Raw genomic sequence first — 123942 nt, forward strand, 5'->3', positions numbered from 1 at the left:
AATGAATGAATGAATAATAGATGCAACCAATACAACGACACTGCTATTATTTTGAAGGATTTGCTAAATTAATGTACTTTCTGTATTTTGAATAAGGTTTATGCACTGATTGGTTTGTTGGTCAGTTTTAGCCCATGAACATGTCAGCAAACGCCACAATCACAATCAAGGTTATTATTGTAAACGAAAACTAACAAAATGACGAAAACTAGAATTGAAAAAACATTTTTGTTAACTGAAATTACATAAAAACTATTATTTAAAAAAAAAAAACGATAACTAACTGAAACTGTATTGTGTGCTTACAAAACTAACTAAAACATATAAAAAAATTTATGGATAAAATTCCCATAGTTTTCGTCTTTGTCAACGTCGGATTGATATGAAATCCATTTATTTTGCTTGAGCAGTTTTAGCTGGTGGCACCATACGGCACTTCACAGTCCGACACTTCTCGTCACTTGTTGTTTAGAGTGGTCTTCTCGTTCAAACTCTACCTGGAAACATGGAAACTAAAGTTGGAAGAAAGCAGCAGAGTCCTATTTGGGATTTATTTGAACATGAGTGATGGTGAGAAAAATAAAAGATATGAAAAAACTAAAACTAAACTAAAACTAAGCATTTAAAAAAACAAAAACTAATAAAAACTAGCAAACCTGCTCTAAAAACTAATAAAAACTAGCTGAATTAGAGAAAAAAAAGTCAAAACTAAATAAAACTAAACTGTAATGAAAAAATCCAAAACTATTATAACCTTGATCACAATGCATAGTTTTCAACAAGACATGGACTTCTAAGTATTTCTTTACTGAAGTCAGAGGTAAAGAAAAAGAAAAAGGAACTGAGATATGCAAACAAGCAAAGCTGGATGCAGTTATTGTTTCTTATGTAAAGTTAATGTGAAGCTGTTTTTGCGCATTTTCTAAAAATGTTCTTGTGAATATTCATGAAGTAGTTGTATTCTGTGCTCTACATTTTCATCATATCATTGTAATGTTTCATTTACTGTTTTTATAGAGATATACACTACCAGTCAAAAGTTTGGACTCACCTTTCATGACTATTTACATTGTAGATTCTCACTGAAGGCATCAAAACTATGAATGAACACATATGGATTTATTTAGTTAACAAAAGTTTGGCATAACTCAAAGCATATTTTATATCTTAGCTTCTTCAGAATAGCCATATTTTGCTTTTATTACTGCTTTGCACAGTCTTGGCATTCTCTCGATGAGCTTCATGAGGTAGTCACCTGAAATGTTTTCCAACGGTCTTGAAGGAGTTCCCAGTGATGCTGAGCACTTGTTGGCCATCTGTGGTCTGTCTCATGTCATCTAAATGAAAAGATGAGTCCAAACCTTTGACTGGTAGTGTATATTGAGCCGAGCTGCAGGTGTATTAGTCCGACCTTTAACAACTGTCAAAGTTTCTCATGTGGCCCCATAAGAAAATCAATTGCCCACCCTTGATTTAGACTGATGTAAGAATGTAGCTGCTCAACAGTCCAGGGTCATGATGGGCTAAGAGTCCAAAGATCTGGACTGTAAGCAGGCTAGTCCAGCATTCTTTGAAGCCATGCTGTTATAGTAGAGACTATACTAGAATATGTTGCTCCAAGACCTCTATTTACCTTTTAGCTCTGATGTTGTGTTTCCTAGATGTGAAAGCTGCCTATTCGATAGGCAGTAATGCACCTTCATACCATCAGAGATGCAGGATATTGAAATGAGCACAAATAACACATTAGATCACAGGTGTCAAATATACGGGCAGTGGACAAAAAGCGGCCCACCAAAGGATCCAAAGTGGCCTGTGGGATGAATTTGTAAAATGCAAAAGTTACACTTCAGGGGCTACATAAAGCCTTATTTTGGTCAAGTTGGTTGGACTGGTAAAGTTCTATCAATATAACCTATAAATAATGACAACTCCAAATTTTTCCTCTTTGTTTTAGTGTAAAAAAGTAAAATTACATGAAAATGTATACATTTACAAACTATTCTCTCAAAAAATGTGAATAACCTGAACAAATATAAATAATCTGAAATGTCTTAAGAGACGTAAGTACAATTTTAACAATATTATGCCTTTTACTAAATATTTTGTGCATTTATAGATCCAGTGCGATATATAAATTGTAATGCACTTGTGTAAATGAGAAATTGCACTTATTTTTCTTAAGAAATTTCAGGTTGTTCATGTTATTCACATTTTTTAAAGGATAGTTTGTAGATGTAAACATTTTCATACTGTAGTTTAAATTTTATTTTATTTTTTTAATTATCATTATTATTTTACTTGTCTGGCCGAGCTGAGATCATATTGGGCTGAATGTGGCCCCTGAAATAAAATGAGTTTGACACCCCAGCACTCAATGGTCCCTCTACTCTTTAGTCCAGAATATGTGGTGGAGACGCTTCCCAAAAATAATTTAGATTGTATATTACAACTCTAATAATGCTGAAAGTGGTCCAAGACTATTTTGTTTCCTTGTATTTCCCTCATGCTTAACCCATAAAGATCCAAACATCCATCACCGACCAAAAGCATCTACTGATCTAAACCATTTAACCCTTTCATGCATAGTGGTCACTACAGTGGACAGTTTATTCTACAGCTGATCTCTTGTATATTCATGGGTTTTGTTTGTTTTAATTCCACATCAGCCAACACAGTGGATGCTTATACATCATCCTATACCCTGTAGTTCATACCGTTACTGTAACTTTGCTGTTCTTGATAAACCTGATCTGCAGTAACATGTTTCAGTGTAAATCAATTATTAAAAAAATAAATAAATAAATTATTTTTTGCATATTATCTCTATGAAAAGAGTAATAACCAACATTAGAATATGTTAAAATGTGAGAAAACGTCAGATTTTATTTCATTGTTTTCATATCACTTTCTGATATTGGGTTTTAAACATGTTTCTTTACTTCAAAAATTAAATGCACAGACATTTTTGTAACTCCATGAAAATAAAAAAAACTTGATCACATTGAGTTTTTCATGCCTATGGAGCAATAAATACATTCAAGGAAAAAATCTTAACTAAGGTTCTCATAATTAATTCATGAAAGGGTTAATATCTGTTAATCCACTAATCCTATCAATACATGTAAATAATTGGTGTAAAATACAGTTTATTATCTTTTCGAGGTCATCAGATATGACCCATTTGAACGTTCAGAGGCTCCGTAGTGAATGTGGAGGCATCATCTTCTACAACATCTGATTCACCAGTAAAACCCATGGAGTTGGATTAATGACAGTGGATGGACATGCTTAGTTTATGTTCAGTTAATGATAGATTTTACTGAAAAAAGACACTTTTTCACCAGTTTCTCTCTTTCTAGTATAGTAACCTTCAATTTTAATCTGAGCTTTTATGAGCATCTACATGATCAGTGAATTAAATACAGGAAAATATCAGATTTATACTGATAAAATGCAAAATACAGAGGATAATATTATAATAAATGGTGATAAATCACTTAACAAAGGTTAGATATAGAGAAAATTTCATTTGGGAACTGACACAAAACTAGTGCTGGGTCTTTATGGGTTAATTGTGTCTTTTCTGCTCCTCAACACCATCTATCCTTAGCTTTGGAATGAAGTCCAGTCCTCTAATATCACCAAACTACTGGCTTCCACCACAACACAGACTCACACAAAAACCATGCAAACACCCAAGTACATGTAAATATTATATTACAGTGCCTTTAATTATTAATATATAATATAATCTACAAAAAAACATAATTTTTGTGGATTTTTCTACATTAAGGCAAGCCCTGGTGTCTTTCCCAAAGCCTAAGTAAATGCAGTCAGAACCTAATTGTCAAATATTTATAATTAACATCACGTGGCATGAACTGTTAAATCAACTAAGGATATGTAGGAATGGTCTTGTAGGAATATGTTTTTGGTTTAGAAATGTACACTGACACCATTTAATTGAATTTTATGAATGTGTTGAAAAATAAAGTGACTGACATTACTTGTGATGTCTTACTGTTATAGAACCCCGTACCCTGTAGAAGAAAGGCTTCACAATTCTCTTTTTCTTCAGAGCTTCAATTCTTTATTGAAATCCTGGATGTTTTGTCATGACATACAAAAAAACCTTTGACTAATTAAAGAAATTCAGATGTGGGGGCCACCATAGTATTTTGTTTCCACTGTTTTTTGATGAAGGTCTCTTTGTTGTAATCTTCAGTAGACATAACTGTCAGGAAAATATCAATCACATCTGTAAATGTTGTTTTTATGTCATTCATATTGTTTGAAGAGGCTGACAAGAATGAGTTTGGGGGCGTGTGGTTGTGGAATAAGGATAGCTTTCCTGCATAGTGGATTAATGGAGTCAACAATTCCCTGCAGCCATTCTCTGATTATGCATATACTGACTCTCTCAACTCTGCAGGAAGTTAAACAAAAACAGCTCAAAGCAAAATGTCTATGCATGAGACTCACATAAATACCATGCACATACACATACAGTCACTCACTTGAAATTATATCATGCTTCTGATAAATGCATGTTAACACACATTCACGAAACATACACTCAGAGAATATTGAATACATACACACAGTTTTTTTTTTCTCTCTTTTTGCAGGATGAATCACCAACCTGCCAGTCTTCCTCGGGGTCTCCATCCGGATGACTCATCCCTCATCAAATGGTGGTGGCCCTGTAGGAAAATCAACACACTCACATTCACACATCCAGTCACACTGGTGTTAAGACATGTGCGCATACACACACACACTCACACACACATTTGCGGTCACACAAAAATTGAAACAAAAACAGGCTTCCCTTTTCTGTGCTTGTATGCTTGTAAGGGATTTCTTCCACATCTATTGCACTGTTGGGGAGGGAAGCCCCTGGCAGATGAATGCGACTGTACGTGCGCATATATATTAAGAGAGAGATCACATGCTCCGTGTGATGACTCATACACAGGCTGGTTTGCTAGGGAGAGGCTCTGCTGGTTGGAAGCAGTTAGACAGGAAACTCATCAGCTATGCACCGCTGAGCTCAAGAGTCCGGTGAGATTCCTACAAGTCTCCCTGACTTTCTTGTTAACCAATGTTTGATTTGCAGATGGCTGCAAAATAGTCTCCTTTACATGTGACATGCTGTTCTGTTATGGAAACAGCCTCACACTTTACAATCAGTGACTTTAACAGCCTGTTTCACACCTCATTAGCTCATTTAATACATTGAAAGATGGATACAGATGGTTTTCGAGCCAAGCAGTGGCAGGACGGCATAATTCTGCATGTTTGTAACGCTTCAGCCCTTCTCAATAAGGTCAAGGTCACACAGCATTGATATACTAGTGTCTCATTTGTTTCATGCCTGTTATCAAAACAATGATAGGCATGGGACATAAAATCATACAGATTTTATGTCAGCTTTAAACATTTTAGCAGCTGAACTAACCATGGAGGACACATCAATTAACTGTGCTTATTATTGATAATAATAAGCATGCATGATTACCTTTTTCACATTTTTCCTCCTTGAGACCGCACTTGAAAAACATACCAACACAATTACAGCTGTGACGGGTAAACAACTCAGCAATGTCAATGTCAAGGTCAAACTGACAGGTGTGCAGTTTCAGTAAAATGCACCCATGGGGGAGAAAGGCAGTGTTGTAGCTTGAGTTTTTCCATATTTTTTTTTTTTTTTTTTACAGCTACTCAAAATGAGGTAGGTGAGATTTTTCTTAAAAAAAAAAAAAAAAACCCTGAATGAATTGAGAAAGCAGAGTTAATGTGCAGCCCTTTCAGACCTACCTTGAAATTTCTTTAAATAGCAACAAGCAGGAAGACCAAGAGAAAGGCAGCTTAAAATTCTACATCTAACATGGTTATCCTTCACCACTATTGAAGAAAAAGCAAAGCCTAAGATTCAGTGTTTCTTTACAGCTCAAATCAGGTTTACAGGAAAAGTATGGACTGTATTTTGAGACATAAGGATATGTACGAGGGGGCTGCAAATTCACCAGTCTAAGTGACAATTTTCTAACCGTGGTTTATATATAATAGTGTATCTGGTGTACGTATAGCAGATTGAAATTCAGATTAAAGCAAAAATCAATATGATCAAGGATGAGAAGTAGCCAGGGAAGATTTTGCAAAAAGAATTGTAATGTTTATAGACTTTTATCTTTGACATAAGATCCATTCAAATGTCTTGAACACGTTTTATATAAGTCCGTAGAGCCATATGTGGAATGTAGGATGTAGTTAAGCCATATGTAGTTAAAGCCAGTTTCAAGAGGGATGGAGGAAGACAGAGGTGTGTGTGTGTGTGTGTGTGTGTGTGTGTCCAAGTTACAAAAGATTGAAGAGATAAGCGGCTAGATCAAGCTGGCAGGAGAGATAAATGGCTAAGAGACAAGTGTGTGTACATCCCCATATGTGTGTGTGGGTGTGTGTGTGTATGTGTGTATGTGTGTCGGGCAGGCACATGAAGAGGTGCCAGAAGAGAGGCTTTGATGAAACAGCTGTAGGCAATGGAGAACGATGAGACAGTGGGTCACTCATCACCTTGCACCTCGGGGTGTGTGTGTGTCCTGCACCGGCTTGACTGTACTGGGCTCCCTACGATCACCCAAATGGAAATCACCTGGTGTACCCTGCAACGTCTTCTGACAAACACATGCATTATGCCTCCTTTCACCCCCCCCCCCCCTCCACATATTTTGTTTCCCTTACAAGATTTGGCATTCTCCTCCACATCAGTCATCTGCTCTCCCGGCCCCGGTGCTGAGGATGCTGTTCTGTGGTTTTCCATAAGGCTCCAGATTTTGACATCTGGTGGCCTAGATAAGCAGGAAATGCACTGAGCTCATCAGGCGATCTGCGAGACTAAAGGGCGATTAAAGTACATAATCTACCTGATAATGAGAAGAAACAGCCCAGATCACAAAGGCAAACAGACATGAAGATAACTACTGAGAAATGAGGAGTACACGGTGTGGGGCACATCTGTCATGTTCTGAAAAAAGCAGAACAGCAGAACTTTTATATCCTAAATGTTGCTACTTGTGCTCTGTAATCTGTCTCAATTATACATCAGATCAGATTTCTGCATAATGTGCATATGCATAGAGAGCAAACATATCCATATAGATGCCATATGTGCATCTGTGTGTGTATATGCCCTCAGATCTGGTGTGTGTGCACATGCACGGTTTGTTCCCGCCCCTTTTGTTCCACATGCCAAAAAATTATGTGTATGAGTCATAGGCTCGTGTGTAGAATATCAGTGATCTGACTGTCCCTGATGAAGAGCAAATGTGGAGAGACAGAGAAGAACCCCACGGAAAACAGTCTGCGACAATGCTGCTTGGTTTCCATGACAACACTGCTCTGCCAGGATCACCGGGAACATTACGTTTTCCCTCTAATGAGGCAAACTGGATCATTTTGTCCATTTACCTGTGTACCTAGTAGTCTTTCTCCTGTCCTCGTGCCTTTTATCACTCATGCACACACAGAAAAGCAGGAGGAGGGGGTAGTAGGCGAGGTTAAGACTGCAGATTGTGTATTTACTTTGTGCGATGCTGAGAAGGTAAATTGCTTCTCTGTGTTCTGATGTGAGACTGGCTAGACAAATGTGAAAAAGATTGCTTTTCTCTGACTTTCTGATTTGTACTGTAGTGGCAAAGTCAAGGTGACCCCTAACACTTCTTCTTCTAAACACATACTGTACATGTATGCACAACGTCACAATAGCACTGTGTGCAGCAAATGAGGGTAATGAAAGCTACCACTTGACTTCAATAATATATAATGATGTTTTTGTTTATTGTACCAACGGGTGCTAGGAATTATCCTGAAATGGAGCACAGGGCAGGAATGAAAACAGGTCTCACATGATGCTTCAAATGTCTGTAACAGTGGCACAACAACGGACTCTGTTCAGTAAAACAGTATGTGTGTGTGTGTGCGCGCGCGTGTGCGCGCGCGTGTGTGTGCGCGCGTGTGCGTGTTGTAAAGGGACAGTGTGTACCACGTTGTACTGCAGGCAGGTACAACATACAGACAACTTATTTCATAACAAATTATAAAATACATGCACTACAATGAAGTTTTTAATGCATTGTTTACTTAAAGTGGCAATTAGTTTGCATCTCTTTGGCATTGTTATTGTATATAGCAATGTGAACGAATATTACATTAACACAATATAGATATATAAATTATAATATGATATATGAAAAAAAACAACAGTAGTGTCATGTTTTGTTTGACCTTTTATTTTCCATGGCATCAGCTTACAGTGAAAATCAGTAAAGATGAGCATACTGTATGTAAGTTTGTAGTTTGAGATGAGAACTTTTAGTTTTCATATTCAGTGCATTTCATTGCCTTGCAAATAATCCTCTTATAACACTAGTCTACAATTTTTTAATTTTTTATTTTAAGAAATTATCCATCTCATAGATTAAACATGCTAAGTCTCACATACTTACTGATAGGTCGACTTGGAAACAAATGACAAAAGTGCAGGTTGGCTGATGTTTTCAATGTTAATGATAAAGTGTTGGTATATATTGGTTTCTATACATTTATACAATTGACAGTGTTTTGATGTGCATCTGGTAACTCTGAGACAAACATTTCTTTTGAGTATAACCCATTTTCTCATTAACTCTCAGAATTTTATATTTTGCCCCAAGACTGTACCGTGGAAAATACAGCCAACCTGCAGTTTTGACTTATTGTTTCTCTATTAGTGACTCAAACTTGGTAAAGTTTCACTACTTTATTCTGGAGGCGTTTTACTCCTGGACCAGTGTAATATAAATGGAACCCCAAAAGACCATCAGTAGCTTCTCTGTTTCCACACAACATGCAATACTGCTCAGGCAGTGCAACTTGGTTCCCCACTGTATCGCCAACATCTGTGCTGAGTGTGAATGGATCTATGTTTTCAAATATGTATGTATGAATGAAACTGCACTGCATTGTATTGAATCCAGTTACAACTGTAACTAAATATATGTATATGTAATATTTACCTCTGCCAAGGAGGTTATGTTTTTGCCAGGGTTTGTTTGTTTGTCTGTCCGTTAGTGTGCAACATAACTCAAAAAGTTATGGACAGATTTTGATGAAATTTTCAGGGTTTGTTGGAAATGGGATAAGGAAGAAATGATTAAATTTTGGTGGTGATCGGGGGTGGGGGGGCCCACGGGGGGGGGGCACTGATCAGCCTTGGCGGAGGTCTGCGCTCTCCAAGTGCTTCTAGTTATATCATAATACTGGAAGGTCTCAGAGCATCTGTGGGTGTGGGTGTGGGCACAATTCTGACAAATTGAGATGTTTTCAACAGGCCAATTTGGTACCTACAGTTCAGGAATAGTCCCATCTCCACATTAAATATCTAAGCAAGTTGATAGGACCAATATTTTTGGAGATATTAGTCATTTTGGAATACAATAGCCTTATAATCACAGAAGGGCAGTACCACGCTGCATGACGAGAAATGAAGTTAAAAACAGGAATGCTGCATTTACTCCGTACTCTGTATTAATATTGCCCCCACCTCCATCCGTGTGCTTCGTGTGTACCTCACAATTCCACCCTGCAGGCGCGCCTGAGTATTAATACTGTATGTTAATTGTCGTTTACATTTTAAAGAATGACTTACCAAACAATTTTTTTGTCAGTACTTATAAAATATAGACTAAAGTCTTTTCCCAAAAGTCAACTGTCCCCACCATAAAAATTAACACATCTACAATCCGTGGTTCCTCACGGGTCACATACTAGTACTTCATATTCCTAATGCATATATTCTGTTTCTACGTATCACTGTCGGCATGGTCCTTTAAATATCTGTGCACAATGCCACTGTCTTTTAGTCCGGCTCTAAGGCCCTCAGGTCTAATGGTGGGAGATGATCTCACCATCATGCCCACGATGAATGCTGGATCATTCAATTATACAGCAACACAATGAATCATTCTCCTCTTCTCTGACAATCTCCTCCACTCCACTCATCTGACACCGCCAAACCACAGAAGATGGCCCCGTTATCTTCATAATATGGATAAACACTGACAGTTGTCTCAGACGGAAGGCCCGTTCCATGGCAGGAGATCAAATGAGTGCTCATTATGGAAAAAGTGACACATCAGTGTCTGTAACGAGGCTTATAGTCGGGGTATAAAGAGACCGCGGTCCTGCTGAGATGCCCGTACCCCTGCAAAATTCCTAGGCAGCCTGGATGGAATGAAATTAGTGAAGTGGAGCTTTGGTCCCGTGATTTCACTCAGCTGACAGAAAGAGACACTATCTGCGAACATTTCACTTACTGAGTGTGTGTGTGTGTGTGTGTGTGTGTCCTCTGTGTCTGTCTGCCCCACACACATGAACATACTTGTCTTGTTCCACAGTAAATGTGTCAGTCATGGGTCTCGTCACTGGAGCAGCATGTCAGATCCATGCTCTTTTTCCTTTCTCCTCTCCATTTTTGGACATTTTCAAAAGGATGCTGAGTGAAAACAGGATTCATAGAAAACGAAAATGGTGGCTCTCAAAGCAAAGCTGTGTTTCTTGGGATTATCTGGATTTTGTGGTGATCCACAAAGAGTCAAAAGGGAATAGGTCAGCAGTGAGGATCTGACTTCGAGGCTTAGATGCTCTGAAACTGTTCTGCAAAAACCTTGTTTATTTTCTCACACTGAGTGTGAAGCATTTCATTTTATCGACCATCTTTTTAAAGCATGTGACTGGAGTCTGTATTAGTCACAACACAGTGTATTGAAATACGACTATACAGAATTAGAACGTTATGAAAATGATAATATTTTAAGACACTCCAGCCATCTTTCTGTATGTCTACAGCTTGGCCAGATTACATGGCTTTCGCCAACTGGCTGTATGGTTGGGCTTCATTTCACTTTTCATGTCTGTGGTCTCCTTCACTTCTGGGACTGTACCCAAAGAAAATGGACAAATTCAGTACAGAGAAGAGAGAGCTCTGGGAGGCAACCCCGTACTTAATTTGACACTGTATATTTGACGACCGGTTGCGTATTTGAAAAACAATCTGTCTTGAGCCGCTGTGTCAACAAACTGAAAGCGAGCAGCAGGGTGCAACATTTCTCGAGAACTATTTGTGGTTTATTTTACTGAGAGAGTCTTTCTTCTTCCCTGTTAAAACGTTAATCTGAACCAGCACTACTGCAATCCCTATCAATCCCCTCAAATGAGTGACTCAGTCCAAGGCCAGATCTACCTGCATGGTGTTCTGGGTGTGCACCCATCAGCTCAGTATATGAAAAGGCCTTTCATGTGTAACAAAGATAATAAAACCTAACCTTACTTACATGCATTTTTGTTGTTTTTTCATTTTGGCCATACAGCACAGACCCAAAGTGACTATTTACACTGTTAAATTAGTGTAATGCACATAGAGGTTGTAAGTGATTAGTGTTCGTTTTTGTGATGATGAATCTTTGTATATTATTGAGAGGGCAATGATCTTGCTTTTTTGATTGTTTTTTTTTTTTTTTTTTAGAAATTAAAAAGAATTTGATGTAATCTATAGTCATTAGAAAAACAATATACACTCTCTTTGAAGTCTATGGTTTTACATGTCAGGGCATAATAAAGAACATCATCTGGTCTTTCTTTTTTTATTTATTTATTTTTCTTTTTTATTTTATTTTTTTTATTCTTGTTGACTGATGGTCAAAATAACTAGCTATGACTTTTTTTTTGTCAGTTACAACATATTTATTTTCTCTCTCTCTCTCTATAAATATATATATATATATACAGGGTGGGGAAGCAAAATTTACAATATTTTGAGGCAGGGATTGAAAGACAGTGTATGACCAATTAGTTTATTGAAAGTCATGAGAATTTATTTGCCACAAGAAAATGTACATAATAGAAAATGTTTTTATCCTATGTGTCCTCCTTCTTTCTCAATAACTGCCTTCACACGCTTCCTGAAACTTGTGCAAGTGTTCCTCAAATATTTGGGTGACAACTTCTCCCATTCTTCTTTAATAGTATCTTCCAGACTTTCTGGTAATAGTTTTGCTCATAGTCATTCTCTTCTTTACATTATAAACAGTCTTTATGGACACTCCAACTATTTTTGAAATCTCCTTTGGTGTGACGAGTGCATTCAGCAAATCACACAATCTTTGACGTTTGCTTTCCTGATTACTCATATGGGCAAAAGTTTCTGAAAAGGTATGGATAATAGTGTTAGGTATAATTATGACATCAATATATGTTTGGTTTCAAAACAACTGACGTAGTGCCTGCTGAGAAAAAACAACTAAATGTTCAGTGTAAATTTTGCTTCCCCACCCTGTATATATATATATATATATATATATATATATTTTTTTTTTTTTTTTCCCCTTTATTTTTCTTTAGCACATGAACAAAGAAATAACATTACCCCAATCCTGGCAGAAAAATACAAATCCACACATACAGAAAAGTAATTACCATAAATTTGAGGATTTTCTGGGTCTGGTCTTTCTAACATTATTTCAATCTAACCTCAAGTGTAAAACAAAACACAATAGATTCCACTGTGTCATTATTTATTAAACAAAAATGAAGTCAAAAATGGAGAAAATGCATACACCCCATGGTTCAGTAGCTTGTAGAAACACCTTTACCAGCAATAATTTGAAGTAACTGTTTTCTCTCTGACTTCATCAGTCTCTCACATTGCTGTGGAAGTATGTTGGCCCACTCCTCTTTACCCCTTTTTACTGCTTCAGTTCATTGAGGTTTGTGGTCATTTCTTTATGTGCGGCTCTCTTTAAAAGTCAAACCACAGTATTCCAGTCAGGTTGAGGTCTGGACTTTGACTGGGCCATTGCAACACCTTGATTCTTCTCTTTCTTTGCCATTCTGTTGTAGATTTGCTGGGATCATTGTCCTGATGCTTGACCCAGTTTCAACCAAGCTTTAGCTGTCAGACAGATGGCCTCAAAATTGACTGTTGAATTCATGGTCATTGACGGCAAAGTGCCCAGGTCCAACAAATAACCAGGAAACTACCACACCCCCACCCCACCACCACCACCACCACTATGTTTGACAGTATATATGAGGTGTTTGTGCTGATATGCTGTGTTTGGTTTTCATCAAACTTGGCACTAGACATTACGGGTAAACATCTCCAACCTGGTCTCATCTGTCCAAAGAACATTGCAAGTCCTGAGGTTTAACACTTTACATACAAACTGAGGCCTGTAGAGTCTGAGATGTTGCACTTGTCTGATCTTGGGTAAATTTGCCGAGACATTTACTCTTGGGAACATTGGCAACTGTCTTTTTTTCCACAGGTGAATAATCGTTCTGATTGTAGGATGGCAGACCTCAAATTGCTTGGAAATGCCCATAGAATCCTTTCCAGATTGATAGGTGGCAACAATTGGCTCCTTTAAGTTCTTGTCCTAACATCTTGTCCTTTGTATTAACACACACCTGAATGCTCCGGACCAGACTAAGAGGACTAGAGGCAGACACACTTTCTGATGATCAATAAATCGAGGCCATTTTCTCAGCAGTACCTGGCTGCTATTTACCTGCTTAATTCCTCTGGGAACAATAATGGTATACTTAGTTTTTATCTGCACTGCTTCTTCATTTTGGCTTCATTTTTGGAGGTTACATTTAAATAACTGCAGATCTTGTTATGGTCCAAATGTTTTTATGTCCTGACGAATAAAACAACAGAATTCGAAGACGATGCACTTTCTTTTGTCATGACATGATGTTCAAACTGAGCGTCTCATGTACAAAAACAAGAATGCTACATAATTTACTGCGCACTTGTACTTCTTTATGTAACTATGTGGAGTCTGACGCTTAAACTACTATAATGGGTGAAATGTCAAAAAAAATGCCATAAAAATAATTTGTAAGTCTACTATGGTCAAACTTTAATTCCCATGATATCTCTGATTTATATTATAATATAAGAGAGCAATTATGTTCTGGGAGGTATTTGAGTAATTTTGTTTTTTGTAGAAATTAGTAATTCGGTTTCTAAAAGAAAGGTTTTCCTAATCTAGTTGGAGGGTGAGGGGTATGAATGATTTTCCTTTTCAGTTTTCTAATTTCTGGAGGGAAGCCTAAATTTAAGAACGTAGGTAGGCATTTGCTTCCCTCCGAGCCAGTTCATTCACTACTTAATCCATATTCTGTTGGCTTTCTTCAGCCTGTCTTGATGTATGATGACTGAATAAAATAAATTGACAATGATATGTGGTAAAATTATGTTTTAAATCTGCATTTAAATATTTGGAATAAGGCAAGTAGTTTTTTTCCTCTATGGCAAAATGTTCCAGTGGAAAACCTTTTACAGATCATTCATGACCATGAATGATTCTCACTCGAGAGATTCTGGATCAAGGCTTTAATTGGGCAAGATTTTGTTTTCCTCCATTAACCGGCGGATATGAAAGGATGACTGGTTGAACTGGCGTTCTTTCAGCCGGCCAAGGCCCCTGTTATTGCACAAGTGCTGGATCTCTGCCATGTTACACAACTCGGAGAATAGGTGAACCCAGAGGAACAGGGTTAACCTGCAGTCCCTCCACCGTGACTCCATGGAAAGAAGTCAAGGATCTTTTATTTACTGTCACTGAAGCACTGGATTTATCTAGTTTAGGTCTTCAGGGATGACAGCTTCGGCTCAGAGGACTATGACTATTTTTTACTTCTCGCTTTTACATGTTAGGAGAGACTGCTGACCCCGGTGGAAGACAGTGTGTGTGTGTCGAAGCACGGCACACAGACCCGCCTATGCTGATCCCGGCATGTGTTTCCTGTACAGGAATGCTTGGAGTAGTGCAGTGCTTACAATAAGAGTATGTGTGTAAGTCTGAGCGAGCATGAGAGGGATAGAAAGGAAGGGAGAGACAGACAGAGCTAGGGCATATCCAAGGGGATCAAACCTAAACCACAGGATATTTCTGACCTTGAGGGTGAATGGGTGAAGCAGGGAGGGGGGAGGAAAGAGGGGAGGAAAAGAAAAAGAGAGGAAAGCTGAAGAGAAGGAACAAAGAGATGGAGAGAAGAGCGGAGTCTTTGGAGGGCAGCTGGAAAGCCTCCAGAATCCTCCGCTCAAACCAACCATAAAATTCCAACTGGAGCCACAAAACCAGTATGAGGACTGACAAGGGTGCCTTCTGCCCACAATGGTTGTGTGTGTCTGCAATTGTGTGCACACATTTACTTCTGTGTGTCTGTGTGTGTGTGTGTCTGTGTGTGTGTGTGTGTGTGTGTCTGTGTGTGCCATATGTGATTAAAGGGTCCGAGAAGAGGAGGCCAGGAGGCAGACGAGTGATGCAATCCACGGAAGCAAAGGAGAGGACACGAGGGCGGCAGGAAGGAAGGGAGGGAAGAGAGGAAGGAGGAATTGTTGCTTCTGGGGATCCAGCTCTCCAGGAATGTGCTGACGGTCATGTCCCACTCAGTCGGAGCAAGCGCTGCATTCTGGGAAACTCTGCGGAGGTGATACCACCTGTTTTAGTGCTCCAGATTGCAAAAGGATGGAGAAAATCACACATTATAAACGGATAGACTTTGTGAGTCATTATTGTTCATTTTCAAAGACACAACAGTCCCTTTTTTCCTATGCAAAGTGGTCTCACTCAATGCAGGTTTGGAGGCCTGAGTCCGCCCTCACACAGCAGCAGTGGAGATCTATTTTGGTGCAAGCTACACATTGTCCACAAGCACCCACACAGGCTCTGTGGGTAAGGTGATTGGTAAGCCTGGACAAATAGTCTATTTATGAGCATCGCAAGAGTGGGAGGTTGTCCTTGAGCTGGTTTGTCTGCTGTCTGAAGTGCTAAGTGCTGTATACAGTTACAATAGATAGAACATTCACAAGGACGAGTGAAGGAGGAGAGGGGGAGAAGGAGGGAGAGTGAGTGTGAGATAGCACTGGGAATAGAGATGGTGAGTCAGTGGCCATTTGGAAAGTAATTTCATCTCTGAATGCCGTATATCTTTTCATCAATGAAAGGAAAGTCTTTTCTAAACCAGGCAGACACAAAAAGAAAAACATCTTTGTTTGGTGAAATGGAGCTGATTTAAAGGGAAGAGATCAGATCCCATTCACAGATTATTATTTTTTTGCATTTTAAATGTGCTTTTATATTTAATGTAGGTGAGGTTGTTTTGTGTAATACACTGTAATGAAAGTTTAGAACATTTTTCGCTGCATGTAAATACATTAAAGTTCCAATGTATAAATTTAAGTTTGTGTTGGAGTCTGCGTTGAACCTGCAATAACCTGTTGTTTATTGACATTAGCTAACCCCATAAGATAACAGTGGCTAGTGTTACACACTGTTAACACTATACAGGACCAATGATGCACTCAGGAGTAAGCTTGAGGATTTGGTGACAAAAATAACCTGAGGGCTCTACACAGAAATCAGAGGACTAGCTGCTATTGTAGGGAAACAAGACAGTCCTCAGGAAAGCAATGGGGTTGGCAAACGTCAACAAACTTCACATGAGCACACAAGCGTGAACAAAACCTGCATGTTGACCCTTTAAATAGTGTCCTTTTCAAAAGTAACCAGGTACATCTAACAATAATTATATTATAAAATACATTATTGCAACAGAAAGTTACTGAGAACAAAATATATCAGGAATTGTAGTTTGGGTTGCATTTTAATAAAACACATCTTTGTAGAATATCCAAGTCAACCCTGTCAATGTGGGTGGTCATGTTGTTGGACAGCACTTTTAAGCACTGGAAATTCAACAGTATTTTCTTTATAAAATCAGAAAATGTTCCAACATTGCTGCATAGTGTTTGATGAAATGTCTGCTTTTCTTCTTTTAAATGTCCTTTGATGAATTTATTAATAAATACAGTTAGACAGGGTAACCAGTTGCATATAACCTATTAAATCTCAAACATAGGCCAAACTTCCATCTGCTGGTCCTTTTGCAGAAACTATCATTTCTCATCAGCCTTAGCCAAGAAGAAGAGCATTTCATTATGGCACCATGAGTCTTTTGCAATTTTTGTGAATCATTGCTTGTCTATGTCCTGATCTTACTTTGAGGTTTTAGAGCTTCAGCTTTTTTCTGGACAGACTGCCTGTGGTGTGGCATCGAGCCACTAATAAAGGAACAGAGGAGGGAGAATGGGGAAGGGAGGTTTAACTGAGGAGAGACTACCAGAGACAGGTCTGGGCTGCTGTGTATATCCTGGCAAAGTAACCTTGGCCTTGACGGGACTTCACAAACATGTACAATATTTGACTCCTGCCCAATTTTTCCTTACATAAATAAGGGTGGAGATTGAAGTCCATGCCCTAAAACAACTAAAACCACTCTAGAAAAATCTGCAAAAAATTAGTTAATCCAGGAAGGAAAGCAAAATATGAATGTTTCATTGATTAAAAGAATATGATGTCTGTTGAAATACAAGTCAAAAATGATAAAAACAAATTAATCTATGAAACATATTTCTGTTTACTGAGTAGAATGGCTGGAGGGGAAAAGAAGGTCACCACAGAATACTGACTTGGATCTGTTTTTTGGTCGGTCTGGCATCGGCTGTGTGGTTATTTGGGCAAGCACAAAGAGAATACTGCGGTTATTCTTGGACCACCATCGTCTGCACTTCCATGTAATGTTCTGGTGTTTACCATGACTGGTTCAGTTCATCTGCTGGTATTATGAGTGAGCCAAGTGAAGAAGCTATACAGAGGTCTTGCAAGGACACCGACTGAGTGACTTACCCTCACTGCATCTAAATTAAAGTGTTTGTGTGTAACTCCAGTACACAAACCGAGCCCGGACACAACCATCACCGCTAAACTGTTCAATTCTACTGTGTATGCTCTGTAGCCTCAAATTAAAATTGTCCTTGGCTTTGAGATTTGCTTCTTCTCTCATACAGTGCACATTTTGTCATGTTGTTTGTGCACTGTGGAACGTCAGTGCTGATATTTTCGGTCGTGTGGAGGAGTCTACCCATAGCAAAGCAAACATGAACCAACGCCGGCAGAATGTTTTGTTTGCTGAGCCCATCACCTTTCAGTGAGCATTTCTGCACCTTATCCTCTTCCCTGACAACCTGATGATGTATCTATGGGAATTTAATTTGTTACTGGACAACCTGGAGGTACAGCTGGCTACCAAGTGCGCCAGATGTTAGAGTGGACAGGCAACATCTGAACCCTTGACTTTTAGTCACACAACATCCAGTTTGTCTGTCCTCAGCTCAATATAAAATGCCCTGGAGTCATTCTAAAAGTTAGCTGGTGTTATGACTGAAACTAAATTAAAATGACATAGTTTTGAAATGAGTGTTTGACCTTTTGTTGTCTGAGTGATACAACAGATGTTCATCCCCTTAATTACACATGTAAACCAGTGAGGGCATGTAGAAACCTCAAGTCTGTTTCCCTGCCATATCTTCAGTCTGACAAAGCATCCTGTGACAACACAAACACAAACCACAAACCCTGAGCTCAAACAGGTTTGATATTTGCCACTAACATCGCTGTCATCTGTACAATATATGTGTAAAATGTAGGTGAACTCTTTGTAGAGCATCCGATAAACATAAAGACTTCTTTCCTCAGATAGTGCCACATTATTCATCTGTAGGCTATAACAAGTCTATTTAATATGCACATGTTAATTCATAATTCCCTTTAACTGTGGATATAATTATTTTCTTCTTAGGCTGCATCACATTATATCTGTGAAATTGCTTTTGATGTCCATTTGCATACTGTTACAAATAATAACATGTGCAGATGCTGTGTGTTATACCAGTCCCATTCCCCTTCAATATAAAGACGATTCAAGGTAAGAAAATGGCCCACATTCTTTGTGTGTGTGGCAGTGGATGTAATGAAAGACAGGCGAACACAGTGTTCCAGTTCAGACTCTGCACAGCTTTGGTCCAGAGAGGAGCATGAGTCACCAGAACAGCATAGATTGCTAGCTTGCAGAATTCATTAAGACAAATGTAAGGTATATGGATTTCCTGTGGAACTATAAAAAAAAGAGAAAAATCCATGGCAGCTGCAGAACAGCACCCTAGTGAATCTCCAAGTAGCTTTCCAGACACCTCAGGAATGACAGCATGGTTTTTTTTTTGCAACTCTGTATATGATTTATGTCTGTCTGAACATAAATTAATATACTCATTCTCTCAGCTTGGTGGCTTTTGTTGGAGGCTTTTCCTTTTGCAACCATTCTCACTCACAAACAGCAGAGTAGTAGCAACAGTTGTATTTTAAAGCTTATGTGGGTAGATCTACTTCAAAGAGTGTAGTCCACTTGAATCATACAACAATGAAGAAGACATAAAATGACCAAAAAAGGTGTAATATATTTTACTGCACATTGAATATTTTTCAATTCATAACTGTAATAATTCCTAAGAAGCTGCTGTATCTTTTTTGTACAATGGCGCCCCCAGGAGGGTGAAGGGCAGTATTGCATTTAACAATGTAGCAGTAACTGTCAAATACTCTAATTTATAAAGTCATATTTCAGTATCAAACGAAAGAAATAATAATGATAACACAGAATAATTTCACTGCATAAATAATAAAAGACACAAACTGTTGCTTGGAAACGTGATATGATGGCAATAACAGTCGTTTGTTTATTGAAATAGTGTAAAGTGTAGTAAAGCAAAAAGCTGAGTAAAGAATAAATAAATAGTTTAGTATGCCACTGAATTTTCGGGCAGCTAAATTAGTTTAGCACTGTGTATAAATATTTCAGTGAATTGCAGGTCATTTTCCTGTCGCTTTTAGTCTATAAACCAGCCACCTAGAAATCTGATCCAGAACCAGCCATTGTAGGCCGTAATACGGAGCCTCAAAAGCGACGCTTAAATAAGAACTGATCTTGGATCTGCCACACCGGCACCGGATGTTGTCTAGTGAAAATATAGGAGCCGTCTCGAGAGCGATTCTACAGGAAACACCCTCTGCCGCAGATTGTGAAGGGCTGCCATTTTACCGACCTTACGGTAAGAAAACTTGTTTCGCATTTAGTGTAGTTATCTGGACTACAGCTGATCACCAACACGCCGTTTACTGAGGTGTTCAATAAACTTGTGTTATGGTATACTTGTCATTTGTGTGTGGTTTACAGTACTAGTTAGCCTAACTAGCAGGCTAGTAGATGTGTCTGTGATGCTAATGTTAGCAGGTGGGTAACAGAGAACATGATGTTAATAAAAACCGAAATATACCTATAGCTATTGTTACATTACAGTTAAAACCTGAATATTTTGTTAGAAACTATTTTAACTCACTTGGAAGTAACTCATAAGTACTAAACCTAATATATGTTTGAGTGGAAATGAAAACATGGCAGTACAAATGATATATGAAGCCTAATAAAACTAGGACCATGGATTAATCATTTATATACAATCTATATATATCTGTCTGTATAAAATACTTTTGCTATATATGACTACATTCAGTATTGTAGTTTCTATTATAGTGCATTGTGGATATGTTGCAAAGGATGGACAGTATGTGTATGGTACATGTCATGGATTACATTTTCTTTTAGTCAGCAGCAGCAGATTTTAAACGTAATAAACTAAAATGTCACGTTCTGATTGAATCCCAATGCTACAATCTATGTAAAATGTAAAGATATTTATAGCCTATAGAGTTTAATTACTTACTACTATTATTATTTTTATATTGTTTGTCTTTTGCTCTATCTTTACACATGCACATTTTTTCTTGCACTTTATTCTGTTGCGGCCTTGAACACTGAATTTCCCTGTTGTGGGATCAATAAAGTGTTGTTCTATGTCAGTCTTGTAATTTCACGAACATTTCAATTTTTTTTTCAGTGCCACAAATGAATAATGGGTGTCAGAGAGGTCCAGCTCACCTCTAAGTCTCATCCTGAAAGCATTTTGGCCTCCCTGCAGCAGCTGAGGCTTGAGGGACATCTGAGTGATGTCACAGTGCAGGTGGATTATGAAGGAGAGGTGCAGGACTTTAAGGCCCACCAGGTGATGCTGGCTGCATCCAGTGGCTACTTTAAAAAGATTCTCCTCTCTCAGTGTGCAGCCCAGGATAAAGTACTACTATCAAATATGCACTCTTCTGACTTCTCCAAGTTTCTGGAGTTTGTGTACACCGGTAAAGTGCAGGTTCACTCAGATAAGATTGGCGATGTTCACGCTATGGCCCAATTTTTGGACTGCAAGGATCTTTCTGACGTTTGTAGTGAGACCATGAGTGCTGGTGTTCTGCAAAAACGTAAAAATAAATCAGCTTCATCAAATGTTGTAGATACAGATAATTTACATGATTCTGAAAATGCACAGAGTCTCAAAGGGAAGAAACAGCGTAAAAGCCTAAAACAAAAGGAGAAGATGTCTCCAGAGAGCACTGAGAACAATAGCTCAGAACGATTAAAAGACATAGATAACGCAAAAAATGAAAGACAGCCAGGAGGAAAAGTAAAACTTAAGCTAGTTGAACATGAAGTCCCTCAGACGACAGGTTTGAATACAACTGAAAACACAGAGGAGAGAGAAGACTGGGCTGCACCTGAGGCTGAACCAGAGAAAGGAGCTAGGACAGTGGACATGACAGCCTCAGAGGAGGATGAATGGGAAAATAAGGACAACGAGCGCTGTGATGATCCAGAGGACCCTTTGTTCTTGGCGCTGGGAGGTGAGGGGGAAGGAGAGGAAGAGATGGAGGAGGAAAATGAGGAAGAATCTATGGAGACAGTCAAAAGAACCTCCAAAGCTCAGTTCCAGTGTAACAAGTGCCAGCGGACCTTCCACTATGAAAGAAGCTATTTGAAGCACATCAGGTAGGAAATCCACCTTGAAATAGGGTTTCTTTATTGTGTATGACTGCAGAAAGGTCATCAGAAAGCACATTTTGGCAGGGTCTTATTAATACCTTGTATGGTGATCCATGCACAGCTGTTTTTTTTTTTTTTCTTTTATCATTTTCTTCTGTAGTGTTAAAGTGCACTGTTCACATGTCAGCATAGTAATTATGGTGGAAAATGTGAGTCATCTAATGGGACTTTGGTTTTACCTTATAGTTCCCCAGTCACCTCTGCCATGGCTTCATGTGTTTTATTAGGTGCTTTGGAGATTGACCTGATTGTGAACCTGCACTTTTGTGTGCAACACAGTTTTTAATCTGATATGAGGTTGGCAGAATCGAATTAGCTATTGCATATAAAGGGCAGTCATTTAGATAATTTCATTGAGCAAAAATTAAGTATTATGTATTTTGATAGAAATTTAAAGAAAAAAACCTAGCATTTAGTTTATCAGCTTCTGTGAGAGTTTGCAACTGTTCTGGTTTGTGTAAGAATAAATAATATGTTGTGGTTTGTAGACTACTGGTTTGACAAAACAGTTGAGGTGAAAATGACGCATTGTTATTTCTGGGAAATTGCAATAAGTATTATACAGTGAATGAAAGTGTTTATTGGTTGACTGAACACAACACAAAACAGTTGGTAGATGATAAAACCAGTATGTTTCAACAGCCCCACTGCACTGATAAGGCCAGTACTCGTACATAATACATCATTTGCAGTAGTCATATAGAATATAATATATCATTTCAGTCATATCTCATTCTCTGAAATGTTCAAAAAGCTCAGTGCTCAGAGAAGGTGAAATGTCCACTCAAAGAAAAGGGATCAAGTTTATTATTAAATCAACTATAATAGCAACCAGTTCTCATACTTATGAAAGCACTACTGTATTATTCTAAGCTATCTCACCCCTAAAGCTGGAGCTGTGAAATTCTCTGATGTGCTTCCTTCTGTTTTTCTCACCAGTACATACCATGGAGTGCAAGCTGAAGTCATCTATCGCTGTGAGACCTGCCAGCAAACCTTTGCCAACCGTAGCAACCTGAACACTCATGAAAAGCACGTCCACAGCACGGAGAGGCTTCATGCCTGCGACAACTGCCCAAAGACCTTCAAACGAAAGAAGGATGTTGTTCGACATCAAAAACAGGTGAAAAGTGACAGAGTCTAAACACAGTATACCTCAGAGGGAATACAGTACAGTGTAAAATAACAAGCAGAAAAGTAATCACTAAAGACACATGATTACTTGTGTTGTTTCAGGTACATGAAAAGAACTATATGTATAATGTCTGCTCTGACTGTGGAAAGCTACTCAGCTCCAAAGCTGCGCTGATGTTGCATAAGAGAATCCACACAGGTACAAAGCCTTATGAGTGCGCTGAGTGTGGGGCTAGGTTTACTCAGAACTCTGCTCTGAAGATGCACAGCAGGTAATGAACTCCCGGTGGTGAATGATGACAGCACACAGGCATGATTGTACACGGAAAAGCCTAAGGTGTTTATTTTTTCTCTTTTTCTTTAACATGTAACCTATGCATTTCCCTATGTGCAGGATTCATACCGGAGAAAAGCCATTTGCATGTGATCAGTGTGATTCACGCTTCAATCAAAAGCACATGTTGGCCTATCACAAGAGATCACACACAGGTAAGAGTCATATGCAGAACCTCACAATTATTATTTGCTGGGACTGGAATCAGTGAGTTTGGCTACTACAATAGTCTATACACAAAAGATATTATATACATTTGGTCAAGTTAACCATACTGTGAAATAGAGCTGCATAATATATCAATAAAATACTGTTATCACGATAATGGAGTGTGCAATATTTATATCGCAAGACGTGCAATAATTTATTTATTTATTTATTTTTTCATTAACTTTCTGTTTTCCACACCATGGGGTACCACAGTGGTTTTCTCTACGTCTCTAACATACTAGTTTTTCCGGCAAAAACATTGAAGTAATGCTACTGCTGCTGGTTGAATGCAAATTTACATGTTATTAATGTTGAAAACGTGAGTATTTTCAGAGTACAACTTTGGGCAAGGCCTGAACACTTATATTTAAAGATTTTATTTTTATATGCAGTATTTACCAAACCAGGCAAGCCATGGAATAATGTTTTGTTAACGCTCTTGCATAGCGGTACTCTGGCACCTTTGTTATTATGAAATACATCCATGTCATTTACACATTGTTATATGTGAATAAAATGACAAAATATTTGACTATGTTTGTGTCTGAAGGTCTACGGTAGAAGCATCACCAGGTTCTTGAACAGAATTTTGTAACTGATTGTTGTAGTATTTTGTCTTAAATTGTAAATAATTGAGTCAGCATACAGTTGGCTCATTTTAACATTAAGGAACATTTTTCTTAGTAGATGAAATTGATATTTTTTTAGGTGAACAAGAAATATTGCAATATTATCGTTATTGCAGTGCTGTACATCCATATCGCCTATCGCAAGTTTTGCCAATATCATGCAGCCCTACTGTGAAACAACCTCATATCCATCAAACCAATTATTATAGGTTTAAAATTTTCATTACTTTTTATTTAGTTTAGTATTTCAGTGTTATTGTTTTTCTATTTCAGTTTAGTTTTAGTCACATTACAAGTATTTTTTGACTCAGTCCTGTACAGAACTTCAGTATTATTATTTAAAGCCTATGTCCAGTTGATATAAGCCTGCTGGACTTTTGCTGTTTTCAGGAGAGAAACCCTTCATGTGTGAGGCCTGTGGAAAAAGCTTTGCATCAAAAGAATACCTACGACACCACTCGAACATCCACACTGGGTCCAGACCTTTTAAGTGTGAAGAGTGTGGCCGAGGCTTCGCTCAGAGGAACTCCCTCAATCAGCACTTAAAAGTACATACAGGTATGAGTTTGGAGGACTAGTCGACTTTTATAACCCAGTAACTAGTTGTCCTCAGGGTTCATACGGGTGCTTGAAATCCTTAAAATGATTAAATTTCAATGCTGTCAAAGTTCTTGAAAGTGCTTGCCCTTATAACTCTGTGATATGATTTGTTTATTTATTTTTAATATTAACTCTGCCAGGTTAGATGGCAAGGCAAAGTGACTTACAGAGAGGTGATACATATTGAAAAATTAAACTTTATGTCAAAAAAGAAAATTAGTGGGTGTTCTCAGGTCAACTCCAGGTACATTTTTTTTTCTTAATCTTTGTCTCGGTGTGAATATGTCTGAAGAATGCCAAGTGACTTCCCTTTTTTTGGATAAAACTTTGTGTTCTCCTTTAATTTCTAAACTTTTTGCTATTGTGAAACATAATTTTACATGTTTATAGCATAATACAATGTCCACCATTGTGATTAAAAGGAAAAGAAAATTAAAATTTGAAAACAACCCTTTAAAGTGCTGGAAAAGTGCTTGAATTTGACCTTAAAAAATGTGTGTGAACCCTCTGTCCTATTGTGCTTCTTTTTGTAAACTGTATTTTTTATTCTCTGGTTGACTTGTGTGCTTGCTGTGTCTTTGATAAGGTGAGCGTCCTTATGGCTGTAAATACTGTGAGAAGCAGTTCACCCAGCTCAACGCCCTGCAGAGGCACCAGCGGATTCACACAGGAGAAAAGCCTTACATGTGTGGCTTGTGTACACGTACCTTCACAGACAAATCTACCCTTCGCAGGCACACTATGGTAAGCAATGTTTACTTTAGTCGACCAAGACTGCATTCTGTATATGGGTCCCACATGGATAAAATTAGACTGATAACAAGGAAAAGGCACAGGCCATGAAGAGAGGTATCAGTGCCAAGAGTATTAGGACTGGAATCAGTGAGTCTGTTTACTACAACAGTCTATACACAAAAGATATTTTATGCATTTGATGAAACATCATCATATCCGTCACACCACTTATTATAGGTTTTCAGTTTTCATTACTTTTCATTTTGGTTAGTATTTCAGTTTAGTTTTAGTCATGTAACAATTATACAAGTATTTGATTTGTTTTGAGAGAGTTTGATTTTTTTGAAAAATATTTGAAATACTAAACATTGCCTTTACTTATAATAGGCCATATTTTGATGGTTTATAACATGGAAATGTTTAGAGATATCAAGCATTAGTAGGAAGTCATATATGGACTTTCATTTGGGTCTGTGACCTTTGACCTTGAGTGACATTGAAGGGTCAAACTCAAGGTCACCAATGTCTACATTTCAACAATCTTCTCCCTGAAACTACTAATTTGGATTCATTCCAAATTTTAAATGTAGCTTCCTTGGGACAATGTCTACATAGTTTGTTCACAGTTCTGAGAAATTTCGAGTTTTGAATTTTTGACGAATTTCTGAAAAATAACAAATTTGGCTTTAGTAACATGGAAATGATTACAGATATCATTATAGTTACTAATGAGCACTGATAGGAAGTCATATATGGACTTTCATATTTGTTGGGTTATCCTCCAGTGAAAGTACCACCCACTGTTGGGAGATTGATCTGCATCATGACCACTGGACTCATAGCGGCAGAACCTGACAACCTCGCAAATTCAAGTTGTTACTGATTCTTGATAGAACATGCCAATGAGATACAGGGACATTAATCCTATTTATATTTTGAGGACTGGACTAGTTTTCCTTTTTTTACCATCGCCCTACAAAAGTATTGCAGTCTGGTTCATCTGTCTTTATGAATGTGTGTCTGCACCTGTTTTTCAAAAACCACATTCCATGAACATTCTACACAAAGTAGGTCTCCACTATAACTCGGTCCTCCTTGAAGACGTTATGGATTCCCATTGGTGACGGTGATTCTCTACCACTGGGAGATTGGTCTGGGAAAAAAAGCCACACTCACATTGCAAAACAATATCTATGAACGGCAACTGATAAATTTCTTATAGATTTAAAAGATAATTCACAGCTGAGAGCTTGTATTTATTTAATTTCATGTATGGAGGTGTCGTAACTTCAGATTTGATATTTACATTATTTTCATTGTTCATTTGTTCATACATAGTCTGACACTGATATCACGTCCACTCCACCAGTAACTTCCACATCCATCCAGCCATGTTTTTAAGGGTTAGTGAATTCATATTAAACACATATAGGTTTCTTTTAGTGTATTGACAACATAGTGAAATTATTTAACATGGATGTGATCTACAGGTTCAGGGGTCTACTATCTCCATCTTTTTTATCCTAGTACACCTTGGACAATTAGTAAACACAGCACTGATTTTTACTCATTTTGTTTTCATTCATGTTACATTATTCGTTGTATTTGTAATTAGTTACTGTGCTCTGAAAATTGCCATTGTTTTAATATTTTTTTACACCTAGTTGTAGTTTATATTGCTGGTATAAAACTAACACAGTGTCCTTTTAACTTCAGATTCATGATTCAGACGCTCCATGGAAGACGTACTTGGTGGTGCTGAAGGGAAATGTGGAAGACAAACCGGCCAAAGCTCCAGCTAAGAGTAAGACGGAGAAAGCAGGAGCTGGGGAGAAGAAGAGCACCACTAAGAAAAAAAGTGCTGCTGCGGCGAGTGTGGCGGGTGCAGCAAGTGCGGTGAGCGTGGCGAGTGCGGCGGGTGCATCGGATGCAGCGAGTGCAGCGACTACTAGCAAAACCCAGTCCGACTCCATCGTGGTGGCAGCTGAGCAGGTCACCGTCCCGTCCGACTGGACCAGTCACGGCACCATTGCTCTGGTCAGTCATGGCGCTCTGGGCGGACTCACGGTCATCCACACCGACATGCCACCCGGGACCCAGATCCAGCCCATCGTGACCACCGACGGCACCGGGACCAGCGTGCTGTCCTTGGACGGTTCTACCATCCCCTTCTCTCTGCCCGTGTCTGTGGCTCACCACATACCGCTGTCGTCTGAAGCCTCCTCCAGCGCCGTGGCCCTGCCCACCCTTTCCGTCCCCGTCTCCGTCGGCACGTTGGCATCGGGCTCACAGACCACAGCTGTTTGCACAACATCAGTCCTGGAGGCTGTTGCTACACAGACTGTTTTGGCTGCAGAGTCAGATGCCAAAGCAACACCTGAGACTGATATCTTGCCCCCCGATATTCAGACTGTAATCATCACTGACGGGGGGTTTGTTAAAGACGAAGCACCTGTAGTCAAAATCATTAAAGAGCAAAAGGAAACCCAAGAGGCTGCAGGAGAGGCATGTGAATAGAAACAGGTTCATCTAGATCACAGGTGTCAAACATGCAGGCCAAAACCGGCCCCTCAAAGGCTCCAGCCTGCCCCATGGAATGAATTTGTGAAATGCAAAAATTACATTAAAGATATTAAAAATCATTTTATTTCAGGAGACAAATTCAGCCCAATTCAATCTCGAGTGGCTCAGATCAGTAAAGTACAATCATAAAAAAATATAAATAATAACAACTGTGAATTTTTGTCTTTGTTTTAGTGTGAAAAAGCTAAATTACATTCAAACGTTTCTGTTTTCAAACTATCACAATGCACATGTGCAAATGAGAAACTGAGGCGTAATATTGTTAAAGTTGCACTTATTTTTCTTAATACGTTTTAGTTCATGGTTCATGTTATGCATATTTTTTTAAAGTACAGTTTATAGATGTAAACATTTTCATAATGTAATTTAAGTTTTTTCACTCTAAAACATGGAAGTTGGACATAAAATATTTGGAGTTGACATAATTTATATATTATTATGTTATTATTTTACTGGTCTGGCCCACTTCAGATCATGTTGGGCTGAATGTGGACTCTGAACTAATATGAATTTGACACCCCTGATCTAGATATAAGAAATCTCAGTATTTTATTATTATTTTACATCTTGAATCAGGCATCTTTCATTATTACCCAACTTTTATCAACCATTAGTTCTGATTGATCAATGATGGTGTTCTAAAATCTAGTATTTATTATCTGGGGGCTAAATGATGATTGTAGACCTGGGAAATCATTTTTATATAAATAGTCGAATTTGGAATCATTGTAATCATGTAAAAAAAAAAAAAAAAAAAAAGTCAAATTATTTCATTTGTAAGCATTTGCGTAATAAGCAGAATTTACAGCGAGCCAGTATTTATCATAAAATGAACCCCTGCAGGGTGATCTGGGTAATAATCATGTCACTACATTAACCCTTACTTATTGTCTGGCATTACCAGTGTATGCATATGTGTTTTAATCTGGTGTTTGGGGATTATCACATGTCTTAGTCTGTTGTTTCCTTGTGGACTGATCAAGTATTTGACATTTATTGTTCAGTATCATCAGGGTATAATTAAGACAAGTTTTATTAATTTAATACATTTTTAACACTCTTCATGTACAATTGTACAAACAGATGACGAAGGGAAAGTTTAACCCATAAAGACCCAGTGCTACTTTTGTGGCGGTTCCCAAATGATATTTTCTCTCTATTTAACCTTTCTTAAGTGATTTACCACCATTTATTATATATTATCCTCTGTATTTTGCATTTTTTTTCAGTGTAAATCATGTTTTTCTTATATTCAATTCACTGATGATGTAGATGTTCATAAAAGCTCATGGTAAAGTTAAGGATTATATCAAAAATAGAGAAAACTGAAGAAAAAGTTACTTTTTCAGCAAATCTATCGTTAACTGAACATTAAAACACCCATCTGTAACCACTATCATTGATCAAAGTCCATGGGTTTTACTGGTGAATCAATGTTGTAGAAGATGGTGTTTCCACGTTCACTATGGAGCCTCTGAACGTCCAAATGGGTCATATCTGATGACCACGAAAAGACGACAAACTGTATTTTACACCAATTATTTACATGTATTGACAGGATTAAAGGATCAGCTGGTATGAAACATTTTAGATCAACTGACAGTTTAGTTCAGTGGTGGATGTTTGGGCCTTTATGGGTTAAGTCTCATTACACAATACGTAACCATGACATCAGCTCAGTGCATTTTCTCACCCACAAATCACTATCAGACACTTGGAGTTTGGACCCGGTCCGGCACAGTGGATGGAAACTGCAGTGATTTTAAGTAAAACGTCCCCTGTCTCAACATAGACAATATTAATGTATTTGTGTGAGCGTGTGTGTGTGCCAGACTGCAGCCTCTGGTTCAAGAAGAAAAGAGTGATATCTTGGCAGCTGCAGAACGGCACCCCAGTGAATCCTCAAGTAGCTCTGCAGACACCTTTGGAACCACAGCCAGCTTTTTTGCAACTCTGTAGATGATTTATAGCGTACGGTGAATGTAAATGAAGTAGCTTACAGTAAATCCTTCAGAACTTTACAATTCTCCTCTCCCTGGGACTGTTTTTTTTTTTTTTTCAAATCAGTGTGAAGCTGTGTGTAGTGTTTCGAATGTGCATGTGTGAAGGTCAGCCTCACAACAAAAGGTTAAAAAAAAAAAAAAATCTCAGAAGGATATACACTGATTTCATGAAAAATTTAATTCAAACAAAGGTAGTTTGGGTATGGTTAAGTTTCTTTTCTTCTTATTTATTGGTTTATGCACATTTATTTAGAAAATACACCCATGTAAATATGCCAGAATTAGTAAAAATAACGACTTTTCATCTGCAGTCCTTAGGCAGGTGACAGAAAAAAATATGAAACAGCCAACATTAATACATCACTCGTTCGCTATAAATTAAAAAATTTTGAAAATACACATAATGATGACGTAGGCATCATCCAAACAAACAAATAAACAAAAAACAAATAGACATAGGATGATCACAGGGGCATTAGCCTATACATTCACCTCTACACTAGTGATGAAATGTATGCCGATTAAAATGAGTGCATGTCTGATTTTCTTGGAGCCACTGTTTTAAGTGAGTTTTAAAAGTGTTGTATGTTGGACACTCTTACTGGGAGGGGCAGGCTATTCCAAAGGTTACTACTACTACTATTGATGGTACGTTTTGTCCAAAAGAGGACAAAACGTACCGAATCGTCAGGTTAGATCCAGGTTATATGCACACACTTGCACTCATTTGCTCATACCTTTGGAAATGGTGAGGTTTATTTCCTGAATGCATATGCACTGCAAAAATCTAAATCTTACCAAGTAAATTTTTCTCATTTCTAGTCAAAATATCTCATCACACTTAAAATAAGACATAATCACCTAAAGAGTAACTTGTAAGTGAGACATAAGAACTTATTTTCAGACAATAGATCTTGAAAATCTTATTTCAAGAAATCTTACCAAGATAATTTTCACGTGTTCTATAAATCTTGAATTTAGAAAAAAAAAAAAAAAAAATCTGCCAGTGGAACAAGTGAAAATTATCTTGGTAAGATTTCTTGAAATAAGATTTTCAAGATCTATTGTCTAAAAACAAGTTCTTATATCTCACTGAAAAAGTTACTCTTTAGGTGATTATGTCTTATTTTAAGTGTGATGAGATAATTTGACTAGAAATGAGAAAAATACACTTGGTAAGATTTTGATTTTTACAGTGTGTTTGTGCCTTCTGCATCAGTCTCATGGTAGAAACATTTCCGTAAAAGAAAACGCTCAGAAGAAGACACAGGCTACAATTCACAATGCCATGGAATATTACATGCTTAAAGTATTTTTTATTGCTTTCAAATATTTCCTAACCAGTGGAACTTAATCTAATAATTTTTGTCTTTTGTTTGGACATGTTCACATTAATGACAAATTCAATTTAATTAATTTAATTTCTCCTGCTGTTTATGTTAAAAACTTTATGTACAACAAGAACATGTCACATTTATCTGTTTGGGGATGATTTATTTAACAAATACTAATACCAACACTAATTTTGTCAGTAACTAATTAACCCTTAAAGACCTACAATTATTTATTTCTCTAAATGTAATCTACTCCTGAGTTATTTATGACAATATCCTCTGCATTTAGCATTTTTCAGTGAAAATCAGCTATTTTCCTATATTTAATTTACCGATCATGTAGCTGTAGACTGACTTTTTAGCAAAATCTGTCAAACTGAGTGTTAAACAGGCATCTACATCCACTGTCATTAATCAAACCCCATGGGTTTTACTGGTGAATCAAAGGTGTAGAAGATGACAGTGTTTCCATGTTCACTATGGAGCTTCTGAACGTTTCTGATACCAGTAAAAATCTGAGAAATTGCATTTCACCTGAATTATGTAAATGTACTGACAGGATTAATGGATCAAAAGTTATTAAACATTTTATTTCAGTATCTGAAGATTAAAATATATAGAGCAAACCTATTTCTTGGAATGGCTACTAGATGAAAAGAAAAAGATACACCTCCTATAAATTGATGGTGACAAAATCTCCACAAATGATTGCATAAGAAATATGGATTATATCTAAAAATGTCTTACTGTAAAGTATGTTTGGTAGCTTCCTTGAGTTATTTATGACAATATCCTCTGCATTTAGCATTTTTCAGTGAAAATCAGCTATTTTCCTATATTTAATTTACTGATCACGTAGCTGTAGACTGACTTTTTAGCAAAATCTGTCAAACTGAGTGTTAAACAGGCATCTACATCCACTGTCATTAATCAAACTCCATGGGTTTTAATGGTGAAACAATGTTGCAGAAAATGACAGTGTTTCCACATTTACTGTGGAGCTTCTGAACATTTCTGATACCAGTAAAAATCTGAGAAATTGCATTTCACCTGAATTATGTAAATGTACTGACAGGATTAGTGGATCAGAAGTTATTAAACATTTTATTTAAGTCATTGAAGATTAAAATATACAGAGCAAACCTATTTCTTGATGTAGTTACTGGATGAAAAGAAAAGATACACCTCCTATAAGTTGATGGTAACAAAATCTACTCAAATGATTGCATAAGAAATATGGATTATATCTAAAAATGGCTTACTGTAAAGTATGTTTGGTCACCTCCTTGGGCTATTTATGACAATATCCTCTGCATTTAGCATGTTTTAGTGAAAATCAGCTATTTTCCTATATTTAATTTACTGATCATGTAGCTGTAGACTGACTTTTTAGCTAAATCTGTCAAACTGAGTGTTAAACAGGCATCTACATCCACTGTCATTAATCAAACTCCATGGGTTTTAATGGTGAATCAAAGGTGCAGAAGATGACAGTGTTTCCATGTTCACTATGGAGCTTCTGAACATTTCTGATGCCAGTAAAAATCTGAGAAATTGCATTTCACCTGAATTATGTAAATGTACTGACACGATTAATGGATCAAAAGTTATTGAACATTTTATTTCAGTATTTGAAGATTAAAATATACAGAGCAAACCTATTTCTTGGAGTGGCTGCTAGATGAAAAGAAAAAGATACACCTCCTATAAATTGATGGTGACAAAATCTACTCAAATGATTGCATAAGAAATATGGATTATATCTAAAAATGGCTTACTGTAAAGCAGGGGTCTCAAACATGCGGCCCGCCAAAGGTTCCAATGTGGCCTGTAGGATGAATTTGCAAAGTGCAAAAATTCCACAGTCAAGGCTGTGGAACTCATTTACGTTCAGGTTCCACATACAGACCAATATGATCTATAGTCAAATAATAACAGCAAAATAACCCACAAAAAATAATGACTCCATATTTTCTTCTTGGTTCGATGTGAAAAAATATTACACTATACCTATAAATAATGACAACTTCAAACATCTGCCTTTGTTTTAGTGCAAAAAATAACATTAAATTATGAAAATATTAACAATTACAAACTATCCTGTAAATAAAATGTGAATAACCTGAACAAATATGAACAATCTGAAATGTCTAAAGAAAATTAAGCACAATTTTAACTCTTTATTGCCTTTTACTCAGTGTTTAGTGTCTTTGTAGATCCCATCCATAATGCACATGTAGAAATGATAAGTTGAGGCATAATATTGTTAAAATTGCACTTATTTTTCTTAAGAAATTTCAGTTTTTTCAGGTTATTCACATTTTTTTGTTTGGATAGTTCATAAAAGTAAGTATTTTCATAATTTAATAGGGGGGGGGGGGTTTGCACTAAAACAAAGACAACTAGAAGCACTCGGAGAGCACAGACCTCCGCCAAGGCTGATCAGTGGCCCCCCCCCCGTGGGCCCCCCCACCCCCGATCACCACCAAAATTTAATCATTTCTTCCTTATCCCATTTCCAACAAACCCTGAAAATTTCATCCAAATCTGTCCATAACTTTTTGAGTTATGTTGCACACTAATGGACAGACAGACAAACAAACAGACAGACAAACAGACAAAAAACAAACAAACCCTGGCAAAAACATAACGTCCTTGGCGGAGGTAAAAATTTGGAGTTGTCATTATTTATAGGTTATTATGTTATTATTTTACTGGTCCGGCCCACTGCAGATCAAATCGGGCTGAATGTGGCCCCTGAAAGAACATGAGTTTGAGACCCCTGCTGTAAAGTACGTTTAGTAGCTTTGGTCACAGAAAGGACAGGCGGAGTCACAGCTGGGATATAGTATCTTTATTGTCCATTCGCACAGGCATACAGAACATATCCAAGATCCTAAGTCATTCCATCTGGATACGGAGGGCGACTGACCCTTGTGTAAAAACTTTGGTCTGGCTCACACTTGTGAATGTAAGGACACTAAACTATACACAGTGACATGCTTAATGACTGGCTGTCTGGAAGGTGCACCGCAGCAGTGAACCTCCAGGGATGAGTTCACGACACAACACAGCACAAGATGACGCACATTAGCCCCAGAATACAGCTCTGGGTGTAAGGACAGAAGGTTTTCTATTGTAGTGCTTTTTCGGTCAAAAATACATTTTTTCCTCACAGGCAAACTATAAACAGCAGCTTACGGACTCAAACATTCAAAAGATTTTTACATCAACCAATACTAAATAAATAATCCGAAGTAATAAAACCTTTCATATGTCATGGAATCGCTCCAGTGATTGTGATTAGGTACGAATGTTTAACAGTCTACACTTGGTGCATATCGGCGTCGCTCGTTAAGAAGAGTCTCTCCCCAACTGGTGATAAAAACTACTCCCACAAATACATATTAACTGAACTTTACATTCTGGAAATCCATGAACACACTGTGTAAATCATTTATACAACAAACTGAAACTGGATAAATAATAAGTACGTTAAAAAAAAAAAAAAGAAGAAGCTGCATCTAAGAAACCGTATTTGTACAAAACATGCAGTGCTTTTTTTTTTTTTTTTTTTTTTTGTCGATACTAATGTCAGTTTCAATACAGTATTCTGCTTTGAAATCCCCTCCGCGGATTTCAGCATCAAAGGTATGCAGCAATCCTCTAGACAGAGGTGAGGGCGAGAGGATTTACATTCTGACTAGATTCAAATATGCTCAGGAGAAAAGCAAAGAGTACTGTGACGGGATAGCAGTGAGCGGCGGGATGTTAAAGTCAGTAGCAGGAGCGCTCCTCTCTCCAGATGTTACACACAGTGAGGTGAATAGGGTGTGTATGTGTATGTGTGTGTGTATATGTGTGTGTGTGTGTGTATGTGTGAAAGCATGCGTGATGGATTTGTCCCTCCGTGCTGCCTCTGAAGCCGAGGTTTCTTTCATTTCAGATCCCCTTCATCGCCCTGGATGGTCTTTTTGATGCGCAGCAGGAGGGTTGTGTGCCACTGATCCAGACGGGAGATGGAGTCGAACTCTTTTACCTGAAGGTGGACGAGAGGCACAGAGATAAGCTTCATTCACCCTTTGTCAGGATCGCATTTACATATTTTATGATAAAATGAATAAATATACAGTCGCGGAAAAAATTATTAGACTACCCCTTGTTTTCTTCAATTTCTTTTTCATTTTAATGCCTGGTACAACTAAAGGTACATTTATTTGGACAAATACAATAATAACAACAAAAATAGTTCATAAGAGTTTAATTTCAGAGCTGATATCTAGACATTTTCCATGGTTTTCTTGATAATAACCAAAATCACTTCAGTTCTTACATCAATAGCTATGGCATTGTACTGACAAAAACAGTGCTTTTAGGCATTCCATGTTTTCTTTTCTCTGTTTTAGTCACATGATACACACAGGAGTTAGTACTTGATTGCACAACCATTGTTTTAATGACTTTTGATGGTCTAATAATTTTTTCTGTGACTGTATACATTACATTCCCACTAAAAACAGGTACACTAAAAACAAAAAGTTAAGGATATTTCTTTTTTTTTGGACATTTTTGCCATTTGTAAATAAAACTATGTCTGGTCATTAAAAAAATGTGTTTCAATTACACACAAAAAAGTAAAAAGCGCTGTGCAAGAATCCCAACTGAAAAAAACTGCCCAAAAATTTAAAATATCCTTAGCTTTTTGTTTTTGTTTGTAGTATATATATATATATATATATATATATATATATATATATATATATATATATATATATATATATAGTTTAATTCTCCACTGTACTAATGTAGATGTGGAGCTGGTACCCAAGCACCATTTATGCTAACGCTAATGCTATCCACTGTGTGTGGACAGCATAGGGAAAATGCAGAGTTTAAATTTCCCTACAGGGATAATAAAGCGAGTTAACCTTTAACTTTTATTAACTTGTGGCAAAGATCCGGACTATTCAGAATCATGTTTATTGCCATGTAAGTAAACAGGATTCACATTCGTAGGAATCTGCTCCAGTGGTTTGGTGCATACATAGAACATGGAGTAGGTAAGAAGCATGCAGTAAATACTAAAATAAAATTAAATAAAACAAGTGGTGCCAGGCACAACAAACCCCACCCCTCACATGTATTGTAGCTTATTTTGGCATCCATCCAGCTGATGTAATCATGTCTATGCGTGTGCTGGTGTCAGCATATCAATTGTCTCTATGTATGTGCCAAGTTTGAAATAGGCAATTATAAGTAAATGGGAGAAGAAAAAAGAATTTAAAAATTCATAACAAATTTGAACTTTGACCTACTTTTCCCAAAATGTAACCACATCTATTCTGGGTCACTGGCAATCTATAAACCCAATTTGGTATGAATTCAACCAATAGTTTTGCTGCTAAAGACATTTGAGTTTTGCCCATTATAAGTCAATGGGGAAATTTATTTTTTTTAAATACATAAAAAATGTGAAATTTGACCTATTGTTCCCAAAATGTAATGAGATCTATTGTGGGTCACTGGCAATCTATGAACCCAATTTGGTATGAATTCAGCCAATAGTTTTGCAGCTAGAGTGCTAAGAAACAAACAAACCAAATCAAAAACAATACCCCTTGCCTCCCTTTTGGGGGGCAGGGTGATAAAATAAAATAAACCAGTAAGACAGAGTTATAATGGACTGTACAGACTAGATATGGATTAATAGGCAGAACTGAAGTAATAAGTAAATAGTGGTACTTATTACTGGTGTTTGCTTAGTTTCAATGGAAATAGCACCTTGAACCTGCCTGGCCCAAAACAACCCCAGTATTTCACTGGACTGACTTTAGCTTTGATTACAGGAAGCATTTGCTATGTCATCATTTATGGCACATAATGTTCATGCAACAAATATTACAACATTTATTTCCGTCTGCAGCTGCACAGACCTTCCCAAGATCTTATATTTATGATGGGAGTCAGACCAATGTGTAAAGTCTTCTCTATTCCATCCCAGATTCCCCATGGGGTTCAGGTCTGGACTTTGTGGTGACTAATCCATGTGTGAAAAGGACGTCTCATGCTATCTGATCCATTCTTACACAACATGAGTCTGATGAATCCTGGAATATGCCTGTGTCACCAAGGAATAAAGTCCACTGATGTTCACACCTGGTCATTCGGTATATTCAGGTTCAGATGACCTTACTTTATGGAGGTAGTGTTACTGAACCTAGACCTGAGAGACTGAAGTAACCCCAGATCATAACACTGCCCCACAGGTTTGTACTGTCGGCATTAAGCATGATGGGTAATCACTTCATATGCATCTCCTCTAATCCTGAACAGGGTCAATCTGGACTCATCAGACCACATGACCTTTTTCCACTAAAACACAGTCTAATCTTTACTCTTTTAATCAAACTGATGGTTGTTTAAGAAATGAGAAGCTACTCACTGCGTCTGTTATGGATAAAGAACTTGTTATTGAAGTACAGGGGTTGGACAAAATAATGGAAACACCTTAAAACATCAACAAAATATAATTTAATATGGTGTAGGTCCGCCTTTTGCGGCAATTACAGCCTCAATTCTCCGAGGTATTGATTCATACAACTTGTGAATTGTTTCCAAAGGAATTTTAAGCCATTCTTCAGTTAGAATACCCTCCAACTCTTTTAGAGACGATGGCGGTGGAAATCGACGTCTTACTTGAATCTCTAAAACTGACCATAAATGCTCAATAATGTTGAGGTCTGGGGACTGTGCCAGCCATACAAGATGCTCAACTTCATTAGAATGTTCCTCATGCCATTCTTTAACAATTGTAGCTGTATGGATTGGGGCATTATCATCTTGAGGTGAAGGTGTTTCCATTATTTTGTCCAACCCCTGTAATTATCCATTGGAAGGATCTGAACTGCTTAAATTCATGTTGCAAAATTTTTTGTATTATATTTTGTTTTTTTCTGGCTGGGCAGTATATATTCAAGATGGATGGAAAACAGACAGAAGAGTGAAAGACACCACAGAGGAAGAAAAATGATGGCAGACAGAGACAAACCGGAAAGACATGCTGATTGCTTAACTATCACCCTTTACCAGGGTTTAATAAAAATAGATTTTTTGTAGAGCTGCACAATATATTGTTTGAGCATCGTCATCGTAATGTACGTGTGCGCAGTAGTCACACTGCAGGTCCTGCGATGTAAGGGGCAAATGAACTCGATGTGTTCTCATCTCATTTCCACCTCGGTACCTAACACAGTGCGCGCAGCAATCCACCAGTCACAATTGTTCTTAATCAGTTTGCCGAAGCAGACCACGCCCCTGCACATGGAGTGAGTCGCTGGTAACAACTACAAGTGTGTATTGGCAAGAATCTGGCAATACGATACAAATCATAATACTAGGATCACAATATGATATATCACAATATACCGCAATACTGTTAACAAGGCAGTATTTTTTTTGTTTTTGCTTTTTTTTCTTGGAAAACTAACATCTGCCTCTCTCAGACAGTAAAAAGTGCTTTTAGGATGCTTGAAATAATCATTACTTAACAAATCAGTGTCAATTTAAAAAGACTACATGTATAACCTGCAGTATCACAATACTACTTTTGTTGTATGCAAACAACAGAGCAAAATACCCATGTGAATATATAAATGAAAGAGGTTTCCCAAAAATATGAACAAAAAAACAAAAATAAACCTCCACCATGTCTGCATTTGAATAAATACCTAAAAATATCGATAGACATTTTTTAATATCGATACAGTATCTTGAAATGAAATATCGCGATAAATCATGGAACCGATATTTTCTTACACCCCTAGTAATAACATTGAAAAATGAGCAATGAACCAGAGAAAATCACTGAAAACTAAGACTTTGTACCGAAAAGAAAAGCAACGTCAGTTATCTGGAATTATTTCGGCTACAAGAAGGAAACACATGTACTGTGTCGACAGTGCCTTGGACCTGTTGCCACAACGAGAGGAAACACAACTAATTTGTTTGACCATTTACGTTGGCACCACACAGCTATTAAATCCTCCTGAGTAGTTTTTCATATCGCAATATATATCGCAGGGTTAAAAAAAATTGCAATGTCAGTTTCTTCCAATATTGTGCAGCACTAATTTTTTTACACAAATTAATATAAATATATTCAGTAATCCAGATCCTAATAAAGTGTCATTTCAGACGTGATCAAGTTTAAGGGGGAATATGAGCATGAACTCTTAATTTATGACCAAAAACATGTTGGTGAGGTCAGTGGTGTAGACCTTTGACTACCAAATTCAATCAGCCTCGACTCCACTGGACATTTATATCAAAACTGAAACAGATTTGCATGTTTGTGTCGAATATGAAGATGTTCCCTCTAGGTATTACTGAGATATCATGTTCATGAGAGCAGGATGGATAGATTTAAAGTCTGAATACATTATGCCTTCAGCCACAGCTATCGCCAGTAGGGATACACGAAAATCATGATTCATACAAGATTAGTTATTAGTGAGTAGAATGCACAAGATTGTGAATCAGTTCCACATGAACATATAGCCCTGGAGGACTGAACAGAGGAACCCAGCCTTCTGCTTTCTTTTATACACTAGGGATCCAACAAAGAAGAAAAGCTGCAAACTTCCTGCACTCAGTAGCAATTGTTAATTCTAAAACTTTACATTTAAAAGGACAGGAGTTACGCAGACTTACGGCCTCTGTGAAAGCTTCGCTGTTCTGTTCCTCATGGGCCTCGAGAAGTTTCTGTTTTAACAGAAAAATGTAGGTTAGTGAACAGAAAACGGGGACAGAGTAAGCCATGAGGATCTTCATAATTTTTAGCGTGGAGCTACCTTCAACAGTTTGCATTCTCTTGAGTCTGAAAAAGCTGGGAACATCTCTTCGTATTTTTCAACAGCAATCTGTGGGGAGATAAGATGTTTAAAATACTAGCAAAGCTCCCAGTGTCAACAAGGATCACACATAGAAACTCGCCTTCGCGTTGAGTTCATCCACGATGAAGTGACAGAGGGAGGCTTTGAAGAAATACTCTTTGGCGCTGTATTTCAGCAGTGGGTTGTCCATGGTGTTGGCCCCAACCTAGACGCATGGAAATCAAACAAAGCGTGTTAGAAATGTCAATATTACTCAGTTGGTGTGGGTTCAAATAGAAAGTGCAAACACATTACATACACACCTGCTCATAGATCTCAATAGCCTTCTGGTACTGTTCCAACTGAGCACAGTAAGCCCCCACCTTCAGCAGACACTTATTAGCAGAACTAAGGAAAAGACATGTTAAATATATTATCAACTACAGCATGAAATCAAACATTAGCAGCATAAAAATCAACTAATCAATAAGAATTATTCAATCAATAATAAAGGTCACATTATCAATTATGTTACTGATGAAATAGAGACCAGATAACTGTAAAACAACCAAAAATACAAAAGCAGAGAAAAACCTGAGACTTTGTTAGGGTTAAGGAAGTCATAGGAAATAGAGCTGCACAATATATTATTTGAGCATCATCATCACAATGTACATGTACGCAATAGTCACACTGCAGGTCCTGCAATGCAAATGAACTTGATGTATGCTCATCTAATTTCAACCTGGGTACCTGACACACACCACACACAGCGATCCACCAGTCACAATCGTTCTTAATCAGTTTACCAAAGCAGACCACGCCCCTGCATATGGATTGAGTCGCTGGTAAAAACATTGAAAAATGAGCAACGAACAAGAGAAAATCACCGAAATCTAAGACTTGGTGCCAAAAAGGAAAACGTCACTTATCTGGAATTATTTCAGCTACAAGAAGAATGATACTGAAACATGTTCTGTGTCGACAGTGCCTTGCACCTGTCACCGCAACAAGAGGAATCATTTCAGGTTGTTCATATTTGTTCAGGTTATTTACATTTGTTGTGAAATTTGTTTGTTTGTTTTAGTGTAAATACAGTAAAATTACATGAAAATATTTACAATTACAAAGAACAATTTGGAGTTTTGAGTATTTACAAGTATTAATGATAATATTTTTCCCAGTTTGTATATGGAACCTGAACTCTGAACTTTTGTGAATATCTTCACTGTAATTTTTGCATTTCATAAATTCATCCCATGGGCCGCATGTTTGACACCCCTGCTTTACATAAATCCCACATGTTTTGGGTGATACTAGCCACAGGATGCAGCACGAGTGTGTTTGCAAAGCAGAGTTGGGACAGAAGCTGTTTTTGAGGAGCATTTGCACATAGAGAAGTAAGATGTCTTTGTTGTTTGTTTGTTTATTTCTAATTTGCATTAAAACCAAACAACAAAAGGATTATATAAAAGAAAGCCCACCATTTGAAAAGGAGTGGGATGAAGTTTAACTTGCAATCTCCCACCCCCTTACCCCATCCTTCAACCTACCCTAAATTCCTGTCAGATCCCATGAGTAACTCAAAAATCCTACACATAACAGACTAAATTTTGATTATGCACAAAAACACAAAATTGCTGTACATATCAAGGATAGACTGTCCATTTTGCAGCAGCATTTCACATTAAAGTAAACTCTGTCCTTTTCGTAGCAGTAATAGTGCACATATCAAAAACAAAAATAAACTGTCCATTTCATAACAATAATACACATTAAAAAACAAATATAAACTCTGTCCTTTTCATGACAATACACATGTCAAAAACAAAAGTAAACTATCTGTTCCATAACAATAATGCATAAAAATAAACTGACCATTTCTTAGCAATAATATACTTATCAAAAATAAACTATGTCCAATTCATAACAATACCCATATAAAAAACAAAAATAAACTCTGTTCATTGTCGTAGATGTATCTTTGCCATAACGTCTATGTGTGGTTGTGCCTCAGAAATTAAAGTTCTTTCAAATATAGAGGAAGACTTTGAAAACAGTATCATGTGGAATACAATTGTCTCCACTGAGGGACTGAATCAGTAACGTTCCAAGTAACACCTATGCTTCCTCTGTTATGTCAACATATGATGAAGACCACAACGGACGACAACAACCCTTCATGATATACAGGATGTTCACAAAGTCTCTTTACAATTTAAAAAATGTATTACAGAAGCAATTGTTGAGATCTGTTAATTAGATTTCTTTTATGTACTCAGTGGTTATGAATAGTTTTAATCACATTATGGCATCATTGGGCCATTTTTCTTCAGCAAGAGATCAATTACTGCAAATGTTTACCTTGACCTTTTGACTGTATATGTGGTACCACAACTGGATGACCTTCAACCAACCATCATTTTTCAGATGGTGCACAACGACATTGGCTCTGCATATTGGTGGGTTCCTAAATCAAACATTTTCAGAACAGTGGATTGAAGGGGATGGCCCTATTCCCTGACCACCTTGTTCACCAGATATCACTGCCCTGGATTTCCTTCTATGGGGTTATGTTGAAGATATCATGTATCGAACAAAGATATGGGACGTCAACAACCTGAAGCAAAAGATCACTGATGTCATTGACATCATTGATGAGGCTATGATACAACCAACATGAGAAGAAATCCAGTACCCTCTAGATGTGCGTCGTGCAACTAATGGTCCTCATATACAGTCTCGGAAAAAATGATTAGACCACCCTTGTTTTCTTCAATTTCTTGTTCATTTTAATGCCTGGTACAACTAAAGGTACATTTGTTTAGACAAATATAATGATAACAACAAAAATAGCTCATAAGAGTTTAATTTCAGAGCTGATATCTAGACATTTTCCATGGTTTTCTTGATGATAACCAAAATTACTTCAGTTCTTACATCAATAGCTATGGCATTGTACTGACAAAAACAGTGCTTTTATGCATTCCGTGTTTTGTTTTCTGTCTGTTTTAGTCACATGATACACACAGGAGTTAGTACTTGATTGCATAACCATTGTTTTTGATGACTTTTGATGGTCTAATTATTTTTTCCGTGACTGTAGAGGTGGATTAAATGAGGCAAAAAACTTCAATATCTACTTTTTATTTTGTAATAATTTCCACATATATGTCAATTCATTTGCTTTTGTAATACATTTGTTAAATTGTAAAGAGACTTTATGGACACCCTGTATATTGTAACGCTTATTTGGACAGTTTTGTCTATATCACTAACGCTGCACTTCTAAAGTCTGATGATCTATAGTAACTCAATGAAGACAGTACCTGTTTGATTCTTCTCCTTTGTAGTAGTCGGCTGCTTGTTCATAATGTGCAATAGCCTTCACATCAGAAAAAAATATCAATTAAAAATAGCTCAAACAGAAGCCCATGTGCCTTTTAATGGTGTTAGTATTATTACTGATAATGGATGGCAATGACTCTGTAAAATGTGCTGCATTTTTCCACACACCTTTTCAATATCCACCAGCTCAGACTCGTAGATCTCCGCAATACTGATGTGGTGTTTGGCTGCAATGGTGAATCTTCCCTGGAGGTGGAGGCCGTAAAGGAGGAGTCATTACAAGGTGGATCTATATACACATACTTTACATCACTTTAAGTGTTGAGTTGCATTCCTTTTGCGGAGTTGCAAGGTCAAGCAGTAGCTCAGTGCTTGAAACTAATCCAAAAGCAATGACAACAAGGCCATCTGATCAAGAGCTTGGTGTAAATAAACAAAGATGGATGTAATAAATATAAGGGAGGAATAAAAGCCAAGGAGAGCATGCTCACAAATGCGCATGAGGTTTTGGAAGTTCAGGTGCCTCTAACTTGTAAATACACATTACAGCAACATCTACTATTTTTCAGTTAAAACTGAGTGAGTAGGGACACAGCACAGATGGCAACTTTCTAATGGAATCTTACCATGTCTGTGTATATATCGATGGCAGCATTTAAACACTTGATTGCCTCTTTTAGCAGCATTAAAGGAAGAGGAGGGAACAGATAGACAACACAGCTGTTAGTTTTGTTAAAAGCTGACACACCCATAAACACATTATTCAGCATCAGTGAATATGGGATGTTAATTCAACAGGATGAAATGAGCAGAGCAGACAGTTACAGTTGAGGCAGAGAGGTGTTTCAATGCGGAAGGTGACCGGTACAAACTGAAAAAAATCCAAAAGCAAAAGTCTTCTGTTTTCTTTCTACAAACCTAATACTTCCGTCAGTGCCCCCCACCCCCCCCCACCCCGTACAGTGGCTCTACATTATCATAGGGCAATGTTAAACAAGGCCACTCAAACAACAAAGAGTTCTATAAATCAACCTGAACAGAACACTGTGCAATTAACGGGTAATACATCAAGCATATTATATGTTGTCAATCGCTTGAATATGAACAATGAAATGTTATAAATGGTGAGACCTGCCCTATTATAAACTACTGCTTCAGTGGTAAACATTCCTGATTTGTAGTCTACAGTGAGAGAAAATAAGCCTGGGGACAGTGGTGTAATCTAAATGAATACTCAAATGGCTGTGAGTGCTCTCTAATTTGTCAGTTTTGGTGCAATATACATGGATACACTCAAAATGATGAGTGGTTTAACGGTGATCCAGTGATCCAGCTTTATAAATATAAATATATACGGTAAATATAAATATATATATATATATATATATATATATATATATATATATATATATATATATGAAGCATGGAATTCACAAACAAATGTACTAATAGTGCCACTGTAGGGTCAATGTGATGTAAATTCTAAAAAACACAAAGACTCAGACAAAAACTGTGAAAATGTGGTTTGAAAATGTGGCGGAGTCCAGTCTTACCATTAGGGTCCGACTTCTTGTAAGCATTTCCAGCATCGATGAAACTGGTAGCACAGTCGTGCTTGTTCTGAAGCTGCATATGGAGACGTGCAGCCTTGCAAAATGCACCACCAGCCGCTAAGAAAACAGAAAAAAACAGCACAAAACCTTTAAGGTAAAAACTTTGCTTTCAGCTTAAACTCTAATTTATGCACATAATGTCACAGTTTTACTAGTGGCACCTTCACAAGTGCTGCGCTTTGCAGTTATAGTGCCAAAAGACCGCACAAAATCTTACAGCCTTTCAAATCTTCAGAAGTGTGTAAGTTACAGTAGGTACAGAGACAAATACACACCGCTCCAGTTCTTGGCCATCTTAAACATGTTGGCTGCTCTGCAGTACATCTCACAGGCCTCTTCGACTTTGTGATGTCCTCTAGAGAAAGAAAGAAGAAACGAGAAAGAAATGTTCATATGCATACAGATTCAATAACTCAGTCATGTTAAACATATTTTTACTGCACATATATATATAATCACATGTTGGTGGATCAGGCTGTTGTTGTATTTTTTAGCAAGATGTCACTCAAATTTGAGTGTTGTTGGAAATAAATCTTTTTTCACAACCATTATGCAGTGAATCTTCATGACAAGATACGACGTTAACTCTGGATGGAGCACCAGAGGTCAACTTCTTAACCACAGTTGTAACAATGCTCTGGACATTCAATCATGTCAAAGGATTACACTGCTGCTTGGTCAGCCTCAGAATTATCAATATTAAACCCAGGAAGTGCTGACACGCACCAGAACAGCTGGGCAGCAACATCTGGAGGTCAGATCATTAGAGTTATTCAATTTGTAACACAGGCTGAGCAGGAAATAGGAATAAAACAATGCAAATTTGCAAATGTTGGGTGGAACTGGCTCTGTGGTAAATGATTGGATTAATGGACAACTATGTTAAATCTCTCTAGAATCACTAAGTATTTAACAACTTTTTGTGTTTGGGTCTAATACTGACAGTCTGGTAGATGTTGTGACTGACACTTAAAATAAAACCTTATGGTAAACTTGTCAACCCAGTAACCCTTATGAAACGCCAACCCTCAAGTTATCACCTGTCAAAACAAGCTGCAGAATAGTAAAGGGAAGTGCAGAGGTGTGTGTTGTCATGATGCTTAGACTGTGTTAATCTATGGAAGGGCTCAGTGCTGATATTTATGCTCATACCTAATAACAGTGCTGGGCTACGCATGTAGCTTAGCACTGGAGAATCGTGATTTGCTGACTTGTTTACAATGATGATAAAGGCGAAGTTAGCTAACTTATCTTAATAGCAGTTAAACTAAATGTCTTATATTGTCCGAAGCCGATTTAAGTTTACCTTTACAGTGTCTGACTTGTGGGACAAAGTGAAGCCCTGCTCATATAGAAACAGGCTGCGTGCCAACTTTGCTACAGTAAGGCTTGCTAGCTGTTTATTCTTTGGTGCAGTGCTGCCTTACCCTCCAAACATCCCTCCCAAAAAAGAGCCAGAGGACTTGACTTTTTTGTCAGCATCGGCCATTAGCTGAATCGCTTCCTTCTCTTTCCCGGAGTTGTCCATTTTTTTCTGTTTTTGGAACAAACTTGGAGTGAGGCAGAAAAATATCCGCAGAGGATTCAGCTGTAGACAGTAAGGATTACAGTCGATGGGTTTACTTAGCGTAGGCGTGCATCAGACGGTGGCTTAACTGTTCACCGAGGTACCGCGGGAGTTGTAGTACGTTGAGTGCCGCACACCGTTAGCTACAAGGCAGAAAAAACTACAACTCCCAGTCAAACACGAAGCTATTTTTACAGCTTCTGTTACGTAATAATCAAAGGGGGAAAAAAAGCAAAAGTAAAAAGTAATTATTTGGGAAGAGAAACTTTTTTTGTCTAAACAATTTTCCTCTGTATTTAATTAGATTTTACTTTAGTTCTCTAAAAATAATAAGCTGTAAAAGAAAAATAATCATCGTGGGTTTATTTTTTGGGCAGCAGGGGGCGCTAAAACATTATATCAGCGAAACAAACGCATGTAAACAGACAACAGGCTGCACCAACTGGAGTATATTGTTACTGTTATATTCACAATTCAGTGCTTAAAAGGTATCGGGAAATACACTTCTAAAATATATTTCTAAATATGCTGATTGAATACTGATATATCTGATAAAATGTACTTGACATATTTTTTCCACACCTGTTACATATAGTAACAGTAATATAACCTATAATAACATTTTCTATCAGCCATATTTACTTTTTATTACCTTTTGTTACATTTATTGCCTCTACATGTAAAAACTGAAATCCTCTATTATGATCTTTAACAAATTGCCAAGAAATATAATTATGTTTCTTAGCACTTTATAAGATAATATAATTAACATTTTTATTTTATTTAAGTATAATCACATTTGTCCATACCAGTGACGTGCAGTGAGGTTCTTGGCTGGTGAGGCACTGACTTTCAGAGTCAGATCTACAAATATATGAACCCAGAAGAGTACTGTTACAGCTGGTGTCTATCAACATAATGATAGACACAGAACCACAACACTTTGATTATATGCCCTGACTTTCTATTCTCTGGATAATGTATAAAATGCATGTGTATAACTTGCTCAGTCTAGCAGATCAATCATAAAACCGCAAAAAAAAGTTACTCTGTGAGTCAGCCAGTGTCAGCCATGTTTTGATTCTGAGATTGATCTAACTCCATATTCAGAGTGATTGAAATGTTGAGACACTTAGACTTGGGTCACTTTATTTTTATTTAGCACTCAGACTCTGTCCATTAATTCAGTTTTAGCAGAGTGGCCTGTTGTAGTGCTGTAGTTAAGACCACCTAATCTGTTCTGTAGGACTAGATGCTAAGATCCCTATCTTGCATACATAAGACTTTGGGCTGGTACTGTGAGTGGTGGCACCCTTCGGGTCATCAGGTGAGCTCCCTCCTTCACCGGTGTCAGCAGGATGGGACCAAATCCACCACAGTGACTGCAGACCTGCAGAGAGATGTGTAGTGGAAGTATGAGGAGTCTGCAGAGATAGAGGCAGACATGGAGTCTGCATGTCATAAAAAAGACAAGAAGAAGAAAGGCAGGCTGACCAGACTCTTCACATGGTTTGGATCCTGCTGAATACCCATAAAGCCTTCTAGGAGCTGTCTCAAACTAACACTGCAATTGTTCAGATTGCCAGCAAAATGATTGGTGCTCCTCTTCCGTTCCTGGAGGAGATCTACAAACAGCGCTGCATACTCAAAGCAATCTCCATCATCAAAGACTCCCATCAGCCCTCTCAGGGCCTGTTCTCCCTCCTGCCATCCAGCAAGAGGTGCAGAAACATCAGCTGTAGGACCAGCAGGATGCAGAACAGCTTCTATGCACAAGCTGAAAGACTGAGAAACGGACTGTGCCCCCTCCCCATCCTTACACACCCTACACTGCTGTGAACTTTCAACAGACTGCCCCCCCCCCCAATCCACATCACTGAGTTTCACAGACGGACTGTGCCCCCTTTTCAATCCCCAGACACAGACAACACACACACACACACACATATAGGTTTATGTGGTTTAGCCAGACAATTTCTCCAAACAGGCCTGGTGGTGGTTTAGGTGGACTACCCTTTCCCAGGGTCCTAGAGTTATAGGAGTTGCATTGAGCACTTTAAAAATTCTGAAAAAAATTTAGGTCACTTTAGCTTTCAGATACACCCTACAGAACTCGATACACACCACCCTAACTTGATTGTGGTATAGGCAGACTGTAATAGACTGAGTACAGAGGCAGAACCCAAAAGCAAGACCACAAATACCGAATAAGATTTAGTGTTTTTATTAAACACTTTTACAGAAGAAAAAACTCTACACAGAGAATATTTGTCTTCTGAGAGGCCTCCGGTTCCGGGGGTAAACGTCTGGGCTGCGGGTGGGATAGACAGACGGCCGACTCGGCCGAGTCGGGAAAACCCCCACGGAATCCCCACTAGGGACAGACAGAGGGTGGTCAATAGACAAGCCAGGTCATACACGGGAAAACAATCATCGAGCAACGGTACATAGGGGACGAGCAAACTCACGGTAGTAATCCAGGCGGAGGTCGAAGCACAGGTTAACGTTGGAGGCTGAGGAAATAAAGGGAGCAGGCAGAGACGAAGTCGGGTACGAACCAGGTCGGGAACAGGCAGGCAGGAAGAGGTCAGGCTGAATCGAAGGTCGAGGGACGAAAACAGGTCAAACACGGCAGACGAACAAACAGGATCCAAGAAACGCTGGTAAGTGAATACGAGTTGCAGAGCACAAACTGGCAAAGGAACAGGGGAAGACACAGGGTTTAAATACACAAGAGGGCGGGAAGACAATGAGACACAGGTGGAGATAATCAGGGAGGAGCAAGGTAATCAGGTGAAAGGTGAACACAAAAGGAAGTAAAGACAACAGACAAGACACATGAGGGAAACTTAACAAAATAAAACAGGAAATGACAAACAAAACAGAAAAGACAGACAAAGTCCAGAAGCCGACATGACAGTACCCCCCCCTCTAGGGGACGGCACCGGACGGCCCAGGAACCTCCGGGTGGCGCTGATGGAACTCCCGAATCAGGTCCGGGTCCAAAATGTAGGAGGCGGGCACCCAGGAACGTTCTTCAGGGCCGTATCCTTCCCAGTCCACCAGGCATTGGAACCCTCTCCCTCGCCGGCGAGCCGCCATGAGCCGGCGCACAGTGTAGGCTGGATCCCCATCGATGATCCGGGGTGGAGGCGGTGGCTGGGTGGGAGGGACCAGTGGACTCTCCTTGGCGGGTTTGACTTGACTGACGTGGAAAGACGGGTGGATTCTCATAGTCCTGGGTAATCTGAGTCGCACAGAAACAGGATTAATAACCTTAGATATAGGGAACGGGCCCACGAACCTGGGTGCCAGTTTCCGGCTCTCCACCCTCAAAGGGAGATGACGGGTAGATAGCCACACCCGCTGGTCCTGCTGGTAGACCGGAGCCGGGGTCCTATTACGATCGGCTGCTGCCTTATAGACTCCCGACGCCTTTAACAGAGCCTGTCTGGCACGAATCCAGGTCCTCTTGCATCGCCGTATCAGAGCCAGGGCCGACGGGACGCTGACGTCCTTCTCCAGAGCCGGGAACAAAGGGGGTTGATAACCAAAAACTACGTGAAACGGAGACAGACCAGAGGAGACACAGGGTAACGAATTGTGGGCGTATTCCACCCAGATCAGCTGGCGGCTCCAGGACGAGGGGTTGTGAGAGGCCAACACTCTAAGGCCGGTCTCCAACACCTGATTGAGCCGCTCAGTCTGACCATTAGATTGAGGGTGGTAGCCCGAGGACAAACTGACAGAAGCCCCAATGAGGGAACAAAAAGCACGCCAAAAACGTGCCACAAACTGAGGGCCCCTATCAGACACAATATCCTTAGGGAACCCATGCAAACGACAAACGTGACACAGAACCGCCTCTGCGGTCTCCTTAGCAGAGGGGAGCTTAGGTAACGGGACAAAATGTGCCATCTTAGAAAAACGGTCCACAATAGTAAGGACAGTGGTATTACCTTCAGACGGGGGTAGGCCGGTTACAAAATCCAATGAGATATCCGACCAAGGTCTCCTAGGGACTGAAAGAGGAAGTAACTGACCAACCGGGGGCTTATTGGAAGACTTGCATGCGGCACAGACGGGACAGGATGCGATGTATTCCGTCACTAACTTCTCCATGGCCGGCCACCAGAAGCGTTGTTTAATGACGAACATGGTCCGCTGGACTCCCGGGTGACAGGACAGCTTAGAAGAATGAGCCCAGTGAATGACCTGTGGGCGGAGGTTAGGGGGAACAAACAGACGGTCTGGCGGGACGCCAGCCGGGATGACACAGTCCTTTAAAGCATCACACACAGCCTTTTCAATCTCCCAGTGCACCGCCCCCACCACACAGGACTTAGGCAAAATAGCTTCAGGTTCAGTACTCACTTCATCAGGAGTAAATAGTCTGGACAGAGCATCAGGCTTCACATTCTTTGAGCCGGGCCGGTAGGAAAGAGAGAAATTAAAACGGGTGAAAAATAACGCCCACCTGGCCTGACGAGAGTTGAGACGTTTGGCGGTCCGCAGGTACTCCAGGTTCTTGTGGTCAGTCCATATCAGAAAAGGCACCTCCGTTCCCTCCAGCCAGTGTCGCCATTCCTCCAGCGCGACTTTAATGGCTAACAGCTCTCTGTTGCCGATGTCATAGTTGCTCTCCGCTTTAGTTAGTCTTCTGGACAGGAAAGCACAAGGGTGGAGCCTGTTATCTTTAGGTGACCGCTGCGAGATGACCGCTCCAACCCCCAGGTTAGAGGCATCCACTTCCACGACGAACTGGAGGGCTGGATCCGGGACCGACAGGACAGGGGCCGAAGTGAAGATGTCCTTTAACCTCTTGAAGGCGGTTTCGGCTTCAGAACCCCATCTAAACACAGACTTAGGAGAGGTTAGGGCATGCAGGGGGGCAGCCACACTGCTGAACCCCCTAATAAACTTCCTGTAAAAGTTGGCAAAACCAAGGAATCTTTGCACATCCTTCCGACAGCTAGGGGTTGGCCAATCCCTCACAGCACTGACCTTGTCCGGGTCCATCTGTACACTTCCCTCCGCAATGATGAACCCCAGAAAAGACACAGACGGGCGGTGGAACTCACATTTCTCTGCTTTCACAAATAACTGATTTTGTAAGAGTCTCTGGAGTACCTGACGGACGTGTTGGACATGTGACGTCTCATCCGGGGAAAAGATCAGTATGTCATCTAAATAGACAAACACGAAGACATTGAGCATGTCACGTAGTACATCGTTCACTAATGCTTGGAAGACAACGGGGGCATTTGTGAGACCAAACGGCATAACTAAGTACTCGTAATGGCCACTGGGGGTGTTAAACGCTGTCTTCCACTCATCACCTTCTCTGATCCTGACCAGATGATAGGCATTGCGGAGGTCTAACTTAGTAAACACCTTGGCGCCATGTAAAAGTTCAAAAGCCGATGACATGAGTGGTAATGGGTATCTATTTCGGACAGTTATATCGTTTAGACCACGGAAGTCTATACAGGGGCGGAGACTCTTATCCTTCTTGTCAACAAAGAAAAACCCTGCTCCAGCAGGGGACGAAGAGGGTCTAATTAAACCAGCCGCCAATGACTCATCGATGTATTTCTTCATGGCGGTGGTTTCCGGGCCAGACAGGGAATACAATCGTCCCTTTGGGGGATTGGTACCAGGGCGCAGGTCTATGGCACAATCATAAGGTCTGTGAGGAGGCAAAGAAGTAGCACGAGCCTTATTAAACACTTCCTTGAGATCATGATAACACTCAGGTACCTTATTAAGAGCAGGAAAGTCAGTCTCAGGTTCCTTCACGGTCTCCACTGAAGCCACCACTGGCTGGACAGGAACGGACGAAGAATCCTGGGTACGGGTCTCTACCCTGTGGGTGTCACAGCCCTCACCCCAGGACTGAATCTCTCCTGTCTTCCAATTGACCCGCGGGTTGTGTATGGTAAGCCACGGGTGACCCAGAATAAGGGGTTGGGAGTCTGAGTGATAAATATGAAAACATACTTCTTCTGAATGGCCATCATTGAAACTGAGAGAGACTGGTTGAGTACGCAGCACCACACGACAGATGATGTGATCGTCTATGGCCCGTGCCTCCAGGGGACGCTGTACTGGCACCAGAGTCAGTCTAAGCCGCTTAGCCAGTCTCTCATCCATAAGGTTAGCGTCCGAGCCGGAATCTATCAGGACGGGGTGCTGTAGAGAAACAGAATCAGAGGACAAACAGACCAATGGCTGCACCCGAGGAGAGTTTAGCATACACACAGTCCGGCTCAAAAGAGAGCCCTCACCTGCCGGAGTTTTGGGCCTCAGCGGACAGCTGGCGACCCGATGTCCCTCTTGACCACAGTATAGACAAAGTCCGGTAGTCAAACGACGGCGATGCTCTTCTGCAGACAGACGTGTGCGGCCTAATTGCATCGGCTCCTCCCTCGAGGCTTGGCCAGATTCCGGTACTGGTAGAGGAGGATCTACACCCTTCTTGTCACGACCAGCAGGATGGACCCCAGACGGTTCCGACTGCCAGATGCCCCATTGGTCCGAGACCAGAATAGCAGCAGAGATAACGTCATCCAAGGTATGTAGCTCCCGACAGAGCGCCATCTCACGTCCAATGGTGCGGTTCAGTCCTGACTGAAAAGTAGTAATTAATCCGGCCTCATTCCAACCCGACTCTACTGCCAGAGAACGAAACTCACTCACATATTGTCTGATCGGGCGGTCTCCCTGCCTCAGCCTCAAGAGCCTCAGTGCTGCTTGCTGACCGCGAACAGGATGATCATATATTCTTTTAAGTTCCGTCAGCAGACTAGACGCCGACCGAGTTAGAGGGGAATTCTGTTCCATAAGGGAATTGAAAAAACTTAAAGGAGGTCCTTCTAACAGACTTGCTATATAAGCGATCTTAGCAGACTCACAAGAAAAACGTCTGGGTTGGGAATCAAAAATTAGACGTATCTGGGTACAAAAACTACGACATGTGTCCGGATTACCAGAATATTTAGAGGGGGGAGGGATGTTAGGCTCCTCCGAGGCCCTCACAGGAGGATCAGAAGGTTCAGGTTCGCTCGGTGGACTCTGGGCGGACGCCTGATTACCGGTGAGCTGGGAAATCTGGGAGGACAGCTGAGACATTTGATCCATAAGGGACTGCAGGAGCTGCTCATGTCCCCCCATGCGTTGCCCCTGTAGGCGGATTGCTTCCCGGACCTGGTCTAGGTCTGCTGGGTTCATGGTATTGGCCAGTTTGTACTGTAATAGACTGAGTACAGAGGCAGAACCCAAAAGCAAGACCACAAATACCGAATAAGATTTAGTGTTTTTATTAAACACTTTTACAGAAGAAAAAACTCTACACAGAGAATATTTGTCTTCTGAGAGGCCTCCGGTTCCGGGGGTAAATGTCTGGGCTGCGGGTGGGATAGACAGACGGCCGACTCGGCCGAGTCGGGAAAACCCCCACGGAATCCCCACTAGGGACAGACAGAGGGTGGTCAATAGACAAGCCAGGTCATACACGGGAAAACAATCAATCGAGCAACGGTACATAGGGGACGAGCAAACTCACGGTAGTAATCCAGGCGGAGGTCGAAGCACAGGTTAACGTTGGAGGCTGAGGAAATAAAGGGAGCAGGCAGAGACGAAGTCGGGTACGAACCAGGTCGGGAACAGGCAGGCAGGAAGAGGTCAGGCTGAATCGAAGGTCGAGGGACGAAAACAGGTCAAACACGGCAGACGAACAAACAGGATCCAAGAAACGCTGGTAAGTGAATACAACGAGTTGCAGAGCACAAACTGGCAAAGGAACAGGGGAAGACACAGGGTTTAAATACACAAGAGGGCGGGAAGACAATGAGACACAGGTGGAGATAATCAGGGAAGAGCAAGGTAATCAGGTGAAAGGTGAACACAAAAGGAAGTAAAGACAACAGACAAGACACATGAGGGAAACTTAACAAAATAAAACAGGAAATGACAAACAAAACAGAAAAGACAGACAAAGTCCAGAAGCCGACATGACACAGACATTTCTCTTTTTGACAAATACGTGGTTTACACGGACTAAAAAAACCCTATCAGGACTTTAAAGGGACAATGATGTCACTTGTCAATCACCCCTCATTAACATAAACACACAATGATCTGACAAACATTATCAGGACTTTAAAGGGACAATGATGTCATTTTTAAATCACCCTTTATTAACATATAAAAACACACTGACCTGACGGCACCATGCATTAAAGGAACAGGACATTTATATTTATTTATGTACTATATAGATCTAAAACATCAATAAAATGCAGTGGTGACACTGACCAACAGCATAATACAGCAAAAAAAACCACAAGGGCCTTTTTAATTCCTTTTAACTCAAACATTTTATTACCTCCAGTATTTAAGGATGACTTTACATTTCTGCTGCTTCACAGCAAAACCGAGCAGCATTCTGCTATACAACATAAGACTTCGTAACATGACAAAACAAAATAACAACTTAAAATGGCTCCATACAGTTGGTTTGGACTAATCTATCTCCAAGTGTTAAGAATAACACAAAAGGCTGACAGCAAATTTAAAGCTTTTTTTCTCTGACTGCCTCTTTGCAGCTATTCCTCAGTTTCTAACAAAGTCCCTAATATTTTGCACTGTTCTTTGTGCTAGCACAGGGCCTTCTACCAGCTTGCATTTACTACATTCATTTTTGGTGGCCAGTTTTCCTTTTTGAATGTGATCTCTGAAATGTCGCAGTACTGCAGCAACCTCAGCCTTCAACCACACTTTCTTTGGCACTCTTCTATGCTGGTCTTCACAAGCATCTTGTCCTAGAAGATATGCAAAATAGAAAAATAAATAACACACAAACCAAAAAAAATTGTGTTAGTTTGAGTCAATAAAGTTAAGTTAAACTATTGCTAAGGCTGACAAGAAATTGTCTCCTTGAGGAAACAATAATTCAGTTAAGGTTTCCATCTGATTGCTCACTTGATGTGATTCCAACAACTAGACAGGTTTGGATTTTTTTTTTGCATTACATCAAAAATCTCCAATAACACAGTAGTAGTAGTGCTAAATTACTGATATGCATCACATTAATTATCATTGCTTATTCATAGACAAGGAAATTTAAGCTTGAGAGTTTTGTGCATCACTGCTCTTATCTGTCCTGGGTTCACCAACACTGGTCTGAACCTGGGACACTGATAAGTAACTGCAACACCCAGGCTTGAAAGTTACAACACCAGCAAGATAAACAAGATGAACTCAGAATGCCTGATTCGTATAAAAAGAAAAAAAGTTAGTGTATAGTGATGTGTGTAAAACCTGTGGTCGTGATCTATCTGTAGTAGTGAACCAAACTGAAGCAAAGTGAAGACAACGCACAAATACCAAAAACTGAAATTCCTTGAATGACACTTCAGCTTGTCTCCAAAAGAGAACAAACCCCCATAAAAGCCAATGCTAAAATGCCCCACTTTACAACAGAAATAAAAATGTTCACAGCCTGGAAAAAAAAATTTGTTTTGATCTCTATAGCTAATTTCCCTGCCCATGACAACGATACGGCATTTAATTTTCACAAAAAATTTCACAATTCACTTTTTGCTTTATAGTCAACTTGACTTACCTTCAGAGGAAGGAGCAGTCTCAGTTACGGTAGATGACACTGACAATACAGACCCTGCTGAACAGATAATTTGACAAGAGTATTTTTTTTGCACGGAAAATAACAAATTTTATTGACAGAAACAAATATAATGTGAGGTAGCTTACCAAAATCTTCCATGTCGTGAACTTGCTCTTTGATTGTAGCGTCAGTATCCATAGGCTCCACAGTTCCACATTCTGTTGCTGTGACTGCCGTGCTGCAGTCATCAGATTCGCTTGCACTGGCTTCAGCGTCACTGAACACAATCTCATCTGGCAAGAGGCGTAAGTGAAACTCATATGAATAGATGGACATAAAAACAACTGAAAATGTGCAAAATAAATGAATTAACACAGCCACAGTAAAGTAAAAATTTTAAACTAGCCTGCTCTGAGATGCAGCAGTGATGTTTATATCAGGGGTGTAACGATACACGTATTTGTATTGAACTGTTTGGTACATAGCTTTCAGTTTGGTACACATTACAAACCAAATGTTACATTAAACAAATCTTATAATATATGGAAAACAAAATATATAGCTCAAAGTGTATTTAAAATGAAGTTCTCACTGCACTCAACCTGCCAAACCACAACCAAAACACTATACCATGTTACTCCAGTAAGACACACTGGGATGCAGCTTTGCTAAGCTACTGCCAGCTAGCCGCAAGATAGTTAGTAACACTATTACCAGGCCAGAACAAGATCCTCTGATAACCTACAGATCTGGTGTTTGGTGCCACATCAGTGTCAGTTTTGTTGTAAATTATGAGGCTGATGGTGAGAGAGTGGTGGATAAAAACATTCCGAACTGAAGAACGAACCACTGCAAGGCTACAGACTTTCCTTAGTGGCTAACCTAGTATGAGCTGCTGCATGGTGAACGACTCATGTCAGGAGTCGGACCTAGCGCACACACGCATCCTGAACCAGGAAATGAAACCCACTTTGGTGACAGCTTCTCGTTCAGCAGCTGACAGCAGTGAACATCATCCCAAAGCAGCAGTGTGTAGTATATGCCAGCGCACCAATTTGGCCAGAACGACAGAGAGGTACGTTAGTGATGGCTGTTCAGCTTGTGTTTATATGATTGTAGCATTAAACACAGATGTTAATTCATGTATTTATTGGACTAAAAGAGCTCAGGGGACATGACAGATTCACTGCTGACACACGGTGGGCAATAGAAACGACAAAAAGAAAAAAGGAGGCCAAATTACATTTTTTAAATGTAAATAATAAAGTCAAGGACATTTCTGTTTGGCTGTACCGAAAACATACCAAACGGTGACACCACTGAATCATACTGAACCAGCCCGTGAACTGTGTGTACCGTTATAGCCTAGATCAGGGCTCTCAAACTCATTTACTTTCAGGTGTCACGTTCAGCCCAATTTCATCTCAAGTGGGTCAGACCAGTAAAATAATTGCATAATAACTTATAAATAATGACACCTCAAAATTTTTGTCTTTGTTTTAGTGCAAAAAAACCCAATTCAATTGTGAAAATACTTTTATAAACTATCCAAACAAAAAAGAAGTAAAGAACCTGAAAAAACTGAAATTTCTTGAGAAAAATAAGTTCAATTTTAACAATATTCTGCCTCAACTTATCATTTACACATGTGCATTGTGGATCGGATCTACAAAGACACTGTTGTTCATCCATCAGTCTTAATGATGACCTTGACTTCAGTTTTGTGGGTCCTGGAGTGGCTTGTCAGCCCTGTTTTTGCCCTGAAGTATCTGCCACAAAGACCTGTCGACTTTGAGATGAGGGAAACTGAAGTGTAAAAATGCTAACTAATTTCCTGGTTTTAGGATTTATTTCTGTGGCACTATCCTTCACAGACATGTTACACTCTCTGGTTTGATCTTTGTGGAGTAGGACTGATACTGCAGCACGATCACTTTGCCCTAAAAATGAAACAATATCAATTTATAAAACAATATAAAAGCAGTTGCTCTCTCTCTCACCACCCAGTGCAAATATGAATCACCTCAAAATAATACTCATAACAGAGACTTCAAAAGGACAGAAACGTTTAAATTGCCTTAACCACATGTAATAGGCTAAATGCACTAAAGCGCAAAAGCAACAAATTTACCCCTGTAACTTGCTGACAAAACCATTGCGTTACAGTAGACTTGTCCAGTTAATTTGACATGTTTATCATGGAAGTAGTGGCTAAACGTAATCGGGAGGAGTCAAATCACTTGCTCCTTTGAGTTAGCACAAGACTGCCTGGGATTAAGAGCCTCTTTATGGGTGAAAACATGACACCACTGTGTTGAATTTCATGGGTATATAGTCTTTATTGTAGAGCTCAGGCTGTTGATGTGGGAGTATGCATAAACAGCTATAGATTAAAGATTTTTTGTCTTACCTCAATCATGCAGATAATTTGGAGATAAGTGTTTGATTATTAACTGTAATGTGATTATTGAATTTAAGAGCACTTAAGGCACTACACTACAGCATTACAGACAAATGTAATGTGATGACTTTAGTAAGTTTGTTTTTTAACCCCAACACTGTTTATCATTAGAGCATAACACATGCTATACATCCACTTACTGTCCTTTTACACACTGTATGAAGTCACTAAATATCTCACCTTTGCATACATAGCCAAGCCACTTGTAGGAAGATATAAGTCCCAGACACTCAACACACTTGTCCACGGAGGATACTGCTGCAGATACCAAGCGATAGTTTTGACACTGCCCGACAAACATTGCAAAACCTTGAATGTAACACTTACATGTACCACAGATTTACAAGTTAATATCTACCAGTGAAGAAAAAAAAATTCAAGTTAAATGTGACATTTAATTTACCTTTGTGCTGACAGCTGGATCCATTTGACCTGGACAGGAGAGCTGATTGTCGTGATCAGTGGCCGCCTGAAAAAAAGAAAGAATGAGAGCAAATGGGTGCTCTTTGTGCATGAGTTGGTACTGTTGAAAAATTTTAAACCATGAAAAAAGAACAAAAATTGAGTGGCAAATCAGCAGTCTGAAAAACAAGAATTGACATTAAAAATATTATGCAGTGTTTATGCATGCTTAATGATTATTGTATCGCACTGTACACTTTGAAGAGCATGTTTTGAGAATAGTTTAACACACCTTTGTCAATATAAACCAGGGATTAAAGCAAAAATTTTTCATCTGACTGAAAATTTTCTTCTGGTCAAAATCATTGGCCACTATTAAAAATGATGCAATACAATACTACAATAGTGTACAAGTTTATATAGTCAAATTTGGCAATACTGTGAAACACACTGAATGGGAGAGTGTACAGGTGTAGAAGATTAGTAACATGGATAGAAAAAATGTCATGAGTGGTATTGGTGGGGGGTCTGAGGGTCCTCCCCCAGAAAATTTTTAAAGCTTCAGGTCAATTTTGGTGCTCTCTGGTTAATTTTAAAGGGTATGAAAACCTTTGAAGCAAGTGAAAATAATAACTAGAAGAAAATCTTACTGCAAAAAATGAGTGAAAAACTTTTTATTTAACAATTTAGGAACTCCTAAAACATAACTTCAACTCCAACAGCACATGAATTTTGGGGAAAATGTCTGTGTAAATGTAACCCTAACCAACTAATCTTCAGCTTCTCAGATTGATGGCGGATCAGGACTTTTTTACCATTGGAATCATACAGAATTTTCTTGTGGCAAACTATGCACATGCATGCACCAGGCTGCTTCATTTTTCTGCACCATGATCTAATTGGAGTTCCATCGTCTCCCTTCTCATCAAGCCACGCCCACCTCCATCTATTTTTCACGCATCTCTCAATAGTTACCACTTCAACACCTTCCTCTACAAATGTGTCCATGATGTCGTATATGCTAGCCAAAATAATCTGTACGTCGTCAAACCTGCGTCCACAACCCCCTCCCGCCAATATCATGTTCTCTTTTGATTGGAAGAAATTACGTCAACTGAAACAGAAATGATATTCCGTTCCAGATATTCTCTGAGGGTATTTAAAATATAGTGGCTTTGCAAATACCAAGGGTGTTACTCATTCATTCAATTTTATCTTCGTACTATACCACACAGATAGAAATAAAATGCTAAACGGGTCAAAATAAAGCACTTCTGCAGTCGGGCGCGTAATCGCGTAAGGCCGCGGCGTGCACAGCCGCACGCACGGGAAGGGCACATACACACAAACACACACACTAGTCACATACCGGCAAGAGGAGATAAGCTATGAACCCAAACATGAAGGTACATGTAGATCAGTTCTGTCTTCTTCCCTTTTCGCTGTGGTTCTTTCATAATGAAAGCTACTTGTTAGCACTAAACTAAAGTTAGCGTCTGGAGGCTGAACTTCGGTAAAGCTGAACTTGTCCATGTGTTTCTGAGGCACAGAATGGGCAGCGTTTCCTTCCAAAGATAAATAGTCATCAATCTCTCCTCCCGACATAAAAATAAAGAAGTCATCTTCTTATCATCACTGTTAAACCTATCAGCCCCCTGTGCGTGGTGTGCCTGTGTTAAACACCTGCAGATTCAGGACAGCAGACCCAGGACAGGATTGCGGTGCCGACTGGACTCCGCGAAACACGTGGGGAAGTTACTTCAATATGACTTTTTTCCCCCCTTAGTTTTTCCATGTGACGGAGAACTTTAATATCTGATATAAATCATGTCACACTCATGCAATATTTCATCAAACATTACTAAGCAGGAAATTGGATTTAATTTACCTTTCTGACTGTGTTGGGTGGACTGACCACTGGACTTGTCTGATTCTGGTCACTCACAGCTGACTGGCTCTGGTTGCTGTCGGTCAGCACCTGTAATGGATAAAACAAATAGGAGAGGGACAATAAAGAGACTGGTACTGGAAATGTACCAGAGAGGACATTTGAGGCTTTAATAAAAGAAACCATCCTCTTGTTGACAAGGACACAGAGGAAAACTTTGTTTTGAATCTCTAGATAGCTTTACAAAATACAATCAATGCAAGATACTGATTAAAATCTATCACTTATGAAGCTATACCTCATTGATATTTTTGACTGTGGATGGGGAATTTGAAGTTCCACAAACTGTTGAATGCATTTCCTCATCAAGACCCTGCAAAAAGAAGAAAAAAAAGAGGGATATCTTAAATATGTGAAGATAGGATGTTGCTTATGTAACATTACAAGAAATGTATTATGGCTGTGCCTCTGAAAGTCTTTTGTAAGACACAAATCCACTCTGAAAGAGTTCTTAAGTCACTTATCCGATCACATGACTACAGTCTATAGATTCCAAAAACTATCTTCTAAGTCAGCAGTTCCCAACCTATTTAGGCTTTAGGCCACTTTCTACCTCCTACCTTATATACCATCGTCCACACAAACCATGTCCATATAAACCACACTACTGTCCATACAAACCATGTCATACTCATGTCAGTACACACACACACACATAGCACCACATTTGCAGTTGTGATATTTTGCCCAAAGTTAAGCCATAAATTAGATTTATTTTACCTTTCTGACTGTGTTGGGCAGACTGACCACTCGACTTGTCTGATTCTGGTTGCTGACAGCTGACTGGCTCTGGCTGCTGTCATATGCAACAGGAGGAATATGGCCCTTGCTACTCTTCAGATAAAATGTTGTTCAACGGTAGGTAAACAGGTTCACATTTGAAGAACCCATTAAGTTTCCTGGCTGTATAGTGCATGTGTCTCTCCCTAAGTGGAGAAACACCTTTCCACTATAGAAATGCACTGTTTGGAGTCTGCATGACATTAACAGGAGAAGGATGACTGTTGCTGTATGTGCAGCTGTTATTGACTACATAAGGCTGAACTGCATTCTGCCACCCAATGCTTTAGTTGTTACATGTTTTGATAGTGCACAATGTCCCCCACAACATGAAACAGTTTCACTTATAGAACCAATTCCAGTGAACTTCCAAAAGAACCACACTGACAAGGCTATGGCAAGGGAAATATTTTAACTGGAGTCCACTAGCAGCCATGGTTTTCATATAAAAAAAAATTAAATGGTGTTCAATCTGACTGATTCTCTGCATCACCATCCTCAGTCTCTAAATCACATCTTCCTTCTTTCACTCTACTTCATTCACTATAGATTATTACTGCAATAATATTACACTAACAAAAATAAAAGCAGGGCAGCAGCATTTTGATTTTGTGATATGACAGTGACAGGAGCCACATTATGATTTTGGGTCCAAGAACCTTGTGAGATTAACACAAACCGGGGTTATCACTACAGTGATTTTGACATCAGATTAATTTCTGATTGTTTGATGCTTATTTAAAAACATAACTACAAGAGACTAATTACTGAGAGAGTTCAGCTAGACGCATGCTTCAAAAAAATGTGAACCAACAGGAGACAGACATTCAGATCCTCCTCTACCTGTTCAATCTGTCAGTCCCAAACTGATGAGTAATAAGAACTAGTGTAAAGGCCAACATTTAAAGCAGGCTCAGCTGTGTGCTGACTGCTCAGAACACCTGCCCCTGGCCTCCTCAGTTAACTACATGCACCAGGTACAGGTCAGGTTTGTTTCCCCCTCATGTGTTACACAAAGCAGGCCGTGAACATTTTAAAGTGGTATCCTATCATCACATAATCGTTACAGTATAAAATATCCTGCTGTGGTTCATATTTTCCCCAAAAGCCAAACCTGAGCTGTCCTGCTGCTGTCTGTCCTCCTCTCCCCCTGCCCCGCATGCACACCGGAACGTTAACGAGGCTTAATTAACAACCACCGTAGCTTGCTGCACATACAGAAAACTAACAACGGTGTCATATTATACACAGTGTTGTTACTTTTCAATCATAAGGCCAAACCTGAGCTGTCAGACTGCTGTCTACTCTCTGTGTACACTTACAGTTAAAGACTGCACAACGTAATGTTAATTAGGCTTAATTAATGAGCAAGCTATAGCTTGCTGCAGGACACAAAACCAACAATGGTGCCATAACATATACTGGTTTATAACTACTGAATCCAAAAACCAAACCTGAGCTGTCGGCTGTCCTTGACCTCTTATTAGCAAAGCTTTTAGCCATAGCAGGGTTAGCTAATGAGTGTTAGCTCTCTCATCTGACTTTACCATGTGCAAAGAACACACACATCAATGGCTTGACACACAATCAGTAAAAAGAGGCTGAATTAGATTAAAAACCCTTACCTGTATGTGTTTACTCCGTTAGTTAGTCCACCAAGCAGCGACTTCCTCCTCCAGTATTTCATTTTTAAACGTCCTGAAGGTCTGGAGACGGTGTGGGCGGACCTTGGAGTCGACGTATTGTAGGTACCGCCCACTGAGAAAAACCAGCCAATCAGAAGAAAGCCCGCCAAGTCGCCCGCCAAATTTGACGTGTGTATCGAAAATGTGTAAGGAAGTGCAGTTCCACCACTGGCCAGTGGCGGCGCTGTCCTATACACTGGGATACACTCAAAGTCAGGTCAAGTGGTACATAAGGACTTTCAAAGAAAAAGCGAAAAAGTGTTATTTAGACACTCAATAACACAGTAACACTCTTTGTTTTATGAGGACTCTGACATGGTCCGGCTAAACCACATAGGTCCTCGGAGCCCGGTGCGTAGTCAGGTGAAATGTCCCTCTAAACCACAAATACCAATGCACACACACACACACATTCAACCCTCTCCATGAGAGGACCGCTGCTCAGTTCGTGAATAGTGTTTCATTTTGTAAATTATAATCACTGTGTAGTTTTGTCTGTATTTACCTTTTTAATGCTCACTTTTTTTAAACTGTCTTTTTACTACACTGTTTGCACTTGCAGGTACGGGAGTAACAGTATTTTGTTTCAGCCTGTGTATTTGTGTAAATACCATGTGAAAAATACATGTTTGTAATGAAAATGGCAAAATAAAGACATCTGTGATGTGTTGCATAATCAGTCTGAAGGTTGTTTTGTTCTTCTACTAGTCCAGTTTCAAAGGCCGTCAAATAAAAAAAACATGATAAAATCAAGACAATCTGTCTAGTTCAAAGTTCAGTGGTTCAATATGTAAGGTTTGTGTGCACTAATGTTATTCCATTTTACATATGCTTCTAGTGTGATTTTTACACTTTTGACCATTTTTCCAATAATTATTTGCACTTTGGTGAGGTTGAGGGACAAAATTTACTCAATTAGGTTGAAGCATCTTAAACATAATGCCTAAAGCTCTAAACCTCCAAAAAGAAGGCCCATTAATTTTAGAAAAACACATGTTTAAAAAAGAATTCAGCGCCCTGATTGGGACACATGAGAGTTGTGGTGCAGATCAGTGGTTCAAGTCGACTGTAGAATCAATGCAAATGTATTTGTCAGTCTGAGGTAGATTTACCTTCATGCAGGTTCGTCTTCTCTGAGTACTTTTTAGTTCATTCATGATGTCTATACAAACCGGTATTTTTGTCAAATGTAAAACTGAACTGAATGTTTTATATTAAAAATGAAACTGGTTATGTATAAGGTCAAAGGTTAGATTGAAATTTTATGGCTCCTCTCAGCTCTACAGAGCATTTTAGCATTATATGGTGGATTACTTTAACATCTACTGTTTTTTCTTTGCTTTCACAGCAAACTGTCATCAACAACAGATAAGCATGTGGTCCTAAAGATCAACCTTAATGCTGCGGAATTGTGAATGTGTTGTAAAATAGTATGTAATAGAATTTACTCAATAGTAATAAACGGCAGAAGTATCGTATGTATGCAATACAACTCTATCAAAAGTGTCTTATTTAGTTAGCGTTTCATACTGTCGCTGCTATGTTTCTGGTCTGGCCTCAAAGTCTTGATCTTTTCTCAGTTTTGATACACTGGTCTTGGTGAAGCCACGGTCTCAGTCCAGGTGGTCTTAACTACAGCACTACAACAGGCAGCTCTGCCAAAACTAAAGTAATGAACAGAGACTGAGCGGCAAACAAAAATAAAGTGACCCATAAATGAAGCATCAATGCTTCATTTACTTCCTGTTTTGTTTTCTGTGTTCTTCAAACCTTGCCCAGGATGTAGGTATTGATTTTAGGTATGCACACCTTAACAGTAGTGCCAGCTGTTACAAGTCATACAACTGATTATTGATAAGTGAATGTCAAAGTTCCCTCTGACAAACATTGCTCACTACAGTCACTGTGATTAAAAAGAAAACCAGTATTGTCATCGATGCCAAATGCAAACTGATTGTGTTACCTAATGAGTCATTAACCACCGTGGAAAACAGTAACAACAGTGTTAGATGGGTGTGAGCCAGCCACAGTGTTTGTGTTTGTGCTGCACAGATTCTTTGTCTGATGCACAATATTAACTAGTAGAACTGGTGGCAGTTATTGCAAGGTTCCCACAGACAAGAATATTCGTAGGAGTGCACTTATGTTAGTTACTCAAAGAAAATTCAACTTCAGCTTTTTTATATGATCTAATTGTTGATTCGTTTTAACCCATAAAGACCCAAACATCCATCACTGACCAAAAGGATTTACTGATATAAACTGTTTAATACCTGCTGATCTACTAATCCTATCAATACATGTACAGGGTGGGGAAGCCAAATTTACAATGAACATTTAGTTGTTTTTCCTCAGCAGGCACTACATCAGTTGTTTTGAAACCAAACATATATTGATGTCATAATCATACCTAACACTATTATCCATACCTTTTCACAAACTTTTGCCCATATGAGTAATCAGGAAAGCAAACGTCAAAGAGTGTGTGATTTGCTGAATGCACTCGTCACACCAAAGGAGATTTCAAAAATAGTTGGAGTGTCCATAAAGACTGTTTATAATGTAAAGAAGAGAATGACTATGAGCAAAACTATTACGAGAAAGTCTGGAAGTGGAGGAAGCAACAAAAAACGTACCAAAGCTTTTATTAAAGCTCTCAAATCCAAAATCCTAAAGGATCCAACCAAATCCATGAGAAAAATGGCAATTGAACTTGAGGTCGACAACAAGACCGTTAGAAATGCAGTAAAATATGATTTGAAGTTAAAATCTTACACAAGAACACCAAAACACTTGTTGACAACAGCAACAAATCCAACTTTAGCAATTTTTGGGAATCATGTTTATGGCCGCCTTCTAGCCCAGATCTAAACCCTCTGGATTCTGCTATTGGGGCGTTTTAGAACATGCTACCAATAGAACATCACACAGCAATGTCGACTTTCTTAAAGATACTATTAAAGAAGAATGGGAGAAGTTGTCACCTGAATATTTGAGGAACACTTGCACAAGTTTCAGGAAGCATGTGAAGGCAGTTATTGAGAAAGAAGGAGGACACATAGAATAAAAACATTTTCTATTATGTCAATTTTCTTGTGGCAAATAAATTCTCATGACTTTCAATAAACTAATTGGTCATACACTGTCTTTCAATCCCTGCCTCAAAATATTGTAAATTTTGCTTCCCCACCCTGTAAATACTTGGTGTAAAATGAAGTTTTTCATGTTTTCACGGTCATCAGATATGACCCATTTGGATGTTCAGAGGCTCCGTAGTTACTGTACAAACACTGTCATCTTCTACAACATTGATTCACCAATAAAACCCATGGAGTTGGATCAATGAAAGTGGATGGAGATACTTGGTTTATGTTCAGTTAATGACAGATTTTACTGAAAAAGTTGCTTTTTCTGTGGTTTTTTCCATTTTTAGTATAATAACCCTCAACTTTAATCTAAGCCAGGGGTGTCAAACTCATTTTCTTCCGGGGCCACATTCAGCCCAATTTAATCAGAAGTGGGCCAAACCAGTAAAATAATAGCATGATAGCCAATAAATAATGACAACTCCAAATTGTTTTAATGCAAAAAATAACATTCAATTATGCCAATATTTACACTTAAAACTATCCAAACAAAAAGGATGTGAATAACCTGAAAAAAAATGGAATTTGTTAAGAAATATAAGTACAATTTTATCAATATTCTGCCTTGACTTATCATTTCTACATATGCATTACAGATCAGATCTACAAAGGCACAAAACATTTAGCAACAGGCAAAATATTGTTAAAATTACACTTAATTTTCTTTAGACATTTCAGGTTGTTCATATTTGTTCAGGTTATTCACATTTTATTGTTTACATTAAGAAAAAAAAAACTTAAATATTTTCATAATTTAATGTTTTTTTGCACTAAATCAAAGAGGAACAATTGGTGTTGTCATTATTTATAGGTTAATATGATATTTTTGAATTTGATGCCCTAACTTGCACTTTGCAAATTCATCCCATGGGCCGGATTGGAACCTTTGGCGGGCCAGTTTTGGCCCCCGGGCCACATGTTTGACATCTGTGATCAAAGGTTTTATGATCAGTAAATTAACTGCAGGAAAATACCTGATTTATAGTGTTAACATACAAAAGACAGAGGATAATATCATAACAAACAGTGATAGATCACTTAAGAAAGGTTGGATATAGAGAAAATTTCATTTGGGAACATAAATAAATAACATAAATAAATAAATAACATAAATGTAGCGCTGGGTCTTTATGGGTTAATATTGTCTTCTCTCAACAGTCACTGTCATTATTTCACAGTTCACCACAGAGATACGTTTGCAGGTACTGAAGAAAACACAGGGTTTCTGAAGGTCCCAAGTTCAATTAGGACATCTTAAACCATTTTGCATGTAACTGCAGACTCATTCCATTTTTTGTTTGTCGGATCATACAAGTATAAAGCATGTGAACTCCCAGACTTAAGTACATCTATTTATTCATTTTAATATTCATCCCCCTCCTTGTCAGTTCCAGTAAAATGTAAGTCTAGGTTTTGTTCAGGAGGTTTATTACAGAATGATCCAGATCAGGGGTGTCAAACTCATTTTAGTTCAGGGGCCACATTCAGCTAAATTTGATCTGCAGTGGGCCGAACCAGTAAAATAATAACATCATAATATATAAATAATGTCAACTCCAAACTTTTCTCTATGTTTAAGAGTGCAAAAAGTTAATTTACATTATGAAAAGGTTTACATCTACAAACTGTCCTTTAAAACAAAGTGAGTAACATTAACAAACTGAAAAAATAAGTGATTTTAACAATATTCTGCCTCAGTTTATCGTTTACACATTCGCATTATAATATAAAAAATACACAAAACATTTAGTAACAGGCAGAATCTTGTTAAAATTGTACTTACTTCTCTTAAGACATTTCAGGTTGTTCATATTTGTTCAGGTTATTTACATTTTTTGTGAAATTATATGTTGTTTTAGTGTAAATACATGAAAATATTTACATTTACAAAGAGAAAAATTTTGAGTTGTCATTACATCTACAAACGATCCTTTCAAAAGATGTGAATAACATGAACAAACTGGGGAAAAAAGTGTAATTTTAACAATATTCTGCCTCAGTTTATCATTTACACATGTACATTATAACTTACAGATCACAGTGGATCTACAAATACATAAAACATTTAGTTACAGGCAGAATATTGTTAAAATTGTACCTACTTTTAAGACATTTCAGGTTATTCACATTTTTTGCAAAATTATACTGTGTTTTAGTGTAAATACATGAAAATATTTACATTTTCAAAGAGAAACACTTGGAGTTGTCATTATTTATATGTTATGATAGTATTTTAGTGAATCCTCCCCACTTGAGATTGAATTGGTCTGAATGTGGAACCTGAACTAAAAGGATTGTTAATATCTTAGTGTAATTTTTGCATTTCACAAATTCATCCCAAGGGCCGGACTGGACCCTTTGGCAGGCCGGATTTGGCCCCCGGGCCGCGTGTTTGAGACCTGTGATCTAGAGTATTTATGTTGATACTAGTGATAAAGTCATAATCACTTTTACTCTTGAAATTTCTTTGGATATAGGTTGTTTACATTATGAGTCACTAGATTTAGAAGAAAAAAAAGTTCAAGCTGCACAAAAACAAAAAAAGACAAAATAAGCAAATACTTTTCCATTTTATTTACATCATCATTTACACTCTGCTGTCCTGAAATGGCAATTAATATTACACAGCGGATTCATTCATTCCCCAGGGTTATTTGTACAGATATACAGAGCATGCAACACTCAATCATTAGATTCTGTATCTTTGCAGCAGAGATTGTGTAATGAAGCTATGACATAAGCAGCACAATATACATGAGCTTGTTTTTCTATTGATTGCAATATACATTTATTCATTTTTATACTAAAATGATGGATTATTTCAAGTGTAACTTCCACGAATGTATTTCCTGTCATGCAATAAAACAACAGTGTGATGAGAAAAGTGTTTGTGCACTCTAGCCTGTAAACAGAACTTTAAGTCTGATGTAATAAGTGATGACTGAGGTAATAAATAACAGACAGAAAAAAACCCAGTACAGACATATCATCCCTCTTTAAGGCTGTGGTATGTGCACTACAAAATATCAATAAAACATTCGTCAGCATTTTATTTAAAGGTAGATAATGAGAAGCGACAGTACATGAAGAATGCAGTATAACGTTATAGCATGTGATAGCCAGGGATCCTACTTTGGAGGAAAGTAGGACTCGAAAGGTACTGAATATTTTCCATTATTAATCCAGGAAGAGATGTATCATTAAGAGCCTTATTCAATGTAGGCTTCTGTAATTACTATAATTAATACCAATTCATTCATGGCAACCTGCATCGTCATCCAATGCATATCTTCCTATGAATACATGTGAAGGATGTGTTTTGGTGTGATTCAGTACTACCCTTGGTACTACTACTAGAACTATTACTTGCTTCTACATGAAACATTTATTGGCTAACATGATGGCTAAACGCACAAAAAAAAAAAAAAAAAAACAGTTTCAACTGATTTCATGACATAAAATTGTAATCCTGTGAACGGTTTGCACCTGAAGTACATATGCATTACATTTTTAGCACTTTGACAATGAACACCTGTAGCACATTGGCTAAATAAATAACCAAAAAAGCAGATCCCAGCCTGACAATGTTCCATAATCATGTGGGCCATTGAAGAGACTACCCTGATCTGTAAATTGGCCCAAGGAAAAAAAAAAAAAAACAGACATCACGCATGGCTGCTGTAATGAGGTTTTGGCTTACATTTATGTGAAGGAAGTACGACGGTAAATATCTGTGAAGAAGTGTGGAGTGTACATCATACACGTCAAAGTTTTACACTGATTTTTGAAGTACGTGATTTGATTTGATTCCAACCGTGGTCCTCTTGAGTGTCCGTGTGCATTGAAGTCCATTTAAAAGGTAAAGCTTCAGAGATTCATGAGGAGCTGAGACCTGAGTCAGACTCGGCGCTTCCAGCACGGCCCTTGGAGGCACTGCAGACGGCCAAAGAGCAGGGGATGGAGTAACACGAACAGGTGGAGCTCTTCAGTGTCTCCTCTGTAATAACCTCCTGCAGGGAGTGTTGCTCCTCTACTTGGAAGATGTTTGGCTGCTCTCCTTGATCCTCACAGATTCTAAAAAGACAGAGACAATTTATAGTTAGATCAGTCAGATACTATATACTGGTGCATCAGAAATATCTACACTGCAAAAGTCTAAATCTTACCAAGTGTATTTTTCTCATTTCTAGTCAAAATATCTCATCGCACTTAAAATGAGACATCATCGCCGAAAGAGTAACTTTTCAGTGAGATATAAGAACTTATTTTTAGACAACAGATCTTGAAAATATTATTTCAAGAAATCTTTCCAAGACAATTTTCACTTGTTCCACTGGCAGATTTTTTTTTTTTTTGCTTAATTCAATTTTTTTTTGCTTAATTCAAGCAAAAAATCTGCCAATGGAACAAGCGGAAATTACCTTGTAACATTTCTTGAAATAGGATTTTCAAGATCTATTGTCTAAAAATAAGTTCTTATATCTCACTGAAAAGTTACTCTTTAGGTGATTATGTCTTATTTTAAGTGATGAGATACTTTGACTAGAAATGAGAAAAAGACACTTGGTAAGATTTAGATTTTTGCAGTGTATCATTTAAAACTATAACTCAGGTTCAATGGTAGTTTTGACCTACAAAATCACAGCTAAAATGTTTGGTCAAAATTTTAACACATCTGCAACATCACACTTCTTAAAAAAACATTGACAAGATGCAAAAATAACAATACTTGAAATCTGGCTGAAGTGGTGATTGCACTGGGCATCATTTATTACATGAAATGTGAGCAGTGCTTAAGAAGCACCAAGTGGCCTGTCATGAAAGAGGACTGGACGTTGAACAAGGCTACTTGGGCGTTAAACATTGCTTAATCTCATTATGAAAGCTTATGCTGAACTATGGTGTCACATGACACAAACGCCAAATGTCACCGTTAAGCCAACCCGTGCAATGCCCCGTCCAAGAACTCAACAGATGCAAATACCAACAGATACCATAGTTCTGTGGAATCTGATTCTAGTGCTGCTGAGAAATGAAAGCTTTGAGGGTAAACATATTCATCTACTGCATCCAAGTGTTGTTTGTTTTCATCCATTTTATATCATGAAATTAGTTTTCAAGCGTCACACACATTGAGTATGTTTGTTTGGTATAATGGTTTCACACGACAAGACAGAAGTAGATATCAATTTTAAGCTATTTAAATCTAATGTATTTGTTAAGAATTGCAAAGAAAATTCATATTTTGGTTGATGAACAGGCCAGTATATCAAATAATACAGTTGCATGCAAGCCATTCACTATTTGTGCCTATTTGTATAAAAAAAAAAAAAAACGTCCAATATGCATTCCAAGCAGATGATAATGGTGTATTTAACAACACAGCCAAAACATACAGGCAGGATAAAGGGGAGGTTGGCGCTTTCATCTTGGGATACAGGCCTAAAAAATGATAGCCAGGGCAGTTGACCAATCAAAGCATTAAGTGGTAAAGTCGTACTATTATTCACCGAGATAAAAACTAATTAAATTATTACCACAGGACCAATTTTACTAGTGGAAAGATCCAAGTATTTATTTGTTGAGTTGCTATTCATGAGAAGTCAACCGTCGTGCATCATTATCAAGAACAGTTTGGTTCCTGATGCATATTGTTTAGTATTTAGGCTTCCAGGCAATAATTAAAAGTCGAACCGAAAAATTCAAAAACAGCCAAAGGGTGTAAAAAGTGAGTAAACAAGAAACACAGTCAGCAACCAGAGAGACATTACGGGAATCTGGAGAACTTGAGTCAAAATATGGCACCAAGCATTCACAAATTCTGTAAGAAAGAGGTACAGTTAAAACAACAGCTTTGAGATTTCCAAGAATAAACTGAGACAATGGATGATGTTACATGTGGAATGTGCAGGAGGAAGTGCAGGGAGAATGTAAGGCATGAAGTTTGGTCTGTTTTCTGCAGGGGTCGAACAGTCTGGAGCGGACATAGACACAAATGTAGAAGCGAATGTCATGGAGTAAGCGGAACATAGAAGTGAAACAGCTAAACCAACAGGTCCTGCTGGTCACGCTGTGTCGCTCTGACCTCAAGACACAAACGAAAGGAAACTCTGTCTGTGAGGAGCCTTTATGTAACAGAATCACCTTCCAGTGTCAATGAATAATCGACAGATTTTCATCAGCAGCCTTGGGAGATGCCAAGTGATTAACAGATTTGCCAATGGTTACATAACGCTGTAAACCTGAAACATGCTGATTCATGCGTGGGTGTGCATGGCATGGGCTTTTATGTTATTAATTTGAATCATTATGAGTTTTAACTGAATTTGTCTCTTGCGTGACCAAACAATAACACTAACTGTGTATGGCATGGCACACAGCCTAATTATTGAGCCGTTGGTTACACCTTGGGCCATTTGTTAACAGTCGGCATCATTTCAATGTAACACAAAACAATGGATTGACTGATACAAGAAGCTTTGTTCATTTAAAACCAAGTTACTATCAGAAAACTGCAAGGGCAAGACCAAATTCGTAATCATCGCTTCATAAATGCGACCATTATTTTTGCACGTCTTTGGCTCGTTCAGTGAGTTTTAACAGTGGAGGACTGATACATGTACTGTTGGATTTGCTTAGTGTTAGCTTAGCAATTTAAAGTTTGTCGTATTGATTTTGCTTTATCAAATTTTTCCTGACATACGCTGGTCTCAGGCTGTTAGCTTTTTTTAAAAAATATTGCCCATTTGAGTGCTTGTTTAAATTTAGTTTTGTTGTTCGACAATTGTTTTTTTTTTTTTTTTTTTTTTTGCACTTTCAGCTGACGTTCTGCTGTTTACGTGGATGTACAGTATATGTATATAGCTATAAGTGTCACGTAGCATTACCATGGCAATACTGATGCAATAGGTACTGCTGTGCTTGCGCTAGGAAAATGAAAGATACAGCCACTGTGGCTACATTAGTAGAAATGAGTGTAGCCACAAAAAGCCACAGACAGTCTGGGTCCAGTCTGGGTCCCTGCATGCGCCCTGTGGCGACGAGCATAGCTCCCCCAGGAAATTTTGGGAAAAATGAAGTCTTTTTCCTGCATTCTGGTGCATTTTGAGCTTAAAAATATGTTCAATCTGGCTTAAGTTTCATACAAAAAAAAAAAATCATGAAAAATTAACTTAAGCCAACATTTTCATCTAAACTATTTTTATTACTAATCTAATGTATAACAAAACAATAAATGATAGACTTATAAATACAATTATTCTGACCACTGATGTTCATGAGATTCAATATGAGATTCAATATAAAATAAATTTACCAGTGAGACATAATTTATCTTAAAGTCATCTGCTAATTAAATATGGACAGATATGGACTCTTGCAATTATTTTATTTAGGCTAGAAAGTATTCCTGCCCAGACTAGAATGTACATAGACTAATTACTAATTTAAATTTAAATATCTCAGATAATTGACTTCTTTTCAACTATTTGACAATGGACAGATCCATAGGTTGTCATTAGTCTGAAATTTAAGATGTTACATCAGTCGTTTTAGTTCAGTCTTTTGTATATTTGTCGTATCTCAAACCACACAAAGGATGTCAGTCTAAATTAAACAAATGCCCTACACATTAACTGAAAGAAAAAGAAATCGCACATTTAAACCATTTCAAATTCAAAATCATGTATTAAACAATGATTGCAAAAAAACACACAAATTCAAACACAGAGTTGCCCCCCCCACCCCCCCACCCCCCCCAGCCAAGTCCAAACTCAAAAAAATCCACCAACCAAACAAAATCAAATACAAAATCTCCACTTTAGGCTTTGGTTCAGTTTTTTAGAAGAAAAAGAAAAAAAACAGTTCAGTTTGTTTTAACAAAAAATCCACTCCGGGTTTCCCACAGTTTCTCAGTATTAAAAAAATGATTCAGTTCATCCACTAAATATAATAAAAAAACAAGTGCACAGTTCAAATTCAGGGCTTTAGAGAAAACAAAAAAAAAAAAAAGATTTTACTCACACCCCGTTTTCACTTCTCTGTCAGTCAGCCCATCGGTCAGTCAGTCAGTCCAGTTCAGTCAGTATGAAATCCAGTCTGGGTATTGGCTGCTGGAGTACTGGTATGATGAGATGACCAGCTTCTGACGCAGATGAATGAGTGGATGGGATGAACCAGCGGGAGAATAGAACAGAGATGAATGCGGTATGGGCAAGTGAGCTAGTGAAATGGACGTTGTAACGGGGTTAAACTGCCGTACTGTGTCTTGTCTATGAGCGGTGGCGCCGACACTTCCTACACTCTTGTGCCGTGCCAACTTCGTCCAACCGTGGAATGCGGATGTGGGGGGTATTTAAAAACTGCCGCCAACTGCGGGCAAATCAGGTGACGATGACGTGGCGACGATTTCCGGGGTGGATACGGCAGCTATCAGATATGCTTCGGGGGTGTGCGTGTGTATGCTTGGGGCAGCTTAACCAAGTTGTCACAAGATGGAAGTTGGTTGATTTTACTAAAAAATACCTTCACCACTGTGGCTGCACGGGTTGAAAACAACTTTGCCAACCAGGAAAATGCATCGCCAGTGGTGATGTGGTGATAGGCTAGCGCAAGCCTAGGGTACTGCCCCCAGTACTGGTGGTAGTCAGATGTAACAGCTTTACAGGCAAAGCTTGGGCAGAAAAGAAAATTGTCCAAATACGTGGTATACTCAAAATGTGCGATCGCTTCTGTGTTTAGTTTTGATTCATTAACATTATCGTGATGATTATTATTTCAAATGACAGTGAAATATTTTACATGCCACTAGAACTTTTCAGGTATAATAAGGTTATTAAGGTTTGTGACATGTTTTATTTTGTTTTTGCCTTTTGTAGTGAGAAAACCATTTCTATATTAAGATTCAAATGAAACCACTGTTCATTAAGAAAGAAAAGAGCAGAAACAATGAGGTCAGGAGATGATGTGTCCAGGTTTCTTAAAGTGAGACTGTCCTCTCTTAAGAAAACTAAGACAACAAATTCATGGATCATGTCTTCTTTCCTTTAAATATTAGTCCTGGAACACATTATAAAGTGGACTCGTCCATGATCTGTGTGGTTCACATTCATCAGGTGAGCAGATCCACTGATACCAGAACCATGAATGATGGGTGCTGAGATGTAACTGTAGCCCAGGAGTCAGTGGAACAGCTTACTGAGTTTTAATGTGACATCAGATATCAGCCAAGCAAAGCCAGCATCGATGGTGAAACCTCATACCCATTGATGCCTTCAGAGGAGCTTTCAGAGGAGGCAGTACGTACCATATTTAGGAAGAAAACACGTACATAACAACATGGGAAATATCTAGAAAGGGAACCTATCAAACTGTTTTTTCATGAGAAGAGAGACTGAAGATGGGTGTACACCACCACAAAGAGCTCTCGCATTAAGCAGAAAAAACAGTCTCCCATGAACCATGCTGATGGAATTGTTATGTCAAACAAGCTCCTAAAACTCAGGTACAATGATTTTCAGCACCTAGAGGTTAATTAGAGTGGACAAAAGGACATTGTGGTGGTGATAAACAACTTCACCAGGTTTGTGAAAGTCTACACGACTCGAAACAAAAGGTGGTGAGACCACTGTGAACCGGATGCCTACATTCAGATTAAACTCAACCATGTCTAGAGCCAGGAGTTTGTAAACAAGCGGTTCCAGAATACTCCAAAGAGTTCCCCAGTGTCCACTCCAAAACCTTTCCCACACTCTCTTAATGCAGCCTTGGTGAGCCCCAAAGTCATGTTTTGTTGCAGACATAGGCTCTAACAGTAAGAAAAGAACAAGAACAGGAAGAACCACCTGTTCCATCCTCTCTACGTGTACAATTGTACCAAGCACAAAGAGATTGGTTTTTTCTCTTGTCACTTGTTTCATTGCTGCCACTCGTGTCCTCGCTGCTCTTCTTTATGGCCTCAAAGCAGATGAATAAGGTGAAGCCCTGAGAGGATTATGCTTTATGCTGACAAACGGGCAAGAAACATTTTGAGGCATATCGAGTAACAGAAGCAAACAGCCAGCAGGCAAGCTCCGAGGTGAAAGGACACCAGTAGAGCCACCGTTCAGTTAATAATGCATCAAAGTTGTAAAAGAGAAGCTAGAAGCTGTCAGAGACCCTGAACACCTCACAAAGCCCAGCTATGAGTGACTCTGACAAAGGGAAGCAAGTCTAGTTACTGAATAAACTTGACCAGTAGAGGTGTAATGGTGCACTTGTTTGTATCAAAGCGTTTCGGTTCGGGGCCTTCGATACAATATGGAGGTGTACCGAACAAATACATATAGCCTGTGTGAAGAACGCAAACACTCGGAAAAGCAGGACGGACACAAGCAGAACCCATGTGCAAGGTTTCCTCTATATACATTCATCAGCGGTGAATTCTCAGCACCGCTGCAAAAAAGACCAAAACATGGCAACAGAGAGTATAACAGAGGCACGGAAGCTGGGTCGGAATTTCGAAGCATGTTAAGTTTCACTTATCGGTTTTCAGTATGTTGCAGCTTTGTGGCACAAAAGAGTCCACGGGCTCCTTTATAGCAAAAACGTTTTTATTTTTTAACTCAACTTGGCAAAATCAAGTGACCCTGCTCCTCTTCTCCTTCACTGTGCCTCTGCTGCAGTGTTACTGTGAGGTCACATTCACAGCACCTCAGGGGATACCGTGAGGCGTTCAAAAACACTCAGTAAATTACAGCGTTTACCATAAACTAACATCGAACATTCAAAAATACAAAACTACATAACGTGGGGTACCTATTAACGCACAAATGACTGAACAATATTTTGTAGAAATGTCCTGTGTCCCACAGGTAGTTACTGAGCACCCCCACCCCCCCCCCCCCCCCCGGTCTCCTTCACTGTACCAAAAACACATTGGACCGAAGACCCCCGTACCAAAAATGTACCGAACCAAAAATTGTCTATACCGTTACACCACTACTGACCAGTGCACAACTCACCTCAGAAAGAATTTAAGCTGGCCCTGAACACAAAACAAAAAAGGTCATAAATGAAGAACAGTGACCAAGAGGTACCTCAAATAACTTAATGGAGAGGATTCCCAAGACTTTATCCTAAATGCCATCTTCCTCTGAGGCGCCAGAGAATATCACCATGACTACATCTTCACACTTATATATCTACTGACCAGCTACCATCACCCTTACCCCTAAATTACAAAACACAGCCTCAATAGTTTAACGTAACCATACTCTCCTATACTAGGATACTGATTTATGAGATGATGAAATCGTACATAGTGCAAATACACAACAGGTAGCTTAGCTCCTGTGGTGGAAATGATCTAGCAAATTCCTACCTATTCTAAAGGTGTATTCTATCTAACCAACCCTGCCTACTGTCACTCCACACCCACTTGTCACCACTAAGAAAGACTTTACACACACCCAACATTAATACTTACCTTTAAGACCTAAAGAATGTGCATTGACGGTATTGCATACTCTCTTTGAAAACACTTCATTGCCTCCAACAGGGAGGTTATATGTTCAGTCCCACTTGTCTGACAAAATTACACAAAAACTGCAGCACCAGTTTTCACAAAACTTAATGGAAATGCATAATATATGAAAAGAGGTAGAGGAAAGAAATTGCTTTTCACTTTTTGTAACACGGGAGAGCCTCAGGCAAAATTCAAACTACACTGGTAACAGTCAGTTACATAAAAAACAAAACAAAAGTAATTAATCTGAGCAGTCATAAGGCCTAATTTGTGTTTAGTTATATTGTGGAATGAGAAAAGGAGTGGATTATTAGCCATGGAAGAGGTGGAGCTGTTCTCATTGTGTTATGTTTACATTGCTGCCTGGATACCATGTTGTTCTGAGTGAAGTGGTTTACATGACATTTGACTTTATCATGTGACGCTTGAATTTAATAATCAAAATGTCGGGAGTCACTTTGAAAACACCAAAAAACACTGGGATTGAGACCTTATTTACTTCATTTCACTCTGTCATGAGATGAAGCCATTGTTCATTAGAAAAGAGAAGAAGACAAACAATGAGCTCAGGTTGTTGTTGCTCCTATGTTTCCTGAGGTTGAAAGTTTCTACAGTCTCCCTGGGGAAGTCAACTTCCTTCCACTGAACCTTTCATCTTGTTTTCAAGAAACTGAGTGACACGGAAGTAAAACTAATTTGTTGCTATGGTATGAGCTTTAGGAGCCATGTGTTACATGCCTATTGTAAAACTTTTCTCTACTGGAGTGGTGTGCACCTTAAAACACCTTCTAACAGATTCTTTACATGTTTTGCTGTAAGATGGATATAAGTAAAGCTACTACTTAGTTGCTGATTAAATAGCAAATTTTCAACAAATGTACTCTGCATTTGACTATGGTTTTCAAAACAGCTGCTTTCACAAAACATTCACTTGATTTTCTAAACTACATTGACAGCTGTGTTTAAAGTCTATGGTGATCAGTCTGATATGTCAACCACAGGCACAAATGTTGAGCTTTATCCTACCTGTCATAGATGAGCCCATCGATTCCCTGTTCTCTCAGTTTCCTTCTGTTTTCATGGTCGTTGTTGTCATCGCCCCAGCTGAACACCACCAGGCCTTTAGACTGGGCCTCCCCGATGTAGTTAAGGTGCTTCAGCAGTTCTTCAGTGTGTGCACTAATTCCCTACAGATGCAGCAGCAATGATCCAACAAATGAGGAAATAAAGTCTTAATCAATAACAACTGAAACACCAGCAGATGTCCATTATATCAACAATCTGTAATAAAAGCATCAAAAAGAATAACAAATTGCAGAGCGTCATCCTGTGCAGTTTAGCTCAAATATGACATTTTTAGACTTGCACCCACGTAGTATGTATGTATGTACAGAAAAAATTGCAGATACATATATTTCCTATTGTAGTTAGGGTTGTAACGATGTCATGGTGTCTCGATTAATCATGATTTTAAACATCACAGTTAATTAATCTGCCAAAAACCATCTCATAAAGTACAGTAGATTAAGAGCGGAACAAAAGACACACCAATTTGCGGACATATTTCTGAACTGTCTTGACTGTAAACATATTTTTGATATGAGCTCACTTTCATTTCCATAAATGTGGTTTATTTGTGTTATTTTGGGGTTTTTTTTTTGTCGTTAATGTGCTCAAGCGTGGGGGATGCATGCTGGCTTCAGATGTGGAGATGAAAAGGCTGATATAAAGCCAAACGCAGACTTATTTTGTCTTTTGCTTATTTCTTGCTGATGGTTAATCCATCCGTGGCCCTAAAGTGTGTTGTAGCAGGTTGCTTTGGAAAAAATAAGTGAACTGTTACACAGCTTCACTTTCACATCTGCATGTACCTATTGTGAGGTACGTGCAACATGGACTGCACCCCCACATATAAACCCCCACAAAATAATCATAGTAATCATGAAACTGCGATTATTTCCCTGACAAAAATTGTAGCATCAAAATCTATAATTGTTACATTTCTAATTGTAGTACATCATGTATTTTCTGTTTTTACACTAGAATGTTCTGCCTATCTTCTGCACTTTGTTTTCTGTATTTTTGCTGCTGTAAACAATGCGGCTTCCCCACGGTGGGATCAATAAAGTCATATTTTATCTTATCTTATGTAGATGTAACTTAGGTTACTAAAGAAATGGTCAAATACAGGATTGTGGGTGCAATGTTTCAAATATTAGACTTTATTCAACTACAACTCACCAGAATATTCTCACTCTGGGCAAAGCTCACAGCAATCTTTGTGGTCTGGCAGCGGATATCCATCAGCTCTGGATATTTTTCAGAGATTCCCTGAGTCAGGAAGAGGATCGGGTACTTGTTCTGCTTGTGACGCACCCTGAGGGACAAACAGATATCATGAACTCCTTGCAGAGCACTTATTTAGAATTAAATCCTGGGGACACTTTCAGTAAAACATGGGCAGAAAGGACGAATTACTTCCACACTAGGCAAGAACCCCACCTTGAAACAGAAGAAATTTACAATCATTACTTACATGGTGCAGATATCTGGGTCAAAGCAGGAAAAGACAATCCGTCTTTTTCCGCCGTTTTGCAGAACACAAGACAGGATGATGTCGAGGAAAGAGTTCATGTTGAAGTAAGATGACAGGTTGCCGTCCCATGACCCGTCCTGCAAATACAAGGCATTAGTCAATAACATATAAAAACACGAAAACAGACTATTATTCCAGTTTCTTTTTTACACAAACCTTCATTTGACTGATCCATTTCAGCTCAATGTTGAACCCCACATACTCAGGAATAGCTTGGAAAATCTATAAAGAGGAGACAATATTATAAGTGGGTAAGAAAGAGAAGTATATGAGATAATTAACACCTATGATGACTAAACTATTCACCTGCGAGAGTGAAGGGAATGGCTGATGTTCATCGATTTCATCATCGTCATCCAGTAAATCTACAAAAGAAAAAAACAAAACAAAACACAAATGATCTAATGACCCGATCAAACATTTTGCTCTGATTTAATCAAAGTTAATGCATCAATTCAGGATCAAACTGAGTTCACGACAGTCTCTTAATCACAGTCTGCTCAGAGAAGTGCATACCTTTTTCATCATTTTCTTTCATTTCAGTGACATGAGCCAGCTGTGCAACAAGGAAAATCAACAAATCTAAGGTTTGTTCTGTTTGTTTTAAAGTCAAATATATATTACAGATGAATGCGAATGAAAAGGTTTGCGAGATAAAAAGGTTAGAAATTACCTTCAAAAGCTGCAGCTGATCAAATGTCAGGTCTTTGACTGGCACCTCGATTAACTCCAGAGTTTTGTCGTTTTTCTGTCAAGACAAAGAGTTTAAAACTAACCTACCTCCATAAGGGAATGAAGTCTTCATAGAATAAACATTTTAAAGAAATATTAACATTCACACAGTAGCACCAGGAAATAACTTTTACTCTTCAGTTAACAATCTGCCATTTCAAGTACAGTAGGTATAGTTACCTTTTTAGTAGAAATGCAGCAAGTCAGATCATGGTACACAATGGGAACAGCATCCTTGGAGAGGTGAACGTCAAACTCGACAAAAGGAGCACCCTAAATGAACAGAGAAGAATCAGAATGTTTCACTTACTGCAATGTTAAAGATAATACTCCTTCATGCATTAATCACAAGGTTAACTTACATGCTTGGCAGCACTTTTGAATGAGGCTATTGTGTTCTCTCTGATTCTGTGGTGCCTGTAACAAATACATTTAAAAAAACGTTGACAAAGAACTAACTGAGGGTGGATTTACCAATACACAATATCATATATCTGTTCACATTGCTTACATAGTGCACATTTTTGTTCTAGACACATAAGTGAATGTGATGGTATTAGACATGCAGTGATTCATTAATTATACACTTGAATCGATTTGTAATGATGCTGTTAAAGCTGCATCTTTTCTTTGCTGCCATTGTCAGGTTCAAACTGCTGTAATTGCTCACTTGGCTGCATGTGTGCTCCCAGCTCCTCTATGGCCCACATCCAGAGCACTTCTTTTCTTCCAGTACTTGGTGAAAGAGGAGCTCATGTCACATTGCAGACCATGGATAGGGCGGATCACCAGATAATCCACTAAAAAGGAACATGCATGGTGATCATGTCAGTATATTTACAGGCAGACTGATAAGTAATCAGAAACTCTGCTTGCTTATCAGCTTGTGTCTTTTCTTCTGTCAACACATACAGACTTAAAACTGCTACAAAAATATATACTTATATTGTCAAAGATTAAAATCCCCAAACTTTGCCACCAGAGAAGGGACTTCCCATGTCAGATATCGTAGCTTATTAGGTTTTGTTACAAAAAACACTTTGCTTAGGGTTGGTAAAAGATTGTAGTTTGGTTTAAAAATTACTTCACACATTCACAGTGACCTTTAATCACATATTTATAGACTTCTGTGGTATTAAAGCAAGCCTTGGTATCCTTCCCTGTCCATGTGCTGTTAATATCTCAACCAGATAACAAGAACAAAAGTAGAAAACTACTGTTTCTGAGAGACCACAACAACATGTGATTCTGATGAAACGGGTTAGTGTTAAATACCAAGTTCAACAGATTAAATAAAATGTAGCTGTGAATCCTTACCTCTGACTTTGCCTATGGCCGGTCTGGAATTTCGTCCCATTATGGGAAGTGTGACAACTCCATTGTCCTTTCCACTTTCCAAAAAAGTGGATGAAAGGAGGCAAGCTGTACCCACATGTCCCGGATGAATATCCCCCTGGACCACATGCTCACCCATATCCTCCTGTAAACAAAATGACATGATGAGTATAAGCCTGATCCAGCGGAGTTGGAAAAGTTGACATAGAGTAAAACAATCTGCGCTGTTGTTTCTTATTACCTCAAAGAACTCAAAGGTGAGCTCTAGGTTGTCTGGATCCATTGTGTGGATGCTGTACTCGGTCCACTGCGAGGGCTCCAGGGCGTACCCACATTCGGGCTGTGAGTGGCGTGACTTATAGCCATCAGGACTGATCATACTGATCTCCAGTGTGGTGGTCATCTTGTGCCACGATGAAGGACTCAGCTCATCTTCATCCTCATCTCCCTCCTCCTCAATGCCTTCTAATGTCAGCTTGATCCTGGAGAGTTAGTCGAAAAGCAGCGATGAAAAGCGTGTAACCAACATGCATTTACAGGTTGATTAGAGACCATTGGAAAAATAAATAAATACATCAAGGTCTGTAGACCAACTTTTCCAATAGTGATATGTGTCTCAACACCCATGCCCTAGTGTTACATTAATGTTGACCTTGATGACTGGTTCATTCTGCGTCACTAAGCCATTACTCTCACTGTCTCGACAGGAGTGTCTCAGTGTTTTGAATCATGCAGGTTTTGTGTTTCTTACCGTCACTGTGGAACTTTAAACTTTCAACCTTAAACAGCACTGATCCAGTATCAGGTTTTGAGTTGCCTGTAATGGACGGACTAAATTTCCTACACTGCATAGACTCTGCGTCGTAACACGACCACGAGAACTGCGTTAGTCACTGTTCATACTTAATTTCTCGGAACAAGGTAACAGGTATAGTAAATCGATTGGTGTGTTTAGCATGTTGGACAGTGTTTTCAATTTACAGTGATGCAGGCAGCTCCTTTATGCCATTTCCTGTTTTAAACTGTACTAACAGCACCACATTCAGTCAACTACACAAGTGAAACTAACATCTGAACATGCATGCTCATAATCAATAAATAAATTAAAAAAATAAGAATTTGGTGACAGTCTTAGAGCCCTGGGGAGGTTTAGTCACTGAGGTCGTACTCTGGACCATGAGTCTGTAATAAAGCTTACCTATCTATCTATCTTAATTTGCCTTACTGTACTTAAATATTGCATGCAGGTTTTCTGTTACACTTATGTAACTGATATGCAGGGTACCAAACTGAAGCTCAACTGATGCGTCTCATGTCACTCTCAAGTAGAACTTTCTCTGACGGTGTTAGATTCAACCTTGCCGTCAGCCCCTACCTGAAGCGAGACTTCTTGAATTTCCTCTTAGTGATGGACACTGGAGGCATCTTTGAATAGTGCAGACGCAGGCGAATCTCCGTCTGGCACGTCAGCCACCCAGAGTCAACAGAATTCACACAATCTATAGAAGAGGACATGGGAAACATTTCATGAAAATCTGTACCCACTTTGAAAGTGAATGCTGAGCAGACAACTGTGACATTGACAAAGGGAGGGTGGGGATAAGCGTTTGGACACAATGAATGACCTCAAAACAATTAACAGTGAACTATAAAGGGCTTTCAACTTCCCAAAAGAGACTAAAGAGGAAGGATTAGCTGTAATTTACTTCAACTTACTGTGTGTTCCAAACTGTCCATCATCGATATTCAGGTGAGATGCTGTAAAAAAAAAAAAAAAGCAGACAGGCATTAATAAACAGGCACAAGTGTCCACTCTACAAAAAATGAGCACAAGTCAAGTCAGAGCATTGAGATTTGGAGACATGCTGTTGATTTTGCAAAAGAAAATATCAGTTCTTATTTTGTTATGATGGCAAATTCTTATCTAAACCGTAAGTGGTTTGCTCTGACTTTGATTTGCCTCTAAACAGGTTAAATTTATCAAATACACTAGATATATTACAGGAGGGAAACATCAACATTTATTTGGAACAAATTCCAATTGTAGTGAAATAAGGTTTTAATAGCATTTGCTAGAAAAAAAACAATAAAACAAAACATAACAAAGCTTTGGTATCAGGCTGGGGTGAAAAAGAACATGGGCAGGGTGTGGACACAGCTGTGGCTTTTAAAAATAATTTTGTATTAGTTTGTCAATCAGTAACTCAGTGGAGGTTTAACTATTTAAGTACAGTACTGAATATTGCTTTGTTTGTTGAGTTATAGATTATTCCAGTAAATGATGATCCCTCACATTCTATAAAAGCACAACCAGCCAACAGACATTCAATCAGGTTAAGATGGGAACTCTAGAGGTCACAAGTAGATTTGGTTCAGAAGAAAACGCTGCAGTCAAGTTAAGATATGGAAACCTGGGCTGATCAACAGATGTGAGGTCAGATCTGACCATTCTTTAAATATTAACCTCCATTTAAAGTGGGACAAGCAGGAAGTTACCTACAGTTAGGGATGGGAATTTATGACATATTCATTTCACTGTCATTTCACTCAGTTAATCCAGATATTTTTTTTCTTTTAGGAAAAAAAACTACTTACTACTTTAATCAACATTCCATGTGAAATAAAAATTTTTCCCCCTCTAAACGACTTCTGAAATAAAGACTTATGAGTTTAATAATAATTTTTTAAAAAAAGCCAATGATAAAACACAGGTTAGCCTCAGAGGCACAAAATAGACTCATCTAAAGCCATGTTTTAATTCCCATCCCTACCTACAGTGCAGGAGTGCTCACGTGAAACTTTTACCTACAGTGTTAAGCAGGGAATGTGAGTTTTACAGCGGGTTTGAATATGACACACTTTTCCAAACCCAACCACACCGTGCACTCTGTTTTTTTGTTGTTGTTCTATACCTGTGGGGCTCATCGTGCGGGGGTGGAGATGGGTCTCCCACATATTGACTATCACTTGACAGGGACCACCTGCACTCTGCAATTCCAATGTTTAGTACAATGTTAGGGTTTTCAAGTCAGATACATTTTACTGCTTTTCAGCCTGGTCTCAAAGACGCCTTTAGACCAGGGTGTGAGAAAGGAGTTAGAGCTGGTATAGTCACCAATCCCCAGCTAGGGCAGTCAGCCGCCATGGGTTGATATCTGAAAAGTGGATTTGTTAGTGAAGAAAAAGTAATATAAAGCTGCCTGTGTACATTAGTGTAATAATGGCATCGCTAACTACAATAACATTTTTTTTTTTTTTAGCTCTACACTTTAAAATATATCATAAGGTAACTGAAAAGTACCCAGCATGACTCAAGCCTGCATCTATCAAACCATTATTTTAAATGGGTTCAGGCTTTGTTTATATCATTACTATGTTTTTTTGTTCATGGGAAAATTTCGAAATGCATAAAAAACTGTAAAAAAAACAAGTAACCACAAGCCAAAAATCACCCTCAAAGTTGCAACGTTAGCAAAACAAAGGCAAACAGCATAAAAATATAAGGAAGTCAAGTCAGAAAAGGCTTTAAGCGTCATGTTCCACCCTTATCATTTAAAACAAATAAAACACAACTTGACTCAAGCTGGAGAAGTTCCAGAGAATGTAGCTGCACCTGCAAAACACTATTATAGTTTGTTTTTTACAGAAATGTATGCATCTGTTATGACTTCTTTAAACTGAGATTGTCTGTATCTTTCTTTTCCAAATATTTGTTTACTGGTCTGTTCATTCTCCTGACATCCTTAAACTGTAAAGCAAGCACCAGAATCAGTTTCTCTTCCTTCTGCTGTTGAGCTTCAAAAAGAAGTGTCCCAATCATCTTATTCATGTAAAACAACACTTTTAAAATCAAATAAATGCGAAAGAAGATAAGAAGGTACAAACAAATTAAATACACTTACATAACACATGTGGTGACCAGATGTTTAAGTACAACTTTGTCAATTCTACTTAAATTCTGCCATTTGTAGAGCTACTAAACTTCACAGACAAAAGATGCTACTCACTTTTGACTCCAAGAAGAAACCCTTAAAGTAGCGGTACATCGTACAAACTCCCCTCGGCACGGTTATTGTTGCAGTCCAGGTACTTCTGACATGAGATCAGCATACACAAGATTGTTTTATTGCAAACAAATCACTAAAGATAAAATATGATCTGCAGATGTCCCATTTAAAAACCTGTATGTCAATAACCTACCCATCATCACCCATGGGATGTAAAGTCACAGCTTTTTGATGGCTCCAGTTTCCCAGGGCTTCGCAACTCCCAACAACTGCAAGCACCTCACCTAGAAAATCACCAATAGTGGCCTGTGGTGTTACAAACACTTTCAACAATGTTAACACTCTGCAACTTTTTGTTGACAGAAGACCGTGACAAAAAAACAAAAATCTACACCATTGAGTAACATGTAAAACACAGTAGATATGAGGTAGTGCGTACAGTAGTATTTAAAGGTCATGCTACTATTTATAGGATATTGCCCATTCTTTTGGGAGGTCAGGTTCATGTTATTTAACTAATAATAATAAATACTGTATAGGTAAATAGAAATTGTTTTTCACATTACACAGTCAATAGCAAGAACATAGATCAGGGGTCTCAAACATGCGGCCCGGGGGCCAAAGGTTCCAATTCGGCCCGTGGGAGGAATTTGCAAAGTGCAAAAATTCCACAGTCAAGGCTATAGAACTCATTTTAGTTCAGGTTCCACATACAGACCAATAATATTATAATAATCTACAAAAAATAATGACTCCATATTTTCTTCTTGGTTTGATGTGAAAAAAATTATATTACATTATGCCTATAAATAATGACAACTTCAAATTTTGGATTTTGTTTTAGTGCAAAAAATAACATTAAATTAGGAAAATATTTACATTCACAAACTATCCTGTAACAATAAAATGTGAATAATCTGAACTAATATGAACAACCTGAAATATCTAAAGAAATTTAAGCACAATTTTAACTATTTTCTGCCTGTTACTAAGTGTTTAGTGTCTTTGTAGATCTGATCCATAAAGCACATGTATAAATGATAAGCTGAAGCATAATATTGTTAAAACTGCACTTACATTTCTTAAGAAATTTCAGTTTTTTCAGGTGATTCACTTTTTTTTTGTTTGGATAGTTTATAAAAGTAAGTATTTTCATCATTTAATGTTTTGGTTTTTTTGCATTAAAACAAAGACAAAAATTTGGAGTTGACATTATTTATAGCTTATTATGCTATTATTTTATTGGTCCGGCCCACTGGAGATCAAATCGGACTGAGTGTGGCCCCTGAAAGAAAATGAGTTTGAGACCCCTGACATAGATGAAACAAATATGCTCATGGAGTGTAATACCCTGAAGTTAATATCGTTGGTTAGTAAAGAGATTATCTATGACTAAGTATAAACATAGATTACAGAAAACTCTCAGCATAGTTTCCCCTGATTATCATTATTAGTCTGTTGTAAGTGATATAACTGATGAATGTAAGTGATATAATGGTAGGGAAAATCCTGCATCAAAGAGAAAACACAGATGACTGGTTCAATTCTAGATTAAAGGTCGTGTGTGTGTGTGCACATACAGTGTACAGTAAAGTGTGACAGTCTTACCTGGAGATGTTTCTCCTCTGACAATCAAAGTCACCTGAGCGGTCTCCATAATTCTGTTTTAGGCACCCACGAAGAATGGCAGAAACAAACTGAAAAACATTACAATAACGATCTAAGTTTATTCAGTTTTACAGTTTACTAGCTAAAATAGCTCGTTGATGTCCCGAAATTGCGTATCCGTTTGGTCGGCTTGATGGTAGGGTAAATAATCATCAACACGAAGACGAAGCTCAGGATAAATAAAGATAATACATCATAGTGCAACAACAGCAAGATACCTTTTCCTTGATTGTATCTAGATCCTGGGACGTTAGACGTAGAATAACCAGTCAGACAGGTTATATGAAAAACGAAAACAAATCTGGCTAACGGGTCTGCCATTAGCCATGTCTATTCATAATATGTCGCTAGCATAAAATATCTCCTGGTGTAAAGCAATATTTACAAAGCTACCCGAACTCCCTAAATACACCGACGCAGTCCTGCAAAATATCTACTTTAAGATAAGTGAACCATAACACACATATCGCTAGCAAAGACCGGCTGCTGTCTAGGATCACGTTTATGAATATATAGTCAAGTAACAGTCACGCCACGCCAGTGACAACACAGACACAAAAGGCATAAACGGCATTTCCGCTATGCACTTTCAAAGTAAAAGATCCGTGACCTTTGCCTATCGATTTCAGGGAGATAGATAACTTACACAAGCTATAGTCAAATTTCAAGAATCCATTAAAAGCTTCAAATAGTGTATATTAATAAAGTTCCGGTTATATTCCAAGGAATTAACCCGAATGTATGCACTACCGTGTCTTTCGTTTGACATTGGTTCCCTGGCTATAATCCTGAACCATAACCTACATAAATATAATCATATAGAGTTAGATTAATTGTATATGTAACTAATTTAAATGTAATGTTTAACGACATGTCCTTTTTTTATATATATAAAAAATATTCCATCATGAGTCGATTATTTACTATTTGGTGCTTTTATTTTAAAATCACGTTTTCTAGTTGTGGTGTTTCCTGTGTGCGCTTGACGAAGCTGGCTCAAACCGCCCTGCTCCGGTTCCACGGTCTGCCAGCTGGGCCGCTTTCAAACGCTATCGGAAACACCATTGACGTCATGGATGTACACGTTCACAATTAAAAAACAGTGAACACAGACAAGAAAACCCCAACTTTTTTTTTTCTTACAATGACGTGGTGTTATTCGATGTAGACAAGTTAACTGTGGCAGAAACTGTGCAAGGACAAAACGAAAAGGCACAAATATTATACGGTTTGATGAGTGTATGTATTTTATGTGTGGATGTGTTAATAAATAACACTAGGAAATCACTGTATTTTTGTATTACGTTTACATCAAACAAACGACAAAATAATAACCAGCAGCCTGCGTAACTAATTTGATGACGCTTTGTAGGTTTTCCGAGGCTTTTGAATGCAGCATCGGTGTGTTTTTACCAGAATGAAGCCGACAGAGGCGAAACAAAGGGTGTAATTTTGTACGGCGAAGAAATGACTGCGGCAACAAAGACAAACATACCTTTAGCTGCATTTGATATACTTCTTCGTCTTCGTCTGGAGTTGTTTTAATGCATTATGCCGCCGTGTTATAGGAGGGGACTGAGGATGTTTTGGTCGGTGACGTCATGAACACTATCCTTGACCATTGACCGAAAAAAACTCGCGCACGTGGGAAAAAAACAGCATTTCCACTAACCTGCACAGACACACAGTGAAAACATGTTCTTCGAAAGCTCCCAGTTGCACAACCATCGAACTGTGACAACGCAATTATTTGACATTTGGCACAAAAATGAAAATACTTCACTTTTAGTTTGACAGGACTCAAAGGCTGGATGACGTGTCTTGACAGTTTTATTGTGCAGTAAAACAAGCAGAACAGCTGATTATGCCTTCAGGTATGACAGTTTTATAAACATAGGGTACAGATGCACAAGGTCAATTATGTGTCATATCAATAGTTCCTTAGATGTTTCAGCCCAAGACCCTAAAGATAGTATCTCCTCAAAATTATATATGATTATTATTTTTTTCACCCAGTTGATTTTTTTTTTTTTTTAACATAACTCTGGTTGTGTAGTTTCTGCTTTGTTTATGGTTATCTTTGTGTGGAATGTTTCTGTTTTGTTGCACGTTTTATCTCATTCTTGATTTTTTTTGCACTTTTTTCTATGTAAAATATGTTTATTGAGAATGTTAACATGCGGTACACAAATATAGTATGTACAGAAAGAGTTCATTGCATTTTTAAACTTCCAAAAACTAACAATAAAAGTAACAAACGTAAAAAGTAAAGTAATCCTGACTCTTACTGCAATAACACTATACCCAGCCCCCATGTGGTCACTAGTTAATTAATTCAGAATTGCTGTACAACAACATGCACCAGTCAGCCATAAATAAAATAAGTAAATAAATAAATAAATAATTTTTTTTTTAAAAAAGGGATGCTGCTCGACTGGTGAAGAGAGCTGGCTCAGTGGTGGGCACAGAGCTAGTCTCCTTGGTGTCAACAGCAGAGCGAAGGACCCTGGAGAAGATTCTGTCCATCCTGGACAACCCCCAGCATCCTCTGCACAGGACAGTGACCACACAGAGGAGTGTGTTCAGCTCCAGACTGCTGTCTCTGACCTGCTCCACCAGAAGGCCCAGGAACTCTTTCATCCCCCTGGCCATCAGACTGTACAACTCATCACTGAGTGGTCGGGGGGGGGGGTCTCGGTCTCGGCCTCATTTCATTTTTTTTCATTTCATTTCATTCATTTCACATGTTTATTTCAAACCTGCTACCACATTTATACACTTAACAGACGACGACTGGACAACACATGGTTTGAAAAGGGGATGGAAGAAGCATTGCTTTTAAAACTCCAACCCCTCACACCACACACAACCCATCACAACATTTCACTACACCAAAACAAAACAATACAGAACATTATAGAACAAAACAGAACAATACAGAACAAAACGGAACAATACAAGACATTATAGATCAATACAGAACATCACAATATCACATCCTCACAAGACAAGAACATAAACATAAACAGGCCCGGACACACTCTGACCCCATACCCACTCCCCCTAATGGCACCCACACTGTTTAGAGCATCAGTGTCACTGCATTTCTTCCAAGTACTTCTTCATTATTTGTTTTTTAAACATGCTTTTAAACTGAAAAATGTTTGCACACTCTTTTAATTAATTTGCTAAACCATTCCACAGTACTACTCCCCTTACTGACATGCGCATTGATTTCAAAGTAGTTCTTACCTTTGGTTGGCACAATTTATTAATACCTCTGAGATCGAATTTATGTTGAGAATCTCTGTCTTTGAATAATTTTTGAATATTACCTGAAAGACATTTTGTTGATGCCCTAAACATGTGTTGTGCTGTTTTGTAATCCACCAAATCTAATAATTTTAAGTCTACTGATTGACTGACTCAGCCATGACCACACTAGGACTGACTCAATGAGACTTTAAAATAACCAAGCACCTTATGTAGTTGGACTACACCCACCTTCCAAACCACCGTAGAACACTTAAATAACTGTAACACTTAAATCACTGTGTCACTTTATATCACTGCTACACTTTATATCACTGTGTCACTTTTTATCAATGCTCTGAAATGTGAAAATACAATCAGAAGTCTTTATTTACAGTATTGTACAGGAAGCCCTTTTAGAGTAGTTTCTTTAGCAATTGTCTTTTAGAGTGTATATACTAACCTTTTTGTCAACCCACTTTTGTGTTGTGTGTTCTATGTAAGCTGCTGAATACTTGAATTTCCCTCCGGGGATCATAAAGTATCTATCTATCTATCTATCTATCTATCTATCTATCTATCTATCTATCTATCTATCTATCTATCTATCTATCTATCTATCTATCTATCTATCTATCTATCTATCTATCTATCTATCTATCTATCTATCTATCTATCTATCTATCTATCTATCTATCTATCTATCTATCTATCTATCTATCTATCTATCTATCTATCTTTAACATTCTACTGACAGGCACAGTAGTGTTCATTTTGATTAGGTCATTACAGCAGGACCTGTCAGTGGCTGGGATATATTAGGCAGCATTTAGTGCTCGAAATTGATGTGTTAGAAACAGCAAAAAGCGGGCAAGTGTAGGGATCTGAGCAACTTTGACAAGGGAGAAATTGTAATGATAAATCACTGGGTCGGAGCATCTCCAGATATGGTTGATCATTCCCAGTGTAAAGTGGTTAGTACTGACCAAAAGTATCTAAAGAACAACCAATCCAGCACCTATGGGAGTAGAACATTATTATCACCTGTCTAATTTTGTGCAGGTGCCCCATATTGTGTAGGACTCCACCAGACCTCTGAAGGTGTGCTGTGGTATCTGGACCAATATGTTAGCAGCAGATCCCTGAAGTCCTGGAAGTAGAGATGATCAGATTTATTAGTCCAGCACCTCCTACAGCTGCTCAGATGGCCTAAGATTGGGATGTTTTTCCTGAATCCATTTTTGGTCTGTACTAACCACTGCAGACCAGAAACACCCAACAAGATGCTCTGACCCAGTCGTCACCATTATAATAAAATCCTTGTCAAAGTCACTTGATTTATTACGTTGCTCATTTTTCTGCTTCCAACACATCATCTTCAAGGACTAAATGTTCACTTGCTGTGTAATATATCCAATCTAATGAAAGGTATCACTGTTATGAGATAATCAATATTATTACCACTTCTACTGTCAGGGGTTGTAATGTTATGGATAATTAGTGTATGACAATAATAATGATTAAAAAAAAACAAAACAAAACATCAGAATAGATGCATTACAAGGTAAAATAAGCATTAGAGGCAATTATTGGTAAGGGATTTAAAAAGGTGTCTCAGATCTGTTAAAAGTTTATGGATTTTCCTGTAACGGAACAGAGTATTTTCCCAGGAGTTCAACAGGACAAAAGCTAATTGATCCAGTATTTTCTAGGCGGGGTTCCTCAGAATTCCAGTTCTTAAGAATGCATTTTGTACTGCAAGATAAAATACCCTGATGTGTCATGTCCAAGGAGCTAATATCAAGTATCCAAACTTTAGGATCAGTGTCAGTATGACTTCTTGAAATTTCAGAAATTGTTATAATAACAAATATTGTCTTTTACATTATTTTAAATCATTTTCACAAATTTTAATCCTTTGTCATCGTTGTGTTTTGTTGTTTTTGATTAATTTTGCCTTTTAAATGTTATCTTTTTGTCCTCTTTTATTTCATTTTCATCTCAGTATGTTTTTCATCATTTTTGTGTTCATTGTTATGTAATTTTCTTCCAACGTTTGTCCTACATTTTTGCTTGTGTATTTTTTTTTTCTTGTAGCATTTTTTGTTTTTTTTTTTACATCACTATCATATTGTTAGGTCTTTTATAATTGAGGCCTCTCCTCTACATTTCCCACGACTTTCTTGAGGTTCAGATTTTTATCTCAGAGGACACTCTGTTGGCAACATAATACTACTGGCCCACTTTTGGAAAGGTTGTGTTAGATGATAACTACTTTCTTTGTCATTTTGGAGTTACATTTCAGGACAGTGAGCAGCAGAACTGGTTCAAATGGAGATTTAACACCTAGCTCAAGTAGATTTTAATCAGTTAGCCTATCATTTATTTAGCTATTGAAACCTACTCTGCATGCTACTGTACATTTGGAAATAAAACCACCATTAAAATATTTTATTTATATGTGAGATTGCATTCAGTAACAACATTGAAAATAGATAATAGATCATTTATAAGCATACAGCACAATAATAAAAAGAAAAAAGAATATTAATTTGGATAAATAAACATGATTTGGGATAATCCTATACAAAGTTAATGCATGTATTGATCCCTTATTGTGTTTTTATTTAATGTTGCAGCTGATAATTGAGCGTATCTACTGTATTACACTGTTCAGTAGCTTAATACATAACAGTATATAATAGTTTATTAATTGGTTCCGACCTGAAAAATAACTAAAATTTATCAAATACAGGGTGGGGAAGCAAAATTTACAATATTTTGAGGCAGGGATTGAAAGACAGTGTATGACCAATTAGTTTATTGAAAGTCATGAGAATTTATTTGCCACAAGAAAATTGACATAATAGAAAATGTTTTTATTCTATGTGTCCTCCTTCTTTCTCAATAACTTCCTTCACACGCTTCCTGAAACTTGCGCAAGTGTTCCTCAAATATTCGGGTGACAACTTCTCCCATTCTTCTTTAATAGTATCTTCCAGACTTTCTCGTAATAGTTTTGCTCATAGTCATTCTCTTCTTTACATTATAAACAGTCTTTATGGACACTCCAACTATTTTTAAAATTTCCTTTGGTGTGACGAGTGCATTCAGCAAATCACACACTCTCTGACGTTTGCTTTCCTGATTACTCATATGGGAAAGTTTGTGAAAAGGTATGGATAATAGTGTTAGGTATGATTATGACATCAATATATGTTTGGTTTCAAAACAATTGACGTAGTGCCTGCTGAGAAAAAACAACTAAATGCTCATTGTAAATTTTGCTTCCCCACCCTGTATATGTACTGATTTTGTGATTTGTAATAAGATCTGACATAAATTGATATAATATGCATTGTAATCTATAATCTTAAATAAGATGCAAATTTTATGCAATAAGTTATAGCCAATAGTACTCAGATTTTTAAATAAAATTGTAATAAAATGATTACATGTGTCTATATATGAACAGTACAAATATATTCTTCAAATTGAGGGTTTTAGGTAAAGTAATGAATTTATCTGAGGATGTTTGTAGTGTGAAGAAATCTATTATCTTCCAAACACTGCCTCAAAAGAATCAACTGAATTTCTGGCTTGGCTCAAAACCAGAGTTTATTTAGCCTGGAGCTCCCTCCAGTGTTTAGATGAGAATAACACACCAAAGACTGTAGCACAAACTGGAGCAAACTGCAATTATCTAAGGACGAGCCTCCTTAAAAGTGCAATACTACTTCTCTGACAAGCAAGAAACCTTCATCTGAGTCTTTTCATGAATAAGGGATTACAGAGTCTTTCTTGGTTGGGGTACGGCAGGCACTGCAGAGTCGTAATGACTGCAGTGAGAACCAGGAGTGTTCTCATTTTAGGGTGAACCTCTCTCAAGTGTTTGTCATCTAGCTTTGTTAATGAACACCAATGGGACCCTGCTGAGATGAGGAAGGGGCAGTTCTCAGGGTGGGAAACAGCTATCCATGTGCTGAGAAGGTTTAATCTTCTCAGCACGAATAGAATATTTTGGCCAACCAAACTAAGTGGCTCTTTGTTTGGTCAATGCTGAGAAGTGGTTGATGCACAGACTGGGAAAGAGAGTTAGAGAAAAACAAAGCCTGAGAGGGTTTGATGAAAGAGTAATGGAAAGAATGAAACGATGATGAGTGAGGACAGACTGCAGTATTATGAATATTTTAGGCCATTTCTCAGAGCTGAGCCACGCTCTCACTATCATTTTTATTAGTCGCAGTCTCTTAATCTTGGTCATTCATGACTCTAATGCTAGAATATATTACCCTAATTGCAGCAAAATGGAAATGATGCCAGTGGATTTAATCTTAGTTGGACTATTGTGTATCATAAGTCACATACAATATCTTGTGTTTGTTGCTTTCTTTGAAGCACTTTCTCTCTCTCTCTCTCTTTTTTTTTTTTTTTTAATCACCAGTTTATATTAAAATATTGTAGATTGTTTATGTAATTCGACTAATGCCAAACAGTTAAAAGAAGTCACAATGTTTATGTTTATCCATGTAGGGAATACAGAAAATACCGTGTGACAGTAAACACGTTATCAGAGATTAACTTCATCTTCCCTGTGAAATCCACACCTTCAAGTGTTTTGTAAAACTAATCAGAAAAGGGAAAGGGTTTAGTTTAACCCTTTCATACATAGTGGTCGCTACAGTGGACAGCAAAGGTGTTTTCTTGTATATTTATGGGCTTGTTGTTTTGTGCATCATCCCATACGCTGCAATTCATACCATTACTGTAACTTTGCTGTTGTAGATAAACCTGATCTACAGTAACATGTTTGAGTGTAAAAAAAAAAGCTAATTGTTACTAGACTGAAATAAACAGTTTTGTTTTGTTTTGTTTTTTAAACAAAAGTTGTTTGTTTGTTTGTTTGCATATTATCTCCATGCAGGTATGTTAAAATGTGAGAAACCATCAGATTAGCAGCATTAAAAATGTTTTTATTTCATAGTTTTCCCATAGTATATCAGTAAATACATGTTTCTTTGCTTCTAAAATTAAACGCATGGTGTCCAGCTGAGTGAACATTTGTGTAATTCCACAAAAAATAGGTTCATAAAAAATCAATTGCATTGTTTTGTTTTGTTTTTTTTCATGCCTAAAGAGGAATAAAAACACTCTGGAAAAAAAAATCTTGATTAAGGCTCTCACAATTCATGCATGAAAGGGTTAATGTGACACACTGCTCACATTTGCTTTGTCAGGTGTGTTTATGAGTCAGATTCACTACAGGGTATCTGATAGAAAATGGAACCCCCTTATTTTTGGAGCTTTCATAAAGACTGCAGAGTAAGAAATATAGCATCATGAATGATTAACCCATAAAGACCGAAACATCCGCCGTCAACCGAAACCATCTACTGATGTAAATGTTTAATATCTGTTGATCCACTAATCCTATCAATACATGTAAATAATCGGTGTAAAATGCTTTTCATGGTCATCAGATATGACTCATTTGGACGTTCAGAGGCTCCGTAGTGAACGTGGAAACACCATCTTCTTCTACAACATTGATTCACCAGTAAAACCTATGGAGTTGGATCAATGACAGTGGATGGATATGCTTGTTTTTATGTTCAGTTATTGATATCTTTGCTGAAAAAGTCACCTTTTCTTCAGGTTCCTCTGTTTCTGATATAAAAATCTTCAACTTTAATCTGAGCTTTTATGAACATCTACATGATCAAGTAAATTAAATTTAGGAAAATGCGTGATTTTGACTGAAAAACACAAAATTCAGAGGATAATATTACAATAAATGGTGATAAATCACTTAAGAAAAGTTAAATAGAGAGAAAAATCATTTGGGAAGTACCACAAACGTCACACTGGGTCTTTATGGGTTAAAACTGAATGTATCTCAATATCTGTATTCCTGTTTTTGAAAAATCAGATCTTTCTGTCAGTTTCTCTCATTCTGAACCCCTTCAATTTTGCAGCTGTGCACAGTTAGTGATAAACAAATCACTATTTCCAGTTTCTCTTAAATATCCCTTTTGATTACAGTAATTGTCATGTAATTATTAGCAATGCAAAAGACCATTAAACTGGAACATTCCTATGTATTGGACAGGGAATTGGCACTGTATTTTAATACTTTTTTGGTCAACCTGTCAAACACATTTTTCTTGATTGGTCCTATTATTTAACAACCGTTCAGCAGAGTCTAGGACCCCTCCCTGCACTGATTCTCCTAAAACACTGCTTAACAATGTCTCCATGAGCTGAACCTACACAGGATAATTTTAGTTTCGGTCAAATAAAATGTGATGCTATGGTTGAATGAGTATCTTTTGTTTGTCTGTTAAATACTATGTGTTACTCTTCATCAGGTTATGACCAACATTAAAATAAAAGTCAATATTCAAGTGAAACTGGAAATAGGTGTACTGCTAAAGCAACTTCTATGTAACCTATTTATTCTTATTCTGTTTTTACTTCTTTAAAAAATGCATGGCTTTTTAATTACAAGGTGAGAGAGAAATGATATCTCAGTTCTCTGTGTCTGTGTATCTAGTGAACTGACAAAATAAAAATCTTTGAATCTTTAATATAAACCTAAATTCAGTATCTTACCTAATTTCCTGCCTAATGGTTTTCCTGTTATTTAAAACGAAAAAAAAAAACAAAAAAAAGGGAGGTTTTCATTTTCTTTCTTCCCCATTTCTAAGACAAACCTGTATACAGTATCTAATTATATGTACAACTGGATGACTCTTCATTCACACTCTGGATCACAGTTTCACATTGTCACACAAAACTACATTACTAATTGAAACAGTTTCAAGTTTTACTGAAAATAAAGGCCAGTAGAGCTGTGAGATGTGATGCAGATATTTCTAGTAATGAGCTAGTCTTTACAACTTTAACCCTTTCATGCATGAATTGTGAGAACCTTTGTCAAGATTTTTTTTATTCAATGTTTTTATTCCTCCCTAGGCATGAAAAAAACAATGCGATCAAGTTTTTTTTTTCTATGGAGTTACAAAAATATCCATGCATTTAATTTTTGAAGTAAAGAAACGTGTTTAAAACCCAATATCAGAAAGTGAGATGAAAACAATGAAATAAAAACATTTTTAATGCTGCTAATCTGATGTCTTCTCACATTTTAACATATTCTAATGCTAGTAATTACTCATTTCATGGAGATAATGAGCAAAAAAACCCTTCTTGTCTAACAAATAACAATTGATTTACATTCAAACATGTTAGTGCAGATCAGGTTTATCAAGAACAGCAAAGTTACAGTAATGGTATGAATGTCAGTGTATGGGATGGTGCGTAAGTGTTCACTGTGTTGGCTGATATGGAACTAAAACATCAAAACCCATAAATATACAAGAGAACAGCTAGAGGAGAACTGTCCACTGGAGTGACCACTTTGCATGAAAGGGTTAAATTCAATGTCCTTTCTTGCATTAGACACTCAGATGAATGTATTTATATTTGATTAGAAATGGTCCTTTCGCATCAGTGTATTGGAATAAACCCATAACGACCCAGTGCTACTTTTGTGGTATTTCCTAATTACATTTTTCTCTCTATTTAACCTTTCTTAAATGATTTATCACCATTTATTATGATATTAGCCTCTCTGTTTTGTATTTTTTCAGTAAAAACCAGGTATTTTCCTCTATTTATTTCACTGATCATGTATTATAATCATCATGTTGAGATTACATTTGATGGTTATACCAAAAACAGAAAAAAAAACTTTAGAAAAAGTGACTTTTTCAGTAAAATGTATTTTTAACTGACCATAATCCAAGTGTGTCCATCCACTGTCATTTATCAAACTCCATGGGTTTTCAGAATCAGAATCAGAATCTCTTTATTGTCATTGTGTCAAGTACAACAAAATTGAGGTAGAGCTCTCAGGTTCACTGCAAGAATTTACAAGATAAACAACAAATATCATTAAAAAGGCACAGTTATTTGCATTGAAAAATAAAAAGTTTTGCAAACTAAGAATATTTGTAAAAAAAAAAGAAAAAAAAAAAGAATTTAAGTAGTGCAAATGACATGAGAAGATAAATATCGTGGGATAAATAGTGTGAAAAATAAAATAATATGAGAGACTGTAAACATTTAACAGATATTGCACATGTTACAGAATATAATGAGATTATTGCAGCAAACATCAGTTTTACTGGTGAATCAGTGTTGTAGAAGAGATGGTGTTTCCACGTTCATTACGGAGCCTCTGAGCATCTAAATGGGTCATATCTGATGACCATGAAAAGGCGACAAACTGCATTTCACACCAATTATTTACATGTATTGATAGGATTAGTGGATCAACAGGGATTAAACAGTTTACATCAGTAGATGGTTTTGGTCACCAGTGGCTGTTTGGGTCTTTATGGGTTAAATAAACTATATACTTGTGGCAGCTCGACATCCTAAAATAAACAGTAGCAATGAGATGAGGAAAAACACACCTCCCCTGTTCAGTGTTAGTGTGAGGAACTTTTAAGCCAGTCTCTTCTATGGTCTGAGCTCTGAACACACCTAAAGATGTTGCATGTCCTCAGATAACCAGGAGTTATAGATGTAAATGGTCTGTAAATGTCTTCTGTCAGAGTGATGAGTTTGGTAATGATCAGTGAGTGAACAGGATCTTGTCTTAATGTAATGTGTACAGAATGATGGATATAAGACAGTTTTTCTGTTCTGTTGAGGTATAAAACTTAACTATGTTTTTAAACATTTGTAATAAGATGCTGTATGTAAATTTGATAATGTCTCTGCCTTCTAAATTTCATTGTAAGATAAAACACCAGACTGGCTTATAGCTTTGGATGCAACTAAAATTTGGTGCATGAAATGAGTTCATTCTTCTTGAGCCTATTATTGTCTGAGTTCTAACTGCCTACTGGGTCCAATTTATTCTGTGTAAAGCTCAGACTCTCTTTTTTTTTTGCAAATAAGTTTTATATACTATATAGTCGATGGAACTGGGAATAATATGAGGCCACTACAGTATAGACTACCCATACTACATTCAGGTTGCAGTTTTCATTTGCAGACTCATAAAAGAAAATATAATTATACATTTATGTGCTTTAACATGATCATTTTTGCTATTCTCATTGGGTTTAAATGAATGAATCAGCAGGGAGGTTTGTAGCAATGTCTTATATTCGCCTGCAGTCTGATCCCACCTACTGGTTATAAACACACTTCTCTCTCCCTCTCTCTATCTGTGTTTCTCATCTTGTTCAATTTTCTCCATTTATGTAAAATGCGTAAAATAAAATTGGCATTTGAAAGCCTTGAAGTGCTCACATTTGATCTCATAAAGTGTCAGAAAGCCAAGAGCCAATATGATATAATGTCGATTTCAAAAAGAGAAAATAAATGCAATTCTCCAATATTGAAATCTCAGGAAAAAGAAACATATACTGCTGCTAAATTTGTAGCAATCCCAGTTGAGCGGTGAATTGCTGAGTTATCATTATGATTTCCCACTGACATGCAGATTGCCAGCACAGTGTTATATAAAACCTTATCGTGAATGCCTGCACAAAATCCTTCTGCAGCCAATATCCAAAAGTAATATTCAGAAATTTTCAGTGAGGTATAGAAGACATAGCAATATACAGAGAGATTTTCCAAGGGCAAAATATACTCGCTGACCTGCACTGTTGTACTCGCATGAAATCACATTATGGTGGGCAGCCAACGATTGACCAGTGGTTAAAAAAGGCCTTGGGGAAAACTCATTGCATCACATATCAACGTATTACACCTGCCTGTCAAAACTAGTTAGACAGAGGAAATGAATGTCGAGATGAGGCCATGTGAGGGAAAGATTAAGAAGATAGGCTGTCTTCATGGTTTGCTTTTGCAAAAGGAAACACAATAACATCTCCAGGGCTGCTGCCGTTGGGTTTTTAAGCAGCTGCAGAGATCAGTGTGCAGATAGGGCTGGGTGATAATACATTTATCCACGGGCTAAATTTAATTTCCTTTGAAAGAGGAGACTGAAGAGCCCACGACTCAAGTTAGTATGTGACCTGCTGAGAGTTATTGCCAAAAAGTCAATGTAATATTCCAAAATAGTAACACATTGACTGTTGAGCACTGTTGTTTTCATTGGCAGTGACAAGTACAGCTCACACTCGGATGTTTGATTTTTTTGTTTGTCACTAGGCTCATGTGGTGAAATTATGATTTTAGTATTAAAGTACCTTATGAGGGAGGTATAAACAAAGATGCACAATGATATACTCATATAATTAGGGATAAAAGGAAAAGAATCAGAGTGAAGAGTTGTATTTTGCATTTTATTAAATAGTTCTCAGCCTCTGTTGATATATGTAAACACATCAGTTCACAAAAGCTCAAAATGTTTCAAGTGACACAAAAACAAAATAAGAAATGTGACAGAAAGAAAATGACAAGTCATAGTGTCTTGATCACATTTAACTCATAAAGACCCAGTGGTACTTTTCTCCATATTTAACCTTCCTTCGGTGATTTATCACCTTTTCTTATAATATAATCCCCTTAAGTTTGGGTTTTTTTCAATGTAAATAATGTATTTTCCTATATTTAATTCACTGATCATGTAGCTGTTCATAAAAACTCAGAGGAAATTCAAAGGTTATTGTATCAGAAACAGAGAAAACTGAAGATAAACTGACTTTTTCAGTAAAATATATCATTAACTGAACATAAACCAAGTGTCTCCATCCACTATCATTTATCCAACTCCATGGGTTTTACTGGTGAATCGATGTTGTAGAAGATGACGGTGTTTCCACGTTCACTACAGAGCCTCTGAACGTCCAAATGGGTCATATCTGATGACCATGAAAAGACGACAAACTGCATTTTACACCAATTATTTACATGTATTGATAAGATTAGTGGATCAACAGATATTGAACGGTTTACATCAGTAGTTGGTTTTGGTCACCAGTGCTTGTTTGGGTCTTTATGGGTTAAATGACTCTGAAATGACAGAAACAACCATGTGACCTAAGACAAAAGGCCAGATATAGCTGTGTCTATGATACCCCTCGTTGCCCTGACCTATAGAGCACATTCATCCTGGACCTCTGTAACATTTGGCAGGTGGCCATTTTCCTGCTTCTCTGGAGACAAATCATTCTCTTGACACTTTTGTGGGGATTTGTGGCCCCTCCATGGACAGAATGGGATGTAGCGAACCCACGACTGGGACGAGAGGCAAGAGGTAATACCAAAGGGGAGGTCGTATATTTCTTGATTCCCCAAGGCTTTGCCAGAGTCCACCTTTTCCCAACCTACGAGGCCACGCTCACGCTTTGTTCCTGAAACAGTGATATTACGAAAACAGAATACAGCAGGAGACCAAACTTAATTATACATTTTGAGGATATTCAAGCTGTGATAATGTGATGATGAAGTGATAGCTTTCAGAAGGACACCACAACAGAAACAAAGCCTGTGCCTGCTTTTTGGTAAAATGTAATTTGAGTCAATTGGAGCTTTTTATTGGATTAGTCAGCATTATTTGGTGTTCAGTCCTCGGGTTGAGCTTACCAGGAATAGTGTTATCGAGGAAGAATCCAAGGAAACCTCCTACAAACATATTCGTGGTCAACAAAATCTGCAACACTTGATCCACCTCTTTAACACCTGAGTCACACACCACAGACAAAAGGCAGAAAGCATCAGTGCAGTGCTGTTCTTTTCCCTTCAGCTCATCAGACAAAAACACATTTGAAGAAACAAGCAGTTTTTGCTACTACTCATCATAAAAAAAAACTGCAGAGAAATTATAATTTTGTACCTGTATCTAAGTAATGTTGATTCTTCAGGATCCAGTTTGGAACGACAAGCGCAGAAAACATAGAGAAACCAAAGATAAAAATATTCCTGGAGGAGTTCATGTCTGTCAACTTAAAAGAAAAAAATGGACAAAAGTCAGTAAAAATCAGATCAGTAACCCCACACTGAGCATGTGAAAATAAAACAAAACAGGATATTCCTCAAGTGGCTGAGTATGTAATCATTTTTCATGCTGTTGTTTACCTGCAGATTAGAAATCCCAGCCGCTGTTATGACTCCAAACATGATCAGAAACACCCCTCCCATCACAGGAGTGGGGATTGTTGAGAAGATGGCTCCGATTTTACCCAGCATGCCCATTAGAATCATTAAAACTCCACTTAGAAAAATCACTGTCCGACTACCCACCTGTTGTCACACAAACAGATTTGAGACATTAGAGCTGCATATATTTCTAAATATGCATTTTCCATTAATTACCATTAATATTGTACATATATTACCCTGGTGATCCCCAACGCAGCTATATTCTCACTAAAAGAGGTGGTGCCATTGCCGGTACCGAAGGCCCCTGCCAGTAAAGAGCCAATCCCTTCGACACCGATGCCACGGCTGATGGCATGCTTAGGTGGGGGAGGGGCCCCTGACAGCGCTGCACATGAATGATAGTCTCCCACAGACTCTATCATGGAACATATTATTCCAGCCATAGTTCCCAACACACCTGCCAGGCTCACAGCTGGCACGCCCCACTGACCTGAATGGAGGAAGGGTTATTTTTGAACACCATTTCTGGATTTACATCCAATAATAAACTTTTTTTATTTTACAATCTGAAAAAAAAATCTGACTTACCAGGATAAGGGACTGAGAACCAGGAGGCCTGGCCTATTACATCCCCCTTTACATCGGTCCGGGCCAGGTAGCCATAGTGGGCTGGATCACTCGGGAAGACATTATAGATGGTGAGGAGGTGGCAGACTAACCATGAGACCGCAATCCCCAGCAGAATCTAATCAATATCTAATATTAGTAATAGTCAGTGTTTAATGGTCATCACCAAATATCCATTACAATTTTTTAACTATCATAGGGTTTCTGTGGGTCATTAAAAAGCATTAAAAAGCATTAAAAACCATTAAATTTGATGTCCAGAGGCATTAAAAAATTAAATACAATTGATGGAAAAAAAAAAAAACCTCATTGTTATTCACAATTTATTTTGATTATATACAAATTTTGATTATATAAGCATTTAATAATTTTGATCGGAAATATAGTGTGATGATTGACAGGCAGAACCCTTTAATTGTCTATTGTTTATGGCTGGTGCACAAAGTCATCAACACCGGATGCTTGGAATGCAACGTGCTGTGAGCGTGCTCATGCTGTGGCAAAAGAGTGGAGAGAATATTAGCAAATGTCAGAAAAATGGGAAAATGCAAATTTCAGCAGAAGTGATCAGAGGAGGAACTATTCAGAACCAGTTAAGTCCGTTGACGGTAAACTAGGCTACGTTCAGACTACAGGCAAATGTGGACCAAATCTGTTTTTTTGCCCATATGTGACCTGTATCCGATCTGTTAAAGACAGTTTGAACAGCAAATATCCGATTTTTTAAAACCCGACCCAGGCTACTTTCATATCTGGTCCTAAATCTGATAAGTATCTGATGTCTTGCAATGTGACTTCAGTCTGAATGGCCAGGTCACATTTACCCAACTTTTGCGTCATTGAAATGCAACAAACGTCCCAGTTCTGCGCCACAGGAGTGTTACTTCCATAAACACAGTGCATGCCTGCATGGTCATGTATTATGTCAGGACCTCTTTTACACATGCAGGTTACTTCTGGGTCGTATTCAGTTCATATTCAAAACTGATAGAGTCGCATTTAATGTGTAACATGAACGAGCACATAAAAAAATCAGATTTCACCAAAAAATCAAAAAAATGTGCGTTAAAGGTGCAGTGTGTATGAATTACGTTCTAAGTAATTATAAAATGGTCCTGACTGTCACCAGACATTAAGGAGTCATGTTCATTTCAAATACTGATCTCACTGACAGTAGTAGTTCAGCCAGAATATTTGCATTTGAAAAGCTCAGTGTCGGCCCCGAAATGATGTTTATGTTTTCATTGTGTGTTTTGGTCTGAGGCTCCGCCCATCACCTGTCTTCCAATCACCAAGTCAGTAGCCTTTCAGCATCCAGGTTGCCAGTTCCCACTGAGCTGCAGCTGGAACATTTCTGATCATAAATGTCTGACATTAATAAGCCTGAAAGGCCTCTTATTATTCCCAAATACGTCGTGACAAAGTGAGAAACAAAACAAGGATATATATCGGAGATGATTTTGAAACATGGAGACGGCTGAAAGCAGAGAAGGATTTGAAGACCGACACCGGCTAGTCTGATCACCCAGTAAGAACCACTGACAGTAGGGGCCGCGGGCTCTTCATCTGGTCCCAGACCGCTGGTGTCTTCTCCCGGGGCCGGGCAGCACTCTCTTCTTCTGGCCCTGGTGAAGAGACTGCCGGTCCGGGACTGGTGAACAGACCGGGTACCGGTGTAGGACTTGTTGCTTGCCATGGTAGCTCCTTGTAGTACAGTGTTTTCTGTGGAAGTGACCTCTTCATGTAGCGGTGTGTAATCCGAAAAGGGGGGGGTGGCGCATCCTTGGTTCGGCCGGGGGGGGGGTTCAGTCGATCCGTCCCGCTTGTACTTCGCGTAAATAAAAGTGAAACTTGAGGCTCATTTACCTTTCCCCTAGTTCCTGAATCTTTGCAAATTTTCATTTGAGTGGGCAGGACGTTTGTCCTGGCCTATTATGTATTATACTTATGTGTAATAAGTCTGGCGATGATTTTTTTGTATGAAATTTATGGTGTGGTGGCAAGGATTAATGGAAACACTAGTGGTAGACGCTCATGCTGGATCTGGCAACCCCTAGCCTGGGGGGAGGTGGAGAGGATACCACGCTCTACAGTAGTTTGAATGTGATTGCAGTACCAGTTTTTGCCACAGTCCTACACACGGCACCTTTAAGACCTGCTGTCTGAACATAGCCTTAATCTGGAAGTGTCACATGCTCAAATTTTGACAGGGATATCTAAAATTGTGAAGTTAATATGGGACATACTGGCATTATCTGGAACATATAGAACTTTGAAGTGTGCAGTTTCTTGGTTTTATTGTATGCTGGGATGGGGATCGGAATCTGATGTAGATACTGGGAGAACAGAATAACCAGCGCCATGGTCCTGTAGGTACCAGAAGAGATGGCATTGGCTTGTGTTGCAAAAGATGAAACAAATGGTCAGTGACAAAACTAAATCCCACAGTAGAACATTTGGCTGTGGGACCCTGTCAAAAATAGTTTTTAAATGTAGACATTTGCAGAAGGAGGAATGTCAGGGCTGAATCTGCAGCCAGATACTGCTGGTTCATGCAGAAAAAACATTTCATTTCCAACTCGGCAAAATGAGCATGTGCAGTGACAGTGAGCGGTTACGTACAACGCAGAGATGCCCCAGTGGCTGCCCGCTTTGACTCCGGCTGTGTCATAGAGTGACAGGCCTATGAGGGAGACTGTGGGGGCGATGGTTAAGGGACCAATGAAGCGCATGAGGAAGCCTATGAGACCAGAGAATCCGACCAGGACCTGGAGGACCGAGGACACCATGATGGAGCCCTGAAGCTGTGGACGGGAAGGCAGTGTCAGACCGAGACACTGGAACAACAAACTGCAGCCAAGAACAGCACCGTGTCAACTGGTCTGAGTGTTTGTGTTGACTCACTGTTCTCAAACGGATCTGCCAAACTTCCGTGAAATCAGGGGAGGAGGTGTTTACAAGAGTGGCATTCTGGGTCCAAGCCGGGCACTTCCACTCTGGCATAGACAACATGGCCGTGGCAGGAGTAAGCAAGGCAAATGTACCACCCTGTAGGATGGGAAGTCTGCAAGAGGAACAGAAGAAGAAAAAAAGACAGACTGGACTGATCATTTTTTAATCGTAGATATAAAAATACCAGTGAAAGTTATTCTGATCACAAAAAAATATGACTAAACAAAACATAAAACAAAAATTACAAAATGTTATAGTGTCATGGTTCATAATGGTGTACAAGAATAAATTAGATTAGATTAGATTAGATTAGATTAGATTAGATTAGATTAGATTAGATTAGATTAGATTAGATTAGATCAGATTAGAGTAGATCAGATTATATTATATTATATTAGGATAGATTAGATTAGACAAAATTAGATTAGATTAGATTAGATTAGATTAGATTAGATTAGATTAGATTAGATTAGATTAGATTAGATTAGATTAGATTCGACTAGACTAGACTAGACTAGATTGAACTAGAGTAGATTAGATTAGACTAGGTTAGATCAGATTATATTAGATTAGATTACATTAGATCAGATTAGATTAGATTAGATTAGATTACACTAGATTAGATCAGATTATATTACATTATATTAGATCATAAAGACCCATTGCTACTTTTATGGCAGTTCCCAAATTATTTTTTCTCTCTATTTAACCTTTTGTTAAGTAATTTATCCCCATTTAGTGTTATGTTATTTTCTGAATTTTGTAATTTGTTTAGATTACAATAAATTAGACAAGATTAGATTAGATTAGATTGGACTAGATTAGATTAGATTAGATTAGATTAAATTAGATCATAAAGACCCATTGCTACTTTTATGGCAGTTCCCAAATTATTTTTTCTCTCTATTTAACCTTTTGTTATTTTCTGAATTTTGTAATTTGTTTAGATTACAATAAATTAGACAAGATTAGATTAGATTAGATTGGACTAGATTAGATTAGATTAGATTAAATTAGATTAAATTAGATCATAAAGACCCATTGCTACTTTTATGGCAGTTCCCAAATTATTTTTTCTCTCTATTTAACCTTTTGTTAAGTAATTTATCCCCATTTAGTGTTATGTTATTTTCTGAATTTTGTAATTTGTTTCAGTGAAAATCAGGTATTTTCCTATATTTATTTTTAAGGATTATGTAGATGTTCATAAAAAAAATCAAAGATTATTAGATAAAATCAGACAAAAATGAGGAAACTTGACTTTTTCAGCAAAATCTATCATTAACTAAACATAAACCCAGTGTCTCCATCCACTGTCATTGATCCAACTCAATGGGTTTTACTGGTGAATCAGTGTTGAAGAAGATGACGGTGTTTCCATGTTCACTACGGAGCCTCTGAATATCCAAATATGTCATATCTATCTATATATGTATTGATAAGATTAGTAGATCAACAGATATTAAACATTTTAGATCAGTCGATGCTTTTGGTTGCCAGTGGCTGTTTGGGTTTTCATGAGTTAGATTAGATTAGATTAGATTAGATTAGATTAGATTAGATTAGATTTGATTTGATTTGCACATGTGAATCATATTTGATGTCATGCATCATTCCATCCTGCCTTTTTCAGTGTCTATAAATCCATTTTTTTTCTCATAACACCTGAAAAAACAATAACCCTATGTTAAATCAGATATGTTCACTATTTTTGCATCTTAATCTGCTCATGCATTTCTCTCAGTTATGAGCAGTTACGGCCAAAAACATGTCATTTAGGGTCACAGGAACATTGACCTTTGGCCATCAAAATCTAATCAGTTCATCCTTGAGGCTGGTTTGCTGATGCTGAAGAAATTTCCTCAGGGCATTTTCACAACACATTGTTCAAAAGAAAGAATTCACATACAGACATGAGGTCACCATGGCTTTCACAATCTGACATGCACGTCATAAAATACTGTGACGCAATTTGTTTTAGACAAGAAGCACAGACAAATCTAATAAAAAAAAAAAAAAACACTAGTCCATTAATAGAATCATAAATCTAAAACTAAACTGAAATCATCCAAAATGAAAGACTTTATAAAAATGAAAACAGGACCAAGGATCCTGTAGTCCAACAGCATATTTAAAGACATTAATTGACATTAGTTTGACCATTCAAGATCATCTCAGCTCAAAGGTTGTGTCTTCAATCAAGTCATGATACTAGTATATTTCTTCACATTGCATATGCTGTTGATTTGAAATGTAGACTTTGGACTTCAGAAAAACTTATAGAACTAACTTTTTTTGTGTTTCTTTCCCTCGTGCTTATACAGGTTTTTAGCTGGATAGCCAAAATCTATGGTCTGGGTTTGACCTTTATAGGTCACTCAAGATCAAAGGTCATGGTACCAAATTAAAGCTCATATGTGACTTTCTATCTATTACCAATAGTAATTATATCAATATCTTCAACTGTTTTGAAGTTATAGCACTTTGAAATTTGTCCTATTATAAAACAATGGGGATTTTTTTAAGATTCAAAAATTCATAAAAAAAATTCAAAAATCTATTTTTCCCAACTCTTTGAAAACACTTGGTAGACCTTTACCCAAAAATGTTCCACAACAAATATTAAATCAATCTGACCGACTGTTTTGGAGAAGAAGATTCTTGAAAAATTGTTTACGGTGTTATGACCCTGGGCCATAATTTGGCGATTTATGTGTATATGTATATGCTTTCTGTTTAGTGTGTGTGTGTGTGTGTGTGTGTGTGTGTTCTCCCCTGTCCTGTAGGTGTGCTGTGCCCTTTTTGTGTCTGTCTTGTTTTTGGTAGGAAGCTGCTGATTGGAGGAGCGTGATTATCCTGGCCCCTTTAAATGGTCCTGGATCCAGCCGTTCACTCTCTCTTGCCTCCTGCCAGCTTCCAACCGTGTTCCTGTGTGTGTGACCGTCAGTCTTCATGTGCTTGAGTGTTAATTCACAATTTTGTATATAGTTGTAAATAGAATCTTTTTGTAAATTCAATCCTTTTCTGGTAGGGGAGGTCGGCCCTTTTTTTGTTTCACCTTTTCTCCTGTTTTTGGTTAGGGAGTTTAGGTTAGTTTTTCTGTATTTTATTTCTTGCATTTATTTTGGAGTAGGTAATTTAGTTTGAACTCCGAAGAAGATATTTTGTTTGTTGTTTTAGCCACGCCCTCCCCTAACCCTCCTTTAGATGTTGAGAAAAATAAATCTTGTGAATTTTAGTTTGTGACTGACATGTGTGCTTGGGAGCTGGGAGGGGACAAAGTGAGTAACGTTATGTTCGCCCTGGTAAACCCCTAGGCCAGGGCGTAACAACAGACAACGGACAGACGACAACAGACACTAAAACTAAAAACTAATGAAAACACCTAAACTATGAAAACTCTAATAATTCATTCATTTTCTCAAAGTTCACTCAGATTCATGTGGCTTGTTTATTGCACTCTTGTGATCTTGCCTTATAGCCGAGTGGAACTCTTTCTGACCTGACTCCAAAGGTGACCTGTAGGACCGTACACAGACCAGAGACAAAGAAAATGGTGTTGATGAGTCGACCCTGGGTGAGGCTGTCATGCTGAAGACACAGCCCCTCCGACAGAATGAGGGGGATGGAGATGATCCCACCGAAAGCTGTCAGGTAATGCTGAAATATAGAGGCAGGAATGACAATGATGAGCCCATGAAATGGACAGCACCGCTCCATGTATTCTGATGATAATACTTATGTAATACTTTCATACTCTTGCATAAGGAAAGTTTGAGTGAAGAACTTCTACTTCCTGGTATTTTATGACTTTTACAGCCAGTATAATATGTCATAATTGGCAGTAATAAGTGCAGCATATTATCTGAGGAGGGGATAGTTTTACTGCTGGACAAATGAACTATTCAGAGCAATAAAATAATTATAGTTTGGGAAACACTCTATGATGCAGTCTGACTCATTTATGTGTTCAGAGGTGAAGTACTTATACTTAAGTACTGTCCTCAAGTAAGTAAGAAAATGTCTGTATATCCATTTATCCATTTCATGCAACTTTATACTCATACTCCACAATATGTCACATGTATATACTCCACTGCATTTGTCTAACACTTTTAATTCCTTTTCACATATTTTCTATCCATTTCCCATCCAGTGAAAACCGTCTGTCTTCAAATATCTTACTTTAAATGCTAGAAATCCATTTAAAGATTATGTGTTCCTTTACAAGCTGAGAAAATTCTCCTTCCTCTTATAAACTCTTTAAAAAGTCACACTGGGAAAGGGCATTGTCACAAAGATAATAAAAATGAGCCTGTTTTTCTGAGCTCATGATAACACTGGTTGTTCTTTGGCTTCAAGACTAAGATTTGTGGTTGTGAAGTTTTGAGGAACAACTAAAAGAAAATATTTTAATAAAAAATATGTTATGTACCATCTATTTGGAGTATTACTGTTATCACATGTACAAACATTTGGAAAAGCATCCGGAAGGTTCAAAAAGGTTAAAAAAAAAAAGAACTTGCTGTAATGCACTGGGGACCAATTAGAACAGGGGTGGCAAACTCATTTTCTTCCGGGGGCCACATTCAGCCCAATTTAATCTGAAGTGGGCCAGACCAGTAAAATAATAACATGATAGCCAATAAATAATGGCAACTCCAAATTGTTTTAGCGCAAAAAATAACATTCAATTATGCCAATATTTATATTTACAAACTATCCAAACAAAAAAAGATGTGAATAACCTGGAAAAAGAGAAATTTGTTAAGAAAAATAAGTACAATCTTTTATCAATATTATGCCTCGACTTATCATTTATACGTGTGCATTACAGATCAGATCTACAAAGACACAAAACATTTAGTAACAGGCAGACTATTGTTAAAAATGCATTTAATTCTCTTTAGACATTTCAGGTTGCTCATATTTGTTCAGGTTATTCACATTTTATTGTTAAAGGATAGTTTGTCAATGTAAACATTTTCATAATTTAATGTTTTTTGCACTAAATCAAAGAGAAAAAAAATGGTGTTGTCATTATTTATAAGTTATTATGATATTATTTTTTAGTTTGATGCCCTAACTTGGACTTTGCAAATTCATCCCGCGGGCCGAATTGGAACCTTTGGCGGGCCGGTTTTGGCCCCCAGGCTGCATGTTTGACACCTGTGAATTAGAATCATTTGCCAGGTGAAGAAAGCTTGTTATTTATATTAAGTACACTGCAAATTCCATATATTATCATAATTTAATATGATCCTACAATTCCAACCCACCTGAATGGCTAGGAAAATACAAAGGTACCACGGTGGAACATCAGTCACACAATAGGTTGGTTTATATTGGTCGTCCTCTGATGTAAAGCTGCTCCTACGTCGCTCTCTTTCCTTTTCTCTAGGCAGATCATTGACATGTTCCTCCACCTGCACGACCAGATTAAAAAACATATGTTCAAAGGCAGGTGAACGACAACATGGTACGTTCACCTGAAGACATACAGTACAAATGTACGATGTTTATGTGTTCTTTATAGTTCATATCTGCAGTTACTGTATGTTAGGCACTGTGTCATTGAAATGAATAGACCTTGTGTTGTTTTCTCCACTGGTTGTTAACGGCAAAGGTAAATGACTGGAATAGTTGATATTTTACGATCCATTCAGACTAGAACTTCACGCCGTAGGAACAGTGTCTTCCCCTCTGCTGTTAAACTCTTGAACTCTAAATAACACCAACACTAATACACTGCATTGTCACTTTATCCACCTGCTGATTGTACTGTTAACTACTTGCACTATCCGCACAGAACCATAACTGGTACCGTTATAGTCTCACTCGACCCATTGTTTTTGTCCACACTGTACAGGGTGGGGAAGCAAAATTTACAATGAACATTTAGTTGTTTTTTCTCAGCAGGCACTACGTCAGTTGTTTTGAAACCAAACATATATTGATGTCATAATCATACCTAACACTATTATCCATACCTTTTCAGAAACTTTTGCCCATATGAGTAATCAGGAAAGCAAACGTCAAAGAGTGTGTGATTTGCTGAATGCACTCGTCACACCAAAGGAGATTTCAAAAATAGTTGGAGTGTCCATAAAGACTGTTTATAATGTAAAGAAGAGAATGACTATGAGCAAAACTATTACGAGAAAGTCTGGAAGATACTATTAAAGAAGAATGGGAGAAGTTGTCACCCCAATATTTGAGGAACACTTGCACAAGTTTCAGGAAGCGTGTGAAGGCAGTTATTGAGAAAGAAGGAGGACACATAGAATAAAAACATTTTCTATTATGGACATTTTCTTGTGGCAAATAAATTCTCATGACTTTCAATAAACTAATTGGTCATACACTGTCTTTCAATCCCTGCCTCAAAATATTGTAAATTTTGCTTCCCCACCCTGTATATTGCATATTTTGAACTTTATCTTCTTTATTTATTTGATTCATTTTATTTATTTTTTTTACTGTATGCTTCTTACTCCATGTTCTATGTTTTAATTCCCAGTAATGTGAACCCTGTTTACTTACATGGCAATAAACATGATTCTGATTCTGATTCTAATGCAATTAAACTCATCATATTTATTTAAATCCATAATTCCACTCACGTCAAATGCAAGATTGTCGACTCCCCAGCTTTCCTTCCGTAAAGCCATCCTCTCAGTTTATAACCAGATGCAAACAAGAATCCAGAGTGAATGTTTACATCTTCACCTGGCCATCATTTAAGGTTTTGCTATCACCTTTAGAGGACGAAGGTCACATACCTAGTCTTTCATTTACGTTCAGTTGTTAATTATTACAAGGAAGGAGGAAACCCAGTTGTCCCAAGATTCAGATACTCTATTAGATAAACACATACAGTATGTCATGGCCAACTGTGGTCGGATATAGATATGACATGTTAACAAATAATTATTCTAATCACTGTTAAATAGTGTAATAAATATTATAATATCCTCATGAATGTCTTCATATCTAACACACAGACCATTTAATTCTCTGTAAATATATTTTTACATGTGGTTCTGTACAGCAATTGTCTTTATTTTAATATAATTTCTATGGTTTGGCTTCATACAAATGTCTTCCTTCCACTGTAACTTGTAGATCTGTAATTGTGTGATTATTTAGTTAGCATTGTCTCATCTACATCCCATCTCCAACCCCTGAATGACACCTCCACTTCAGAAGTCATGCTTAAACCACCAAAGCCCTTCCAGTCTGGCATGTTCCATAACACATTTTTATTTATTTATTTATTTGCACATCATAAAACAGCAAGAGAAAAAAAAAAAAAAAAAAAAAAAACAACATTCAAAAAAGTAACATCATTGTGATTAGAGGTTAGAAGCCAAAAAAGGCTTATATGAATACCTCCCCAGAAATGAACAATACACAAGAAAAAAAGAAAAAAGAATTAAAAATACAATATAACTGAATTAATAAAGTAAAAACAATAAAAATGCAAATCACATTACAAATCATATACAAATCAAATGATATATAGCCTTACATTTTTTCATGAATTAAAATCCTTTTCAGATCCTTTTTAAACAACGATAAAGAAGATATCGGTTGAAGTACATGTCGTAAATCATTCCACAGATTTGGTCCACGATATTTCAGAGAATACTGACAGACAGAAGTCTGGCAGTACGGAAGATAAAATTCGCTTGAATATTGTGTAGGATAATTGTGAATAACAGAGGACAGCATAAAGTAATTCTGAAAAATCCCTCCGATCCTCCTCTGCACATCTCCTCACCCCACCATTAAAAGCCAAGCACTGAACCTGGGGGGACAAAGCTTTCTCCATCGCAGCTCCAACCTTCTGGAACTCCCTCCCACCCTCTATCCGACACTGCTCCGACCCCAACACCTTCAAATCCCTTTTAAAAACTCATTTATTTAAAATTGCTTTTAATGTTTAATCTTAAAGTTTAATATTTAACTGTTTTATATTCGTATACCTGCCTTTTGCACCTGCTTTTATCTGTTTTTAATATGTCTGTTTCTGTTTTTATCTGCTGCATGTAAAGTGTCTTTGAGTTATATGAAAAACACTATACAAATAAAATGTATTATTATTATTATTATTATTATTATTATTATTATTATTATTATTATTATTATTATTATTAAAAACTTTGGGAAGAATATGAGTTAAGTGAACATATTTGTACATAAAGACACAGGTCTGGTAAACGTTCACATCAAAAACTGAGAGAAGTTTGAATTTTTGAAAAGAGGAGCAGATGAGTCGAGTCTCTTAGAAAAGCTGATCATTCTTAAAAAATTTGTTTTGAATTAGGAGAATCTTATTGTGATATGTGGGACAGGTTGCTGCCCAAACAATAGTGCAATAAATAATGTAAGGACAAATTAAGCAATAATAAAAAGGTAATTTTTCACATCCAGTCCCAAACCAGAGGCATAAATGGCAACGCTCCAGCCCCAGGAGCCCCAGGGTTTGCTTGATCCCACAAAATGACACAATATTGAAGTAATCAGGATGTGTTAGATTATACACTCTTAACTCTTGCTGCGAGGCTAACAGGAGAGCCCATATTACACCTATTCTAACATTTCTCCAATGGCTCTCTGTTCTATATCACTTTCATTTTAAAATTCTGGTGCTCACTTTTCGAGCTTTACATGGCTTGGCCCAGGTCTATATTTCTGCCCTGATCCAGCCCTATAGCTCGGCTAGCAATCTGAGGTCCTCAGGGCAGCACCTGCAGATGGTCCCCCACACTTGTTTTAATACACGAGGTGACAGATCTCTGTTGTTTCTCTGGAATGATCTTCCTCAATACCAGTGGTTCCCAACCTTTTTTGGCTCGTGACCCCATTTTAACATCACAAATTTCTGGCAACGCCAGACATTCAAAATGGAGACACTTCTTTTGTTAAAATGCATTTGTTTTTGATCATGTAATAGTTTGCTATACTATGTTACAAATAAATGTTAATTTTAGATGACATATAGTCTATATAATGTGTATTATTATGGACGGAGGCAGAAAAGCCAGGTGTAGATTACTGCACAAAATGAGAATTTTATTTTCTTTGGTCAGGATATGTACAGTCAGTCCAACCTGGATTTACAAGGCTGACAAATAATACTGAACAAACAATAACTCAAACTATGAATTATGAAAGAGCTGCAGCATCTGAAACCGACCACAATGAACATGTGAAAGATAAACAGTACCACAGTGCTTCAGTTTCAGCTCCAGGTTGTCATGTCTTTTATGTATTTTGATTGTCTCTTTCAACTCACCATATATTTTTTATTAGTAAGTTGTAGTTTTTTTAAATTATTTTTATCAATTACTCGACATTTCAGGTGACCCCACATGGGGTCCCGACCCCAAGGTTGAAAAACACTGCTCTGTCTGCTCCATTGACTCTGATGAGTCTTAACTTAACTTAAGACATTAATGTTCAAGCAGGCATTTTAGATCCAAACCGTCTCAGGGCTGCTACAGCTGACTGCATTTGATGTACTTATTGTAACATATTGTATTTTAATTGTATTTTGTACTGTGAAGCATGTTGTGACTCCCTGTCTGTGAACAGTGCTCTATAAATAAAATTTCAAGTTTTTAGTTTGTTTGTTTTTTTGCAGTTACAGTTTTAATATCATCTTATCTAAGAGATATTTGAGTAAAGATGTTACTATAGAGACAATCTGATCAGGTTATTATTGTATCTTTTTCCACCCAGGGAGTAGAGAAATATCAGCCGATGTTTTATGTTTCTATAATATAAGAGATGCACTAATGTTTTGCAATGATAGAGGAACCCTGCATCTGTACTGATGATATTAAGTGTTTAGATCCACTGTGGACATACAGAACAACTGAGGGGACGTTACAGCATCACAGTCCACTGAAGTGATGTTACTGTCAACAACTCACTCTGATTCTGATACTTGTACAACAGTCCTCCAGATGTTTCTTTTTTGTACCACTCACTTTTCCAGTCTTTTGTTACCTACATCCCAACTTTCTGGAACCATGTTGCCACTGTCAAATTCAACTACCTTTTTTTATATAATATGTAATAGATATTTCATATCTTTTTAGGACAATGTGTGTATATAATGGCACATAATGTGACAATGTGTTAATGTTTACCATCTTTGTGTTAACATTCCTGACACATTCCTTGTGTTAACATTATTAACACAGAGGATGCTTTAAAATGAACTCATCCAGTGTTGCAAACTGTAGTCTTAACATCTTCTCTACAAGAGTGTAGACATACCATTTCACCATTCTGCTTGCCAAACCCATATACCTTTCAACAGCTTACTGTGTAGTGGATTTATGCACCACAAATGCGTCTCACAGTCACAATAAAGTATTTATATATGAGGTACTTACAGGTGTGAGGACTGATTTAATGTAAGTGGGCAGAGTTTGGAAAGTTGTATTTATACTTATGCAAGAGCAGGATGCTTAGTTCTTTTATTGTACTCTGCTCATGTCAAGACAAAGAACTTTTAACAAAATGCTGAGCGAGAATGTTGACAGTTTGAGCTTAATGAAGTGTTTGATCATGGTGAGCGTGAAGCATTTACTTCACAGAGTCACATTAAGCTAACGGGACTAAAGAGAGATGAGAAGATGGTTTAGATAAAGAGATTTAGGTGTTTTTGAAAACAGGGCGCTTTCCCGACGCATGATTGCGCTGATAGAATTTGTGATATGATCTTTCTGTGTTATGCTGACAAATGTGTTGAGGCACGTTGGAGCTTTGCGTCTTGGAAAATGTGAAAACACACTGGGATAAAGGTCAAGAGAGTGGGCTCTTAGTAATTACAGGAAGGTTATATTTGATAGGAGGTCAGAGAAACCCAGACATATGTGCTTCACTAGAGTTCATGTCAGTAAAATCTATCATTCAGATGTGCACACTCTCCTGAATTCATTCAATTATCGTAGCCGCTATAATTAGTATTACAGGATACCAGTGGGTCAAGCTGACACATTTAGCCACAAGGTAGGATGAACTTGAATAGATATTGTTTGCATTTATAAGAATTCTGTATATACATAAATGCACTGTTTTATTTTCAAGCCTCCCTTGGACTCTGCACTTAGGGAGTCATTTGTTTTTAAAGGATAATTTTTTGCAGAGCACAAATTTTAATATGCAGTTGCTGGCGATATAGCACATCATTAACTCTCTACGACATTTTTATAGATAATACTGCTTTATGATTTTGTGATTTATAGCTAAGAGGGTTAATTTGTCATGTTGTGAGTTTAACAAAGAAGCTCACCCAATTTACAAGTAGAAAATGTTTAAAAAAAAAATAAAAAAAAAGCTCTGCCAGCATTGGGAAATTCCTTCATTCCCGGCCAAACAATAGCAAATATGTTTAATTAGTTATGTGATGGGACTGAGTAGTATCATCTATTACAGTAACTGTATACTTGAACACACACACACACACACACACACACACACACACACACACACACACACACACACACACACACACACAATCTACTTGTTAAACATGTTTTTCTCACAAGGATTTCCCCTCTGGTTGTATTTTCAGCAGCCTCACATCAAACAAACACACATCATCCTCTATTGTCTGATGTTTCATTATTTAAAATGTGGCAGCTGTGATGCCCCAGTCACTTTATATTTACACTTTACTTCACATTAGGATGACTAAGACTCGCATTTCCAATCTGCGCATACATTTGCACACGAACACAGAATAATTTAGCCGTTCTGACAGGAAAAGGTAGAATGCGCAGAACATTCGGTCAGCAGACGTCACAGCACATAAAGTATTTGTTCATGTAGTTCCAGAGCTGTTCCCTCTGAGCAGAGCCTGAGGGAATATGTAGTAAAAGATTTCCTTTGCAGCTCTTTGTAACAACACATGGCAGTGAGGATGCAGTATATAATGTATAGTGATTCTTTTCATTGTCTGGACATAACCAGGTTTGGTTTAACCCTATAAAAACATTTGTATCATATTTGCTACACCAGGTTCTGAGACCTCTATCGAATCAACCAGATCAATATGTTGCTTAAAAACCTTTTTTTCTTTTGCCTTTTTCAATATGGCTGCTATTGATAAATCATTCACACACTTTTTGCAGGAAAGTCTTTGGTAATTTTCAAAAAGTTACATTCAGAAGAACATTTATATTATTCTATTTTTATTTTCATTCTTTTATTTATTTTATTTTTTATTTTATTAATTTATTTAGACAGGGACAATGAACAATATACATTAATCTTAAAGAGTAGAGATGTAGTGTGCCAGGTTGTAGCACTAGTGCTAATTTCCACCTGTAGTCCCTGGGCAGGCTCATTTTATCATTAAACAAACAGACATTAATAAAAACTAAAACATACAAAAACCAGTAAAAAAATGCATTTCTGTAACTCCATCTATATAAAAAAATTCATTCACATCCAACCATTCAGTCTTATTCCTTCCACTGCAGTCTGTCACACATACTCTAAGCATGTTGTCTCAATAAATACTTCATATACTGAGATGATGCAGAGTTACTTGGTAATTGATTATTTGTAGTACAGTTAGATTGTGTTAAAAACATGTGTGTCAAATTTGATACAACAGGTATATAAAGTGCTTTGTAAAAATACCCACTGTATCAGATGTGATACAAAAATATATCATAAACAAAATGATATGGAAAAATATTTTGTTTGGATATAATTGTTAAAGGGTTTAAAAAACATATCAGTTCCAAAAAATGTGAATTTTGTGGCCAGTTTTTGGTGGGTCAGGTTATACAGGGTTAAATATTTACATCAGCGGTACAAAAAGGTGCGATCCCAAGGTCTCAACTCTTTCCATATTTTACAGCATCGTATCAAACATTAAAATGTAGTGAACGTTTTATTTTACTGCTGTTCTATTCAGAGGTTTCATAACAGGTTATTAAAAGGTTGTATCCATGTTTATGTTTTTGCATGTAACTGTGTTACAGTTGCAAGATAGACTTTATTGTATTTTAGTGCTATGCTGTAACTCCTATCAAACTTCTCATGTGATAGAAAAAGAAGATATAGTTGTTTTGCAGAGAAATGTTGTCAGTCAGTAGTCGGTATCAGCAACATTTTAACATCAATCATGCACATTTTTACTCTAGTTATTTTTCATATAAATTCATGAATAGGTTGCAAGGTTTCTAGAAAAAAACATATTTTTATCATTGGTATGTTAATGTTCAGAATGTTAATCTTACCAATCAACCATGGATAAAGATAGGAACATCCCAATACTGTGCAAAGGTCATTAGGTTTGTTGTTTTGGCAGTGTTTGAATGACCCTACAATTAGCATTTCTCATTCTCTGTATCTATATATGTTGAATTGGAATATACATCAAACAAGTAAAAAAAAGAACCTACAGTATTGTGCAAAAGTCTTTGGCAGCCTTTAGCTTTGTTGTTTTTACAGGGCTGTAAGGGGTGTGTGTCTTTACATTTAATAAGAAATATGCAGGAAATATGCGCACAGTATTGAAACACACAAACAAACAAAAAAAATGCATTTTTGTTTTTAATACTGTTTACACATTTGCGGTATATTCCAGTTGTGTATATAGTACTATGAAGTCTGAGAAACGCATATGTGTGGTCCTGCATTTTAGAAAAAAAACCTCAATATTGTAGAAGCTATATTGGATCATCTGGACATAAAAAAGGAAAAAGCCTCTGGGACATTGTGAAGGTGTGTAATATAACACAAGACGATGCAGAAACTGTTTAGTTGAGATTTTGTATGTGTGTACATGGTGCAATACTGTGCACATATTTCCTGTCTATTTCTTATTAGAAGTAAAGACACACACCCATTACAACCCTGCAAAAACACCAAAGCTAAAGGTTGACTAAGATTTTTGCAAAGTATTGTACATGGGGTCATCTAGACAGAGAAAAGAATAAAAGACAGCCCACATGTAAAGAAAAACTCTGTAATGTTCTGAATGTCATTTGGTATAATATACCACAAGATTATTAAGAAAACCTTCAGAACATTTGGCCAAGAGAGTTCCAGATGTATTAACCCACAAAGACCTACACATCCATCATCTACTAAAATCTACTGGTGTGAACTGTTTAATCCCTGTTGATCCATTAATACATGAAAATAATTGGTGTAAAATGCAGTCAAGCATCTTTTCATGGTCATCAGATATGACCCATTTGGACGTTCAGAGGCTCCATAGTGGACGTGGAAACACCGTCTTCTTCTACAACATTGATTCACCAGTAAAACCCCTAGAGTTTGATAAATGACAGTGCATGGACACACTTGGTTTATCTTCAGTTAATGATAAATTTTGCTGATAAAGTCACTTTTTCTTCCGTTCTCTCTGTATTTTATATAATATTCCTCAACTTTACTCTGAGCGTGTTTGAACATCTAAATGATTAGTAAATTACATGTAGAAAAATACCTGATTTTCACAGAAAAAAACACAAAAAACAGAACATAATATTACAACAAGTGGTGATAAATCACTTAAGGACTGTTAAATATAGAGAAAGATTAATTTGGGAACTGCCACAAATGTCACACTGGGTCCTTATGGGTTAAATCCAAATGGAGGTCACACTGAACACTGACTTTTATGTTTACAACTCATTTAGTTTTAGTTTTTTTTGGCATGCTCATCACAGCCTTCAAAAACAGCTAATCCAAACATGGCCCTTTGCCAATCATGGTATTTCCTCCATTCAAGGTTCATAATTGACTTTAACAGTCATACCAAAGCAGTGTGAATTTGGCTGTTTTTCTTCACGTCACTGTCCTTTTTCCTTCTCATCCAACAATAAAATAGTTGACCTGGATCTGGATGTATCCTGAGATGTTTATCCCGTAACACTTGTAATATACTTAGAACATACTTATGTAATAACGCTAACAAAGCAGGAAGAGTTCTGCCAAGGTGCAATGTTCTAGGTGTTCTCTTCCTGTTACGGCAATTTTCACCCATGACTAAACAGCTATTGTAAAATGTTCAATTGCTATACTGACAAACAGGTAAAGGGGGAGGGGAAAGGGAATGAATTGCTATAAACAGGTGCCAGTCTAATGTAAGCTTTTACACTTTTTATGAGAAGCAAAGATGCAAGACTCAAAGTATTCTGTTCAGTCATTTATTTGAGTCTCATTTATGTCTTTGGATTTCTGCAATACACACGATAAAAAATAAATGAATAAATAAATAAAAAAATCTAAAATGAATGTATAAAGATGATAACATACATTAGTCAGCCTCTAGAGTGGACATTACAGGCATTATGGTAAATCATTGCACAATCCTACAACCAAATACAGATGTTCTTTTGTAATCTTCTAAGTAATATGAATTAACAATGGTAGCCAGGTTAACCCATAAAGACCCAGTGCTACTTTTGTGGCAGTTCCAAAATGAATTTTTCCTTTAAAATTTAACCTTCCTTAAGTTATTTATCACCATTTATTGTAATATCACCCTCTTTGTTTTGCATTGTTTCAGTAAAAACATGTATTTTCCTATATCTAATTCATTGATCATGTAGATGTTCATAAAAGCTCAGAGTAAATTCAAAGATTATTATATCAAAATAGAGAAAACTGAAGAAAAAGTGACTTTTTCAGCAAAATCTATCATTAACTGAACATATATCAAGTGTCTCCATCCACTGTTATTGATCCAACTCCATGGGTTTTACTGGTGAATCAATGTTCTAGAAGATGATGGTGTTTCCATGTTCACTACGGAGCCTCTGAATGTCCAAATGGGTCATATCTGATGACCATGAAAAGACGACAAACTGTATTTTACACCAATTATTTACATGTATTGATAGGATTAGTGGATCAACAGGTATTAAACATTTCACATCAGTAGATACTTCTAGTCGCCAGTGGATGTTTGGGTCTATAGGGGTTAAACTCATCATAAATCTTGCTAGCCTGGTTACCATTAACTAGCATTTGCAGAATCATTGGGATATTCACGGTCCAACATCCCCATATATATCATACATTAAACATTTAAGGTTTTGTATTGAACTACACCCCTTTAATTAATAAAATTTTTCCAGTAAAACATATAGCAGCACTTGTTTTTGGCTTGTATGGATACAAATACCTACCATGAATTTGGTACACTCTGCTAATATTTAGATATGAAAAAGGTACCAAAAGCTTACATATG

The 123942-nt window shown here is 37.8% G+C and overlaps 5 protein-coding genes and 1 long non-coding RNA gene across 11 annotated transcripts; 2 read left to right on the forward strand and 4 right to left on the reverse strand.

Annotated features, from left to right (window-relative positions):
- Window positions 1-14608: 14608 nt before the first annotated feature.
- On the forward strand, window positions 14609-16295 carry LOC115414649 (uncharacterized). The gene is made up of 2 exons (XR_003934691.1): window positions 14609-15193; window positions 15341-16295. It is a non-coding gene; the product is annotated as an uncharacterized LOC115414649 (long non-coding RNA).
- A 3676-nt stretch (window positions 16296-19971) lies between these two features.
- Window positions 19972-28596, forward strand: gzf1 (GDNF-inducible zinc finger protein 1). The gene is made up of 8 exons (XM_030128299.1): window positions 19972-20059; window positions 20906-21885; window positions 22879-23062; window positions 23176-23345; window positions 23468-23562; window positions 24637-24804; window positions 25433-25590; window positions 27298-28596. Exons 2-8 carry the CDS (start codon window positions 20921-20923, stop codon window positions 28096-28098), a joined length of 2541 nt encoding a protein of 846 aa, XP_029984159.1. The 5' UTR covers window positions 19972-20059; window positions 20906-20920; the 3' UTR covers window positions 28099-28596.
- Window positions 28597-34340: 5744 nt separating this feature from the next.
- napbb (N-ethylmaleimide-sensitive factor attachment protein, beta b) lies at window positions 34341-46963 on the reverse strand. The gene is made up of 11 exons (XM_030128300.1): window positions 46760-46963; window positions 45608-45687; window positions 45273-45389; window positions 44346-44392; window positions 43888-43965; window positions 43701-43756; window positions 40695-40779; window positions 40493-40597; window positions 40351-40419; window positions 40211-40261; window positions 34341-35540 (listed from the first exon to the last, which is right to left on the reverse strand). Exons 1-11 carry the CDS (start codon window positions 46858-46860, stop codon window positions 35439-35441), a joined length of 891 nt encoding a protein of 296 aa, XP_029984160.1. The 5' UTR covers window positions 46861-46963; the 3' UTR covers window positions 34341-35438.
- An 8300-nt stretch (window positions 46964-55263) lies between these two features.
- On the reverse strand, window positions 55264-63837 carry LOC115415361 (uncharacterized). 2 transcript variants are annotated; one of them, XM_030128902.1, is made up of 8 exons: window positions 63741-63837; window positions 61574-61648; window positions 61276-61365; window positions 59389-59454; window positions 59166-59271; window positions 56671-56817; window positions 56525-56578; window positions 55264-55721 (listed from the first exon to the last, which is right to left on the reverse strand). In XM_030128902.1, the coding sequence occupies exons 2-8, from the start codon at window positions 61631-61633 to the stop codon at window positions 55513-55515; spliced, it is 732 nt and encodes a 243-aa protein (XP_029984762.1). In that variant the 5' UTR covers window positions 61634-61648; window positions 63741-63837; the 3' UTR covers window positions 55264-55512. The 2 variants fall into 2 exon arrangements, with proteins under 2 accessions (XP_029984762.1, XP_029984761.1); XM_030128901.1 differs by having other exon boundaries at window positions 56525-56581.
- A 5660-nt stretch (window positions 63838-69497) lies between these two features.
- On the reverse strand, window positions 69498-90386 carry gpcpd1 (glycerophosphocholine phosphodiesterase 1). 5 transcript variants are annotated; one of them, XM_030128450.1, is made up of 20 exons: window positions 90283-90386; window positions 88728-88816; window positions 87313-87403; window positions 87120-87201; window positions 86025-86100; window positions 84829-84870; window positions 84488-84611; window positions 83354-83594; window positions 83095-83257; window positions 82448-82577; window positions 82140-82194; window positions 81958-82050; window positions 81719-81793; window positions 81562-81601; window positions 81352-81410; window positions 81202-81267; window positions 80986-81122; window positions 80691-80826; window positions 79476-79636; window positions 69498-71020 (listed from the first exon to the last, which is right to left on the reverse strand). In XM_030128450.1, the coding sequence occupies exons 2-20, from the start codon at window positions 88774-88776 to the stop codon at window positions 70822-70824; spliced, it is 2019 nt and encodes a 672-aa protein (XP_029984310.1). In that variant the 5' UTR covers window positions 88777-88816; window positions 90283-90386; the 3' UTR covers window positions 69498-70821. The 5 variants fall into 5 exon arrangements, with proteins under 5 accessions (XP_029984310.1, XP_029984309.1, XP_029984311.1 ...); XM_030128449.1 differs by having other exon boundaries at window positions 87120-87204; XM_030128448.1 differs by lacking the exon at window positions 90283-90386 and adding an exon at window positions 89006-89325 and having other exon boundaries at window positions 70822-71020; window positions 87120-87204.
- A 12732-nt stretch (window positions 90387-103118) lies between these two features.
- On the reverse strand, window positions 103119-114376 carry LOC115415618 (solute carrier family 23 member 1-like). Its single transcript, XM_030129259.1, has 12 exons — window positions 114329-114376; window positions 112985-113131; window positions 111208-111365; window positions 107658-107817; window positions 107376-107557; window positions 107000-107120; window positions 104715-104871; window positions 104363-104616; window positions 104103-104267; window positions 103861-103969; window positions 103611-103706; window positions 103119-103378 (listed from the first exon to the last, which is right to left on the reverse strand). Exons 1-12 carry the CDS (start codon window positions 114374-114376, stop codon window positions 103119-103121), a joined length of 1857 nt encoding a protein of 618 aa, XP_029985119.1.
- Between the last annotated feature and the right edge of the window lie 9566 nt (window positions 114377-123942).

The sequence above is a fragment of the Sphaeramia orbicularis genome, chromosome 24 (assembly GCF_902148855.1).
Source record: "Sphaeramia orbicularis chromosome 24, fSphaOr1.1, whole genome shotgun sequence".
Taxonomy (NCBI): Eukaryota; Metazoa; Chordata; class Actinopteri; order Kurtiformes; family Apogonidae; genus Sphaeramia; species Sphaeramia orbicularis.

What these genes read in the sequence shown, in the direction of transcription:
- gzf1 (XM_030128299.1), top strand. Translation starts at nt 20,921, where the DNA reads ATGGGTGTCAGAGAGGTCCAGCTCACCTCTAAGTCTCATCCTGAAAGC. An exon ending in TTGTTCGACATCAAAAACAG is followed by an intron (nt 23,063 to 23,175) that starts GTGAAAAGTGAC and finishes GTGTTGTTTCAG; the next exon opens with GTACATGAAAAGAACTATAT. An exon ending in CCCTTCGCAGGCACACTATG is followed by an intron (nt 25,591 to 27,297) that starts GTAAGCAATGTT and finishes TTTTAACTTCAG; the next exon opens with ATTCATGATTCAGACGCTCC.
- napbb (XM_030128300.1), bottom strand. Translation starts at nt 46,860, where the DNA reads ATGGACAACTCCGGGAAAGAGAAGGAAGCGATTCAGCTAATGGCCGAT. An exon ending in CAAGAAGTCGGACCCTAATG is followed by an intron (nt 44,393 to 45,272) that starts GTAAGACTGGAC and finishes TGCTGCTAAAAG; the next exon opens with AGGCAATCAAGTGTTTAAAT. An exon ending in AGCTGGTGGATATTGAAAAG is followed by an intron (nt 43,757 to 43,887) that starts GTGTGTGGAAAA and finishes TCTGATGTGAAG; the next exon opens with GCTATTGCACATTATGAACA.
- LOC115415361 (XM_030128901.1), bottom strand. Translation starts at nt 61,633, where the DNA reads ATGCATTCAACAGTTTGTGGAACTTCAAATTCCCCATCCACAGTCAAA. An exon ending in ATCCAGCTGTCAGCACAAAG is followed by an intron (nt 59,272 to 59,388) that starts GTAAATTAAATG and finishes TTTGTCGGGCAG; the next exon opens with TGTCAAAACTATCGCTTGGT. An exon ending in TCACGACATGGAAGATTTTG is followed by an intron (nt 56,582 to 56,670) that starts GTAAGCTACCTC and finishes TTATCTGTTCAG; the next exon opens with CAGGGTCTGTATTGTCAGTG.
- gpcpd1 (XM_030128449.1), bottom strand. Translation starts at nt 88,776, where the DNA reads ATGGAGACCGCTCAGGTGACTTTGATTGTCAGAGGAGAAACATCTCCA. An exon ending in CATCCCATGGGTGATGATGG is followed by an intron (nt 87,205 to 87,312) that starts GTAGGTTATTGA and finishes ATCTCATGTCAG; the next exon opens with AAGTACCTGGACTGCAACAA. An exon ending in GGGAGCACACATGCAGCCAA is followed by an intron (nt 82,195 to 82,447) that starts GTGAGCAATTAC and finishes TATTTGTTACAG; the next exon opens with GCACCACAGAATCAGAGAGA.
- LOC115415618 (XM_030129259.1), bottom strand. Translation starts at nt 114,376, where the DNA reads ATGGCTTTACGGAAGGAAAGCTGGGGAGTCGACAATCTTGCATTTGAC. An exon ending in GTTCTCAGTCCCTTATCCTG is followed by an intron (nt 104,617 to 104,714) that starts GTAAGTCAGATT and finishes TCCTCCATTCAG; the next exon opens with GTCAGTGGGGCGTGCCAGCT. An exon ending in CTGGGATTTCTAATCTGCAG is followed by an intron (nt 103,970 to 104,102) that starts GTAAACAACAGC and finishes TTTTCTTTTAAG; the next exon opens with TTGACAGACATGAACTCCTC.